The following is a 144,179-nucleotide window of genomic DNA, read 5'->3' on the forward strand; positions in this document are numbered from 1 at the left end:
TGAATCAGCAAAGCGCTGCAGAGCCGCGGCGTCTCCGCGGGCAGAAATTAAGATGATGGGGGAAGGGCACAAGTGGAGTGTTGCAGGGGAATTTCTAGCCCCTCCCGGGAATGGCAGTTCGGGGTTGAAGGGTGCGTGGGGCGGGGGGGGCGATGTCAGCTGGAAGCTGCCAGAGGGAACCTTTGGAAATCGAGAGCGGTGAACCGGAGGGAGCCTTTGGAAACAGAGAGCGGTGTGGGGAAGAGTGAGGCTAAGCTGAGAAAGTGGACGGGAGTCTGGCTAGGCAGGAGGACCCCGGGAGCGCAGGCTGAGCTGAGCCGGTGCGCCCCCGGGGTAGGCAGCCCGGCCGCTGCAGGTGTTGCTGAGGGAATATAGGATGGAGGGTCTGGAGTGGGGGAAGGGAGGAGAGGAACCAAAAAAAGGAGGATTTCCCGGCCCACGACTTCCTGTTTCTAACGTGCAAGTTCCCAAGTTCAGTTGGAGAAGTGGAGGGCCGCTAGGCATTTGGGGAATCTGCGATGGGAACGTTAGGGAAATACCTCCCTCAGTCGCGTTCTCCCATCCGTTCCCCTGTCCCTCTCTTCTTTCTCCTCTCTCTCTCTCTCTCTCTCTCTCTCTCTCTCTCTCTCTCTCCCCGGCTTCTTCCTCTTCCTCGTCCTCCTCTCCCTATCCCGTCTTCCTTCAGCTTTGATTAATATGCATGTCCATGCTCAATAGTGCGGGCCACACTCCAGGGACCGCGCCTCCTGTCACCGCCGCCTTTCGCTAGACCCTTGGCACCAAGAGGCCAAGCGGGAAAGACTGGAGGCGTGGGATGAGAAGACCGAGTGCTCAGAGCGCGAAGCCCGGGGACCCCTCTCCGCGCCCCGGTCCCCACCCCTCTAGCTGGACAGAGCGCCTCAGTGGCCCAGACACGCTCGGTCTGCGTGGCAATGGATGGATCCCGCGGCTTGGAGCGCGCAACAAACCGCGCTAAATTGTACCTGTGCGTGGCCGTTCCCGCCGCCGCCGCAGGTCTATCCCGGGCCCGAAGCCGGCGCCCGCCTTCTCGGGGAATTCTCTGGAGGGGGTGTGCGAGGGGAACCACCGTGGCCGCCTGCTAGCTCACGCCTGGCGCGCACAAGCACACGCCCAACTTTGCCGAGCTGTCGGCGCGCCCCCCCCCCCGGATTCCCCCGCGCCCCCTGCGGCTCAGCACTCTCGGAGACCAGAGCTCTCCAGGTCTGAGATAAGGTGTCCCCCACTCCCACACTCTCGCATTTGACGAGAGGGCAGGGTGGAGGAGAGAAGGGAAGTAACGCTACTGACTCCCTGACCAGCTGTTCGCAAACACTCTACGCCCGCAGGGGCGTCCGCTCCAGCCCCGCCAGTTCCCCCAGACCCGCCAGTGACGACAAAGAGAGGAGGAGGAGGCAGTGCGGAGAGGCGGGAGTCCGGCAGCACCAGAGCCCTGGCGACCGGCGGCTCCACGGACTGAACACCATTATCAGCCACTTTTATTACTGGGGTCGGGGTGGGGAGGTTGAGGGGCGCACAGCAGAACTGTCTAACCCACTCTGGAGAGACCCTCATGGAAAACGAGGAGACTCTCTACAGGCGCCTTCGGAGTGGACGTGTCCCAGACGCACAAGCGGACTCTGGTCCCGCGGAAGCTGCAGTGTTGGGGATATTTTAAATGGCTCTTACTTGAGAGGAGGCGTGATTTCCACGTTCGAGCGTCTTCGCTCCCCACCCCCTCTCCGCACCAGCCAGTGCGCGCCACCACCTGAGCCTGGCGAGAGCCGGGACGCACGCAGTCTTCAGCCTCCTCCTTTCCGCCTCTGGGGGGGATTCGGCTCTGAGCCCGTCCGCCCGACGCCCCCCGGGACAACTCTTTACTTTTTGTTTGGAAAATCAGGGCCATTTCTTTATTCGTCTCTGGGTCTCCCCGGAGGAGGACAGGGGAGGGGAGGGCGCGCGCGGCGGGCCGGGCCAGGGGAGGGGAGTGCTGGGAGGGGAGGGGACTGGGTGTAGCCTGGAATTCTCCGTCCTCGTGTTCCTAGGCTGGCGCGCAGAGTCTCCCCGCGATAGCGCCGCCGCCGCTCCCCGCGCCACGCCGTCGTTGGCTTCGGGGGTCGGGTGAGTGGGGTCATGACGCGCCGCGGGGGCCGCCCCGGGCCCCTCCCGCGCTGAGCCGGGACGCTGCCCCGCCGCGCGGAGCCCCTCGGGCGGGGAGGCGGCGGGGGGTGGGGAGGGGCGCACGGGGTAGGGCGGGGTGGGGGCGGCGCGGAGGCCGCCAAGCTGGGGGGCTCTCCGGGCGGGCGCGGCCGCGGGCAGGAGGGCGTGTCTCCGGCCCGAGGGGACCCTCCCGAGGCGCGGCGCGGGACTCCCCGATGGTGGTGCCGCGGCTCCGGGAGAGCACAGGGTCTCGCCTCCGCCGCCGCCGCCGCCGCCGCCGTCGCCGCCGCGGGCGCCACCACCGCCGCCGCCGCCGCCGCCGCCGCCCGAGCCCGCGCCGAGCGTGCGCCTCGCCCTCCTCCCGCGCCCGCTCTGCTCTAGGATGCTGCGGCAGGTTCTACACAGGGGCTTGAGGACGTGTTTCTCCCGGCTCGGCCACTTCATTGCCAGTCACCCTGTCTTCTTCGCTTCGGCGCCGGTGCTCATCTCCATCCTGCTCGGCGCCAGCTTCAGCCGCTACCAGGTCGAGGAGAGCGTGGAGCACCTGCTGGCGCCCCAGCACAGCCTCGCCAAGATCGAGCGCAACCTCGTCAACAGCCTCTTCCCGGTCAACCGCTCCAAGCACCGGCTGTACTCGGACCTGCAGACCCCTGGGCGCTACGGCCGGGTCATCGTCACCTCCTTCCAGAAAGCCAACATGCTGGACCAGCATCACACCGACCTGATCTTAAAGGTGAGAGGGGGGCGGGCGCAGGCAGCCTCTGCCGGCGCCGCTGCCGCGGTGGGGCTGGCTGTGCGCCGGGGTCCGGGCTGAGAGCGCCGCCTCTCCCATCCCAGGCGACTGCCGCAGGGGCTCTGCTGCACCGCGCGCCCCTCGAAGGCCGCCCGGAGCCTCCCAGCCTCCCGGACGGGTAGTGTCCGGGCCCGGCCCGGCCCTGGCCGCCGTCGCCGCCACCCCAGCAGTCGCTGCAACAGTTGGGGCGGCGGCGGCCACCGTGCTGTGATCGGTGCGCTTGTTTTGGATGCAGTGGTCTTGGGGGCGGGGAGGCTGTGGGGTAACTGGGCCAGAAGGAGCCCAACTAGAGAAGACATTCTAGAAAGTCCTGCTACTTGAAAACAAAATACTCTCTGGGAGGGGGCCGGGGGGCGGATTCAGAGAGCCTGCTCCCCTGTCCTCGTTTCTTCTTCCTTGCTCCAGTCGGGGAGTGGAGTGTCTTGGAAAAGGCTGCTCCGAGGGGCTGTGAGTGGGCCGAGGAATGTGAAGCGGGATGGTAAAGAAGAAGTGTGTTCCCGGAAAGCAGGGGCTGCCCTCTTCCCCGCTTCCCCGGGCGAGGTGGCCATCTCTGTTTTCCCGAGTGGGAAATGATGTTTGTAATTCGCAGTCGGTTCATATTTCACAGTAGCTCCCCTCCTTCAAGATGCAAAAAGTTCTCTGGGAAAGGGGGTGGGTGGTTCACTGATTCACTTGTATGTGGGTGCGTTTGGGGGTGAGGGTGAGGGTCAGAGCAAAAGAGTAAGGACAGAAGCCAGGGCTGCGTGGCCATGACAAGAGCACAGTAAGCCGAGCAGCTGCTTAAAGGGTGACACTGGGAGAAACAGGTTGTGCCACAGCCCTAGGTGAGAATTTGGTGTAAAAAGTGAGGTCAGTGGTGATAACTTTCAGGAAGTTCCCAAGAAAAGCAGAAGAGTGAGGACTAGAGATGGAAAAGTGAATACCTTAGGAAAGAAAAGCCAAGATAGGTTAGAATGTTCCATCCCAGTCCTGGTGGGGATTCTGGGTCTTGTTTACTGAAGGTCCTCCTCTGGGGAGGGCACACAGGAACCAGTCTGGCTGGAGCCCTGGGGTGGAGGGGTGGAAGGTGCTGGTCTTGTGTGGGTCCAGATCTAGGATTGGAGGCTGGGTAGATTTCTAATCTACTTCTCCCACCAGGAGTCAGCCAGTGAGCCCAGGGAACTCTTTCCTTTCTTCTCTTTCCCTCTGCAGGCAACCCCCTAGAGACAAGCTCTTTTTCCTCTATAGTTCTCCACCGTCTTTTGTTGACATCAATCAGTAATTAGTAGTGAGGGGAATCTGAGTAGAGACTCAATGGAATTAGGACCTTCCCACATTGGGTGGCTTGTGATATTTTTAAGGACACACACATCATCACACATACTCATCACAGAACCTTAGTAACATCAGTCCTGAGTTGTTTGCTTTTCTGATGATTACACTCCCAACATCAAAGTGTTTCCCCCCGCCATGCTTCAGTTAATGTATTTTGACACACACATAAATACTGCTACAAATGCTTTTCCCAGAAAATATGGAATAATTTCACCATAGGCTTAAGGAAACTATACTTTAGCCAGTCCTGACAGTTAGAAAACTGCTCCATTTTTTGATATATGATCTATTTAAATGATGCTTCTCTTCGTTTTTATTTTATTTTTTGAGGTGATGGTTCCACTGGCTCTTTATTTCCCCTAACAATCCATCACGCAACCGTGATGGGCAGTCACCAGTTACGTTCACTCTCAAGGTTAATGAGACATCAACAGGCACGTCAGATCTCTTTTCAACTGGATTGTTTCTCTCGGATTTGATTTTGATCTGTTCAGGACAGAAAACCGTATTAGACGAGAAAGTTGGGAATGGAGAGACAGGGAGGCTGGCTTTGCTTCATACCTAAAGGGCAACTTTAAAGGACTGCGGTCTTGTGAGTGAATTGTTTTAAGAAATTGGGTGTTTTTTCATGCTGTAGGTTTCTGGGGAAGATCAGTCCAAGTAGACTAGTGGTGAGAACTCATTTCTAGCTGATGGCTCTCTGGTGAAAATGAATTCACAGAGCTTATGAAAACCCAGACTCAGGCAACTGAGGGAATTGCCTTCAATTTTATATATCCATTGTTTTCTTCTTATATCCAACCTCTCTATGTGATAGGTGTGGAGCCAGGGGCCAGAAAAATGGACCCTTGGTAGTCATGGTAATGTAAAGTGTAGGAACAAGCACTCACTTTCTTCCTCTCTTTTTCTATAAGAGACATGAAAGATTAGTCCTTTACAAAAGGTGTTAGGAGTGAGAGTCACCGTTTTCTACCCTTTCTGGTGTTTCTCTGATACTTTGTTGCTGCCATCAAGGAGACCTGACACTTAACATTGTACACACCACCAGCTGGCCCCTGCCTGTTTTATCACATCACAGGGGAAGTAAAGTGGACAAAGCAGAACCAGGCTTTGAGGCTTTCTCAGGCCCCATGACAAAACTGAAGAAGTAGCTCCCAGGGTTGTGTCATTTACTCCTCCTCGGGCTCTGGGGGTGTACCTATGCAATGAAGGCGAGCCTGCTTGGAATATTAGTCCAGCTACTTTCTGATCCAAAACAGACTGAGGAAGGGATGATGACAAACAGTGAACACCCGTTTGATGTTTTTTAAAATATTGGGCTGGCCCCTAAGTTCATTTGGGTTTTCAGCATGCTACTACAAGAAAACCCAAATGAACTTTTTGGCCAACCCAATATAATTGGGAGTATCACAGAAAAAAAAAAATAATCCACATTTGCAAATTCAGCTCATCTGCCTTGGAGGAGCTTTCTCAAATTCGTGCAAGTGACATGACTTGCATACACTGACCACTGACCTCTGCAGTGTAGAATCTGATCACAAACTACAAGAAGAGGGATTCTCCCTAGCAATGGTTTCTTCTGAAGGCTACAAAGCAAAGATGTAATTTGGGGTGAAAGTAGGTGGGGCCTGATAATGCTGGTAAGAGGCCAGCCATTAATTTTTGAACCCTTTTAAATACATGTTGATCTTCAAAAGTCTTCATTTTTGCTAGAAGATTAAATTTAGCTCATTATTATATCTTAACAGAAAATCCAGGATGTTCATCTCAGAGCAAATTTCAGAGTAGTGCCTCACAGGCTTATATGGACATGCTTCTTTCTGATCACCTAAAGTGAAGTGTGAGCAAGACCTAGTTGATAACTGATCTGGCTGTGACTACGACAGTACTTGATTTCTTCCAGGATCATCTGTGTAAAGAACCAGTTCAGCTTACTCCTTCTAATAATGATATCACCTTTATAACAGCTTAGTTATAAACCTGTAATACATTTAAATACAGCAAACACCAAAGGGTAGGCAGGCAGGAAAAATGGTGTGGTTCCATTATCTAGTTGAGAAAACTGCTCCTTAGAAATTAACTGACATACTATAGAAAAAATAAAAAACTAAGGACAGAACCAGGACTGTGACCCAGGGTTTTGACTCCCAGCCCACTGCTCTTCTCACTATCATATACTAAACTCCTTGAGTGATTTAAAATGTACATTTTTGGTATCCAAATATATTTGATCAAAATCTCATCCCCATCTAACAGCAACAGTAGAATCATAAGGACATTCTCTTGACTGACACTGCCCGTGTCAATGGAAATCCACTAATAGAAAGTCCATGTGCCCAAAGTAATACATTTATCATTAACAATATACAAAGAATATTTTAGGGGAAAAAATCTCTGGATGATTGAACAGCGATTTCCTGTTTGAGTGCTGTCCACAGGCCAGGTCAGGGTGGATTGAACCCCAGTGCTCACTAACACAGTCCCCAGCACATGACAGACCTTCAGTAACTGTCTAAGGGATCTGCCCCCATCTGCTCAGACGTTTACGTGATGGGCAAAGACAATGCCACCAGAACTACTCTGAAAGGTATTTTCAAAATGACATTTTTATGTTTACAACTTTATAGGCAGCTTCCAAGGCTTTTCTTCTTCCAAGATACCATCCTTCCTTTCTCTTTTTCCAAGATCACCCGTGTAGTCATATCAAAAACCATCTCAATTTTGAGATTGGGTAGGGGCGTCTCCTTCACATCTTGTCCTCTTCTTCAGAAGAACCTCATAGGCTGTTTGACTCCAAACCAAGGGGAGGTCACGTACTCACTCTGCAGACATTCTTTCTTTTACTGGGGAATCTCATTTTGTTCAAATATCGAGTGTCTATGTTATGTAAACTTTTTATGTTTAAATATACTAAGGAGAAAAAAAGTTGTGAAATGAGATTAACAGAATTTAACTTGGAACTGTTTAACTCAAGCTTTCCACGAAGGGCAGCACAACTGCTAGCTCAGGGTCACAGAGACCTGGTAGCTGGATCAAGATCTCAGTTTTTCCAAATACTGTCTCAGCACTTTCAATCATTACAGGAAGCGCCATCATTTCTTTCTCTCCAGTCTAAGGATCGGCAAATGCCAGCCTTTTTTTGAGCTTAGGCATTTTTACATTTTTAAAAAATTGTAACAAAAACAAAGAATAATATGAGACAGAGATAGCCCATGTCTCTCAAAGCCTAAAATATTTACTTATAATATTTACATAAAGAAGTTCCTCTACTGTATTCCAAACCTTCTATACTGTATTCCAAATCTCCCTGACTGGAAAAATTTCAGAAGTTAATGCTGTTAAATCATCTCTAAGGCAGTGGTTCTGAACCAGGGGGTACTGTGCCCTGCAGGGGACATTTAGCAATGGTTGGAGACATTTTAGCTCACATCTAGGGGTGACTTGCTCCTGGTGTTTAGTGGGTGGAGGTCATGGATGCTGTTAAACATCCTCTGAGTGCAGAATAGCCCCCCACCACTTCCCACAGCAAAGAATGATTTGGTCCCAAGTCCTGCCTGAAAGGGTTCATTTGTATATTTCTTTTGTTCTGTCAGGATTTTTTCATCTGCATTGATTATGTAAAATGAAAAAATGCCAAAGAGACGTTCACATCCAAAAATTTTATAGAAGTTTGACTGGGGACAAATAGTACAACCTCTGAGGACATGCTCGTATGGGTGGTGAGGCAAAGACCAGATTTGCCAGCGTTAACATTCCCCAAGAGACAGCTATCTTGCTCTCGTACAGCTCTGTCATTTATGGTCCAAATTCCACTCCAGAGGAACCCAGGAAACTGAATACAGTCTAACTGCCTGAATGGTAAAGCTGGCCTTGAGACTGGTCAGAGTGTCTATTACTGGCAGGCCTGGCCCCCAGTCCTGGCCGTCACCCACTAGGCCCGGCTTCTCCTGATGGTACATAAGCTCCCACTGTAAGCAGTGGCCTGCCGAGGAGGCAGAAGGTGGCACTTTATTGCCTGGCCTAGCTGCTTTGCTTTGCTGAACATTAAGTGACAAAGGAAGGGCTTGTATCCAGAGGACAGAGATGGAAGACCCTTGGGTTTGGAAAGCACCTTAAAGGTCACCTCCACTGACACTGGAATGTACTCTTAGAATCTCAGGGTGCTTTGTCTGGTGACAGGTACTACGATGCTTTGGGTAGCCCAAGTCCCTTCAATGAGTGACCCAAGTGGCAGGTACTCTTAGAGAAGACTGAGGCCAGGCCTGAAAGAGTGTTGTGTGTGTGTGTCGGCTGCACCAGGAGCAAAGTAAGGGGAGGGTGAGATCTCGTTTCATTCTCTTTGCATTTCATAGAAGGTGCATCCGAAAAATCCAAGTTCAGTGTCATTCTAGGGTTGTCTGACTTCTAAGCACATGTCATGTGTGTGAATAGCATCCTCCAGTGCCCACGCTGTTTGTCTCATTTAGATTTGAGGTGCCATCTTTTACTCTCCTGTGTAGATAAGCATTGGGGCCAAACTTTGGGTAAACTGCTAATTTAAACTGGAATTTAAATATAAAGCTGTCATGTGAGAGGAAGCCCACCTTTTTAATGGCTCAGAGTATCTTGACAGATGCCACATTAGAGTTAGAGAAGGCTTTTTTTTTTTTTTTTTTTTTTTTAACAAACACAAAGACTGAACCTCTCAGGATTCACCAGACTTACAACCCTACTATAGCAGCTGAGCATTTAGCCGGTGACTTCCTATGATAATAACTAAGAGAAGGAGAAGAAAGCTAACAGAAGTTATTTGCTTCCTGCCTGAGAGGTTGCAGCATCCCTGGCACACGAGCTCGGGGATCTAATCAGCTGTGACTCTGTGGTATATGCCATCTGGTACCTGACTTTGGGGCTCAGTGTGAGCCCCAAGTGATACCTGAGATAGGCTTGAAGCAGACCTTTGAAGTCACCTGCTTGCTAGCACATCACAGCAAGCAGGCCTGTCTGCAGCCCTGCCTGTGCTGCCGCCACATGCCCGGAAGGCCACAGAACTTCCGAGGAATCCTGCCAGACTGATTTAATGACCAGCAGGGGAGGTGAGTAATCTCTAACCTTTAAAAGACAAAAAAAAAAAAAAAAAAAAGGAAATCAACACCAGTTGTTATTTCATATGGGAAGCCCTGAATAATATGTCATACCTTCGACTCCAGAAGTCATATTTTGAACAAAAGAAGGCAGTGAGAGAACAGGGAAGCTATTTTTATCTTCGTGCTCTCTAAGAAGTCCTCCTGAGAATATTGTTTTTGGGTATTTTGAATGAGCCTCTTTGTTAGGTCTTCTACTTTAGGTTTACCCTGTGGGCTTCAGATACGGTCAAGGTGAGGACTGGAGTGCTGCCTTGGGATGCGATATCCCAAAACATTGGCAAAGAAGTGAGGACATGAAGTAGAGAGTAGTGGGAAGCCAGTCAAGGGAATGTTCTCAAACAAGCATCCACTGTGAGCACCTGGTGCCCAGCCTCACTGGGGAACTCTGGGAGATGCTGGATAACTTCTGTACAACTTATCCCAGCTATGGGTAAAGGACCTGGCTGTTCACCACCCTCCCCCCATCCCCAGCCACGTCTCCAGCCACCATTAGTTGATCTGGGACATGAAATAGTCTCTAGCGATCCCAGATGCCACATGTGTCCCTGTAATCAGAATTGTTTTTGTGGTTGCTCTTTTATGAAAGTGAAAAGAAAGTGAAAGTGAAGTCGCTCAGTCATGTCTGACTCTTTGCGACCCCGTGGGCTGTAGCCCACCAGGCTCCTCTGTCCATGGGATTCTCCAGGCAAGAATACTGGAGTGGGTTGCCATTTCCTTCCCCAGGGGATCTTCCCGACCCAGGGGTCAAACCCAGATCTCCCGCATTGCAGGCAGACGCTTTAACCAAGGCACAGGCAAAGAGCTGCAGGCGTTTCTGGTGAGTGGCCTTGACCTGTAGAGGTGAGGGAGAGGAGAGAATGTGGGTGGGACTCCGAGAGCATCTCCACCCATCTAGAGACAGACAGCCAGGAGTGTAGGGCCTGCATTGCTAAGGGGTGTTCCTCGCTTCTGGGCAAGAATCATCTAGCATAGCTGTTCACTTATTCCTGAATTTTGATAGGTAACTGCCATTTTCAGTTTTGCCACTGGATGGTGGTAAAGAGGATTCCAGGCTGGACCTGGACACTACCTGGATGTGTGGTTTTATAAGGCAGGCCCCCACACTTGAGTGGCCGGTGTCCAGCCCCTCTTTCCCTCCCACAGTCCCCTTCTTCACACATGTACCTACCTTGTTCTCTCTCCTAGAAATGCATTCACTCCTTATCATGAGGTCAGACTTACATGCCTACTTTATGAGGCCTTCCCAAATTCAGGGCTCCCTCCCTCCCTTAAATCCATCTGTCTTTCAGTTGTATCCACATTCTTTAATGCTTAATTAGATAGTATTATATAATTTGTTTCCCTGATAACTCAGTTGGTAAAGAATCTGTCTGCAATGCAGGAGACCCTGGTTCAATTCCTAGGTCAGGAAGATCCCCTGGAGAAGGGACAGGCTACCCACTCCAGTATTCTTGGGCTTCCCTTGTGGCTCACCTGGTAAAGAATCTGCCTGCAGTGTGGGAGACCTGGGTTCGATCCCTGGGTTGGGAAGATCCCCTGGAGAAGGGAAAGGCTACCCACTCCAGTATTCTGGCCTGGAGAATTACATGGACTGTATAGTCCATGGGGTCACAAAGAGCCGGACATGAATGAGTGACTTTCACTTTCTTTCATATAATTTGCTGTAATGTCATGTGATACTTTCTCTTAAGCAACATCATAAAGCTCTTCAAAGGTAGCACCATGTCTTATATACCCAAATCTCTCCTAGAAACCAGTATAACATGGAGTGTGCAGCAGGTGCTTAATAAATTGTTGCTGCTTGACGGCTCATAGGATATAGAATGTGATATGCCTTCCCCATTCATTTATTTTGCTCAAATATAATTTTGCCAGATAGCATGACCATGTGATTTTTTCAGATCTGTCTTTATTTCTCATCCTTGATAAATTTTGGTTTCAAACTTGATGATAAGCAATAAGCATACATTCTGCCTCAGGATCTGCTGACACTTACTTTATATGAGGAGAAACTCATATAGAAAAACCAAGCCCAAACCCTGAACACCTCTTTTGCTTCAAGTAGTTTGGCAAGGTGTAAACTTGACCTTGGTCTCCAGGGGTCCATTCCCATTTGGGAGAGCAGAGCATTCTGCAGTTCCCAACAAACACCCTCAAAGTCAGCTCTCCACTACACACATCCTTACTTGCATAAAGTGAAGTCTCAAAAACCACTGGCTAAACCCATACTCAAATGTAAACATGAAACACATTTTTTTTTAAAATCAAGGACAAGTGGTTTTCACAGCTATTAGCACCAGAGTTCAAGAGATCACTATTGTGATGTCATTCAGCCTTTCATTTTTCAAGAGGGAGCCCAGGGTAACAGAAAGACTTGTTCTTAGAGATAAACTTAAAAAATGATGCTGGTACAAAATCAGTGTATCTCTGGTGAGTTTAACAGACACACTTGTTGTTCAGTTGCTAAGGCATGTCTGACTCTGTGACACCATGGACTGCAGCACACCAGGCTTCCCTGTCCTTCACTATCTCCCGGAGTTTGCTCAAATTCACATCCATTGAGTCAGTGATACTATCCAACCATCTCACTAGAACTGTTCATTTCTCAGCATTCAAGGTGAGATTCCTTTGCCCATTCTTCCATGGGCTCCACAAATTTGTTAAATACCATGGCTTTGTCAGTTTCTTATAACTGTCTCAATAAAAATGCATCTCTACTAAACAACTAGCATAAATGCTCAAAAATTTTTTTCAGATGCTCAGTACCTTAACTTTTGGGTTCTGCATTGTTGTCTCCTGTTTTTATTCTAGTTGTGGTACAGCATGTAGGCAAGTAGTCATACTGAGTAAAGACTGGCTGCTCTTAGATGCTTTATGCCCACACAACACCTGGGCATCTCGTGAAAATACAGATTCTGATTCAGTCTGGGGTAGGAGCTGCAGTTCGGCATTTCTGACAAGCTCTCTGATGATGCTGCTGGTCAGTGGAGCACAACATTGAGGAGCAGGGCTCAGATCTGGCTGTTGTGAACAGAGCACTGGAGCTGGAAAGCCAAGCTCAAATCCCATTTCTCCTAAGGATTGTGACTTTGTGGAAGTAGCCTAACATCCGCGAGAAGCAGGTTCCTATCTGCACTGAGTGTAACAGCATCCTGCACACCCGCTCAAGGTGAAGAGTGCGGCGCGATAACGTATGTGAAGGCACTGCGTAACCATTTCCTTCTGTAAGTGTGTTACCATCATTTGTATTTACTTTGAAAATGGCTGTTATTTCTGCATATATGCCAGCTCTTTCAGAGCCATTATTGCCTGTTGAGTAAATACACATAGGCATTTTTTTCCTTTGATCCAAGAGGCAATAATGGGTGCTCAATCTACATTCTCAATACTCACACTGGCAATTTGTTGGTCTTTAATGACTCCATCTGAGTCATTATACATGATTGGATTCATCGTATGCTGAGCATACAGCTCCTAAGTTCGCTGGTGGGCAGAGCCTGTCAGTGGAGATGGGCAGATTGCATCTCAGCTCATTGAGGTGGTTTCTCAGGGCTCAGAACCTCTTCTTGACGCTTGCCAGGGCTTTGCACAAAAAGGAAGCATTCACTTCCTGTCCAGAAGTACCTTTGGAATGAAAACCTCTGGGAGGCTGAGGGGTCCTGTGTCAAGGTTCTCTTCACTATTTTTCATAGGCCGCATGCTAGAAAGGGATTGTCCAGAAACATAGGTGAGAGAGTCAGTAACTCTCCCGTCTCATTTAATTTACATGACTACAGTGCTTCCCTGGGATCTTGCTCACATAAGTAGATCTGCAAGCACTTCAAAGGGAGGAGTGTGTCAGAATGGCCAGAGACCAGGAGAACCAGGCAAAGTGATAATTCTGAAGCCCTTTGAAACTGTGAAATGGAAAATTTTGCTGACTACGGGTTTTAGCCATTTAGGTCAGTGCATTTCCCCATCTTCCCTTTTCTACAATTTCTTTTCAAAGGGTTAGGAAAGAAATCTACAATTATTTAGGATCAAAATTGAATCCACCAAAGAAAACATCTCAGCCTTCCTGATTCTCTACACCTAAACTCTTCAAATGAAACTAACCTCAGGTTAAGAGAAGATGAGCAATTCTTCTCAAATTTGAATATGCTTTTAAATTTCCTGGGAATTTTATTAATGTTCATATTCTGATTCAATAGGTCTGAGACAATAGGCCTGACCTTCTGCATTCTGAACACACTCTCAGCGCTGCTGCTGCTGCTGGTCTGAGAGCCATGCTGACTAGATCAGTGAATTGGTGGACCTGAAGAAGAGCCTTTGTGTATCCTGACTAACTAGTACCATTTAACTGCCTCCATACTCTGAAGCAGTGGTTCCTCACCTTGAGTGGACATCCCATGGAGGGCTTGTCCAAACAGATTTCAGATCTCATCCCAGAGTTTCCAATTCTTTGGGTCTGGAGTGGGGCCTGAGAACATGCATTTCAAACAGGTTCACAAGGTGATGCTGTACCTGCTGGTCCAAGGACCACAGTTTGAGAACCACTGATATAAAGCATCCTAGTAATTAGCTGCCAGGACTAAACCTAAAAATGCCATTTCTCTCTCAGTTGAAACCTGGACAACATATACAGCAGGGTGAAAGAGTTATTTGTTCAGCTGTTAATTCTGGGTGATGTTGTCATAGCTAGTATGCAAAGGATACTGTTTAAGCCTGAACCTTGAAGCTGGCAGTTTAACGCATGCATATTGAACAGAGGGACCTGTCCCTGCTGTCTGTCTCCAGGAGCTGGAGTTTAGGAGAAAGGGGCTGAGTAGAAGAAAAGATGCTCAGAGATGAGGGAGAGAGAGAGCCCCCACTTCACACATATACAGTGTGGATGGTGTTGCTACCATCACTGTATGATTCCCAAAGCTTCCTTCCTTCCAGAAGCTTCCCACACAGGGCCACCTGCCATTTGCTGTTGCAGAAACATAATTTACATCAGACCAGAAGGCAGAGCAGGTACAAATAGGAGCTACATGCTGTGTTTCTAAGACAAGGGCCCAGCTCTGTGGTTGCCAGAGGTGAAGGGTTCATGGGGAGGGCCCTGGAAGCTACTGTTCAGTTTCGACTACTGACTGATGTCAGGTGCAGTTAGAGAGAGGTGAAGTCGAGCTGGAGCGAAGGTTAGTGAGTACTGATTTTGGAACGGTGGAATTAGCATTGTTTCAGAGCCCTGAAGTTCTGTGTTTGACGCTATGAACCATCAAAGTGTCCATGATAAAGTCATTTATCCTCCCTGGGGTCTTAATTTCCTCACCCATAAAACTGGATCGGCAATATCATCATCATCGTGTTGGAAGAGAGAAGGAGACACAATGTGTGTAAACAAACTGTAAAGTGCAGCATGCTTCTAAAGCCACACAAATCTCCCGGCAGCTGCACTGAATGCACACGTGTTTGTCTGGGGCAAGAATACAAGCTCCTGGGGATTCCTAGGGGAGACGACTAACCACCTTAGTCACTCAGCTGACACATTCCACATTACCATCTCCTTTTATAAAAAGTGCCTTTACCATCAGTGACTGCCTTTTACTAACCAGAAGCTTTGTTGACATGGCCTCATGCTCCCAGATGATGTAATATTACATTAGTCTGTGTTGTTACTTTGAATTACCCAAGGAGAATTTTAAAATAGCATATCTGATCATCCATCATCTACACTTCTAAAGCCTTAGACCTACACTGTCCAATTGAGAAGCCACTAGCGATGTGGCGCTATCTGATTTAAATTTAAATTAGCTAAGATGAGAAATTCATTTCCTCACTTGCACTAGCCACTTTTCAAATGCTCAATAGCCCCATGTTTCTGTAATAGAGAGAACAGGTAACATTTTCATCACCAGAGAAGTTCTACTTGACAGTGTTGCTTTTCACCAATGAAAAACTGATACATCACATAATCTAACAAACAAGCAGAGGAGTCCAGCAGACTTCGAAAGAATCATTAAAAAATAACTACCCCAGACTGCCCCCATGAAATAGAGAAACAGACAAGTAAGGCATGGCTCCTTGTGTTGGATGGCCTTGAAATAATATTTCAGTTAGTAGCAGAGTCAGCTGAAGCTTTCAGTTTCAACATGTAAAGAGCTTGGAAGTTGTCATCCCCATCCTTACAAAGGGAAAACTCTAGATAAACTGAAAATAAATGATTTTTCTTGAGCACATCGGAGAACTGAGGTCATGGGGCAAACTGACATCCCAAAATCTGCAGAGGCAGTCACGTCCATAGATATAAAGAAACGATCTGCTTACCTGGAACACATGTCACTGGTAGAAACACTTAAATGGTAATTTTGACAAAGTGCACGAACCTTAGGGTGGAGTAACAGGAGAGTGGGTTACAGTCTCTGAGGGATGAGGGAGCTTATACTTTCTTAAGCTTCCCCTCCAGAAACCCCACCAAGGAAAAGATCTGGCAAGAAGTGGAAGAGAAGTCATCCTCCTGAAATTCACCCATCTTCTCCATAACAAAGGGCTACACTCTAGGGAAGAGGACTCTGTCAGAGCATAATTCTAAAACTTTATCCTAAGTTTCTCCTTCCCACAGAAGCCCCTGTAGCTTTTCTGTCTCAGATAAGTTGAAGATGAGGAGTTCACAGGTGTCAGGAATTTAAGGAAATAGATGCTGCAGCCAGGAAAAGGAGTAGAAGGCAAGGGAAGAATACTATACCACTGGAGAAATATCTGTGAAGGCCGTAGCCCCAGGGCAAGGCCCACTTAAAGACCGAGATTTCTTCAAAAGATTACAAAGCATTTCCCTTCCCAGCACCCTACCACCACAGCAACAGGACTCCAGTGTAATAACAGTGAGTTACAGGTGAAGAGCTGCAAGACACAGATTCTCTCTGAGAAGGAGTACTTAGGGAAGACAGAGTTAAGAAAAGAGACAAAAAGAATAACAATAGAGAAATTTGAAGCTCCTGGCACTTAGAGTCACAAGAAACATTAAATACATCCAACCTCATAGATTAGCGTAAGTCTTTACTATAAAACTCTATATAACTCTATTTACCTCAGTTCCCACGGACTGATACAACATGTCCAGCTTTGGGAAAAAATTACAAGACATGCGAAAAAGAAAAAAATATAGTCTGAAGAGACGAAGCATCAGAACTATACTCAGATATAATACAGATGTTTGCATTATCAGACAAGAAATTTAACTACAATATATCATGAACTTTAATGGAAAAAGGAGACAGCATCAAGAACAGATAGATGCTATAAGCAGAGAGATGGAAACTCTCCAGATGAATCAAAAGGAAATGCTAGAAATCAAAAGTGTAACAAAAATGAAGAATGGCTTTGATTGGCTATCATCAGTACACTCAATACAGCCCAAAAAAGAATCATTCTATTTTAATCATATATTAAAACCAAACAAGGCAAAAAAGTAAAGGGGAAAAAATAATGAACAAATGCAACAAATAGAGAATAGTTACAACTATGGTAGATATTAATCCAACCATATCAATAATTATTTTAAACATGAATGGTATAAATATACCAATTAAAAGGCAGTGATTATCAGAGTGGATCAAGAGAAAACAAGACCCAATTCAGTGCTGTCTACAAGGAACCTACTTTAAATATAAAGACTCAGGTTAAAAAATGAAGGGATAGAGAAATTTGTATGTATCTTGCTAACACTAATGAAAAGAAAGCTAGAGTAGCTGTATTAATTTCAGGTACAGCTGACTTCAGAACAAGGAAAATTATCAGGAATAAAAAGGGGCATTACATAATGATAAAGAGGTTAATTCTCCAAGAAGATATTAACAATCCTAAACACATATACACTTAAAAAACAGTATTAAAATACATGAGGGAAGAACTAAAAGGAGAGACAAACCCACTGTTATAGCTAGAGACTTCAACATTTCTCTGTTAGTAACTGACAGAGCAAGCAGGCAGAAAATCAGTAAGGATATGGATGACTGTGACAGAAGTAAGGGCCAGGATGTCTAATACTCTGGGGAGAGTCATGACCCAAATTTTATAAGGATAGTTCTTACAGAAGTATAGGGGTTAAGTTGGAGAGGCAACATGTTAGGGGGCGATCTGCTCCTCCACCCATGAGAGTTAATGTAAGTTTGTAAGTAAGAGGCTTTGAGTAGAATAACTGCAGAAGGAGAAAAATGGGGCTAGATTAGACCACCATTTTCCAAAATGTGTTTAGTAAAATCTTCTGTGATACTGCAAAAAAAAATTGGGTTCTGTGACCAAATAACTCTGGGAGACAATGCATGTAGTAGCCTATATCAGATGGCCATATTGAATGCATATTAACATATCAAAAGCTTTTAAAAGTTCCTTTGTAAAGAAATCTATTTAACTCTACCCAGTTCAGCATTTCTGAAATTTGTTTTGATCATGGATACTTTTTGCATTTTTGGTGACCCTTATTAATATCCCAAGGAACTAATGTGCTTCTGAATATAGACTGAAAATACCATCCCCAAAATAGGGAGATGGAATCAATAGGATTTGACATTCACTGGATCTGTGTATTGTTGTTGTTCAGTTGCTAAGTCGTGTCCAACTCTTTGCAGCCCCATGGACTGTAGCATGCCAGGCTTCCCTGTCCTTCACTATCTCCTGGAGTCTGCTCAAACTCATGTCCATTGAGTTAATGATGCCATCCAGCCATCTCATCCTCTGTTACCCCCTTCTCCTCCTGCCCTCAATCTTTCCCAGCATCAGGGTATATAAAAAAGGGAAAAGGATAATATCGGCTTAGAAGTTTCATAACTGGCTAAGGAGAAAGAGGAGAAGGATGTTAACCATAACAGGAAACAGATGAAAAAATTTGCAGGAAAAGATTCAGCTGTTGGATATATGCCAGTTGAAATATTGCTGTAATATGTATTTGCAAATCTTTAGAAGGCAGATGGAAATTCAGATTAGGAGTTTGGAAGAGAGGGGAAGTATTGATGTGAACTAAGGATTGGTCAGCATAAAGATGACAAGCCAAACTGTGAGATGGAACTCACTGCCCAAGAAGAGTTTATGAAGGTGACAAGATCAGAAGTGCTAGAGATAGAATCTTGAGTAATATTAAATTTACAAAGTATATCTTCAGTTAGGTAGATACTGGAAAGCCAGGTTGAGAGGTAGGAGGAGAGGATAAAGTTGTACTCATCATGGAACTCATCATAGGAGAGAGGGAAGGTTTTGGTCAAACCACACATATTGAGCACCTTTGTCTGCCAGATACATAGTCAAGGATATAGCAGTGAGGAAACCAAGCCCATGCCTTAATGGGGCCTACTGGATTCACATGAAAACCTCAAAATGCTTAACCATCTTAAGTATGTTGAAAATACTATTTAGACTCTACATGATTGACTTCACTGTGTATATCTGCTGAGAGTTTAGGAAAATGAGGACTGAAAAGTTGTCATTGGATTTACCTGCTTTGAAGTCATCGTGGACTTTGGTAGAGTGCTGGGACAGAGTCCAGAATGGAGTGGTTTGAGAAGTGAGTGGGAGGTGAGGAAATGAAGTTAGCGAGCATGAATCACTCTTTCAAGTGCAGTAAGAGACAGCAAGTGTAAAGAGCTTCTTAAAGGAGAGCTATGGCAAGAGTTGGAAGGGGAGTGGGGTCAATGAGGCTTTTTTAATATGGGAAAAGACATAAGCACATTTCAAAGCTCATGGGAAAGAACTAGTAGAAAAAGCTTGAGGACACAGGAGAAGAGATGAGCAATACTAGGAAGAAGGAAAGGAAAGCCAGAACCCAATGGAAGCAACTGCTCTTAGAGGGAGGGTCATGGCCTTGATTTTCACATGCGAGGAGGAGAGAAACGGACGGATGTGGGTATTTTTAGAGACAGTGGCAGCCAGTTGTGGATAATTTCCATTTGATGGCTTGGGATTTTCTCTGCAAGATACTCAAGGTCAGCAGCTGAAAGTCTTGTCAAATGCTGAAGAAAGTGAGCCTCTGCCATAATAACTATGGGCTTGGAGGCCAGTCGACAAGGGAATGAAGAGACAAAGTGGTAAATTGGAGGCAGTCTGTCTGGAATTTGGGTATGAAAGTAAAGGGACTATCTCTTCCTCCCTTTTTCTTGAGATGGGCAAAAAGTATTGGGTTGGTGAAAAAGTTTGTTCAGGTTTTTCTGTAACATCTCATGGAAAAACTCAACACGAAATTTTTGGACAGGCCAATATAAAGAAGAAATTAAAGTGCAAGTGAGAGGCAAGTTGAGAGAGCTCACACTGTTGGTGGTATTAGTCTCTTAGTCATGTCAGACTCTGTGACCCCATGGACTGTAGCCTGCCAGGCTCCTCTGTCCATGGGATTTCCCAAGCAACAATACTGGAGTGGGTAGCCATTCCCTTCTTCCAGGGGATCTTCCTGACCCAGGGATGGAACCTGCATCTCCTGCATTGCAGGCAGCTTCTTTACTGTTTGAGCCGCCAGGTAGGTTAGAATTCACACTGAGTACATTTAAATTTCAGAAGAATATGAATCATATAAAAGCAAGGATTTCTTAACTCCAAGAGTTGTCTGGCATTTGAATGGCTCATCAGAGGAGATTGAAATGACCCTGAATGGTTCAAACAGAGATTGGGATGGTGTGATCTCCAAGGGTGATATGGCCTTAGAATTCCATCACATATCTCAGTGGTTTTCAGCACTGACTACATGGTAGAATCCTGGAGGAATTCACATATACCATGCCTAGGTCTCACACCCAGGGATTCTCATTCCACTGGTCTGAAAACAGGGTGGCCTACTCGAAATGTGGTCTACATACTGACAGCAACAGCAGCAGCAGCATCTGGGACTTTGTTAGGTCTGCCGACGCCACCAAGGCTCCACCCAACCTACAAGACCTGAATCTGTGTTGTTACAAGACCCCAGCTGAGTTGTGTACATATTAAACTCTGAGAAACGCTGGATTGAAGCATGGTATAGAGCAGGGCCAGTCATGGGTCCTTTTTAAATTCCCCTAGGAATTTCTAATGTCCAACCAGACTTGAGCACCACTGCTACATACAAAATGAGATTCTTTTTGCCACTGTCTTAATTAAGCTCACATGATAAAATGGCATAGTATTACACACACACACACACACACACACACACACACAAAGAGTATATGTAAAAACTGGTGAAATCCAAACATCTGTAGTTAACAGACTTGTACCAAATCTGTTTCATGCCTTTTATCGTATACTCTGGTTATGTAAGATGTTTTCATTAGGGGGAAGCTGAGTGATGGATACATAGGAACTCTGAACTGTAGCTACAACTTCTTGTGAGTCTTAAATGACTTTAAAATAAAAAGTTAAAGAGAAAGCATTTTAAGCTAAGAGAAAGCCTGCCTAGGATAAGAAGCAGCTGTTCTCCATCATCATCTAAGAAATAAACAGGCTCCATCATTCACTCGGAGCGGAGCCATTAGAGGATTTAAAGCGGAGGGATGACAGGTTGGGATTTGTGTTCTAGAAAAATAAATCTGGTGGCAGTTTGGAGGATTGACTAAAAGCAAAAAAGATGAGTTAGGAACCTGTTTCTGTCATTCAGATAGGTGATAAGGGCTAGAACCAAATCAGGAGCAATGGAAATAGAGCACGTGAGGATGGACTGGAGAGACTGGGAGGGAAGATCAGCAGGATTTGATGAATGGTTCTAGGATTGTCAACCTTGGCTGCGTGTACCCGCCCTGGGAAGCTTTTTCAGATAGAGATACCCAAGCCTTTGCCAAGGGGTGCTGATGGAAAGGTGTGAGGGGAGCCCAGGCATGTGAGTTTGTGGACTCCACAGGTGGTTCAGATGGGCAGGGCTGAGAGCAGCTGGCTCCGACTGAGGAGGCGGGAAGTGCAGGGTAAACCTCACAGGTTTTCAATCCAGTCGTGCTGGAACCAACAGAGGATGAGGAGGAGGCAGCAGAGAGACAGCCAGGATAAATTAGGGAGGTAGTCCGTCCTCTCCCGTTTGTTTTGAGTAAAATTTGTAAAACGCTTGAGTTAAAATGTGTAAAGCCATTATCCTTGCAACCTAGCTGTCTTCCCATGGCATATCTAAGCATATGCTTTTAAATGAAAATAAAACCTTAGTTCAGTCATTTCTGCCATCCAAACATAACTTTGGCTTATTTAAAAACGACAACAGCAGAAATTAACATAGTGTTGTACATCAATTATACTTCGGTTAAAAAGAAAAACCAACGACAACAGCAACATTCTCTGAAGGATTTATACAAACAAATCTTCAGGAAGCTAGGCTCAATGCTTTGAGAACAAGGTGAGAGTCCTTGTCTTAATTGCTAGTGGCCTGTCTACATATTCTGGAATGCCCCTCCCCACCTTTCTCCCAAATCTTTGCAGATACCGCTCTCATTTTCTTCTGAACAAGTCTCTCCTTTGGGGTTGGCGTTTGGGGTTGGTGCGGCTGTTTTTTGGAATTCACCCAAACACTCACTCCTCCTCCCCCCCCCCAATCTCCTGGGCCAACAGGGCAGCAGGTGCATTGAAGCCTCTGCAGTCAGCACTCACTGCTAATAAACCCCAGATTCCAGGGACGGGCTTCAAGTGGCACTCACTGTGCCCTCAGAGCTTCGAGTCAGAAGCAGCCAATGGCTAATGGTTTATCTTTTTCAGGGTGACCCCCCCAAAGCCACCAGTCCCCACCTCACATAAACAATCTGGGGTTTCCCCCCTGAGAGTCCCTTGCTCCCTACTGGGAGCTCTCTGTCTTCATAAACTTGTGTGCAAAACACCATGAATACGTTTCCATCTCAAAACAGTCTTTTTTTTTTTTTTTTTAGCATTTCTACTTTCCCCATTAAGATATTTCTGCCCCTTTTTTTAACTTAAAAAGTTACAAAGCTCACTACTATCCAAAGCTCACTATTATTCTATAATAATGCAGAAGCACTTCGTAACATATAAGATGCACACTGTGGAGTATAATAGTTATTTAAATGGTTAATGTGAGATAGAAAACACTAAGGTGGCATTTACAGGGCTACTACTGTGTTTATGTCTCAGCTTTCTACTAACTATGTTATTTACAAGGTAACAGAGTAATGCCTAAGTTTATGCATTTTTTAAATGAACCCAAACTTAGTTTGAGATCTGAAGGCTATTTTATATTGATTCTGATGCAGCCACTTCAGCTTGAAAAAGGAGAGAGGAAATGATAGACTGAGAATTTAAAATCTCTTTATTCCTAATTCCAATATCCTATTCTTTCTAGAACTGCCTTTATTAATAACTGCCTGGGTATTCCCTTGAGAGCTGGGCTGGAAAGGCATTACCAGTGCTGTTTTGTTTTGTGTTTAAATTGTCACAGCATCTTTACTTTTAGACATAAAAGTACATATACTCATTGTAACAGTCATCATCTCTCCCCACATGTTCTGGTTCCTCTTGCTGTGTGTTTGCCTTTCTGTTTGTTTTCTTTTTTCCCGCTGAGTATTTGAGAACTAGGTAGTTCTTCTGCTTGATCACTTCTCAATATTTAACTAGGTTTCAGGCCATGCAAATGGAAGCTGTTTAATGCATGCTAGTGATGCCAAGGCGATTGGACACAGTGTGTTGGCTTGTCCGGAACACCTCTGTCTTGAGTACTGTGTGCCTGCACTGTGTGGGGCATGGGGCTGCAACAAAGAATAAAACTCAAAGAGCAGAAAGAAGACAGATGTGTCCACACGCAGGGGGACCAGAGAGGACCTCATCTCATTTCCAAGGCAGGCTTCCTGGAGGAGGTGATGCAGGAGCTAAGCCCATCACCCCTCCGAGAAGGGAGGACTGGGGACCACGACCAGGCTGCTTGCTCACTCTGCAGCCCTTTCCAAATCAGCCTCACTTGCTTATTTATTATTCCTGCTCCGCGGCAACTTCTCCCCCTAAACAGAGTATTGCTCTAAAAAGTGCCCTGCAGATGCTTCCCGCCTCACATCAAATAAAGCATGGTAGAATATTATGTTTAGTAAACCTTGCCATCATGCCTCCCACAAAAAGAGAAATGCTATTTCTCACAAAGAATTAAACCCTACATCAAGAGACAGGTGGTAGCTCTATGACAGGAACACTACTAGACAGCCAGGAAGAACATGGGATTTCTAGGCATTAAAACCATCACATGCCTCATGAATAGAAGCTCACAGGTTAAGATGCCAGATTCACATTCTGATTGAGATGTGTTGAACTCTTAGAGGTTCCAACACTAAGAACCTGTGATATGTATCTCTGCCAGGCACTCTGTCTTCATTGTCCCATTCAGAAATCAACAACACTCTAGATAGTAAGCCCATTTTGATGATGTTGAAACTGAGGCTCAAGAAGGAGATATGCTCAGCATTGTCAAGTGGTCACCAATTTGGCTGGATATGAACACATGTCTGTATGACCCCAATGTCAGGCTCTTTTTAGCATGCCAGGCTGCCCCTGGAGCACTTCTTTTTGGCTTTCTTTACAGCTAGCCCCACTTGTCTTGAACTTAGATATTCTCTTACAAATCAATAAAGATACAACAACCCAATAACCAAAGGGACAAACAACTTGAAGGGACACTTTGGGAAAGCGTATAGCCACATGGCTAGTGAGCATATGCAGAGGTGCTCGGCTTCAGACATCATGGAAATGTACCTTAAACCAAAGTGAGATACCACTACACATACCCACCAGAATGATACAACTTTTAAAGACTGGGAATCCAAGTGTTGCTGAGGATATAGGGCAACTGGAACCTATATACATTGATGGTGGGAATGTAAAATCATACAGTCACTTTGGAAGACTTCAACTAAATATATGCCTACTCTCCCATTCTGAACTTCCACTCCTGGGTCTCTATACCCAGTGGTATGCTGAGGCTGGCTCCTAAAAGCTACTTGAGCACTTCTCTTCCTACATCCTACATCCCCCTGACATTGGCCATGGTGGGGGTTGTTTACTAATGGTACAAGTCAGAGCTATTTTTGTTAGAGAACTTACTTTTTCACATCTACTAACATGCCACTGTGTATACCTGAGAGAAATGAGTGCAGATGTCCACAAAAGGACTTTACAAGAATGGCCATTACAGTTGTATTGATAACAACCCTAAAGGTCCACTAATGAGAGAATGAAACAAATGCATTTTTTCATGCAATAAAATACTCTGCAGTAAAAATTAAACTGTAAGCTATAAACACAATATGGATGAATCTTAGGCCACGGTCTGAGTCAAAGAAGGCAGACACAAAAGAGTACAGTTGACCTTTGAACAACACAGGGATTAGGGACACCGACCCTCGGCATGATTGAAAATCCATATATAACTTTACAGTTTGACCTCCCAAAGTCATGGTTCTCCATCCACAGATTCAGCCAACCACAGGTCATGCAGTACTATAGAATGTATTGATATTTCCTGAAAAAAAAGCCTGAATGTATGTGGATCCATGCAGTTCAAACCTATGTTATTCAGGGGTCAGCTGTACATAATGCCTGATTCCATTTATTGGAAACTCAAGAATAAGCAAAGGTAATCAATGTTGATAGAAGTCAGAATAACTTTCCTCCGGGGGTTTGTGCAGGTACTGACCAGAAGGGGCACAAGGGGGCCTTCTGGGTGCTGTGGATGTTCAGTGTCTTGATCCGAGCAATGTTTATATAGGTAGGCATATATAAAATTCATTGAGCTGTCCACTTAGGATTTGTGCCTATCCCTGTATACACGTTATGCCTCAATAATGAACAGTGAACACACATACACATTTTATTCAGTGACCCTGTTAATTAAGGCAGACGTGACCACCCTCCCAGCAGTGCAGAGTGTTCCCCAGTGGTGAGGACCGACATGAAGGAAAGCTGTCTGAATCTTGGCAGACCAATCAGCTCAGTTTTACTGACATCCAACATGCCGCCATCATGGAGGCTTTCAACACCTGTCCTGGCAGCGTTGCCAATGCATGAAGAATTTGCCTCCACCAGCACATCACTGCCTGGGAAGGAATCCAGTGAACACATCAGCTGTCTCTCCCACACACCTACCTCTGTGAGAGCAGAAATCCAGAAATGTAAAGATAGGGACTCTCATCCAACTTGGGCAATATTCCAGCACTTGCTGTCAACAGAGAACACTGAAGCCCAAGACCTTACCTGCTAAGATGTTCTAGAAGGATGCAAAGAGGCTGTTAACTGTGTCTCTGAGTGGTCTTTTTTTTTTTTTTTTTTCAAATAAAGAAATGCCTGCTTCCTTTATCATCAGCAAGAAGAAAGATGAGAGAGCATGTCATCTCATAGCTCTCCATTCCTGGCAGGATGCAGGCCTTGTCCTTTCTTGAGGAGTTATGGTGCATTCTTGTCATCAATATACCTTGGACTCAACCTTAATGAAAAGACTGGACTATGCCCCAGACAAGGGAGAAGTGCTGTTGGCAGCATCCAGACATTGACATTTATGAACACAGCAGAGCCCCTTGAGAAATGTTTGCTGCATACCTACTGCACACAAGTTGCCAACATTGAAGAAATGTTTCCACCATCAAAAGACAATATGAAGAGAAGCTCAAAAGATCATAAATTTACTCCCTAAGGGTTGAGTTTTGACACAACCAATTCGTGAATACACAAGAAACTGGGGATTGGGTGGTTTTAGAATGGTGCAGTGTTTTGAGGATATTCAGTTCAGTTCCGTCGCTCAGTCATGTCTGACTCTTTGCGACCCCATGAATCGCAGCACGCCAGGCCTCCCTGTCCATCACCAACTCCCGGAGTTCACTCAGACTCGCAGCTATCGAGTCAGTGATGCCATCCAGCCATCTCATCCTCTGTCGTCCCCTTCTCCTCCTGCCCCCAATCCCTCCCAGCATCAGAGTCTTTCCCAATGAGTCAACTCTTCGCATGAGGTGGCCAAAGTACTGGAGTTTCAGCTTTAGCATCATTCCTTCCAAAGAAATCCCAGGGCTGATCTCCTTCAGAATGGACTGGTTGGATCTCCTTGCAGTCCAAGGGACTCTCGAGAGTTTTCTCCAACACCACAGTTCAAAAGCATCAATTGTTCGGCACTCAGCCTTCTTCACAGTCCAACTCTCACATCCATACATGACCACTAGAAAAACCATAGCCTTGACTAGACAGACCTTTGTTGGCAAAGTAATGCCTCTGCTTTTGAATATGCTATCTAGGTTGGTCATAACTTTCCTTCCAAGGAGTAAGCGTCTTTTAATTTCATGGTTGCAGTCACCATCTGCAGTGATTTGGAGCCCCAAAAAATAAAGTCTGACACTGTTTCCACCATTTCCCCATCTATTTCCCATGAAGTGATGGGACCGGATGCCATGATCTTTGTTTTCTGAATGTTGAGCTTTAAGCCAACTTTTTCACTCTCCTCTTTCATTTTCATCAAGATGCTTTTTAGTTCCTCTTCACTTTCTGCCAAAAGGGTGGTATCATCTGCATAGCTGAGGTTTTTGATATTTCTCCCAGCAATCTTGATTCCAGCTTGTGCTTCTTCCAGCCCATCGTTTCTCATGATGTACTCTGCATATAAGTTAAATAAGCAGGGTGACAATATACAGCCTTGACATACTCCTTTTCCTATTTGGAACCAGTCTGTTGTTCCATGTCCAGTTCTAACTGTTGCTTCCTGACCCGCATATAGGTTTCTCAAGAGGCAGGTCAGGTGGTCTGGTATTCCCATCTCTTTCAGAATTTTCCACAGTTTATTGTGATCCACACAGTCAAAGGCTTTGGCACAGTCAATAAAGCAGAAATAGATGTTTTTCTGGAACTCTCTTGCTTTTTCCATGATCCAAGGGATGTTGGCAATTTGATCTCTGGTTCCTCTGCCTTTTCTAAAACCAGCTTGAACATCAGGAAGTTCACAGTTCATGTATTGCTGAAACCTGGCTTGGAGAATTTTAAGCATTTTACTAGCGTGTGAGATGAGTGCAATTGTGCGGTAGTTTGAGCATTCTTTGGCATTGCCTTTCTTTGGGATTGCAATGAAAGCTGACCTTTTCCTGTCCTGTGGCCACTGCTGAGTTTTCCAAATTTGCTGGCATATTGAGTGCAGCACTTTCACAGCATCATCTTTCAGGATTTGAAATAGCTCAACTGGAATTCCATCATCTCCACTAGCTTTGTTCATAGTGATGCTTTCTAAGGCCCACTTGACTTCACATTCCAGGATATCTGACTCTAGGTCAGTGATCACATCATTGTGATTATCTGGGTCATGAAGATTTTTTTGTACAGTTCTTCTGTGTATTCTTGCCACCTCTTCTTGATATCTTCTGCTTCTGTTAGGTCCATACCATTTCTGTCCTTTATCGAGCCCATCTTTGCATGAAATGTTCCCTTGGTATCTCTAATTTTCTTGAAGAGATCCCTAGTCTTTCCCATTCTGTTGTTTTCCTCTATTTCTTTGCATTGATCGCTGAAGAAGGCTTTCTTATCTCTTCTTGCTATTCTTTGGAACTCTGCATTCAGATGCTTATATCTTTCCTTTTCTCCTTTGCTTTTCGCTTCTCTTCTTTTCACAGCTATTTGTAAGGCCTCCCCAGACAGCCATTTTGCTTTTTTGCATTTCTTTTCCATGGGGATGGTCTTGATCCCTGTCTCCTGTACAATGTCACGAACCTCATTCCATAGTTCATCAGGCACTCTATCTATCAGATCTAGGCCCTTAAATCTATTTCTCACTTCCACTGTATAATCATAAGGGATTTGATTTCGGTCATACCTGAATGGTCTAGTGGTTTTCCCTACTTTCTTCAATTTAAGTCTGAATTTGGTATATTAGAAAACATTAATTCCAAAGGCTTTGAGCATTATTAGGATTGCTCTGTCTTCTTGAAGGATTTTGGGTTTTTTTTTTGGCAGTGCAATGTGGCATCTGGGACTCCCTCCCCCTAACCAGGGATCAAACCCATGCCCCCTACATTGGAAGTGTAGAATTTTAGCCACTTGACCACCAGCTAAGTCACTTTGAGCATTATTAGATGTCTTGGTTTGGGGTCCCCCAGAAGCAGACCTTAAAATAAATCAAGTTGTTTTTGTTGTTTTTCTTGTTCAGTCACTCAGTTGTGTCCAGCTTTTTGTGACCCTATGGACTGTAGCACGGCAGGCTTCCCTGTCCTTCACTATCTCCTGGAGTTTGCTCAAACTCATGTCCATTGAGTTGGTGATGCTATCTAACCATCTCATCCTCTGTCATCCCCTTCTCCTCCTGCCTTCAATCTTTCCCAGAATCAGAGTCTTTTCCAGTGAGTCAGATCTTCACATTAGGTGGTCAAAGTATTGGAAATCAAGTAATCAAGTAAAGGTAGTTTATTTGGGAGTTACAGGGCAACCAGAAGGGATGCAGGGTAGTGAGACAAAGGGGAAGGAGATTCAAAGGGCATGTGATCCAGAAGATCATGGCAGGTTCTTTACCACTGAGCCACCTGGGAGAGGTGCCCTGCCCTTAATATCCAGTATTTCCCACATCCTAGAACTCCATGCAGATTTTGTTATTGCCTCACTGCTTGTCTGTATCTCCCATAGGGCGGATGTTCTGTGAGGGGAAAGCCATATCTATCTGGTGTCAGCAAGGTTCGTGTAGGTTGTTGTTGTTATTCAGTCACTCAGTCGTGTCTGACTCTTTTTAACCCCATGGACTGTAGCTCACCAGGCTCCTCTGTCCATGGGGATTCTCCAGGCAAGAATACTGGAGTAGGTTGCCATTTCTTTCTCCAAGGTATCTTCCCAACCCAGGGATTGAACCCATGTCTCTTGTGTCTCCTGCATTGGCAGGCATGGATGAAGCCATATCTATCTTGTTCACATAGCTTGATGTAAGATTTACTAACAGTGACTAAAACATATGCATTAAATGGTTGAATGGGAAGATCCTTCATCATCTGGCCCATCTCCTCTCCATATTTGTATTTCATTGACCCCCCACCATGGCTACACACAAATAAATACACACACCCCAACATGTTAGATTCCCTATACCCCTGTTACATCCTTTGGCTACTCCTATCACAGAATTTTAACACTTCATTCTCCTAACCAATTCTAAGAATCTATCTAAAGTCCCTCCACTAGACTCTAAGTTTATTGAGGGTAAAACTACATCATAATATTCTTTACCTCCCCAGGGCTTATATTAATGTCCAGCATAGTGTGGAGACTTAGTACCTGTTGAGTAGATGGCCCACTGCTCTAATTGGTGATCAAATGCCTAAGACTTTCTCTCTATGACCTCTAACTCCCAACAAAGCAAAAACTCTCTGGCCTCCCACCTGCCACCTGCCTGAGACTCATCACAGACTTCACATCTGGGAGCCTTTAAGAAACTTTTTCAGCCAAGTCTGTGAGCCACTGTTGGCATATTACATCAAGATAGAATCACCCAGAGTGACACCTTTGGATGTAAAAGCAACCTCTGCTCCTGGCTGGATGAAGCCACATGTCACTGAGACAACCAAAGGGAAGTGCTCTGTGGATTCCAGCAAGGTCAGTGTGCTCAGGGCAGGTGGATGGAATGTTCTAAAGGTGCTGTGGATGCACTCTGCCTCTGCAGTAGTGAAAAGAACTGGGCTACATGAGAGCTGAATCTTGTAAAACATCAGAGCCTTGATGTGGATGGAAGGAAGTCGCAATGCTGGGAAGGGAGGTGTGATTGAAAGTAGTTAAGAGACAGAAGGAGTTTCTTCAGATTCCCAGAGGCCTGTCTGATGACAGGGTAGCATCACATGCAACAGTCTAGGTTCCATCAGCAGTGATGGGTCTGCAAACCAAAGGACTTCCATCTCAGTACTTCCCTTGAGGTCCAGTGGTTAACAGTCTGCTTTCCAATGCAGGGAAAATGGGTCCAATCCCTCGTCAGGGAACTAAAATCCCATATGCCGCAGGGCAACTCTACCTGCATGCTACACCTCCTGAACCCACGCACTCTAGAGCCTGTGCTCTGCAACAAGAGAAGCCACTGCAATGAGAAGCCTATGTGCTTCAATGAAGGGCTCATGCACCACAATGAAGACCCAACAGAGCCAAAACAAAAAACCAAAGGACTGCCATTTTACAGCCACCATGAGGCATAAATAGATGAGGTAACATCAATGCTCACATCCTCTGAGACTGCACAAGTAGGGAGAACATTCTGCTTTGCTTACGATGATCCCACTCTGTGCCTGGTGTTGCTATGAAATTACTGCCCCTCTCTTGCACTCTCAAAAGTGTTCCAGTTTGCATGATAAATTATATGGTCACCCTACCCATGGACAGCATTAACAGCAGGCAGAATCTTCGAACAGACATGACACCGGATATAGGTACATGGGAGTTTTTTATATTAGTCTCTAAACTTTTCTGTGTTTTAAAAAAAACTTTTCCCTCTCCAAAAAAAGAAATCCAACAAATAAAAACACTAGAAAAACTTCAAACTACTCTATAATTAAGCATAACACATAATTATTTCAGAACCCAATCTCTCCTACCTAAATTGTTTCTCTGCGTTTGTATTTTGTAGATTATAGTCTAACCATATCCATTTGTCTAATGAGGTCAGCCATTTGTCTGCAGTGTGTAAGTGACAGGATTAAATTCAATGTCATCTGTTTATTTAAGATGGAAATGATATGCATGTAGCACAGTAGCCTTTGGGTACAAATGAAGTATCATTCAATGTCACCAGAGAAAATATAAATCATCAAGAAGGAACAAACATTGAAGGCTCAGGTGGCATGGCTTTGCTGGGCTTCCTCTATGTGCCAGGGAGACAGGATGGAGCGAAACAGAGTCCCTGCCCTCACGGAGCATTTATATTCTGATGTTAAACTGCCTTTGGGGAGGGATGATACCCAAATCCTGTAGGAACCCCCAGCTGCAACCTGATGTTTTGCAATAAATCCCCAAATTGCCAGCTCTTTCCACAAATATGTCCTGTAATACATTTTTTTCTTTTTCCCTGTGTGTGTGTGTGTGTGTATGGGGTAGGGGTGGGATCACACAGAAAACATACAGGATGCAAAAGATGCTATCTGGACTGATGAGACGCTTGCTTCATCATACACCTGTGGTGCTCATCTCCAGCTCGGGGCAATGTGCCTGTAACTAGGACCAAGAATGCAGCTTCCCTCTGAGGTCTCTGTCACAGATACCTGGCATTCGCTGGGCCTCACTGGTCAGTAAACATTGGGATCCTGGTGCTCAGTCATGTTTGACCCCTTGACTTTGTTACATCATCACCACTTTTAATTCATAGCTGCTGCTAACCATGTCATCCTGTGGCTTGACTGTGCTTAGGCCTAATACCACCAAACAGGTTTATCAATATTCAGATGGTCAAAGCAGAGATAAGAGGGGCAAAGTCTTGACACTGTCAAAAGAACTCCCATGAGGGGACAATCTTCTGAGCCCAGGATTTCAATCTGGGCTGATCCTCTTATTAAATGTGTGCATGTGTGCTCAATCATGTCCAACTCTTTGTGACTCCTGGATTATAGCCTGCCAATCCATGAGTCCTCTGTCCATGGCATTTTCCAGGTAACAATACTGGAGTGGGTTGCCATTCCCTTCACCAGAGGATCTTCCCGATCCTGTGTATCCTGCATTGGCAGGCGGATTCTTTACCACTAAGCCACCTAGGAAGCCTTACTAAATGTGTGACTGTGAGCAAGTTACATAAGTTCCTTGAGGCTCAGTTTCCTCACCTGTAAATGCAGTATAACAGTGACCTCTTACAAAGCCCAACCCTTTGCAGGCAATTAACACCTTTTAGGTTCCTTCTTTTGCCCACCTGCCATAGAGCCTAGTCGGATGCTCATGGTAATCTAACTGGGAGCTAACATGGAAAAGGTTGAGTGGTTTTAGGCTGGGAGCTTATCTGGAATTAGGGAGTGCTAACTTATAAACATGTACCATCCAGGTCTTCTCTTAAGATATTTGTACTGATGTACTATTAACCCTGTTTACTCTTTAGTCTCTCAGTACAGATGTGAGCAAAAATCTGTCACCTATACATTTCCTTGACTATATTGGGTTGGCCAAAAAGTCCCTTTGGTTTTAAATAAAAATAAAAGACATTTTTTTGTGTTCACCAAGAACTTCATTGAACAATATATTCAGTAACTGAATGAACGTTTTGGCCAACTTTTCAAGAACAACTGAGAAAGTTCTATGGGTTAAAGAAAAATATTAAGGGAGACAAGTCAAACCAGAGGATAGAAAAGGGGTTTTTCGCTGGCTCATTTTCATTTTTGCTAACAAACCTCTACTGGGTACCACTTGTGTGTCAGAGACCAAATTGAGTAGTTTATATTCAGTTTCTCACTTTTCCTCTAGCAACCATAAGGAGATGGGTCCTGTGACTGACCCCATTTTACTGATGAGGAAGCTAAGGCACAGAAAGAGCTACTAACAGCTTAGTGTTCAGGATCCCACATCTACTAAGAGTCACGGCTGGCAATTGCACCCACACTAGGCCACCAACATTCACACCTCCCAGAAAGGTCAAAGCCCTGGCAAGCTGAATCATAGAAACTGTCATGGCATCAACCATTTGCTCTGTAGGACCTCTTTTCAGATCCCAAAAAGGAAGGCAGCAGCTGAAACACCCCTGTGACTTTTAAGGTCAGTAGCTTTGTAAGGTCAGCAGATTGGAAGACAGAGAAAAAACATTTCAGGAAGAAAAACTGCTATCAAGTAACACACTCTTTTATGAACTAAATCAAGTACTCACTCTGGTCCACCATTCAGGAGTGCCATCACCATGTCATAAGGTGGAACTTCTTCCTTGCTCCGTGCCCCTTAGAAACAGTGAATCCTTTGAAGGAGAAAAACAATTGTCAAAGATCTCATCTGATAGAGACACTTGCTCATCATTTTGTAGATTTAATGTTGTTATTAATTATCTGCAGTTTCAAATATTTCAAGGGTGTGGGTTATGTGGCATTTTTTCTCTTAAGATAAATCTGCTAAAAGCATGCATTGCAGTTGCATGCAGGGACTCATAGCCACAATATCTGCAAGCCTCACTCCCTTGTAAAAGGGAATGAGTTGATATTCTACCCAGAATTGTTGTCTTTTTCCTAAAAGCCTGTCCGCGACCACCAAACTGGCCCTTGGAAACCAAATATAAATCTGTTCCTCCCACCCCACAGGGAGCTCTGGTTCTGACAGGACTTTTGGAAAGGAGGAGGGGCTAGAATGGGGAAAGAACAGACCCTCACTGAAGCTTAGTGAGCCACATAAAATTGCCAACACTGACCCACTCTTTTACCTATAGAAGTGGCAACTTCATATGGTTTAACCCAATATTGAATGCTAGATCAGACACCTTTTATATGTTATCACATTTGATCTTCACAATGATCCTATGAGATCAGGTTTATCCCCCCTTTACAGATAATGAAACTGAATTAAATGCCTGAAGCTTAGTTTGGGTTACCCCCAAAGTTGTCGCAGAGTCAAGAAATTGATGTGAGTAGTATCTTGGAATACAACTTTGTGAAGCTCTGGTCAGAGAATGGCCACATAAGACAGGGAAGGGAAGAGGTGAGTTAAGGGGACACTGTCCAGCTGGTGGCTCTGTGGGCAACTGGGGCTCAATCCCACTGGGGAACTCCAGGAGCCAATGAGGAACATATGCCACAGAGTCAACCCACCTTGGGGACAAGGGAGCTGGGCTATTTATACACAAACTGTTTTTAGTCATCAATCCAGGCCTCTTGGGATTGGGACAGTATGTTAATACCTCATTATTTCCACATCAGGCTGGAAAGAGGGCTGGTGTGCACTGAAGTGGTAAGGAGACAGGGCAGCTATCTGTGTTGGCTATGGTCTCATAGCTAGAACAATAGACAGGGTTTGAACTGGTGGTTTTCTGACCTCATGTCCTTCCCACTAAAGCACAAGATGTCAAATCACAGGAAATATCACAAGCTCCAGGAAAACTGGGAATCAACTTTAGGGTTGTATCTGGACAGCTAGAAGACACTCACCACTCCATGCTTCCCTGCTGAAGAATAACTACATGTGTGTGGCCCTCCAGAGTTTACAAAATGCATGCAGATCTATCACCTCATGGACCCTCATCATGACCATGAGACAGACTAAAATCTACTCACTCACAAGATTATTATAGTCACATGTATACTATATAACTATTGAGTATACGTTCCAGGAACTATCCTACATAATAGAAAGGTAGAAGTGGACCAAAGAGATAAACACTCCAGCATGGTAAAACACCGATTCTAGTGGGGCCAGCAGAAAAAAGAAACAAAGAGGTGCATCATGGAATGCCATATCATAACAGGTGTCATGAAAAACTTAAGCCAAGATAGTGATGGCCAGGGACTTTTTTTTTTTTAATTCAGGCTGAGGTCAGAGAAGATGATTAAATTTGAGGAGGGAAGTGAAAGAAAGATGTTCCAGGCAGAGTTATGACAAAGGCCATATAACTAGGGCACCATAAGATACGAATCCGGAGAAATCACCTAGGGCAATGCCTCATCTTGCTGGCTACAGTCGGGACTTGAATTTTTGCTCTCAGCATGATGAGGAATCACTGGAGAATTGAGGGCAGCGAAGTGGCATGGTATATGTTTTCAAAAGTTCATTTTTTATTTATCTCTAACTCATGGTCCCCAACCCAGAATGGGGATGAACCCAAATGGAATTCTTCTGATTCCCAATCCAGTGGTTTTTCCACTTAGGTTCACAGTTGTTCTCCATACCTAGATGTCCTTGGTGTTCTTTTTGTTTTCCTGTCCCTTGCATAGTTATTTGTGATCTCCTGACCAAATCCTAACACTGTTGTTGCCAGTTCCCCAGGCATTTGGCTCTTTGGGACTTCTCTTTGCCTCTTAGCCAATCAGCGTTAACATTCTCCCATTTCTGAGAGTGCCCTGTTCTCTTAGAGTTACCTAGCAAAACTCATGACCCACAAACTTGCTCAAGCAGAGTTTAAGCTTGACCATGAAAGTCAAGTAAGAACAGCAGGATTCAAAAATAACCACTCTTATCAGAAAGTTTAACTTTAGAGATTTCCAGGATTCTTCCTATCAAGGAATTTTAATAGTCAAGTACAAATCAAATTTCTTCCCAGGCTATGGGGAAAAAAGAGAGTATTGAACCTGTGGTTCATCATATTCTTTCTCATCCAGAGCAACATGGAGTCAGGCAAAAGTCACAATGAGATATTGCAGTTGTCTTTTCCTTCGTCATGACTATATTTTGTTTTGAAAATCTCAGATTTATTTGCTTCAAATCCAGAGCTACAGTGTCTTTCCAGTCAGAACTGCAAAGACAAAACAACCTGTTCAGGGAATTATAATGTGGGGCTTTTAAAAGTGTCAGTACCCACAGTACAGTGTTTACCCCCTGGTAAAACAAGGAGAAAAACAGAAACATTCCACTCTCTCAGACCTGCACTGGCTCTGCAGTACTGACAAAGGTGACCATTTGTCTCCTGTCACTGGAGCAGGTCAGCATGACAGCGGGCACACATGGGTAGAGGAAGCGTGTGGATAGACAGTCATTTGTTTAGCTATATCCACAGCTTAAATTCGGTATCCTCTGAACATGTTATGTTTCAAAGGCAGAATGATATTTCTGTTCACTTATTAAGGGATGACTAACTTGCTTTTGGCTGCACTACAAATGAATCACAGTAACAATCCCCAACTTGCGACTGATGTTCTGATGTAATGCATTTCTATTAAAAGAAGAGGAAAGAGAGTGGGTGAGAGTGAGATCATGCAGCTACAGAACAGAACTAGCGTAATTGATGAACTGCAACGACCAGACCCATCCACTTCAAGGTGTTTTCTTGTGTCCTGGGGGAGAACACCTTGCCAGTCTGTTCCTACCCCCTCAACAGGGGCAGAATATCAACCCTGATCAAGGCATGGAATCTGGAGGGGTTCAGTGAATAAAACGCTTCACTTAGGGGTGAAATCCTGATATTCCTTGAAAGCATTCTGAAGCAGTTTTGATCTCATGTCACTTCAAAGGAAGTATTTGGGGGCAAATAATGTAGGTTAGGTTAGACAAGCAAACCAACAATTTCCCCTTTTCAACTGTTTTCCCATGAGCAGCTTATTTGGGAGTAGCAAAAGGAGGGAACGGCAAGGTAAGATAGGGAAAGGAAGGCAGCCCATAAAGGTGGTGTCACCAGACTGATACCCCTGGGGACCTGCACCCTCCTCACAGCCTCAGTGCAGCTGAGCTTTCTGGAGGATAGCAGAGGGTGTTAATTGCCCTGCCTGGCAGGATGGCCTTCCACCTTTATCTGTCCCCCCTTTTCAACATGAAACAAATACAAAAAAAGCTGGAAGGTGTCGGAAGAGCTCTTCTGAACCCACAGGTATTTTTCCTATGTTAATTACCACTCAGGAGCAGACACTTCCTCCTGGATCCCTCTGTACTCTCCTCGACAAGGTGCCCCTGCTGTCTTCTGAGGAAGATCTGCCTGTGCCAAGGAGAGGCAGAGAGGAAATGAGACTCTGGCCTGTCGTGCCCAGCAGCCCACACTGGCTTTGTCCCAGGCTCTGGCAGAAGGGGATTATAAAAGTCAGTGCCTCCCCAGCCCGGGAAATCACTCAGAGGAGGGAATCTTTTTGTTTTTTTTTTTCTCTCCAGTAAACCTATTTTTCCCTACCATGTGGTTTTCTTTCTGGGTTTCATCTACTATCAGATATGTCATTGACCTAAAAAGTACTTCAGTGTGTTGAAAAAGCATACTTCAAGCAGCTGTAATAAATCTCAAATTGATATTTATGGAGTTAACTTTCTCTTGCTGAGGATCTGATTGTATACTTTGTGGATGTCACTCATCTTAGAATTATGTCATGTTAGAACCAAACGGTCTGTCCTCAGAGATTAGTGGGACCAACCTCCGTTTTTTACTGAAAAATCTGAGATATGAAGTAGAGTGACATTCCTAGGGTCTCTGACATTCCTATCTCAGCAGCAAAAGCCAGATTTCAACTCAAAACTTATTACTGAATTCCATTATGCCCCACAGTCTCTTTGCTTGGTAAGTCTGTTTTAAAAGTTTTCTTTGGCAACTGAAGAGGCTGGATGGAGAATAAGCAAAGTCAGTAAGTTCAAACCCATCCTTCATTACTTGTTCACATCAGCATGTTCCGTTGCTGCCTAAACATGAAGTTGGCTCTTTGGATTATTTCTGGTCTCTCTCAATGGACCCCATAAACCCAGGTGCAGCTGCCCCGCAGCTCAGTCACATCAAGGCCGGTCATGTAAACCAGGTGGGCAGACAATTCTTCATTCTTCTCCACATCCTCTTCATCCTTACTAAAGTTCTAAAGCTGTCCTGGTCTAGATTCTCTAGGCCTCAGTTGTTCCAATTATATCATGGAAATAATGATTTAACCATTTCCATAGGGTCTTGTATTGAATAAAATTGAAAACTGTATAGAGAGTACTAAGCAGACTAGTTACTATTACTATCATCATTCTTAACCTGAAGGGTAATGAGAGCAAAGAATATAACAATGTAAACAGAGCCTTAGAATGAATCTCAATTTAACATTCAGTCTGGCCTCTTTGAGGGGCTTCCCAGGTGGCTCAGTGCTAAAGAATCCGCCTGCCAATGCAGTATATATGGGTTTGACCCTGGGTCGGGAAGATCCCCTGAAGAAGAAAATGGCAACCCACTATTCTTCCCTGGGAAATCCCATGGACAGAGGAGCCCAGTGGGCTACAGTTCATAGGATCACAAGAGTCAGATGCAACTGAGCATACACATGTACAAACACTGGCCTCTTTGGCAGCAAATACAATAAACATATTGTGATCAAGACTGACACTGGATTATGCTTTGCTAGAGTGCTCAGCATTGTCTACTGTTAGGATCATTCCTTTGTTTTGGACATCAGATCTTTTATGTGATTTTCCATATGTAAGTGTGAGCACCCTAAATTCATGGAATTTATCCTACTATTGACAATACAGTAGATTTGATGAGTACTTATTGAATGTGTGTTGAGTGAATAATCTAAAAATCTATAGAGTTATAGAAACATGGATTCTATGTTGAGCCACATGACAGATCCAGACTGTATTAAGGGTCAGGACTATTACTTCACGATGTTTCCCTCTCCTTTCCTTTCCAAGGGTCTGTAACTAATAATAAGCTTGCAGCAATTGAGACTGTCCATTCTGTAGACTGAGGTGTGTTGGTAACCATTTCACTATCACGCTTTGATGTTTTCCTATCTTTCTTTCCCCCTTCTGCCCCTAAGAGCAAAAATTTATTTAAAGGCTAAGATGAAGTCACTGTAAACTAACTTGTCATCATTTTCATCTTGCTTTTCTTTTCCAGTACAGAAATTTAAAGTAAGTATAGACCAATGACGACAACACATAGCCATGATCTCTGGTTTCCATTTTCCCCTGTAAATGGACTAAGATCATCTACTAATGTGTCTGCTGTCCTGAGTGGGGCTCCTTTAGGAAAGTAAATCTGGGCATTCTAAAACGCTATACAGGAAGAAGTCCAAAGTAGCATGTGCAGAGTGTGTGCCCATGGCTCCCTGAAGAGCCACACCCACTCCAGAAGTCCCAGGAGGGAATCTCCACTCTCCTTTTCCAAGCCTCTCACTATCCACTCCCCTTTTACCCCCAGGAGAATCACGCAGACTCCCCCTGCCAGGTGGGTGGCTTCAGCCAACACCCCATCTCTGGCTGTTTTGTCACCCAGCATCTCCCTGCCACTGAGAAGCGAGAGTGACACATGTTCTACCCACCTGACCTTCAGAAATTCAAAGCAGGTGAATCCCGCAGCAGCTCTGGTACTGAGAGTTAAGGAACCTCCACTCTCTAACTTCACTGAGGTTCTCACTTTCCAAGCCTCCCTCGTATGTGCTGGTGGTACAGGGGTTAACAGCATGTCTGCTTTCTTTGGTCTGTGGTCTCAAGGGTTCCAGCAGTAGATCTACAGGGCTGCCAGATCACTAAATGGTTTACAACTCCCCACCCAGCGTGGCATGGTCGCCTCAGAGAATGGATGGAAAATATCCCCTTGCTATAATTGGGTTCAGCCCTGTGGCTTAACACCATCTTATTTGGCAATCTTTTTCTCTTGACATATTTAGTAATCACTCCAAGGGAGATTTATTAGACCGTTCATGGGAACAAACAATGCACTAAATATTACACATATGCATGCTTCCAATACCACTCCTTTTCTAGCCTATTCTGAATCTTTCCCCCAAAGTCTTTCTTTTAACTCTCTCTTGTCACTAAACTCCTCTTGGTTCTTCCCTCTTCCACAGTAACCTTTCATATTTTGGAATTTTCTTTTATAGTTAGGAGTTCTTTTAATCAAAACTCACTGGACCAAGCTTAGAACACACTCTTGGTGTGTCTAAACACACTCTCAGTGTTTAAAACCATTAGAGTCATTCTGCTCCTCATCAATCCCAAAGCATCAAAACAAAAATTTAGCATATGGTTAGAGTTTGGTGAAAACAGTCTCCTAGGTATCTCTGGGACATCAACTCTGCATGTGTGTGTAAGTGTGTGTGTGTAGGAAAGGACACAGAATATTTCAGCCAAATGTAATACAGTGAAGTGTTTCCTGAACCTCAGGGTTGTGGCCTATGAGGAGATGTGAGGGAGGAGCCACTGAGAATTAGGATTAACAACTCATGCTCTGCACAAACTAAAGGACTTTGACAGCTGGTGCCCCTCAGACATTTTCTAAAACCATAATCAATATCCCATTCACCCTGGCACAGGCATGCACAGCAAAATGTCTTAGCAAATAAACCAGCTACAGCAGATTTCAAAGCAAATCTATCGGGGTCATGGAGACACTCAGAAGGTTATGAATCACAATGGTGCAGCACCATTGTGCTGCAAGTCTGGGTGTGAGGCTTTCATTCCCTTTCTGTGGGGAGTGTTCTCCACTCACCAGGTGTGGAACAGTGGCCAGCTCTGCTCAGGAGAGTGCTCTGTGCTCGGCACGGCCCTAGGTGTGCTCGTGTAATTCACATGGCCACCACTGGCCTCATTTTGGAGACTGGCCTCATTTCACAGGGAGAAGGCCTTACTTTCTCACCTTAGAACACAGAATACACATGTTCTTACATATCTGAACTTGATGGAGCACTTGTAATTTCTTAGGGGTGGGGTGGTGAAAGCCCCAAATCAGGATTTATCCAGCTGTTGGCACTGCCAACCTGCAGGTGTCTGGCGAGGAGCTAGGAGGACAAGTGCTGGAGCCAGACTGCCTGGGACAGCCCAGCTCTGTGTGACTTTGGGCAGGTGACTTGGCCTGCCTGTGCCTTAGTTTCCTCATTTGTAACACAAGGTGGGTACTTGTACCTACTGCAGTTTCTTGTAAGGATTAAATGACATAATCTGTATGAAGGGCATGGAACTGTGCCGGGTATGTAGTAGGTGATGTTACATGAGTGTCTGTATTCCCATGGGCACCTGGATCACAGGCATACAGAACCAGGGCATGGCAAATTTGGCTTAGGGCAAGCTTCAGAGAATAAATCCTGCTGCACTTCCTTAGCACGACTGCCCTGTACCCCAGCCAAGCTCTGCAGCTACAGCCCCCTTCCTGCAGAAGCAGGACTAAGGATCCTCAAGGTGAACTGCTTGTCTTATATGCCTCAGAGTGATTGCACTGAATGGGGAAATCACTTCACTGCCCTCCAAATCAGCCACAAGGGATGAGCCTACATAGGACCTCTGTGCTTGGACTTGTGCTTTAGTTCACTTTTGCCATTATATTTTCAAGGAGGAGACTAAATGGTAGACCTGTTGAGATTCTCAGATAGTTACAGACCCACTGAATCACACTTAAAGAACACAACATCCAACTTTAGCTGTATCGGCCTCCCTTGGAGGGTTTGTGAAAACCCAGATTCCTAGGCCCCACCCCAGAGAGTGTGACTTACCAGGTCTTAGATGGGGCCTGGGAATTTTCATTTCTGACAAGTCCCCAGGTGGTGCTGATGCTGCTGGTCCAGGGACCACGCTAGGAGGCCCTCGAGTCAGATGGGTGTCCTACATCCTTACTACTCAGTTCTGATGTAAGGTCCTAACATTTCATTTGAACTCTTTAGCTTGGAGATAGCATGAGTGACTCCCTTTCCCTTCCCCTACAAAAAAATAGAGACCTTTGGATCCACAGAGCTGTCAGTTAGGAATGTCTTATTTTTGGTCATCAACACTGACTTTCATTTTTTTCCCCATAGTTGCATGCTGCTGTAACCAGGATCCAGGTTCCAAGGCCTGGATTTAATTACACATTTGCTCACATCTGTATCCTGAATAACGATAAGACTTGCATTGTGGACGACATCGTGCATGTCCTAGAGGAGCTAAAGAATGCTCGGGCCACCAACCGGACCAATTTTGCTATCACGTACCCGATCACTCACTTAAAAGATGGGAGGGCAGTTTATAATGGGCACCAGCTGGGAGGCGTCACTGTGCACAGCAAGGATCGAGTGAAATCTGCAGAGGCCGTCCAGCTCACCTACTACCTGCAGTCCATCAACAGTCTCAATGACATGGTGGCGGAGAGGTGGGAGTCCAGCTTCTGTGACACCGTCCGACTGTTCCAGAAATCTAACAGCAAAGTCAAAATGTACCCTTACACATCCTCCTCGCTGAGGGAAGACTTCCAGAAGACCAGCCGTGTATCGGAACGTTACCTGGTCACCAGCCTGATCCTGGTGGTCACCATGGCCATCCTCTGCTGCTCCATGCAAGACTGCGTCCGCAGCAAACCCTGGCTGGGCCTGCTCGGGCTGGTGACCATAAGCCTTGCCACCCTCACCGCGGCTGGGATCATCAATCTGACTGGTGGGAAATACAATTCCACCTTCCTGGGAGTCCCTTTCGTCATGCTAGGTAATTACTGTCCTTTTTTTTCCCTTCTATTTCCTTCTTCTTATGGTGGTGACAGGGTTCCTGAAAGGCCAAGAGCAGCTGTCTAACAATTTTGTTTCATTTATAGCATCTTCTTTTAGTCCAGAAGCCCTGAGACCAATTCTGTAAGGTGGTGCTGGGTCTCAAGAAGCAACCATATCTGGTTGATATGCCGGAAGCCCAAAGCCCTGCCTTCTAGCCCTGGCCCTCCATGAAGTAGCTGTAGATATTAATTGAAATTCAGCAGATATTAATCTCTGTGCACCAGTGTTTTAGGTCGGGCCTCCCCAGGAGCAGACCCTGAGACAAGGATCTGGATACAAATAGTTTTTTGGGGAGGTTAGCCTGGGAGACCACAACCTGGAAGCAGGGACATGAGACAGGGAAGGAAGACGATCCGGGGTTATGTTAATCAGCAGGTTACCACTGTGGGCATCTGTGGTTCAGTCCCACTAGGGACCTTGGAGAGACCTCAGAGGTGTCCTTAAGGGGTGAGGACTCTTTAAGCTGCAGTATGGACCCAGAAACCCTATGTATGATTCACTGAGGGTTCTTCCCTGGGTCATTAACTCCCCAGCACTTGCCGGGGAAGACTGATCACATTCCTGAAGCTGGAGAAATCTCTCAGATTACCAGTATTTGGAGTAAGAAGGCTTCTGTGAGCTCAAGAATGAGGACTTGGAGGGCCACAAGTGGGGCACCAACAGTGTCCACCAGCCCATGGTTTCCCTATCCAATGGGCAGGGTGGACACGAACATCACACAGAAGGATATGGTCAATAGACAAGAACTCTGAAGGCAACAAGTGAGACATAAATAGGAAGGTAACTTTTTCTTGTCTTTGCTATGAACTCAGGAGAATATTTTAAAATGAATCCTATTATGTAGTCTCTTGGGGGCTGCAGAAATTTCCTCATGGAGATTCTGGTATACGTAAAGCCATAGTGCTCATAATATAACGTCAGTTGCTCTGTCCATCTGATATTGATGATGGCAGAGGTCCAGCAAGCCTAGTACTGAGTTTCTAATGAGCCAAGGACCCAAACACTTAGATTCTCCCTCTTCTTTGGCAACTTCTCATCAATTCCTTTAGCAAAATTAAAATGTCATTTGGAATCAGATACTGACATGACAAATGAAGTGGCATTTCTCACTGGCTGAGAAATAACTGTGATTGAGTTCATCAGTATGCCTGATGCCCTGTTTAGAGGTAGTAGGAAAAAAAGGAATTTACTCAGGCCATCTTAGCTGCATGATGGTTAAATGATAATATGCAGGGGCTGGTGGGGCCACAGAATTATGTGCTGCCCTCCATGCTCTTCTCTGGTAGCTCAGCTGGTAAAGAATTCGCCTGCAATGCAGGAGACCTCGGTTCAATCCCTGGGTCGGGAAGATCTCCTGGAGAAGGGATAGGCTACCCACTCCAGTATTCTTGGGCTTCCCTGGTGGCTCAGCCAGTAAAGAATCAGCCTGCAATGCAGGAAACCTGGGTTTGATCCCTGGGTTGGGAAGATTCCCTCAAGAAGGGAATGGCTACCCATTCCAATATTCTGGCATGGAGAATTGCATTGACGGAGAAGCCTGGCAGGCTACAGTCCATGGGGTCACAAAGAGTTGGACACAACAAAGAGCGACTTTCACTTTCACTTTTACTCCATGCTCTGCAGGAACTGCAGAGAAGGCAATGGCAACCCACTCCAGTACTCTTGCCTGGAAAATCCCATAGATGGAGGAGCCTGGTAGGCTGCAGTCCATGGGGTCGCTAAGAGTCGGACACAACTGAGCGACTTCACTTTCACTTTTCATTTTCATGCATTGGAGAAGGAAATGGCAACCCACTTTAGTGTTCTTGCCTGGAGAATCCCAAGGATGGCGGAGCCTGATGGGCTGCCATCTATGGGGTCGCACAGAGTCAGACACGACTGAAGTGACTTAGCAGCAGCAGCAGCAGCTGCAGGACCTGAGACCCAAGCAATAAACATATACTAGTAGCTTTTGTGGAAAAGTGGGGCACTGTGCGGAGACTGAGAGAGCTGTGAATTTACCAGATCGGTTTACTCATCTTTGCTGAACACAGCAGAGGAGGAGGCTGCTATACTTCCTCCTGAATTCAGTCTGCTAAGATGGCAGCATAACTTGCCTCTTTAAAATAACCTCAAGATGATGTGGGTCAATGGTGGAATACAGGGCGGTTCCTTGCAGCCTGAGTAAGGAGTGGCTGTGAGGAGCTCCCATGGAGGGTTGAGTCAAGATTTAAATTAAGATGTTTTGCTCATGATTAGTCACATGCTTGGGGTGTTTTTTTTTTAGCTTTTCATTTTAAAAATACAGTGTTTTTTGCTGTGATTGTTTCTGTGGGAGGAAGATAAACAGGGATAAGGGTTCACAGGAAACTGAAGGGAGACAGGTTCTTAAGTGAGGAAAAAAGATGTTAGGGCTAGAAAAAGAAATATCATTCCTGGTTTTTGACACTCTTAAGTAATTATCATGAGCTCAAAGAAGGGTACAATATTTAAAACTTCCTAAAAACTAATTGCATTAAGTAAAACTACAATATTTAGAGCTTCTTAAAATTAATTTTTAAGCAAAACACAACAGTAACATTCAAAACTTCTTCCCATTAATTTCACTAAAAATATTTCATTGTAAGTAAAAATGAAATTAAATATTCAAAACATCTTGAATTTTATTAAGTAAAAGAAATCACAGTATTTCAAATCTCTTAAAATTGATTTTTGTCCTTTTTAAAGAAGTTTTAAATATTGTAAGCAAAACTCAATGCAAAAAGGAATACACCAGACAGTACTGGTATGGGGAGGGATAGAAGAGATGGAAAGATGCTGTTATCCAGGGAGCATCTTTAAAAGACAAATTCAGAAAGATTAGTGCCACAACTCCACCAAGACCTAGTATCAGTGAATTTCACATGAATTCAACTCAGAAAAACCTAGCATCTGTAGCGAAAGAGACCAAGCGCTGCAGTGCCCAAAAAACCCTTGTTTGTAATTTGTGAGGAATGTCACATGCATTGATTTGATGGCAGTTTTCCCTGCTGACAGTCAACAGACAACCTTTCTGTACATTTTCAGCTCAAAGAGATCTCAAATTACTTAGTCACAACATGAAAGGAAGCGACGTGTTTTAGTAGCTGAGGCCCATTTGCAATAAATACTTTGCACCATGTAATGGGTGCTTAATACGCTTGTAAAGCCAGCAGCACCTGGATTTAGGATGGCTGCCCTTCTGTATTTCTCAGATAAACTCATCGTTCTCAGATTTGATTGTAAAATGAAATCTAAGCAAGAGCACGTTCATAAATGTTGTGTTCAGGACCAATGTTTAATTCTGTTTTTTTGATGACCAGTCCTAAAACGCCAATAAATATTTCAAATGACCAAGAAGAAATGTGGTGCTAAGGGTTTTGCAGTGTGTGACTCACTAAACTTGTCCAGTTTCTAAATTTGCCCGTCTATAGCATCAAATGGTTATGCTTAAACTAAGAAGATTTAAGTAAAACTTCTTGATTTTCTGTGGTATTAATATACAGTCAAATAAAACTAAAAAAATATATGGCTTCTTTTAGAAGGAAAGGTATCTTAGAAAAAAATCTTAGTCCTTTCCAGACGAAATTTCCTTGGCCGACAATAGGTCTATAATGTGATACACAATTATAGATTTAAAATTCAACAAACTAAACATTCTCAGTGTGATGCCGGTCACTTAAGGCCAGACCCAGCCAAATGCCAAAATGGCAGCAGATTTAGAATGGAAAATTTTAAGACCACGTGTGTCAAACCGTATTAACCTGACAAAATTCCAGAATAGGAAAGGATTTGGATAAACTCTGAGAGTTCACCATAATGGGATGTGACTGTGTGTTTGTAGCCAAGACGATACGTGACATCTCTGGCAATAAGAATATATCCTACACAGATGAATCATTTGGGCAATGATGTAAGCATAGATACATCAGGATTTAGAATGTTTTTAATCAGTGTCAGGCATATTAGACAGCCCTACTTCTGCCAAAACCCCTGTCCATGAGTCAGATCAGTTTATTTAGAGCTGAAATTCTTAAAGGTCTACAGTATCATAAATGCTCATTGACATTTTTTAGTTATTATACTTTGGAGAGGAGCTTATTTCATCCACACCCTTTGTGTGTAAAGTAATATCCTTTCTTTCCAAACCATATTAACACCAGGCATCGAGGTACTTGAACCGCCATTTGTAAACATTTGACACTCATCATGTTAATCCATTATGGAATTTCCTTTAAAGGATGAGGATTTACAACATTGCCCAGCAGTTGGGTATGATTTAAGAAATTGGCACAGGTTTTGTACATGCCAGCTCTCCTTACAGGCTTAATATTTCCACAGCTTTGCTGATCAGACACAAATCAGGAAAGGAATGGAATGTTGGGAAATATAGAAGGGAACAGAAGGAAGGTTTCTTCCTTCTTCATCTGATAGGTTTGGTGTTTCATGTACATTCTGTACAGCTAAAAGGGGAAAATTGAAGTTGTGGTGAAAGGTATTTTGAATATTAGTTTGTATATGGTAATCTAATTTATAAGGGTAGCTTTGCATTTATTAAGATACAAAATCCTCAAAGATCAGATGAGATGAAAAATATTCTTCAAGAAAAATGTTCTTCAAGCCCTTTAAAATGTTTGGGATTTTGAGAAGGTCTAATGTCAGATCCAAGGTTCCCTCTTCCTTCTAAATTATCCAGCCAGGCCATTCAAATTCAAGGATAGGAAAGAAGCAAGGATGTGATTAAATGCTAGGAAGAGACTAATAGCAAGGATGTTTGGCTTCCTTCAGGTATACATCCTAAGATTATCTGTATTTAACAGAAACCAGAAGATAAGTTTCAGTTCTCTGAGAAATTGTTTTTATTTGCTGCCAACTGGAATGTGATGCAGTATACGGAGCTCAGGCTTACAAAGAGGTAAAGGTCCAGTGCAAGAAATTTAGTTCTAAGAAACTGGAACTCTTAATTATCTTGGCTCTAAATTTAAGCAAACCTGCAAAGTTGTGCTTGCCTGATGACTATTCTGGTATATTTCTAAAGTCATGAGAAATGTGGGGGAATAAATCAGCCAGATAATAATAAAGTTCAAAGCAAATACAAAATTGTCAATATTCAACCATTCTTCACCTATGAAATTGGTGCCAATATGTGGCTATTTTTGATCTCCAAAAGCAGTAATTTCTTATGATTCAACCTCCTACATTATGGTATACGTTCATTACTTGCAACAATATGACAGTCTACATGAGAAGTAAAAGTATGTTAAGAATGCTGTGGAAATACTCTGCTTAGGTATAAATTACTAACAGGTTCCATGGTGTCTAGAAAAAAAAACTGATTTATAGGTGTTTTGTTGTTCCCATTGTTGCTTACATCTGATTTGAAATAAGAGAGTAATTCCATATACTATTTTCAAAGTGTTTTTGTCCCTAAATATCCTTTTTATAATGCTCTATGATCACTGTGGGACTAATTTAAAAGGATACTGTGTTATTTTGTGTCTAGTTTTCATCTTTTTATTCTTATCTTCCACCAGTCATACTACAATGCAAGGAGGATTGGGAGAAATAGGTCTGAGAGGATGGATCAGACATGTTTTATTGTTCTATCCTTAACCACAAAGGATGGCAAGAATGGGACTAGGGGCACAGGTCCAGGGAGGCAGAGAACAATCAGGCAGAGGAATGCAAAGGTATTCATCTCTGACCCAGGTCTCCTGGGAATCCTCTGGATGGTTTTGCCAGCTAGTCTAGGGAATAAGGGGTGGCCAATTCCATGAAGGTATGGCAGCTGAAATCAAGGACACTGAGCTGGTTTAAAAAAAAAAAAAAACAGAAGGAGGGACACCTAGTTGGTTGTTGCATTTGGATTAACATCTCCGAAAGTCATTGGTGGGGCCAGGTAGTGTTGACCAGATGGATTTGCAGTAGTTCATGATGCAAGCAGATGCATAGTCATTATCAAGGAAACCCTGCATTTCACCTAGACTATTTCACCAGCCATGAATCAAAATGTAGATGGAACCTAAGGGAGGGATTCTAGCCCCTTCTCTGCACTGACTGGTGCAACAACACTAACATTTCTCTTCCTCACCAGTAAAATAAATTGCACATCAACCTACTAGTCATTTTGTGTATATATCTGTGTGTGTGTGTGTGTGTGTGTGTGTGTGTGTATAATCTGGGTGTATAATATATATTATATATCACATTACCTATATTATATGTAATGTGATATATTATGTAATAAGTTCATGTTGTGTATATATATTTTATGTGTTTATAACATATTATGTATACATATTGTTTGAATGTTTGAAGAGAAATACAGTATATTTCTCTCTGTATTATACAGTATATATTCACACATTTTATATGTAAATATATAAAATGTATTTGAATAAGATATGCCACATATATAAATACTACATATGTCTTCTGTATGAAGAGATATCACACAGTGACCGTAGCCTATATTATGAGCTTCAGTTGTGCACACTGATTTTATATAGTGCGTGTGTGTGCACGCACACATACACACAGAGTATGTAAATACTTTATCTTTAAACACAAAACAGCTATTCATTTCCTGGACTTTTATTTGCAGCTCTTGAGCAAAGGAAATCATTTCTCAGATTAAAACACAATGCTGTGATTAGAATTACCAAAATGTGACAAGCCTCTAGTAGAAGGAGTTTAGCTGTATGTATTCGCCCTGATGTGAGCGTCTGTCTTAGCTTAAGCAAAGTACACCTTTACTCTCACTCTTAACTGTGAGACAAAACAGGCTGTGATAAACCAAACAACTCAGCACAGAAAGTAAATGTTTATAACAGGAAAAGTGTAAATGTAACCCAATTAATGAACTTCTCTCTAAAAACAAATGTTACTCAAGCCAGACACATACACACTTAAATTTCTTTTCAAAAAAAAACCATGAATTTATGTGGATGTCATGGAAGGAAAAGCTTTTTATAAACATGAGCTACTTAGTGGAGCTTGTCTAAGAATAAAATATGTTTTAAGCAGATTTTGCTCATGCATTCATTATACTCTATGGATTTTCTAGAAGAATGTAGTAATTTTATTTTCATATAGGAAATCTGGCACTGCCCAGGCATGCTATAAATGGCTTTATTATCTCCTGATATTAAATGTTTTCACATTGAAACTCAAAGCCATCCCATTTCCCCTCCCCATCTTCTCAGTTATTCCTTACTTGTAGGAACTCAGGATGAGGAAATCCTGCTAGGATTAAAGGATTAAAATACGAGGAGAGCCCAAAGGCATTAGCCTCTGTGCTGTGGCTCTGTGTGCTGGAGAAGGCAGGAGGTTCTGGGCCTCAAGAAAAATCTGCCTTACAAAATCCCAGTGTACCAAGTAGATTGATTTGCCTATGATATTCATTGACAAAAAATAAAAATAAACAAATCACCCAGATTGCCTCTGATAGCAAAACCATTAAATACATTAAAAATATCATTGACTTTATTAATAACTTTCCAGATGTGTATCTACTGGGTAAAGTTATGTTAACTCTACACTATTCATTTGTCAATTCCTGGGTCAGTGGATTGTAAACAATCCTGAAGGCTTCAGTCAGGTCCCAGAAAAGAGTCTGGGTAAGAGTGAGATTTTATTTAATTTGTGAGTATTCCTGAGACTCACTCTAAATGATTGGAGGATTTTCCACCATTAGTATTATTTATCATCTGTGCTGTCTTTTCATTGCCTCCAAAATCTGAAAGGTAACTGCACAAAAAGATAGAAAATTCTTTGGAAAAGAAGAAAACTGATTAGCCTAAACCCTTTAGTATTTGATTTTACTAGATGAAAATCCCAAAGTCTACTGCTAATAAAATTTAAATTGCATTCGTAGTACAAACTGTGTCTGAACACCAGTGAAGAGCTCTACTGTCCTTATCCCAGGGCCTGGCTAAAAGCCTGTGCTGCCAGAAAGCAGTCACTCATGAATAATTAGAACTTGGACTGGTGTGTTTATGTCTTGACGCACACTGATAGACATGTGTTCATATGCATTTAACTCTACAGACATGCACTGAACCAAAACAGAAACAAACATCTTGAATGTACTTTTCAAAGACTAACTGAATGCTTTCAAGTCTTCTTTACCTTCAGAATTTGATAGCATCAGTATGTGTGGTTTAACAGTTCCCTCTGGCAACTCTTCAGCTTTAAGTAGTGACCAAAAGAGAGGAGGGTCCCTGGGTGCTGGGAGGCAGCTGCTGAGAGAAGAAAGTGGAGAGGAACAGAATCTCCTCAAATCTTTCCTCCCTGCCTTTCCTTGGTTTTCACTGGCCCAGTTTCTGACACGGATATAAAAATGAAGCCCAGGGCTGGCTGCAGGAAACACTGTGAAGGAGTTAAGTCTCTGTGAGATCCTCTTACCTGTGATGTCTCTGCCCTCCCTCCCCATCTCCCTTCTTTGTCCCACTCCCCAGAGTGAAGGGAAGTGGCTTCAATCGACAACTATTGCACAGGGGGTTGCATTTAAAAGAATCCCGCGGATTCGTTTTGATGTTTGGCAAAACTAATACATTGTTTGAGGTTTAAAAATAAAATAAAATTAAAAAAAAAAAAAAGAATCCCGTGAAGGTCAAACCAAAGGGAATTCAGCTGTGGTGACAGACAGAGCAGGCCTTCTTGGGGAACAGGGCATTCTTCAAGTCCTACAACTTATGGAACATGTCTCCCTGGAGTCCAGGCCAGAGAACAGGAGCCCCACAGTTGAGCTTTCCATTACAGTAACAGGCTAACCTCTTCAACATAAGTGCCCAGCTGTGAATCAGGTCTGGTGCTAGCTAGGCACTCCAAGCTATTCTTCCCTGGGAGGCACTGGCAGCCATGTTGGTATGCCCTCCCCCCTTGACTGACTGAGCTCCAGTGAGGAGGCCCAGATAAAGTATTACCAGTTGTCCCTGAAATCCAAAGAGTTCTCTAAAGACAATGCACAACTGGAATTTGGAGTTGAGGGTATAGGCATCTGCTAGTGGGAAGGTGTGCTTGAGAAACAAGAGTCTGGCCTATCAGAAGTAATGGTGCAGGCCTCAGCACTGGGCCAACAACAACTACCAACAAAGTCTGAATGATCAGGTAAAACAGATTCTTTCTCAGGGCCTCCTCTTCTGGCCTCTATAAGTCATGCAGGCACAGCCCTGAGAGGAATGAAGGAGAAGCAGAGTTTCCAAAAGCCCCTATGAGTAAAATCTGAATCTTCTGGAACTGCCCCCAGAACCAAGAACGTGTCATGTGCCATGAAAGGGATCAAACTCAGAAGGACAAGGCATTTAAGATGCAGCAGCCATGTGGCTGAGTCCCCTTGCCGTTCACCTGAAACTATCACAACACTGTTAATCAGTTACACTCCAATATGAAACAAAAAGGTAAAAAAAATAAAGTCAGCTGATTAGGAGATTTCCCGATATAAACATCTTTGATATGGTATGATATTCTTTTAATATTGTATTGAATTTTTTGCTATAATATTAAAATTTTGTAGCAGTATTCAAAAAAATGCAGCAACAGAACTCAAGAGACATGCTAACAGCCTACTTCCACATTCCTTGAGTTTATTTTCATTCAGGACCCTCAGAGGTCTTACTCTTTTTACCTAATAGCTCTGTTAATTCAAAATCCTTTTCTCAATTAGCTTCTAAGATTATTCAATACCAAGGTAATAAAGGAATTCTTATTGTATTTTCCAACAAGAGTCAGGGTCAGATAATGTCATTATAAAACACACCCATTGTAAAAAGGGCTGCAAAACTGATTTAATTTAAATCCTACCATACCAGTAATTCTAATCCTGCTTTATGCATCTTTATTTTCTTACCATATTTAATGACTCAGCACCAAAGCCTTGTTTTAAAAATTCTTTTTCTTTCTAGAAAGAAAACACTTATACGATTCCATTTGCCTTTTCAGTGAAACTCTAAAGTGTGTTTGTCTATCAGAATTTATTCTCCCTGGCCCCAGATGAAATGGTCAGTACTGTTTCCCCAGGGGGCAGGTGCCTCAGAGATACTTTCTTTACCCTCATTTCAAGGGATCAGTTATTTTAATCAAAGGTTGGCTGATCCTTCCAGAGAACCCAGTGGAAACAAACTTAATAAACAGTTTTCCCTCTTAAGACTAGATGTTAACTATCTAAAACATAATTTAAAACAGTATGCCAGTCAACGAGTGGACTTTTTACTTCTTGTCTAGGGAGTTTAGGTGTCTTCACTTTAATAGGGGTCATGGTGCCAGTTATCAAATTGACAGTCTTGACCTGACCTCTAAAAGTGGCTGTAAAATGATGCCCAGTAAATTAAGATAAATGCCAAATTCCTCTGAGGAAACAGGCCTATATCATGACTGTGAAATGGGTGTGCGGGTTTGAGGCCAAGACTTCACAATAAGTATATAAATACCAGCCTGGGCACGAGGGCAGACAAGCGCTCAGTTATTGTACACACAAGAGCACAGTGACTCACTTCACTCAGCATTACGCTTGGCTGGAGATTTTAAATTCCTTTTTAAAAACAAGACGATTGTACCACAGGGTAAAGATTTTATTATCCTCAATAATGGGATTGAATATGCCAAGGCAGAGAAGCAGAAAATGAGATCTGCAGATCCCAGTGCCAAGACAGGGCTGAGAGAAAGCCACAACAGGTCACTTTGGGGGGGGGGGGTTTCAATGTTACGGTGGCCTAGAAACCCAGGGAAGCCCCTCTGGGAAATGTCTGGCTCCCACCAAGAGAGATTAGAGAAGTTAAACTAGATCTAGTTGCAGGCAGTAAAGTCAAACAGGAGCACTTACTGTAAGTCGGCTGTTGCAGGGTTACTGGAATACTAACCAAGGAGGAAGGGCATTAAGTAGTTCGGGAGAGAGGTTACTGATCCGGCCCTGGCCCTCAGAGGCCGTTGCCAAGTAGTGTAAAGAAGCCAGCAGTCACCACTAGCTTGAGACATCATCCAACCCAAATGGGGCAGACAGGTCCCTGAAGACCAGAGACAAGCCATAAACCTTCAAACTGAATTCATTTTTATCCACTGCAGGGAGAGTTCCTGTGAATCTTGTTCCTTCTTCCATCCTTCCTATTCACACAAACTTGTCCCTACTTATTTTGTTCCCCTCTGTTTCTCAGATTTATTGCATCCTGCATTGATTCTTGGAGAAGAAGGAAAAAAAAAAGAGGCTGTGATTTAGTTCCTGTCAAGGCTCAGATTAAATACAGCACTTCTTTCTCCCTAAAGCTTTCCACTTGGCCAAACTTAAATGAGGTGATGAGACACTAACTCAGACCCCTCTGCCCACTGCCTTCCGCTGTGCTAACCTCCAGCCTTGTGGGGATGACAAGCCAAATGCTGAGTGGCCAGGCATCCTCTCTGGAGTGTTCCACCAACGAAATACTCTGAAAACTGCAACCACAGTCCTAAACCATCAGTGTGCATAAGCCCCAAGAGACACAGGTGCAAGTCTACTCAGATCTCATAGGCTAAAGTCCACCCAGCTTTCTTCAGCCAGAAGGAAGCATGAAGATCTTAGCTCCTCTATCTGCCCTCTCTCCCTTAACATGTCTGACTCACCAAAACACAAGTCTGGTCTCCTCAGGAGAAATCACTGACATTGACCTGTCACCGCTAGGATGGGTTACATTTCCTTTGACCCAGTTGTTCCCCAGAACCAAGTCAGTTCCCCTCTTTAGAGACCTTAGTATTTTAAACTTTTGATCTGGTCTTTTTCTGCCCCCTCAGGTCATGGATTATATGGGACTTTTGAAATGTTATCCTCCTGGAGGAAAACTAGAGAAGACCAACATGTTAAAGAGAGAACTGCAGCAGTCTATGCAGACTCCATGCTCTCCTTTTCTCTCACCACTGCCATGTACCTGGTCACCTTCGGCATAGGGGCCAGCCCTTTCACGAACATTGAGGCAGCCAGGATTTTCTGCTGCAATTCTTGTATCGCAATTTTCTTCAACTACCTCTATGTACTCTCGTTTTATGGTTCCAGCCTGGTATTCACTGGCTACATAGAAAACAATTACCAGCATAGTATCTTCTGTAGGAAAGTCCCAAAGCCGGAGGCATTGCAGGAGAAGCCGGCATGGTACAGGTTTCTCCTGACGGCCAGATTCAGTGAGGACACTGCGGATGGTGAGGAAGCGAACACTTACGAGAGTCACCTATTGGTATGTTTCCTCAAACGCTATTACTGTGACTGGATAACCAACACCTATGTCAAGCCTTTTGTAGTTCTCTTTTACCTTATTTATATTTCCTTTGCCTTAATGGGCTATCTGCAGGTCAGTGAAGGGTCAGACCTTAGTAACATCGTAGCAACGGCGACACAAACCATTGAGTACACTACTGCCCAGCAAAAGTACTTTAGCAACTACAGTCCGGTGATTGGATTTTACATATACGAGTCTATAGAATACTGGAACACTAGTGTCCAAGAAGACGTGCTAGAATACACCAAGGGGTTTGTGCGAATATCCTGGTTTGAGAGCTACTTAAATTACCTTCGGAAACTCAATGTGTCCACTGGCTTGCCTAAGAAAAACTTCACAGACATGTTGAGAAATTCCTTCCTGAAAGCCCCCCAATTTTCCCATTTTCAAGAGGACATAATCTTCTCTAAAAAGTATAATGATGAGGTTGACGTAGTGGCCTCCAGAATGTTCTTGGTGGCCAAGACCATGGAAACGAACAGAGAAGAACTCTATGATCTCCTGGAGACCCTGAGGAGACTTTCCGTCACCTCCAAGGTGAAGTTCATTGTCTTCAACCCGTCCTTCGTGTACATGGATCGATACGCCTCCTCCCTGGGAGCCCCCCTGCACAACTCCTGCATCAGTGCTTTGTTCCTGCTCTTCTTCTCGGCATTCCTGGTGGCAGACTCTCTGATTAACGTCTGGCTCACTCTAACGGTTGTGTCCGTGGAGTTTGGAGTTATAGGTTTCATGACATTATGGAAAGTGCAACTGGACTGCATTTCCGTGCTATGCTTAATATATGGAATTAACTACACAATTGACAACTGTGCTCCACTCTTATCCACCTTTGTTCTGGGCAAGGATTTCACAAGAACGAAGTGGGTAAAAAATGCCCTGGAAGTGCATGGGGTAGCGATTTTACAGAGTTACCTCTGCTATCTTGTTGGTCTGATTCCTCTTGCAGCTGTGCCTTCAAATCTGACCTGTACACTGTTCAGGTGCTTGTTTTTAATAGCGTTGGTCACCTTCTTTCACTGCTTTGCCATTTTACCTGTGATACTGACTTTCCTGCCACCCTCTAAGAAAAAAAGGAAAGAGAAGAAAAATCCTGAAAATCGGGAGGAAATTGAGTGTGTCGAAATGGTGGATATCGATAGCACCCGAGTGGTTGACCAGATTACAACAGTGTGAGGGCAACTGCTTGTTACAGTTTCACCCTAGGTCTTATCAAGAGCAAAGGGATGATGTTCATGGCAACACATTTAAAGTTGTTTTTTGATTTTTAAGGATAAGAAACAGACATTACCAAAAACAGTAAAGGACCAGGGGAAATGGGGAAATTGTCAACCTTTAAAACAAAAGGTTGTCATCAGAGAGAATTTACTTACACACACACACACACACACACACACAAACACACACACACCCACCCTAGGAGACTCATAGTCTCTTAAACTAAGATCGAATAAGAGAAAGCTTATTAGCAAGCAGAATCCTATTTTATTCACACTGCAGATGTTGCTGGTATGGTGACAAAACCCTTCTGATTGAAAGGTCAGCTGCCAAGGCAGAAATAGCTTTGAGTACTGTTCAAACAATAAGGCTTCCAGAACTTTTGCAAAGCAGTAGCTCCAAGCAGGGTCTATGGTTTAAGGTCTTCACCATCTCATCTAGCTCCCCAACACCCCAAGGAGATGCTTGTGAAAGTTCTGGCCAGCAAAAGCAGCCAGAACCTCAGAAACTGACACGCAGTGGAATGGCCATCACCCATGGGCTGAAACTGAGTCAACTCTAAAGTCACCCGGGTGAGGCAGTTTTCTTGTCGAGAGTTAATTTATCATACCCCCCACGTACCCACCATCAATACACTTTTAATGTTTGTATGATTTGGTCAATATACCTTTAAACCAGTGACAGCTTCAGTAATGCAAAGTTAAGGCCAGTCTATTTTGGAATATTTTGTCACTTGTCACCAAATGGATCTGCAATAGTAATTGCAGCTTTTGGCAGGAGGCTCTGAGTACCCAGAACCACAGAGCCAAACCCAAATACCTGGCATGATGGAGAAAAAGCAGGTGTCTAAATGAACCCAGAGACAGTGTTTCCATTTTAACAACAAAAAATGGCCAGCTGGTACAGCTGTTTGTGGTTTGGCCCTACATGCATTTTTTGCATGGATGCCCAGAAACAACATCTGCCCATGCATAGCTGAGGAAGGAAAAGTTATCGGCCACAGCTTGCCACTTGTAGTGCCAGTCCACCTTGCTCAGGAGACCTGCCTGCTCAGAGACACAGAGAAGAAAAGTCCTGAAACTTTGTAAGTCCTGAAACTGAGAACTTCAGGCAAAGACACAAAGGGCTGAAAATGACATAAATGGAACTGATGGGAAGATGTAATCACCAATATAAATCTATCAATGATGACAGTCAAGCTTTCCTGCTCACCCGGCTGCACTTTAATCCTCCTGGCCCCCCTACACCTTCGTTGGTGCCCCCTCTCCTTCCGTGCACGGCCTTTCTGTACATTATCAAGCCTAGATGTTTATACTGTGGACTTGCAGTATCTACAGGATCTAAACAGAAATGGTTTGATCTGAAGAGGCTGTGTATGTCACCCCAGATCCCTGCATTTCTTTCAGTCTATAAAAATGAAGCTAAAACCTGGTCACACTTGAGGCAAATGTCTACAGTATTTTTCCCTTTTAGAGACGTAGCTTATTTAGACATCTGTAGTGATAAGCATTTCCCCAAAGCACCTTGCCTTTCTGGACCTTAGCGGACGTACTGTGCAACTTACCCATCCCTGCAGAGGAGGAAACTGAGACCTAGGAGAATAAAGCGACTCACCCAGGGTCACACCACTGGAGGGTTTCCATCATTTCAGCATGCCTAAGATAGGGCAGGCCAATTTTAGATCTTCTCATAAGAGGGCTATTACTCCCTTCAAAGTACATTTCCAAGGAAGAAACATAGGACTTATTGGCCACAAGGCAGACTTTTTTTTTTTTAATGTCTGGGTAATGTTTGGGATTTAGGTTTACCATTGTCTTTCCAGACAGCAAAAATGCCCAAATGATTCAGATGTAACTACACCAAGTGCAAACCTGTGCTTTCTATTTCATGTACTGTTGTTCACACAGTTCTAAATATATGTGCAGGGGATCATAGCTAGTGCATTACACACTTGTTCAATCTCTCCTGCAAACACACTAAGTGATCATACCAACGTGTTATGCACTCAACTAGAAGATAATGAGCTTTAATCTAAGGACAAATGCAATCCTCGAAAAAGGGCAAGTTCTCATAATAGATCTGCGATCAATTCTCTCTCCAAGGGGCCTGCAACTAGGCGGTTACTGATAAAACACAGCTGAAGAGGGGATTGGTTTTATTCCTAAATCATATGTTGCTAAATCATTTTCTGAAAAATGTGTTCTAAATCAGCCATTGATTTAGTGTTGGCCACGTGGAGTACCTTGGGTTACAGTGACTCCATAAAATTGATACAACACACACACCAATTAAGTGTATTTTGTTGAGAATTTAAGCATTCAATTGGGTCAACCAGAATGACTTACTGTGGAACTTTATTTTATGACAGATAGTAGTTTTCCAACTTGACTGGGTCTCTGTATACCTTGGGATATTGTATTTTTAAATGAAGGGCATTTTAAAACTTGTCAACTTCTCTTTTCAGCACTTGAAATCAAAGCTTATGGAATTCTGATTGTGGAAAGAATGAATTATTTTTACTGGGGGACTCTGCATGCCAAGATTTACTACTTATTATTTATTGTGAGATCATTATTAATTTGTTAATATTGATTATTAATAATTGCTCTAATAACATTGGTTTAGCCCCACCATGGATAAGACATTTTAGAAATAGCTCAGAATCACATCTCCTGCAAATTTAAGTCCTTACTTCATGAAGTTTTACTTTTATAATTGCTATCAAGAGGGAGGGAACGATCCTAGCAAACACTTGCAAAAGTTTTCTTTTTCAATTAATTCCAACCAAGACATTAATGTTCACTTTACCAAAGAAACTGATTTGGTTGGTTTTGAGTTGCTATTTATTGTTTGTTTACCAAAGAAAATATTCCATCCATCAGAAATATTTCTCCTGCTTAACTAAAAGAAAAAAACTGTGATACTTGGGCTTTCTTGGCCATTCATAAGGAAAAAAAAGAAAAATCAGGGTAAGGGTGATATTCTTTCAATGAGTGAAACAGCAGAAGGTGTAAATTCACAAGAAACTTGGGGTTTGCAAGAAAGAAAATGATACTTGAAATAGGGTGTTATTGTTAGTCCTATAGCAATGGCCCAGCAAACAGCATGAGGGCTCCTCAGGCTAAAAAGAGTATGTCTGTTCCACAGGAAAAAAAAGAAGATAAATGCCAATGAAACTCCTTCTCCACTGTTACAGCTCATAAGTCTTGTTTTGGGTTTGGGGGTTTGGGGATTTTAAGATTTGGGGGGGGTTGTTTTGCTTTGGCTGTGATGTTTGTGTTAGCTTGTTTTCCTCCTGCCTGCCCTACCATTTTTATTCCCTCAATTTTCAGGCAGAAGTGAGATAATCCCATCTGATGCCATCCTCCATGGCTACAGTTACTTATGCAATATGCTGCTCTGAACAAGGCCCTTGATAACTCTTTTATTTTAACTAACCACCACCGAATTGTTCTAAGTGGCATTCTGGGACCATGACATCACTTTCCTCCAGCCCCAGCAATGAAGCGTGGCTGTGTCTATCTCAAGAACGGGTGGACTGGGCAGCCGCCCTGGGGGGTGTGGTGTGAGGCAGAACCTCTTGGACACAAATGATATCCTCCTCCAAATGGCTTTTTATTCCTTCGGATCCTATTAAAGCAGCCCTGCAGCTTATAATAGTGTTTGATTTCTGTGAATCTGTTTTCTCATTTGTAAAATGGCGATAATACAGTAACTATCTTTCAATGCATCAAATACTTACAGAGTGCCTAATATCACCCAGGTACTGTTCTGGAGACTGTGGACAGCAGTGAACTAATGAGACTGTTAAAAAATCTGCCCTCGAGAGTGTACATTTGAGTGATGTTGCGGACTTACTGAAAGGATTAAATAAGAAGGTGTTCGGAAAGCACTTGTGGCAAGGCCTGGTGTAAAGAAGGAACTCAAGATATTATTATTTGTAATTTGTCCATTCCACACAGTAGCACTTGAGCTCAGGATGTAAAGCTACAGAGAAGTGGATTTCTGTAGGCTGGAGCCCAGGATTCGGGCTATATAAAAATGCAATGAATTGTCCTGGTCATTTTAAGACATTCAAAATTTGGCTAGATCATCACTTAGTGGGGCGAGTGGGAAGGGGGCACAGGCTCTAGATGGTGGAGTTGGATGGTAATCCTTGAAAGAAAGAGGCACAGGCAGTCCGGGATGGAGTTGTGGGGGGGGGGGGGGGGCACATATTTCATTACTGTGCCTGGCTTGTCTGAAGACACTCCTTTACGGTAATTTGCTTTTGAGTCTTAGCTACATAAAAAGCATCAGGTATTTGAAGACAAAGTTCCCATTTTCCACACGGAAGGAAAACATTAAATTAGTACTACTGGATTCTCTGGCAAAGAACTGAGAATTGCTTCAGCCAACACATTGCAGAGTTCCTCCCTGTGGTGGTTACAACTGTTTATTTCTGTTTCATGCCAGTCCAGGAGAAAGCAAAGAGGAAAGTGAATGAGCTAAAATCCATTCACCTGAATAGGCAGTGTCAGGATGTCCTCCCCAGCCTGTTTCTCACCTGCCCCACTGCTGCCCAGGTGATGTGTTTGAAGTCCTCTTTGATATCTGTGAGGGCGCCACGCAAGGAAGGCGAAGTGAGGGAGCAGAGCTCTCTGGCCTGTGTGTCGATTTTCAGGTTAGATTAAAATTAGCGTGGCAAAGGTTTGGAGAAGTTGATCTGGAGAAAGAAGGCTTCTTTTCAAAGTACAAAAAAAGTAATGTGCACCAAGGAGGCAACCAATGAAGGGCCCTTTGTGGATGGAATGCTGTTGCTGTAGGATGCACCAGCCTCTCCTCCCTCCAAAATGTTGACATGAGATAAACCTTTGGAGAGAATCAAGCTTACTCTCCTGTTTCTCACTTAAGAAAATGGAAAGCTGGAGAAGTGAAATGACATGCACAGAGCTAGTTAGAAGCAGATACAGGGCTGTGACTGCAGTCTCCTAGTTCCTAGCCTCACTCCTTTCTCTACTCTGATACTTTACTGCCAAATTCTGTATGTCTATATCATGGGGTCTTCACCTGGGGGCATAGATGAGTTGGTGGGAGGGTGGACTCTGCATTCCCTAAAATTAAATTATATGCAAAAACGTGTGTATATGTTCCCTATGTGCATTTTCCTAAAGAGAGTTCATAGTTGTCATCAGATTTCAAAAGAGGTCTACGACCCAAAAAGAGTGAAGAACCACTGTCCTAAATTAATAAAGACCTCATTGTGGGTGTCATCCTGGTATCCTCATTTTGGCTAATGGGCAATCAAGAATTTCTCAACCATCTTTTCTCCAAGGAGCCAAAACTGCTTCTAGGTATTGGTCTCTTCATGCCCAGTGAAGTGCCTATCACTACTCCTTTTTTCCTCATTCATTCATTCATTTAATCAGCATACATTTTCATTGTCCAATTCATGTTCCAGCACCAGTTAAACACACTCCAGGGCAAGACAGGTAAAGGACCACTCTTTATCATGCTGTCATTGGCAGAAAGAATACATGTGGACGTGGGAGAAGAAAGAGCTGAGCAACCTATTTCTGAGCTTTCTAGGTCTATGCTTGTGGCAGCAGCATGCCACAGCCTTGAAGGGCTGCTCCCAAGTGATCCTGGTTCAAGATAGGGAGAGAATGTGTCTCATTCATCTTGGAGATATTTGCAGTGAACAAACAGGAAATCATGGCCATGGGCATATGGTTCCACTTAAGGACAGGTGTATGTGCAAATTGAAGCTCAGTTCTCTTGACTGTCAACCGTAAGTTAGATGTAGTGGCCATTGATGGAGCAAGCTGAAGAATAAATGACTCTACTCGTACTGTTTGTTGTGCTTCTTCTGGAATGATTTTAGGCACAGCAGAATGCAGCTGGGTTGTCCAAAGGGCCAGGCTGGGGGAACACTGCTTGGCCCTTCCTGAAGCAGAGAGGTGGCACTGGTGACATTTACACAGTCCTCTGTCCAGCCATGACAAGGGAAGTCTTCTGATGAGGGGGAAGAATATGAGCCCCACTTTGTAGCATGTGATTTGAATCCTGAAGGCTTTGCTCACTGAGATCTATAAAATGCTTTGTTTAATTCTTACAAAATGGCAAAGATTCAGCCCCTTTCCATTACCTATTCCAGGTTCATCCTGGGGAAAACCCATAGGATTCTCTTTAGCAAAACAATGTATTTAATTTCCAGGGTGAAACTTCAACATGTTTGGCTCAGACTTTCATATCTTTATTCTTCAAATTAACATTCTGCCAAAATTGCCTTTGCCCCCTTCTAGAATCACCAAGGCAGATTCCTCCTGCCTCCCAGGACCACAGGTGACTGGCCAAAATTAGTAATGACCCGTCAGCGCTGCTACACACACACACACACACACACACACACACACACACACAGTGCATGTACATTAGCAGGCCCAGTGCTGTGGTTCTGTGGGGTCTGGCAAGCCAAAGGCTTCAGCTATCTTAGGAAACCATAAAAAAAAATTATCTTCCCCTTTTATATGTTTCCTGTACATGAGCATGTCTGAGACCAGCCAGATAATACAGCTTAAAAAAAAAAAAGAAACCCAAGGAAGTGAATGTTTCTTGGAATTTACAGAGTGCTAACTAACAACTTTCTAGTGGAAAACTGCATTTGATGGAAGTTTTCTAAGTCACAGGTGAGAATAGCAGTAACCCAAAACCATAGAGATCTCTCCCAAAGCCTGGAATTGTGGAACTCTATCTAGAATTTCTCCTTTGCAATTCAGATAAAGACAAAAGGAGTGGAAAGGAAGGGAGAAGGACATATGGGGTGGTCAATCTGTTTTGGCAATTCGTAGTTTTAAGGCAGCATGGGCATTTCCCATTTATCTATAGTATTAGTTTAATGGGAATATCAGTGCCTTTCATCCACCTCAAGGAAAGCAGGTGTCACCCAGGAAAACCTAGTGATAAGAAACCTCAGTTGGGAGAAAAGTCACACAAGTAACAAACTATCCAAGACCAGAAACGTTTAGACCCCCCCCCAGCCCCCACAAACACAAACACAGGGAGTGGACATTAACAGAAGTTGGGGAGAGGAGCCCTAGCACAGTTCCTAAGATTTGGGCAGAGTGTGGCAGGAAAAAAAGGTAATTATTATGAAAGAGAAATGAATCAAATCTGTGTGCAGTGAATAAAATTATGAGCTGAGAATAATGGAGCTGTTCGGGAACCTCTATAACATAAAGATATGGAGACTGAATCTATACTTTTTAAATAAAAGGACCCCACATTTTCTTTTGAATTCTCGACTTATAATTTCTCCTTAGTAACTTGATGAGAACACACTCAGGTTCTATTTCTATTGTCTATGATTCCATAATTCAACCACCCACGGCTACATATTCACACTCCAGCTTAGCTGCTCTGAGGAGAGTTGTTGAATGCTAGGCCCAAACAAGGAAGATTTCAGCTTCGGTTTAATAATTCCTTGGCCAAATTTATCTCATTCCTCTAAACGCACAAATGTTTCAAAGCTATAAAAAGTGTGTCTAGATAGCCAATGCATTTCACTTTTTTAACATCAAAGATAACTCCTGCCAACAATTATTAACAATGAAATAGTCATAACAGCTGAATGTTCCTTTAGCAGTCCAATTTCAGTGTGTGACAAGAGGGAAGAGTCTGTATCAAACATTTAGTGATGCTGGAAAAGATCCTCACCCTAGACATACTATAGTGTAGACAGCAGAAGATGGTCCCTCTCTTATTGTCATCACTAACGAAAGAAGTTCCTGAAACTGCATATATTAGTCTGTAAAGTTTTGGGCTAAATCACAATGACTTTTAAAGTTGGATCCATGGCAACTGATCAAAAATGACAACTTGTCAGTCAGATTAATCATTCAATGCAGCATTCAGAAGTCTTGTCTATTTCTCCAAGAGACCCCAGTGTTATATTGTTTCCCACTCTTTTAGCTGAGTTTCTTCACAATAGGAAAGTAGGTGATTCTGGAGGTAATAAAATTTTTTAAACTAAAAAGGAATGTTCAAATCCTAAAGCACATAATTAGTTTATATTGGTCAGATCTGAGACAGATAAGCATCAGACCCTACAGAGCAAACTACTACAGTTGCACCCTGCACTTGACAGGGTGTGAGTCACACCACTTTGACCTATGACGGGCAACACCTGCTCAGAATGAATTGAAAACTTGCCCAGAAAAATTTCCCACAAAGAGTTAAAACACTTGTGTACTGAGATTTAATCAACTACACTGTTTACCTAAAGTCAAGACATTTCAAAGATGTTTAAAGAAAATCAGGAATAAAAAATGACTAGCTCCTTCAGGAAAAAAAAATGATGTCCTATATTCTGTACCACTTGAGTTTCTCTGACACCTAAAATATGTATTGACGTCATCCCACACCTACACAAAAACAAAATCAGCAGGGCAAACCATCCCACTGATGATTGGCAACCCCACAGTTCCTCTCCATCTGACCAGCTTTCACCAGAGGGCAATACTTCAGGCTTCCACATGGAATTTCTAGGCTGCAGCAGCCCTGGGAACACTTAGCACACTAGCCCTGGGAAATGCCTCATGCCAAATACTTCGAGTCCTGAGTTGACTGCCCTTTCATATTGAAATCCCATCTTCCCATAAAGCATCCTGCTTTCAATCCTGTTATCAGATTCCCAGACTTCAAACTTCTTGCTTTCACTCAGATTTGTAATCCTCTCACAGACACACCCCAAAGAGTGAAATGGCAATGAACCAGAGAAATGTCTGCAGTTTTACTTTTTTTTTTGCCTTTCTTTTCTTTTCTTTTCTTAATTTGGATATTTCTGAGCTTTTTAACAGCAGTTAGTATGCATTCTTTTTTGTTATTTTGTTTTTTCCAGATGAGCAATCAAAAAAGTTTCTATGACTTAATGTCTTATAGATACAGGTTTGGGTTTTTTGTTTAGCAGCAGATGTCTTTCTAGAAAACCTTGCATATGGTGCCTTCTTTGGCTTTAATGGTCACCATGTTACATTTCTGTCTCTGGAGAAAGAAAAGAAAAACCCATTTGCTGGCTTCAGTTTAATATATAAATATATATAAATAGAGGAATAAAATTGTTGCAGGAAGATTCCTATGCACATACATGTCTGGGCATAGAAGAACTCAATAGAGGCCAAAGCAAACTACAGTTTTGGCTTCTTTATTCCATAGAATCTTGATCTTCCACAGGCATTTAGAGTGGAGGAGGAAATGCTCTCTATGTTAGTTATAGGTCAATAACCTGTATGGAGAGGGAGTAGAAGAGCTTGAGAGGGGAGTGACAAAGCAGTATATAAGCATGCAATGTCCAGTCAATTGTTGGAGGAGGTAAGGGGGCTTTTAGTATATTTCACAGGGCTAACAATGGATGCATGATTTCACTGTCACAAAGAAAGTTTGAATCCAAAATTATATATCACAGGTACCAAATTACAATACTGACCTTGTAAAAAATGTAACGGATTTGGTTGATTTCAAATTCTCTCTCAGTAGTTCTGAGCTGGGAATAGCGAAGAAGTTGCACTCATACTCCTGTCTGTTAAAGTCCTTATTTAGCCCATTTCCATGGAAACTGAAATCAGTTCTCTCTCACTGCCCCTCACCCTCTCTTTCCCTTCCTTCCTCCCTCCCTCCCTCCCTCTCTCTCTCTCTCTCTCTCTCTCTCTCTCACACACACACACACGGGAAAAGCTACCTAGAGTTTGGTGGGTATCATGTGTGTGTGTGTGTGTGTCTGTGTGTCTGTGTGTGTGTGTAAGTAAACATTCATAGGCTAATATCTGTGTGGACACTCTCTTATCTGTCTCTCATCTGTGTTAACTTTCCAACCAATGGAATAAAGGCCAGAATGGCTTCCTTCTTTAGAAGCCAACCTGCACAGATAAAAATCTTGAGGTTCAGAAAACTAAGCATATCACATCAGGCCTTCACTAGCAAATCCTTGAAGAATTCCATTTCACAACTGCATGTTCAATTAATTTAGTTAAGTAACTTGGAAATATTTTGTGCTAGAAAGACATACATAAGAACTAAATTTAATCCCTTGGATTTCTGCCCACTTTGCTTTTACTCTCAAGTATCGACATTTCCCTAAAATAGCCCAGAAAGTGAGGACCAAGAGAAAAGAGAAAATGAATGAGCTCATTTTAATATTTCAACATATACTCAGTTAAGTTTCCACCCTAATGCAAATAATACGTGCACATTCCAGGCTTATGGAGATATTTAGTAAACGATTCTTAGTCCAAATCTCCCTTGAAGACAGGCCAACACTCAAGCTGCTGCCTATAAAAGGGCACTGCTGAAACCTACAGAAAGGTTGGAAGAAGAACGAATACTGACTGGCCCTCTCCATACTCCTGCAACGATGTCATCAGGCAAACTGGGTGCCTTCTATACATGGACAATTGTCTGATAGAGGGAGATATTTTACTTTCCATCTCTGTCTTTTTCTCCATAGGAAAAAATAAAATGGGTTTTATTTTTAAAGAATTTCCCTTAAACATGAGATTTTTGCTTTCAACCTCACTCACCATATTCTCCTTTGTGCTTAATGCTTGAAAGAGTAGTCTGAAACAGGGCTGAGGGTGCTGACCATCTGTAATCAAAACCTGAGGGGAGTGGGCAATGATTTTAAAATGGAAAAGTCATTTTTGTAGGATAAAAAGATACTCAGGAGTAAGGGGTGGAAAACTATAATTTCTTATCACCAAGGCATGACTCAAGATGCCAGCCCCTCCCCCGGCTTGGGAACCACTGTTATCTTCCCCAGGCTATTATGTAGAGATGATATTTCATCATCTACATGAAAATCTTCATTTCTGCAGAGAGCATCACTGATTCACAAGAATATAAAAACACAAATTCCCTTGAGTCATAGCACTTCAGTCGCCAAAATCAAGAGCATCCAATGAGAGGGAGCCCTAAGAGAATGTGTAATAAATTATTTATCACAACAGCTTGAACAAGATACAAGTGTGGAATTGGTAAGAATGTTGAGTCGCATGAACTGGAGGTCATCAAATGAAAGACCCCAGACTGTAATATTGTCTGCATTTCTGAAAATTAAGAAATGTGAAGTGTTGGCAAATGGGCCCACTTATTCTTTCACTTCAGTTGACCTTGTATTGTAGAAAAATGACCAGAAGAAGAAGAAACCCTGGAAGTAGTGATGAATGTTGTTAACAGGCCTTGCCAATTGACCTCCCATGGTTAAAATGTGAATTTTAGAGGGAATCAGTACTCGAATAATTTTTATAAATATACATACTGAATCCAATGCTTAAACTTGAAATAACTGTAGTGTTGTAGTCTGAGATTTGTACCCCTGCATGCCTCTCATGAATGCAAAAAGAAAATTCTCCCCATTCCTCACTCTTTTACTGTTTTAGATGTTCCAGAAATAGCCCTAAACTTGAGCCAGTGTGGCTCGAATACTCCCCCAACAAACTTTTGCAAGTGTAAGCACTCAGGGGTTCCATTAAAGCTTCTGGATGAATCGTATCCTAAAAGTTATAGAATTATGCATCAACAGCTAAAGGACACAATTATAAGCTGAAATATTGTGACACACTGTGTAATGCCACACGATCAATGCAATGTTCAGTAAATGTATATCTTTTTGTCATTTTGTATTCATTTATACAGAATTAAAAATAAAGCACAGGACTAAAACCAAGGATGTGTGTGCGCCTTTTCCTTTATTTTGATGATAGCAAAGGAAAAACAACAAGCAACACTGCAAAAAGGTTTGGTCCTCACACAGTATTTAAAATAAGGATATGTCAAGCTGAACCGTTATTAATATGTGATGTGCCATCCAAGAATCTTCTTATTCAGGTATGATAACTCAATAACTTTTCAGAATATGGGGCAAAAGTTCCTTCCATTCTGTTGGTGGCATAAAAATGAGGGAGATGAGTGTCTTAGGTTGGTTCTTCCCCAGAATCAGACACAGGGACAAGGATGTGGGTACAAGTATTTTATTTAGGAGGTGATCCCAGGAGCAACAGCGGGAGGGGGAGTGGAGGGAAAGTGATGCAGAAAAGGAAGGTGATGGGGATATGCAGACGAACCACTCACCACTATATGCAACAGGGATCAGTCCCCTGGAGACTTCTGGGATATGGTTGTGGGAAATGTACCAGACTTGTTGCACTGGAGGAATGAGGAAGGTGAAGTATTTAACTGACAACTGCCATCAAACACTGGACTGCAGGTGTTCTGCAGATGCTGTTGGCATATACTAAACTAGTGCATGTCACAGGATATGAATAGAGCACCAGCAACATCTGCTATGAGAAGGAATATTCTTCAAGATATACACAGATAATGAACAGAATCTTGTCTAATTCTCTGAGACATCATGGGTGTTAGGGCTTTACAGCCATAAGCCAGGACTCTAGGCAAAATGAGGCCTAGTTAAGGTCTCCAGCAGTTACACCATCAAGGGCAAAATAAAAACTGGTGAAGGATATGGAAGAACAAAGGCCATAGGGATGGTTAATGCAGATAAAGATCATGGCCCAGCAGGTGCCATGGAAGCTGAGTCATCCTGAAGTATGAATAAAGTTAAGAAACTGGATGACTTCAGAGAAACCAGGTCTTCAGTGTTAGGACCAAGAACAGCCCCAATTCTACCTTTATCTTTGTATACACAAGATGCCTCATATCCAGTGGCATGCTGAGAAACTTTAACAACTGGCTTTCTGGGGAAATGTATGTGGATGATGGTGGAGCAGGCATAGCCAATTTCAAGCTAGTCACAATTTAGTGACTAGCTCAAAAATTCTTAAAAAGTCAATAATTGTCTCACAAGCTGGCATGAGCCCATCCCAGGACACCACTGCTTATTGCTCTCCACCCAACATCCAGCCATTGTTTGAAGTTTGAAGGGCTAACCACTAAAATGGATCCAGATCCTAATGTCAGAGGTTATGCCTGTAACTACCCCAGTACCATTGTGGGTAGATGATACTACTGATTTGGGCCATGGGGTTACTCAGAGGAGACTCTTCTCTGAGGGGTACCCCAGAGAGGGGTGCTGTCTGATTCCCCCTCATTGTTATCTTCCTTAGAGCCTTTGAAACCTTTTGCGGCTGGAATTAAGATGCTGGCAGAAGTGCCTCCGGGTCAGACCGTGGCAGTCCTTTACTCCAACTTGCACATGGGCATCTATTGATATACTGTATCTATTTCATTCCACGTCTATTCCCATAGCTTCTTCCCTAACATTTACACCATGTATTTATAAGAAAAGCAATCTATACTCATATCCAAAGGCAGAAGAACCTGGGACTGGCATGAGTACTTAAGTTAATGAATTCTTACTGCCACAGCCTTGTGCACAGCCCTCTTCTGGATATTGTAGTTGATGCAGATTTTGTCTGCCCCAAACCATGAACAAAATGTTGCACATGCAATTCAACAGAGAGGCATGTTCAGTTCACACAATGTCTAGCTTCTACCTCACAGAGAGGTCAAGGACTCCTGTCTCTCCCCATCACCAGTCACTGTCAACTTAAATGCTTCTGCACAGCAAAGGAACCCATAAACAAAATGAAAAGACAACCTACAGACTGGGAGAAAATATTTGTAAATGATGGTACCAACAAGGGATTAATTTCCAAAATATACAAATAGTTCATATAGCTTAATATAAAAAAACAAACAACCCAATCAACAAATGGATAGAAGACCTAAATAGATACTTCTCCAAAGAAGATATACAAATGGCCAACAGGCACATGAAAAGATGCTCAATAGTGGTAATTATCAGAGAAGTGCAAGGCAAAACTACAATGAGGGTATCACCTCACACCGTTCAGAATGGCCAACATCAAAAAGTTTACAAATAATAAATGCTGGAGAAGATGTAGAGAAAAGGGAATCCTCCTACATTATTGGTAGGAATGTAAACTGGTGCAACCACTATGGAGAACAGTATGAGGTTCCTTAAAAAACTAAGAATAGAGTTACCGTATGATCTAGCAATCCTACTCCCGGGCATACATGCATCCCAATGTTCATAGCAGAACTATTTACAATGGCCAAGACATGGAAGTAACCTAAACGCTCACTGACAGATAAATGGATGAAGAAGATATAGTACGTTTATATACACACACACACACAGAACCATAAAAAAGAATGAAATAATGCCACTTGCAGCAACATAGATGAACCTAGATATTACCATATTAAGTGAAGTAAGCCAAAGACAAGTATCATATGATAGGCCTTAGAAGTGAAAGCTAAAAAAAATGACATGAGTGAACTTATTTACAAAACAGACTCACAGACTTGCAAAACAAACTTATGGCTAACAAAGGGAATAGCAGGGTGGGGGTGGGGGTAGACAAATTAGATGTTTGGGATTAATAGATACACAACACTATATATAAAACAGACAACAAGGGCCTACTGTATAGCACAGGGAACAATATTCAGTATAATAACCTATAACAGAAAAGAATCTAAAATATATATATATATGTGTGTGTGTGTGTGTGCATAACTGAATCACTTTGCTGTACACCTGAAGCTAATACAATATTGTAAATTAACTATAGTTCAATTTTTAAAATGGTAAAAAAAAAAAAAAAGACCACTTTTCAAGCAATGGCTTGAACAGACGCATGCCACTAATTGGCATTGACCATAGCTTTCATACTTTAAAATAATTATTGACTCTCAAGTAATTTATATCACCAAAAACCTATGTTTCTTTAACTATTAAGTTCTACATTTTTATAAACTCCCTGAGAGCCATGGCAGTTCTGCTCTGGATTCATGCTGAACTGTGTTCCAATTTCTTGGTTGTTTCTCCCCCACACTGAAAGATCTATTTCAAAGTAAAACATTCCCCTTCCTCTGTCTGTCTCTGGTCTTACATAAGTTTCAAGTTACTAAGACACCTCTCACAGACTCTTCAGATTTCTTTGCACCTCAGTAAATTCTCCCTACACCTCTCCCCTGCTAAGGTGGCAGACTGGAGTTAAATTCTTCTATTCCCATGTTTTATGACAAAGAACTTTTAAATTATGTCTATTGGAGTATTATATGATAAAAGCATACAAAGTTCCAATTATTTGTACACTGATGCTTTGCAATTTCTAGCATTCAGAAGGCATCTCAAGAAAGGCCTGGAAAGGAAGGCACCATCTAGTTCACAATTCTTTATCTGTTTAGGGCTTCTCTACGTGGTAGCTGCCCCTTGCTTTTGACCAAGAGTATGATTTTAAACTCCTTTGTATAATTTTCTACTCTCATCTGAAGCTGAGTAGCAGAAAATAGCAATGTCAATCACAAGAACTTTTCAATTCAGTTTCAACATTTCCTCAAGATGTATTCAAAGAGAAGTATTTCTTTACTATTACCTGGCAGATTTGCCTTTGGAAAAGCTGTGACCTATAAAACATTTCATTTTCCACTACATATTTCCCATCCTTCTGTCCCCAGCAGCCAGATAGTTCTTATTAGTCAAAGAAATAATCAGATAAGAACAACTGGACTTTGAACAATGAGAAATACTGCCTGACATATTTTTCTCTAGTACTCATTCTTGGTTTCAGGTAGCAAGAATGTGTCAGCTTAACATTTCCCAGCATCTTAGGTAATGTTTCTAAACCCTCAGCTTCATCTCAAAACTGAACTAAACTCAAATTACATGATAGGATTCAAGTCAGAAAGCTGTCACTTAGGAATCACCCCAGGACTGGAGTATCTGAATGGGCAAAAGGAGATAAGACAGGGGGGTGGAGCTGGGAAGAGAAGAGTGCCTAATCTGTATTTAAATGAACTTTGTTGTTTTCTTAATATGGTATTTTTACAGTATTTTTTCTCATCAGGTGTTTGGCTGTTTGGAGCTCTCATTTCTAGCTATCCTAGAACTCATCAATTGGTGGAAGAATACCTTTGTAAAAAATACATAATATTATTAAAATATACCTAATTTTTTTTAGGTGAAGGGGATTGAGAGGCATAGACTACTAGGTATAAAATAAATAAGTTACAAGAATGTAATACACAGCACAGGGAATATAGTTAATATTTTATGGTAACCTTATAGGGAATATCGGAGAAGGCAATGGCACCCCACTCCAGTGCTCTTGCCTGGAAAATCCCATGGACGGAGGAGCCTGGTAGGCTGCAGTCCATGGGGTCGCTAAGAGTCTGACACGACTGAGCGACTTCACTTTCACTTTTCACTTTCATGCACTGGAGAGGGAAATGGCAACCCACTCCAGTGTTCTTGCCTGGAGAATCCCAGGGACGGGGGAGCCTGATGGGCTGCCTATGGGGTCGCACAGAGTTGGACACGACTGAAGTGACTTAGCAGTATAGGGAATATAATCTATAAATAAATACTATGTTGTTCATTGGAACTAATAAAATATTGTAAGTCAACTACACATTAATAAAAAAATATCTAAATGGATTTTTTCTACTGAAACCCTGATGATTAATTTATCATTCCAGAAGGTTTTTTCTTAATTTCAAATTAATTTTCAATTAAGATCCTCTTGGGTTTAAACTGTTCTGCCCACCAGTCTTTTGACTAATGATTGCCAAATAAATTCCTTAATGAACTAGGGCTTCCCAGGTGGTGCTAGTGGTAAAGAATCCAGCTACGAAGGCAGGAACCACAGGAGACACAGGTTCAATCCCTGGGGATGGGAAGATCCCCTGGAATAGAAAATGGGAACCCACTCCAGTATTTTTGCCTGGGAAATCCAATGGACAGAAGGGCCTGGTGGGCTACAGTCCAAGGGGTCACAAAGAGTCAGACACAACTGAGCACACATCATTGTTGTCTTAATGAACTAGGGAGCCTCCTACTTCATAGAACCCCTTGGTTAAATGGAATCACAACATATATCACTATAAAAGTGAAGTTCTAGGGAGTAAGGTTATTTCCCCCAACTGACAGGAAGATTAAAAAAAAAACAAAACACTTTGCTGATCTGACTACAAACTTTATATCTTAACTGATTCATGTGAAAAATATCATCTCTGGCAAAGTGGTCCTCTGTAAGGAATGAACTTGATTATTAGCTGCTGCACACAAATCATAATTTTCTGTTACTATTAATTAATAATTCCTCTTAAACTCCTTGCATCCACTCACCCATCAAACCTTCCAATCTCCTCCACAAGTCACCTAAATTTTGCTCAAATCACCCATCAAAAAAAAAAAAAAAGAAAAACCACAGAAGATACTCAGAATCTATGAGACTTGTGGGAAATTAAGTGCTATTTAAATATTTCTCATGCCCATAGTAGCTTCTAATTTACTACTAATATAATAAGTTGCTTCAGATGATGAAAAGTGAGAAATAATTCTCTGAAATAAAAAAAATGTTCATATCTCAAGGAAAAGAATATTTGTAAATTTTTGCCACTGCTGGAAAACTCCAAATATATGCTCATTTAATTGCAATAATGTTAGTTTTCATGTCTGCCATCATTTTTGAAACAATTGTATGCATTTATGAATATAATGTCAAAATAAATATTATAACAACTGAATATTTTTAACAATTTTACCTAAATTTTGTGTAAAAGCTTTCTGTTATATTTTATAAATTGTTTATCTTATATAGAAGTAAATTTATGAAAAATTCAAACCAAATGTAATTTTTTTGGATACTTCATTTATTAGAAGTCTTAAAATTGTTGCTTGCCTCTAATATAAAATAGATTACATTCATTGAAGCATTAATTTGGAGGCCTATGATATCATTTGTCTCAAAAACAGATACCAAATAATGTTTAAAGGCCGGTCTACTCGGATCGGCTACTGGCCCTATGTTGTGGTAGGGATGAGCTGTGATGGTACTCATGGCAAGGAAAAGAGGATGGGAAAGGTAATATGGAACCTCCCTCATGCAACAGAAATACATTTCAGGCATCTTACTGGCAGCAAGTATGTACTGTCAGCATCTTACAGGAGTGAAGAGTGTTTTGTTTGTTCTTGACTGGTTTTACAAAAAATGGAAGTTCCCTGATACACACGCATTCAGGAATAATGAGTATATAGTATAAGTGACACTGAAAGATGTAGGGGTCAATACAGCTCAGAAAAGAATTAAAGAGGGCAAAGGAGTGACAAAACATTTTGGAGGCAACTACAGCAAGAATGAAGGCTTAATTTGTGTTGCCTGGCCTTCCTCTGCTCTGTGGCACTATCTGTTTTCAGTGTCCTATAAAGGGTCATCACCCATAACCCCAACGAACTATTCTTCCCTAAAAAGCCCAAATGACTCAGAATCTGGTGGACTGTGTAAATATGACCTCTTTGTGACACTACTAAATAAACTAAGAAGTGAATAGAGGAGGTGTACATGCTTTCTCAGTAGCACAGCAATGGTTTCATTTCATTGTAAATGATAGTCATTGAGTATGTGCTCAATAATAGGCAGCCATGGGAGAAATGCAGCCTACAGGGGAACCTACACCTAGACAGAAAAAGAGGATGTGCACATCAATAACAGCATCTAAGAGCCTCACTCATCTCTGCAATGCCCTCTACCATCCGCTGCCCTCACCTTGAATTCTTCCACTCCCAAGACATCTCCTCTGCTTATTTGGAAGCATGGTGGAAATTTGTCTTAATTTAACCATAACCCTCAAATCCCATTTCTACTCACTATATTATAAGGATGAATTAGGTTGTCAGTAACCCAAAAGCCAACTCAAAACAATAAAATTCTTGTGTAATTTGAAAGTCTAGTGTCAGGGCATGCAGGTTTCAGGGCATGTCTGGTTCAATAGTTCAACAGTGAAATTGAAGTCCTAGGTTCTTTCCTCCATCTGTCAACTTTATCCTCAGGCTATTTCCCCTTTCTGGTCTCAAGATAACTCTAGAGACTCCTAGGGCTACATCCCCCCTTCAACATAGGGAGAGAGTCAATCTAGCTCTAAAGGGCCTGAAAGCTTCCTACCCAGGGATACTTAGTACTGTGTCACAATTTCACCTACGAACCAGTATCTATGACCAAGGAATGGGATTATTCTGAGACACACAGGCCTAAGGGACAGATCTCACCCCTAGTGCCAAAGATAGGATCCGTTTCCCCCCAAAGAAACTGAGGGAATGGAACCAAACTCTCACAGGTGAGGAACGGCTTATGCAGAAATACACTTGAAGTTACCAGGATGAAGAAGGAAGCCCACAGAGGAGCACTCTTTCCCTACAAGGAGAAGCCGCCACCCATGCTCCACCCTTCCTCATTGTTCTTCTCACACCGTAAGCATCAAGGGAGCCCAGATGAGGTGTTTTGTGTTTTGAAAGATAAGAAACAGGTAAGGGCATGGCATGTATAGGCCTGAGTTCAGAAATATTCCTTTCCTGTTGAACAAAATGAGCCACTTTTTTAAGCTAGATGATTTGAGCCAACAGTGGGTCCCAGGCCAGGCAGTGTCAGCAGGGGCTCTGACTACTACAGGCCTATGACTGTCATATCTAACACACCAGGCAAGTCTACACACCAGTGATTTGGGGGACTATTAGCACATAGAAAGGAGCTGCCTGGTAGAATGGTTTTCAAAGAATTCGGGCACATAGGAGCGTTCTAGGGCTTCCCTGGTGGTGGTGGTGAAGAGTTCACCTGGTAATGCAGGAGACATAGGTTTTATCCCCGGTCTGGGAAGATTCCACATGCTGTGGGGCAACTGAGCCCATGCACCACAACTACTGAGCCCCTGCTCTAGAATCTGTGCTCAACAAGAGAATCCACCAAAATGAGAAGCCTGCACACTAATGAAGAGTAGTTCCTGCTCACTGCAACTAGAGAAAGCCCACATACAGCAACAAAGACCCAGTGCAATCAAAAATAAATAAATAAAATTGTTTAAAAAAAAAGAACATAGGAGAGTTCTATATCATAGCAAAGGATGGAGGCAGGCACTCTGGAAGAGTAATTCCCAGGCACTGCTTGTCTGGGAACCCACTGCTTTCATCTATGGCCACCATCTGCTCTTCACACCCTGCTATCCACACACCTTCCAGAAGTGAGGAGAACAAGAACACCCACATCAATAGAGGGGGCACCACCCTTTTGCTCTCTCATCAGTCATGGCCTCACTTTTGATATTTTAATCCTTGCACTTATTTTTTAAGCAGAAACTGGAGGACCTACAGGTGTCCCATTTCATCAATAGATGAAATTACTGAGGAGCAAGAAGCTATAAAATCAGTCATAGGAATATGTCACTGGCAAGAAGGGGTTTCTCTTCCCTTTGTCAGACAGTAAAGAATCTGCCTGCAATGCAAGAGACCCAGGTTCAATCCCTGGGTCAAGGAAAATCCCCTGGAGAAGGAAATGGCAACCCACTCCAGTATTCTTGCCTGGGAAATCCCATGGGCAGAGGAGCCTGGCGGGCTACAGTCCATGGAGTTGCAAAGAGTCAGACACGACTAAGGGAAGCCAGCCCCTCTAGTGGTTTCTGCTCCTGACCGACATTTCTCCAGTGCCCATCATGCATACCAGGTCATACTTCCAAAATACTTCCCTCTGAAAGGAGTTGAACTAGCTGTAGTAAATGTCCAAGCCACAATTTCTGCCTGTCTAACTCTATGTCCTAGCACTGGAAAAACTACTAAAATAACCCATATCCTAGGGCAGTGACAAGGCTCACCAACAGTATCTCTCTATATGGAAGCTGACATGTTACAAGGCCATAAAAAATTTCTTCCTTTAGGGGGATTTTCTCCATGTTCTCTTCTCTGTGTCACTCCAGATCCTTGTTTCTTTCAAACTTGATAAATGGAGGGGCTTATGGTCAGAACAGTTATTTTCTATCAGCAAAATTTAATAGCACTCAGTTAATTTATAGGAAACAACAGGCTTCATTAAATGCCAACATCTGCTTGAATCACTCACCTCAGCAACAGAGGTGTGCTTGGCAGCTGATGGGTTGTTTTTGTTTTGGCTGCATGACAGCAGGCTGCGTGACTTTACATACTGCACCAAAGGAGTGCAAGCTAATTCAAGAGCATCTGCACTGGGGAGTCCAGCATGCTGTGTGTTTATGTGGTCCCACTCAGACATTTATCATGTCTGGTTTGTGAGGAAATGTTTTTATATTAATACTGTAATTCTGCAGATTACAACTGAGCATGGTTTACAGTAAAAACAACAGCACAGGCTATGTTTACCTGTACAATTAGTGATATAGCCATAAAATATTCCTGGCTAATTTTGAGAATGATGGTTCTAAAACTTACAAAGTTATGCCATCGTTTTGTTTGTTTAGTTTCCAGTGGCTCCATATTCTGCCCCAGAGTGGATTATTTAACTATATTAAAATTAATTTTGTTTTGAGGCTTACTTTTTTGAGAATTCCATAACAATCTTCAAGGTCACTGAAAGCTCCAGGACTGAAATAGAATCTAAAGTGAAGAATCAGTGATTTGGAGTTTCAAGAACTAAACAATACAAGTTTAAACTAGGCCAACATTCTTTAGGTTTTCATGGCTAAAAATAGAATTTGCCTCTTTTTTTAAAAGCATTTCTTACAAATCACCCAAATTTGGCAAGATTCTGGATTATTGGCCTTCTCAAACTTTGGCAAAAACATCACCTTGAGGGTTTGTCAAAATACAGATGAGCGTGCCTAATCCCCAGAGATTCTTCAGTAGGTTTGGGTGCAGACAAGAATTGTGTATCTAGTAACTCCCAGTTGATGCTGTTGCTGCCAGCCCACAGATCACTTATTCTAAAGGAGTCTTCACAAAACTGAAGTCTATATTATGTGTTAAGACGAAGCCCCAAACCCTTACCTTTTCCATGAGGTATAATAAGGACCAAAAAAAGCAACTGCAATATTTGCTCTCACTGTCACTGTCACGAGAGCTATTAGGAATGCCCCTAGAGACAATGAACACAGCCACCGAGGATGTGGAAATAATGGCAAAAACTAAACTCAGGTTCCAGAATCAGCCATTTAGGTTAATACCAGAGCCCCAAGGAACAGCTGTCCATTTGGTCAGGTCAAGTTTAACTACCTACTTTACTGCCTCCAATTCACAAATTCATATTCTTTCATTTAGGGCAGGAAATTCTGTGGCCACAAGAATATTGCCTGGAAATGTGAACGTTCCCTAGGAAGAAGTAAACAAACCTAGACAATAATGCACGCAATGCGAATCCAGCCGGGTGCAGAGTGAAAAATTCAAGCAGCTGTGTGTTCACTCTCTGAGATGCTGTATACACAGGTTGATTAATTTTTTCCTTTACCAAAGCTCCACTAAATTACCTGATTAGCAGGGGTAAGGAGGTGATGAGGAAATAAGATTTTAGCTTCATTAAAATAAGCAATAGTCATGTTTTTGCTTTTGTTGTTGTTAGCGAGGCAGTAAACAAACATTTGTTAGCATCTCTAAGTACCAGCCCTGCATTCGTTCCATAAGCAGATCAGCCCAGAGGCTGGTATATTGATTATTTTCCCCATTTACTACAAGGAAATGAAGGTTCAGAATGCTTAAGTAACATGCCCAAGGTCATTATGTTACCAAAATGCAGATCTGGGTTTCAACAAAATCACGCCTTTTCCTCTACACATACTAGGCTTTCTGATGCAGCTTCTCTTACTGTGAATCACTAATATTTAAGAGCTTTCTTAGCATTTGATTCTCTTCCAATATTCTCTTCCAATACTCACAACAACAACCCTATTAGATAGGCACTAGTAGTATTTGCATTTTACACATGAGAAAGCTGAGATATGGAGAAGTTAAGTAATTTGCCCAAAGTCACTCAAGTAACCAGTGGTAGAAGTCGGACTTAGGATCTAGGCCCAGGGTCTCAACCACTACTATATTACTACACTGGACAACAGAAAAAGGAACAGCTTGGAAATGATTAAAAACAACCAGTTATCAATAATACACCATCAACTACAAAGGTGAGACTTTAGACTCTAAGTTTGACAGTGATGGAAGAGAGAGGGAGTTAATCTCAGAAGACTTTCTGAAAGGGTAAGTTTTCAGCCAGATTGAGAGAACTGAAGGACATGGTGGGTTGGGGCAAGGCTCAAAGGCAGAGGCAAGAGTGATTCACAATTGGGAAAGACACCATTCAACTTGTCTTTCTAGAGACTCTTTCTTTTCCTAAGAGGCCACTTAGCTGAATCTGCATATGTTAAGAATATGCTATGCTCTGTGCCATGATTCAAAAAAAGCAGAATCATGTTCAAAAGCTGTAAAGCAATTTGCCAGAAAGAGCACTAAGTGTCACTATCTATCTTTGGGCCCTGTGCTTTGACTGTTGATGTGCACTGATTTATCATTTCTCTCAGTCATTTTACTCCATTTACTCTGCCATCAGTTCCCAATACATACCTCAGGAATGCAGTCTCTAATCTCACTGGAGTCTTCATGGGGCAATTATCTTTTTCCCTTCACCTGCAATATTTACAACCCCTCATCTGAAATGTCCAGCTTTTGGAAGTCAGAGACTTGAATACCATAGTTCCAAGTGGTTGGAAGAGAAAATCAATACTCAATATTGATTAGAAGCAGAAGAAAGCATGCAGACACTATATTGATCGAAGGCAGAAGAAAGCATGCAGACATTATGTAATGCATACATGTGGAATAAAGATGGGACAGGAATGGCAAGTCAACTACCAGGGGACATAGCTTGTTCAATGACAAACAATTAACACCAGAATTAGGCCCTACCTCCAGCCTCACTCACACTCACAGTTCTTCCCCCATACTAATTAACTCACCTTGTTTTCTCCTGAGTACCTCATTTGGCTTGTTCTAACACAAGCCTATGCCCGAAGAAAAGCACATACAGATTTTCAACTGGGGCAAAATGTACCTTTGTTCCAGGATCTCCTTACCATAGTCTACTGCTGTCTTCACACCTTGCCTCCATCTTGGCATCCTGTCCATTCCCCCTGCCCTGATTGCTATCCTAAGCCATTTAAAATTTTTCTTTACTTTTTTGTAAGAACCCTTTATATTTAAAGTTCTGTGTTTCAATTATTTTGCCTTCTTAGTCATAAGTTTTCTATTCTCTTTTCAAACCCCTCTTATGTGATTACTGGTCTATTAATAATCATCTCTTTAACTTTTTATGGTATTTTTCTAACCCAATTTTGATCATATTACATAAGTAGTTATGAATTTGACTTTTTCACTCAGAATTACAACATAAGCATTTTGCCATCATGGTGGTTTTAAAATATATCCACAAATTCTTTCATACTTTTCAATTCCAAGAGTAGAGCCTAACTACCTCCTCTCTCTAGAGTGCAGGCTGTATTCAGTGACTGGCTTCCAAGGAAAAGAATGTGGCAGCAAAAGGTGTAGACTATGTCAATAAAAGGCACTGTGGCTTCCTCTCTGCTCGTTCTTTCACATCACTCTTTATGAAGAAGTCAGCTGTCATGTCATGAGGATACTCAAGCAGCCCAATAAATAAGTCTCTTGACAGAACCAGTACTAACCTGCCACGCATGCAAGTGAGCTGCCTTGGAAGTTCATCCTCCACTCAGCTCCTTTCAAGGCTTCAGATGACTGTAGTCTGGGATCAACATCTTGACTTCAATCTCAAGTGAAAGTGAAAGTGAAGTCGCTCAGTCGTGTCCAACTCTTTGTGACTCCGTGGACTGTAGCCCACCAGGCTCCTCCGTCCATGGGATTCTCCAGGCAAGAATACTGGAGTGGGTTGCCATTTCCTTCTCCAGGGAAATCTTCCCGACCCAGGGATTGAACCCTGGTCTCCCGCATTGCAGGCAGACGCTTTAACCTCTGAGCCACCAGGGAAGCTCAACCTCAAGAGGGACCCTAAATCAGAAGCACACAGTTAAGCTACTGCCAGATTTCTGACCCACAAAAACCAAGTCCCACAATGTGCACTATTTTAAGCCATTAAGTTTTAGGGCCATTTGTAGATGGGCCAACAGTAGATGACGAACACAGCTATGTATGTTATAAATTTTTCACAAATGCTATTTTAATCATTGTTCTTCATATATGTTTTATATATGCATTTAAGTATACATATCTACTTTGACAGGAAGTTATCTGTTTTGACAGGAGTAATGTCAGTATGAAAAAGCAAAATAAAGTCTCATTCTAGTACCTTTTGTTTCTTCTCCAAATCAGAATACTGGAAGGGTATTTCCTAGATATTATAAAATGCTGACCTAGATCTTCAAAAGTCTCTTTATTCCCATGCTACACTTAGAAATGCAAAGAAAATTATAGTCTTCATATCAGCAAGGAGGACAAAATTAAAACAAAATGAAAAATAATTTCTCTTTTAATATATTTCTTTTATGTCATGATCAGAGAAACGATCTAGTCTTTCTATTCTCTTTTAAGAGCTGAGGAGATATACAGCTTTTTTTTTTTTTAATTACATTGTAATCTTGACTCATTCTACTTATCCTAAAGAAGAATAAGTATGAATGATGTATATACACCAGTTTTAGAATTGCTATAGAAACATATCTGCCACACTAACTATTGGGATAAAACATTACCTATTCATACAGTATTATCTTTGAACATTTATTTATATGATAAGATTGTGAATGTGGCAGACACATTGCTGCCATCACAAAGCTTACAGCCCAGTGTGATATGCAAATAAATAGGTTATGAAAGTACAGTGTTGGGACTTTCCTGGTGGTCCAGTGGTTAAGAATCTACCTTGCAATGCGGGAGACGCAGGTTCAACCCCTGGTCCAGGAACTAAGATCCCATGTGCCATGGAACAACTATGTGCCACAACTACTGAGCCCAAGTGCCACAACTAGAGAGTCCATGCACTGCAATGAAAGATCTTGCATGATGCAACGAAGATCCTGAATGCTGCAACCAAGATGACACAGCCACATAAATATACAAATAATTTTAAAATAAATAAATACAGGGTGTTGAGTATTCTAACATAGATGGAGTAGGATGCCATGAGAGCACACAGATAATGTACCTTATCCAGGCATAGCAATAAGGTAAGGCTTTCTAGGTGAAATGTCCTTTATTATTTTTTTATTTTATTTTTTAACTTTACAATATTGTATTGGTTTTGCCATATATGAACATGAATCCGCCACAGGTATACACGTGTTCCCCATCCTGAACCCTCCTCCCTCCTCCCTCCCCGTACCATCCCTCTGGGTCATCCCAGTGCACCAGCCCCAAGCATCCAGTATTGTGCATCGAACCTGGACCGGTGACTCGTTTCATATATGATATTATACATGTTTCAATGCCATTCTCCGAAATCATCCCACCCTCTTCCTCTCCCACAGAGTCCAAAAGACTGTTCTATACATCAGTGTCTCTTTTGCTGTCTCGTATACAACCAAGGTAAATGCAGTGATGTCTTGGTAAAACGGCTTTCCAGGGAAAAGCCCTGATTTGCAGTGTTTGCCAGTAACTATAGTGTAAATACTCCCACCATGGTCGATTTTAAGCTATTAATGTGAAGTCACAGATCATGAAATTGAGAAGACAGGTATAGAATCAACTACCACAAATTAGTACAAGCCAGTTCTAGCAAACCACTGGAAATGCCTCACGAATTATTTTATCCTCTCTTCCTTCAGCCCTCCACCCAGACTGTGTTCAGGCCTGTATCATACCTCATCTAGATTACTGCAATAAACCCAACTGACCCAAACCATGGTTGACTCTTGGCTTTATTCCCAACCTCCTCCCAGCTGTACTCTCACCATGCCTCTTCTGTGCATAAAACATTGAGTGACTTGCCGTCTTGGTCTGTTTAACCTGCTATAACAGAATATCAGAGACTGAGTGGCTTATAAACAATAGAAATTCCTTTCTCACGGTCCAGGGAGCTGGGAGTCTGAAAGCAGAGTGCCAGCATGTTGGGTTCTGCTGAAGGCCCTGTTCAGATTGCAGATTGCTGACTTCTCACTGTTTCCTCAAGTGATGAAAACGGGCAAGGCATTTCTATGAGGTCTGTTTTATAAAGAAACTAATCTTTATTGCCTCCTACTTGCCTCCCATAGGCTTCACCTCCTATTGCCACCACCTTGGGTATTACGTTTTCAATGTATGAATTTTGCACAACAAACATTCAGATAATATGCACCACTGTATATAAATCAAGACTTCATAACAGAGCATGTAAGACTCTTCATAGTCTTGTCCTACCTGCCTGTTCAAGCTCTGCTCCTGTACCTCTTCCATGCCTGCTATGTACTAACCATGCTCAATAGTCATCACTGGCCTGTCAATCCTAAAATATACCATCTGTTCTCCCCTCTTTCTCAAGGATATTAACATAAACTAACATTTATTAAGCACCCACTGAATGCCAGGGGAGGTGCTAAACACTAGCAGTCTAGGGCTTCCCTGGTAGCTCAATCAGTAAACAATCCACCTGCAATGCAGGAGACCAGGGTTCGATAAATAAAACACAATCTGAGAACTCAGTAATCATGGGATAGCCAGACAGACATGTACATTCTTTATTACAATGCTTTGAGATGAGCACAGTACCTACAGGGATGGATACGACACATCATCAGGAACAGTAAATACAAAATGAGCCCTATAATAGAGCCTGGGAGTAGGTGCTAAATCAGTCTGTTAAATACATGAATTATTGATGTAATGCTGGAGTAGGGTACCATTTGAGTCATGTAGTACACACAAGAATTACTATAAGCATTCAGAGAAGGGAAAGCTCACTGCTAATTGGAGAGAAGAGCAAAAGCACATTTATAAAGAAGTGAGTCCTGAAAGACATCTCTAAGGGCGGCAGCAGCAGCAGCAAGGGCCTAATGAGCCTCCAGTTCTTCAAAGCTTTGCAGATATGCCATAAGCTATGGTTTCCCATGTTTGTCAGTGCTGGCTGACCATGAGAATCACCTAAGGAACATTTTTAATATTTGGCAAAACTAATACAATTATGTAAAGTTTAAAAATAAAATAAAATTTAAAAAAAATACTATATAGCCACAAAAAAATAATAATAATAATAATAAATAAAATAAAATAGACTCCAGCAATCCAGCCAAATCTCTTAGAGGCATTTTCTAAGCATCTTTATTTCTAAAAATCTTCCCAAACTTCTGACACACATCCCTGATTTAGAACCACTACATAGACCTTACACCTCCAAGCAAAAAGCAGCATTTTGATTATTTACTGAGAGGAGAAGTGAAGGGAGATGGAAAGACCTGGCAAGGCCAAGCTTTTGGTGACCTCTTCTCTCTGACAGAAGCTATTGACAGATATTCCCTGCAGTCAAGGCTAATCTGCTGAATGCCTCAGCCCACCAATATTTTAGGTGAGGCTTGCAGTCATTATACCTGCCTTCAACTGAAGTTAGAGTAGATTTTTTTTTAATTTTATTTTATTTTTAAACTTTACAATATTGTGTTAGTTTTGCCAAATATCAAAATGAATCCGCCACAGGTATACATATGTTCCCCATCCTGAACCCTCCTCCCTCCTCCCTCCCCATACCATCCCTCTGGGTCGTCCCAGTGCACCAGCCCCAAGCATCCAGTATCGTGCATCGAACCTGGACTAGCAACTCGTTTCATACATGATATTATACATGCTTCAATGCCATTCTCCCAAATCTTCCCACCCTTTCCCTCTCCCACGTGTACCCCAATGTTCATCGCAGCACTGTTTATAACAGCCAGGACATGGAAGCAACCTAGATGTCCATCAGCGATGAATGGATAAGAAAGCAGTGGTACATATACACAATGGAGTATTACTCAGCCATTAAAAAGAATACATTTGAATCAGTTCTAATGAGGTGGATGAAACTGGAGCCTATTATACAGAGTGAAGTAAGCCAGAAAGAAAAACACCAATACAGTATACTAACGCATATATATGGAATTTAGAAAGATGGTAACAATAACCCTGTGTACAAGACAGCAAAAGAGACACTGATGTATAGAACAGTCTTATAGAGTAGATTATTTATTCATTTTGATTCTCCAAATATGCAAAACAAGATGTTGTCCAGAGGTCCTTAAGAGGAAGGTCTCAAGTATCTGTTCTTGTTAGAATGCTACTGTTTAACAGTGTACAAAAAAAGAAGTGGAAAAATGGGGAAGTGGGAGGGAGTATGGAAGAAAGAATTCAGCTACACCTCTGAGAAAGCGCCACTATCGAGGTGTGTGTACAATACTTCAATCCAATCTGGACAAAGCTGAGTGTCCTTCAAAAGGGCTACACTCAGACAATTTTTGGTCCTTCTCCATTTTTATTTCAGTGAAGACTATTCAGGCCAAGGATTTCTGGTCTGCTTAATTTATTTACAGTGATTAAAACAAAGCCCAAGGGATCTAAGATGACTATGTAAAATGTGCATACTTTATGGAAAAGTTATTCTTAATTTTCAGTTTTACTCAACATGCAAAGCTTCAGTGTCTTTTCATAGTTCAAAGTGATATGAATTCACTGTAAAAAAATTATACAACACAAAAATGAAAAACAATGAAAGCAAAACACCATCTATTGCCTCTTCCTAACTTTTATCTGCATGAAAACTAAATATGCTTATTCCATACACACTAATCTGGAGCCTTTCTAAAAAGTACAAAGTAGACTGAGGTATTACTCCCATGTCAATGCCTGTAAGTACAGCCTGGTTTATTTGCTTAAAATAAACACCTATTTTTCTATTTTAAGAATGGACATTGGGGTTCATGCCAATCTTGCTATTCTATACAACACTGAAATAAAATACCTTTGGGACACTTACATGATCACCTCTTTAGACTAATTACCTAGTCTAATATCTGACCGAAGATAACTCTTGAGTCAAAAATGGAAAATACATTTTAATACAAGCTTGCCTTCCAAAAAGGTTAGTCAATTTAGATTGCCTACACAGTGCAGGAGACTGCCTGTTTCCTCAGACTTTCATCCAGTCTGACTATGGTCAAAATTTTCCCATTTTGACAGTATGGTAGCTGAACAAAATACCACCAAATAGTCATTTTAATTAATCTCTAAATATTATGAAATTAAGCATATTCTCTTGTTTATCAGTCTCTATATGAATTTCTTATTTTCAAAATTGAGTATTTAAATCTTCTGTCCACTTTGCTATTTAAGGGTTTACCTGTTTCATTAATTTCTAAAATATCTTTATATAATATGTTCTTAACCCTGTGACATCTTTGTTATGGGTTTTTAAAATTTGTTTTAGTACTGTCATGTCAATGATTTTATTATTACTACTACTATTACTGTGATTACTACTATATGGTCAAAGTGATTCAACTTTTCTTTAATATGATAAAACCTTGGGGACAAACAAAGAAAATCCTTCACCCTCTCCAAAAATCTTAAATGATTTCTTAATTTTTCCTCTAATAATTATATGATGTTATTTTTCACATTTAAATATGGAATCCTTTTCGACCTTACTATTGTTAATGGTATGAGGTAAAACTTTTTCTCCCAATGGACAGTCAAATGTCCCAACGCTATTTTATGAGCTAATCTCATTCTATTTTCAGAGAGGTTCATATGTTTAGCTACATTCATTGTGTAGGTAAAGATTCAACATCAGTAGATTTAGTCTCAGATTTTTTTTTCTAGTTTTAAGCTTATATCTTATGGGTTATGGGAGCCAGTAGTAAATTTAGTAAACCTACGTATCACACTGGAGAAGGCAATGGCACCCCACTCCAGTACTCTTGCCTGGAAAATTCCATGGATGGAGGAGCCTGGTAGGCTGTAGTCCATGGGGTCACTAAGAGTCAGACACGACTGAGCGACTTCCCTTTCACTTTTCACTTTCATGCATTGGAGAAGGAAATGGCAACCCGCTCCAGTGTTCTTGCCTGGAGAATCCCAGGGATGGGGGAGCCTGGTGGGCTTCCGTCTATGGGATCGCACAGAGTCGGACATGACTGAAGCGACTTAGCAGCAGCAGCAGCAGCACGTATCACACACTGAATTCTACAAAGTAAATGGTCTTATTACATAATCCATTTGCACCAGGTAATGCTCAGTAGAAACAACACTTAGAAAGGCTACTCAATTGCTTTTCAAACTGCTCAAAATATACCAGATACATAATACCGAGTAATGTAAAAGAAATTACACTGATACTAGATGCAACTGCAACACTAAACTAGCTTAAAATCAGATACTCTAATCTTTAAGTGAAAAACCTAATATTTTCTTTAACTGACATTTCTAGATAAGACTTCCCATTATCCAATATGAGACATTTTAAAGCAGGATTTGATCAAAACAAGTGTCAAAGTTCAAGTGATATTACATGGTCAGCTAGAGTATTCAGAAAATAATTCCTGAAAATAATAAAGAAGAAAATAATCACAGTACTCATTTCGTAGCTCAATCAGTAAAGAACCTGCCTCCAATGCAGGAGACCCAGGTCTGATCCCTGACGGCGGGGCAGGGGGGCAGTGGTTGAAGATTCCCTGGAGAAGGAAATGGCAACTCACTCCATATTCTTGCCTGGAGAATCCCATGGACAGAGGAGCCTGGCAGGCTATAGTCCATGGGGTTGCAAAAATCGACTAAACCACCACCACCACTCATTTCTGAACATAATGAAATATACGTGTGAGATATAAATATATATGTATATTTGAGCTTTCCCTGGTAGCTCAGACAGTAAAGAGTCTGCTTGCAATGTGGGAGACCCAGGTTCAAGCTCTGGGTTGGGAAGATCCTCTGGAGAAGGAAATGGCAACCCACTCCAGTATTCTTGCCTGGACAATCCCATGGACAGAGGAGCCTGGTAGGCAACAGTCCATGGGGTCACAAAGAGTCAGACACGACTGAGTGACTTCACTTTCTTTCTGGTTTCTGGTGGTAAAGAATCTGCCTGCAATGTGGGAGACCTGGGTTAGATCCCTGGGTTGGGAAGATCCCCTGGAGAAGGGAAAGGCTCCCCACTCCAGTATTCTGGCTTGGAGAATTCCATGGACTGTATAGTTCATGGGGTCACAAGGAGTCGGACACAGTTGAGCAGCTTTCAGTTGTACTTTTCATATACATATATACATTTTTACCCACTGCCTAGATGCCAATCTTTTTTCAGTCAATATATGAACTCAGGCCTACAGAGGAAAATCTTTCAAAAATAAATTATCAAAGGGCTTCAGAGGACTGGCCCACCAGCTCCTGAATCATATCCAATATTTTTTACATCTATAAAGACACAAAGAATTAGTTTGGTCTCTAAGACTAATGGGCCAGAGAACTTTGGGGTTCGGAGGAATAGGTATGAAGCTTCACAAATCTAAACACTTTCACGTATCTCATGGATAAAGATATTTTTCAGACATATGTAGATATTGTTTGGTTAATAAAACACATACTCATTTTAAAGCAAATGTGAAATTATAGTAGCTTTGGAGATCAAGTATTTTTCTATTAACAGATTAAGATATTTTTAATGTTAAAAGAATTAACAAATTTCACTTTAAAATGAGTTTCATTTCATCCCAAAACAATGAATTTCACCTTTTTCTCAAGCGCACATGGAACCTTCTCCAGGATAGATCACATCCTGGGCCATAAATCTAGTCTTGGTAAATTCAAAAAATAGAAATCATTCCAAGCATATTTTCTGACCATAATGCAGTAAGATTAGATCTCAATTATAGGAGAAAAACTATTAAAAATTCCAACATATGGAGGCTGAACAACATGCTGCTGAATAACCAACTAACCACAGAAGAAATCAAAAAAGATCTCAAAATTTGCATAGAAACGAATGAAAATGAAAAAAAAAAAACCCAAAACCTATGGGACACTTTAAAAGCAGTCGTAAGGGGAAAGTTCATAGCAATACAGGCATACCTCAAGAAACGAGAAAAAAGTCAAATAAATAACCTAACCCTACAACTAAAGCAACTAGAAAAGGAAGAAATGAAGAACCCCAGGGTTAGTAGAAGGAAAGAAATCTTAAAAATTAGGGCAGAAATAAATGCAAAAGAAACAAAAGAGACCATAGCAAAATCAACAAAGCCAAAAGCTGGTTCTTTGAAAGGATAAATAAAATTGACAAACCATTAGCCAGACTCATCAAGAAACAAAGGGAGAAAAATCAAATCAATAAAATTGGAAATGAAAATGGAGAGATCACAAGAGACAACACAGAAATACAAAGGATCATAAGAGATTACTATCAACAATTATATGCCAATAAAATGGACAACGTGGAAGAAATGGACAAATTCTTAGAAAAGTACAACTTTCCAAAACTCGACCAGGAAGAAATAGAAAATCTTAACAGACCCATCACAAGCACGGAAATTGAAACTGTAATCAAAAATCTTCCAGCAAACAAAAGCCCAGGTCCAGACGGCTTCACAGCTGAATTCTACCAAAAATTTAGAGAAGAGCTAACACCTATCCTGCTCAAACTCTTCCAGGAAATTGCAGAGGATGGTAAACTTCCAAACTCATTCTATGAGGCCACCATCACCCTAATACCAAAACCTGACAAAGATCCCACAAAAAAAGAAAACTACAGGCCAATATCACTAATGAACATAGATGCAAAAATCCTTAATAAAATTCTAGCAATCAGAATCCAACAACACATTAAAAAGATCATACACCATGACCAAGTGGGCTGTATCCCAGGGATGCAAGGATTCTTCAATATCCACAAATCAATCAATGTAATACACAACATTAACAAATTTAAAAATAAAAACCATATGATTATCTCAATAGATGCAGAGAAAGCCTTTGACAAAATTCAATATCCATTTATGATAAAAACTCTCCAGAAAGCAGGAATAGAACGAACATACCTCAACATAATAAAAGCTATATATGACAAACCCACAGCAAACATTATCCTCAATGGTGAAAAATTGAAAGCATTTCCTCTAAAGTCAGGAACAAGACAAGGGTGCCCACTTTCACCATTACTATTCAACATAGTTTTGGAAGTTTTGGCCACAGCAATCAGAGCAGAAAAAGAAATAAAAGGAATCCAAATTGAAAAAGAAGAAGTAAAACTCTCACTGTTTGCAGATGACATGATCCTCTACATAGAAAACCCTAAAGACTCCACCAGAAAATTACTAGAACTAATCAATGACTATAGTAAAGTTGCAGGATATAAAATCAACACACAGAAATCCCTTGCATTCCTACACACTAATAATGAGAAAACAGAAAGAGAAATTAAGGAAACAATTCCATTCACCATTGCAACGGAAAGAATAAAATACCTAGGAATATATCTACCTAAAGAAACTAAAGACCTATATATAGAAAACTATAAAACACTGGTGAAAGAAATCAAAGAGGACACTAATAGATGGAAAAATATACCATGTTCATGGATTGGAAGAATCAATATAGTGAGAATGAGTATACTACCCAAAGCAATCTATAGATTCAATGCAATCCCTATCAAGCAACCAACAGTATTCTTCACAGAGCTAGAACAAATAATTTCACAATTTGTATGGAAATACAAAAAACCTCGAATAGCCAAAGCAATCTTGAGAAAGAAGAATGGAACTGGAGGAATCAACCTACCTGACTTCAGGCTCTACTACAAAGCCACAGTTATCAAGTCAGTATGGTACTGGCACAAAGAGAGAAATATCGATCAATGGAACAAAATAGAAAGCCCAGAGATAAATCCACGCACATATGAACACCTTATCTTTGACAAAGGAGGCAAGAATATACAATGGATTAAAGACAATCTCTTTAACAAGTGGTGCTGGGAAATCTGGTCAACCACTTGTAAAAGAATGAAACTAGAACACTTTCTAACACCATACACAAAAATAAACTCAAAACCAGAAACCATAAAACTCCTATAGGAGAACATAGGCAAAACACTCTCCGACATACATCACAGCAGGATCCTCTATGACCCACCTCCCAGAATATTGGAAATAAAAGCAAAAATAAACAAATGGGACCTAATTAAACTTAAAAGATTCTGCACAACAAAGGAAACTATAAGCAAGGTGAAAAGGCAGCCTTCAGAATGGGAGAAAATAATAGCAAATGAAGCAACTGACAAACAACTAATCTCAAAAATATACAAGCAATTCCTACAGCTCAACTCCAAAAAATAAATGACCCAATCAAAAATGGGCCAAAGAACTAAATAGACATTTCTCCAAAGAAGACATCCAGATGGCTAACAAACACATGAAAGATGCTCAACATCACTCATTATCAGAGAAATGCAAATCAAAACCACTATGAGGTACCATTTCACACCAGTCAGAATGGCTGCGATCCAAAAGTCTACAAGTAATAAATGCTGGAGAGGGTGTGGAGAAAAGGGAACCCTCTTACACTGTTGGTGGGAATGTAAAGTAGTACAGCCACTAAGGAGAACAGTGTGGAGATTCCTTAAAAAACTGGAAATAGAACTGTCTTATGATCCAGCAATCCCACTGCTGGGCATACACACCGAGGAAACCAGAAGAGAAAGAGACACGTGTACCCCAATGTTCATCGCAGCACTGTTTATAATAGCCAGGACATGGAAGCAACCTAGATGTCCATCAGCAGATGAATGGATAAGAAAGCTGTGGTACATATACACAATGGAGTATTACTCAGCCATTAAAAAGAATACATTTGAATCAGTTCTAATGAGGTGGATGAAACTGGATCCTATTATACAGAGTGAAGTAAGCCAGAAAGAAAAACACCAATACAGTATACTAACGCATATATATGGAATTTAGAAAGATGGTAACAATAACCCTGTGTACGAGACAGCAAAAGAGACACTGATGTATAGATCAGTCTTATGGACTCTGTGGGAGAGGGAGAGGGTGGGGAGATTTGGGAGAATGGCATTGAAACATGTATAATATCATGTATGAAACGAGTTGCCAGTCCAGGTTCGATGCACGATACTGGATGCTTGGGGCTGGTGCATTGGGACGACCCAGAGGGAGGGTATGGGGAGGGAGGAGAGAGGAGGGTTCAGGATGGGGAACACATGTATACCTGTGGCGGATTCATTTTGATGTTTGGCAAAACTAATACAATATTGTAAAGTTAAAAATAAAATTAAATTAAAAAATAAAATAAAATGAATTTCATACTTTCTAAGTCTGGGACATGCTATTTCAATCCACTGTTTTGGTATCTATGGTTGTATATCAAATTACCCTAAAATTTAGCAGTCTAAAACATAAGACCATAAAACTCCTAGAAACCATAAGGAAAAAAAGCTTCCTGACATTGGTCTTGTAAATGATTTCTTGGATAAGACACCAAAAGCACAGGCAACAAAAGCTAAAATAAACAAGTGGGAGTACATCAAACTAAACAACTACACAGAAAAGGAAAAGATTTATAAATTGAAAAGAAACGTATCAAATGGAAGAACATATTTGCAAACCATATACCTAATAAAAGTCTAATATTCAAAATACATAAAGAAATCATACATCAGTTCAGTCGCTCAGTTGTGTCTGACTCTTTGCAACCCCATGAATTGCAGCACACCAGGCCTCCCTGTCCATCACCAACTCCGGGAGTTCACTCAGACTCACATCCATCGAGTCAGTGATGCCATCCAGCCATCTTATCCTCTGTCGTCCCCTTCTCCTCCTGCCCCCAAACCCTCCCAGCATCAGAGTCTTTTCCAATGAGTCAACTTTTCTCATGAGGTGGCCAAAGTATTGGAGTTTCAGCTTTAGCATCAGTCCTTCCAATTAACACCCAGGACTGATCTTTAGAATGGACTGGTTGGATCTCCTTACAGTCCAAAGGACTCTCAAGAGTCTTCTCCAATACCACAGTTCAAAAGAATCAATTCTTCGGCACTCAAGCTTTCTTCACAGTCCAACTCTCACATCCATACATGACCACTGGAAAAACCATAGCCTTGACTAGATGGACCTTTGTTGGCAAGGTAATGTCTCTGCTTTTGAATATGCTATCTAGGTTGGTTATAACTCCTTCCAAGGAGTAAGCGTCTTTTAATTTCATGGCTGCAGTCACCATCTGCAGTGATTTTGGAGCCCAGAAAAATAAAGTCTGATACTGCTTCCACTGTTTCCCCATCTATTTCTCATGAAGTGATGGGACCGGATGCCATGATCTTCGTTTTCTGAATGTTGAGCTTTAAGCCAAATTTTTCACTCTCCACTTTCACTTTCATCAAGAGGCTTTTTAGTTCTTCACTTTCTGCCATAAGGGTGGTGTCATCTGCATATCTGAGGTTACTGATATTTCTCCAGGCAATCTTGACTCCAGCTTGTGCTTCTTCCAGTCCAGCATTTCTCATGATGTACTCTGCATATAAGTTAAATAAGCAGGGTGACAATATACAGCCTTGACAAACTTCTTTTCCTATTTGGAACCAGTCTGTTGTTCCATATCCAGTTCTAACTGTTGCTTCCTGACCTACATACAAATTTCTCAAGAGGCAGATCAGGTGGTCTGGTATTCCCATCTCTTTCAGAATTTTCCACAGTTTATTGTGATCCACACAGTCAAAAGCTTTGGCATAGTCAATAAAGCAGAAATAGATGTTTTTCTGGAACTCTCTTGCTTTTTCCATGATCCAGCAGATGTTGGCAATTTGATCTCTAGTACTTGGATGCAATCTCAAAAATGACAGAATGATCTCTGTTCATTTCCAAGGCAAACCATTCAATATCACAGTAATCCAAGTCTATGCCCCAACCAGTAACGCTGAAGAAGCTGAAGTTGAATGGTTCTATGAAAACCTACAAGACCTTTTAGAACTAACACCCAAAAAAGATGTCCTTTTCATTATAGGGGACTGGAATGCAAATGTAGGAAGTCAAAAAACACCTGGAGTAACAGGCAAATTTGGCCTTGGAATACGGAATGAAGCAGGGCAAAGGCTAATAGAGTTTTGCCAAGAAAATGCACTGGTCATAACAAACACCCTCTTCCAACAACACAAGAGAAGACTCTATACATGGACATCACCAGATGGTCAACACTGAAATCAGATTGATTATATTCTTTGCAGCCAAAGATGAAGAAGCTCTAAACAGTCAGCAAAAACAAGACCAGGAGCTGACTGTGGCTCAGACCATGAACTCCTTATTGCCAAATTCAGACTTAAATTGAAGAAACTAGGGAAAACCACTAGACCATTCAGGTATGACCCAAATCAAATCCCTTATAATTATACAGTGGAAGTGAGAAATACATTGAAGGGCCTAGATCTGATAGATAGAGTGCCTGATGAACTATGGAATGAGGTTCGTGACATTGTACAGGAGACAGGGATCAAGACCATCCCCATGGAAAAGAAATGAAAAAAAGCAAAATGGCTGTCTGGGGAGGCCTTACAAATAGCTGTGAAAAGAAGAGAAGCGAAAAGCAAAGGAGAAAAGGAAAGATATAAGCATCTGAATGCAGAGTTCCAAAGAATAGCAAGAAGAGATAAGAAAGCCTTCTTCAGCGATCAATGCAAAGAAATAGAGGAAAACAACAGAACGGGAAAGACTAAGGATCTCTTCAAAACCACCATATGACCCAGCAATCCCACTCCTTGCCATATACCCTGAGGAAACGAAAACTGAAAAAGACATATGTATCCCATTGTTCATTGCAGCACTATTTACAATAGCTAGAACATGGAAGCAACCTAGCTGTTTATTAAGATGAATGGATAAAGAAGTTGTGGGACATATACCCAATGGAATATTACTCAGCCATAAAAAGGAATGCCTTTGAGTCAGTTCTAATGAGGTGGATGAACTTAGAGCCTATTATACAGAGTGAAGTAAGCCAGAAAGGGAAAGATAAATATTGTATTCCAACACATATATACATAATATAGAAAAATGGTAGTGAAGAATTTGTTTACAGGGCAGCAATGGAGAAACAGACATAGAGAACAGACTTTATGTACATGTGGAGAGGGAAGGAGAGGGTAAGATGTATGGAAAGAGTAACATGGAAACTTACATTAGCATAAGTAAAATATATAGCCAATGGGAATTTGCTGTATGGCTAAGGAAACTCAAACAGGTGCTCTAGCAGAGACAGAAGAAGATGGCAGAGGAGTATGACAGGGAGATTGCCAGCCTCCCCCCCAAATACATAAAAAACTCATCAAGATATATAACAACTCCTACAAAGCAACCTCTAGGCAATAGCAGATTACCCCAGGCCTCCAGGGGGACAGGCTAAGCTCCTTGAAATGAGAACACAGGCACAAGTCACCCTCAAAAAGAACTGAACACAAACCACCACACCAGCATTTTCCTCTGAGGGCAAAAATCAAAATGAAGAAGTAATACAACCATAAAACCTGGGGAAAGGAGACCTCAAGTAGAGCAATTTAGGAAAAAAAAAAAAAAGTGAAATACGGCACAAATGAAAAAGGAAGGTAGAAACTCACAAGACCAAATAAATGAAGAGGAAATAAGTAATCTCCATGAAAGAGAATTCAGAAAAATGATGGTAAAGATGCTCCAAATACTTAAAAATAGAATGGAGAAAATGCAAGGAGCATTTAACACAGTTAATACAATCACCAAGGACATAGAAGAAATAAAGAATAAGCAAAAAGAGATGAATAATACAATTGCTGAAATTAAAAATACTCTAGAAGGAACTGATAGCATAATAACTGAGGCAGAGGAATGGATAAATGAGCTGGAGGACAGAATGGTGGAAATAATTGCTGAAGAGCAAAATAAAGGGAAAGGAATGAAAAGAACTGAGAAAAGCCTCAGAGACCTTTGGGACAATATTAAATGCACCAACTTTCAACTTATAGAGGTCCCAAAGGAAGAAGAAAAAAAAAGGCAATGAGAAAATTTTGAAGAAATTATAGTTGAAAACTTCTCCAACATGGGAAAGGAAATATTCCATCAAGTCCAAGAAGCAGAGAGTCCCCTACAAGTTAAACCCAAGGAGAAACACATTGAGACACATTAATCAAACTAACAGAGATTAAGTACAAAGAAAGAATATTAAAAGAAGCAAGGGAAAAACAAGTAACATACAAGGGAAAACCCATATGATTAACAGTGGATCTTCAGCAGAAACACTGTAGGCCAAAAGGGAATGTCAGGATATATTTAAAGTTCTGAGAGAGAAAAACCTACAACCACGATTACTATACCCAGCAAAGATCTCATTCAAAATTAACAGAGAAATCAAAAGCTTTGTGAACAAGCATAAGTTAAGAGAATTCAGCACCACCGAATCAGCTTTGCAACAAATATTAAAGGGACTTACACAGCAAGTAAACACAAAAGAAAGGAAATAGCTACAAAATCAAACCCAAAACAATCAAGAAAATGTCAACAAGAACATATGTATCAATAATTACCTTAAATGTAAATGGATTAAATGCACCAACCAAAAGATACAGACTGACTGAATGGATATAAAAACAAGACCCATATATATGCTGCCTACAGGAGACCCACTTCAGACCTAGAGACACATACAGAATGAAAGTAAAAGGATGGAAAAAGATATTCCATGTGAATGGAAACCAAAATAAAGCTGGAGAGGCAATGCTTGTTTCAGACAAAATAGACTTTAAAATAAAGAATATCATAGGAGACAAAGAAGGACACTACATAATGACCAATGGATCAATCCAAGACGAAGACATAACAATTATAAATGTCTATATACCCAACATAGGAGCACCTCAATACATAAGGCAAACACTAACAGGCATTAGAGAAGAAATCGACAGCAACACAATAATAGTAGGGGACTTTAACTCCCCACTTTCACCAATGGACAGATCATCAAAACAGAGAATCAATAAGGAAATACAAACCTTATATGAAACATTAGACCAAATGGATCTAATTGATGTTTTCAGGACTTTCCATCCAAATGCAGAAGAATAAACATTCTACTCAAGTTCACATCGAATATTCTCCAGGATAGACCACATCTTGGGCCACAAATCAAGCCTCAGTAATTTAACAAAATTGAAATTGAATCAAGTATCTTCTCTGACCACAACACTATGAGACTAGATATCAACTACAGGAAAAAAAAAAAAAAACAGCAAAAAAACACAAATTCATGGAGATTAAACAATACATTACGAAACAACAAAGAGGGTACTGAAGAAATAAGAAGAGAAATAAAAAGATTCCTAGAAACAAATGACAATGAAAACATGATGACCCAAAATCTTTGAGACTCAGCAAAAGCAGTTCTAAGAGGAAGGTTTATAGCAATAAAATCATACCTCAAGAAGCAAGAAAAGCATCAAATACACAGCCTAACTCTACTTCTAACGCAGCTGGAAAAAGAAAAACAAAAACCCCCTAAAGTCAACAGAAGGAAGGAGATCATAAAAATCGGAGCAGAAATAAGTGAAAAAGAAATGAAGGAAACAATAGAACAGATTCAGTTCAGTTCAGTCACTCAGTCGAGTCTGATTCTTTGTGACCCCATGAATCACAGCACGCCAGGCCTCCCTGTCCATCACAAAATCCCGGAGTTCACCCAGACTCACGTCCATCGAGTCAGTGATGCCTCCAGCCATCTCATCCTCTGCCGTCCCCTTCTCCTCCTGCCCCAAATCCCTCCCAGCATCACGGTCTTTTCCAATGAGTCAACTCTTCGCATGAGGTGGCCAAAGTACTGGAGTTTCAGCTTCAGCATCATTCCCTCCAAAGAAATCCCAGGGCTGATCTCCTTCAGAATGAACTGGTTGGATCTCCTTGCAATCCAAGGGACTCTCAAGAGTCTTCTCCAACACCACAGTTCAAAGGCATCAATTCTTAAGCGCTCAGCCTTCTTCACAGTCCAACTCTCACATCCATACATGACCACAGGAAAACCCATAGCCTTGACTAGATGGACCTTTGTTGGCAAAGTAATGTCTTTGCTTTTGAATATGCTATCAAGGTTGGTCAAAACTTTCCTTCCAAGGAGTAAGCGTCTTTTAATTTCATGGCTGCAGTCACCATCTGCAGTGATTTTGGAGCCCAGAAAAATAAAGTCTGACTCTGTTTCCACTGTTTCCCCATCTATTTCCCATAAAGTGATAGGACCAGATGCCATGATCTTCGTTTTCTGAATGTTGAGCTTTAAGCCAACTTTTTCACTCTCCACTTTCACTTTCATCAAGAGGCTTTTTAGATCCTCTTCACTTTCCGCCATAAGGGTGGTGTCATCTGCATATCTGAGGTGATTTATATTTCTCCTGGCAATCTGGATTCCAGCTTGTTTTTCTTCCAACCCAGCGTTTCTCCTGATGTACTCTGCATATAAGTTAAATAAACAGGGTGACAATATACAGCCTTGACGAACTTCTTTTCCTATTTGGAACCAGTCTGTTGTTCCATGTCCAGTTCTAACTGTTGCTTCCTGACCTGCATACAAATTTCTCAAGAGGCAGATCAGGTGGTCTGGTATTCCCATCTCTTTCAGAATTTTCCACAGTTTATTGTGATCCACACAGTCAAAGGCTTTGGCATAGTCAATAAAACAGAAATAGATGCTTTTCTGGAACTCTCTTGCTTTTTCCATGATCCAGCGGATGTTGGCAATTTGATCTCTGGTTCTTCTGCCTTTTCTAAAACCAGCTTGAACATCAGAAAGTTCACGGTTCACATATTGCTGAAGCCTGGCTTGGATAATTTTAAGCATTACTTTACTAGCGTGTGAGATGAGTACAATTGTGCAGTAGTTTGAGCATTCTTTGGCATTGCCTTTCTTTGGGATTGGAATGAAAACTGACCTCTTCCAGTCCTGTGGCCACTGCTGAGTTTTCCAAATTTGCTGGCATATTGAGTGCAGCACTTTCACAGCATCATCTTTCAGGATTTGGAATAGCTCAACTGGAATTCCATCACCTCCACTAGCTTTGTTCATAGTGATGCTTTCTAAGGCCCACTTGACTTCACATTCTAGGATGTCTGGCTCTAGGTCAGTGATCATACCATCGTGATTATCTGGGTCATGAAGATCTATTTGGTACAGTTCTTCTGTGTATTCTTGCCACCTCCTCTTAATATCTTCTGCTTCTGTTAGGTCCATACCATTTCTGTCCTTTATCGAGCCCTTCTTTGCATGAAATGTTCCCTTGGTATCTCTGATTTTCTTGAAGAGATCCCTAGTCTTTCCCATTCTGTTGTTTTCCTCTATTTCTTTGCATTGATCGCTGAAGAAGGCTTTCTTATCTCTTCTTGCTGTTCTTTGGAACTCTGCATTCAGATGCTTATAACTTTCCTTTTCTCCTTTGCTTTTCGCTTCTCTTCTTTTCACAGCTATTTGTAAGGCCTCCCCGGACAGCAATTTTGCTTTTTTGCATTTCTTTTCCATGGGGATGGTCTTGATCCCTGTCTCCCGTACAATGTCACGAACCTCATTCCATAGCTCATCAGGCACTCTATGAAAAGCCCACGACAAATATTATTCTCAATGGTGAAAAACTAAAAGCTTTCCCTCTAAGATCAGGTACAGGACAAGGGTGTTCACTCTCACCACTATTATTCAACATAGTTTTGGAAGTCCTATCTATAGCAATCAGAGACGAAAAAGAAGTAAAAGGAATCTAGATTGGAAAAGAAGTAAAGCTCTCACTGTTTGCAGATGACATGATACCATACATAGAAAACCCTGAAGATAGTATCAGAAAATTACTAGAGCTAATCAGTGAAGCCAGAAAAGTCATAGGATACAACATCAATACACAGAAATCACTTGCACTCCATATACTAACAATGAAAAATCAGAAAGAGAAATTAAGGGATCAATACCATTCACCATTGCAACAAAAAGAATAAAATATCTAGGAATAAACCTACCTAAGGAATCAAAAGACATCTATACGGACAACTATAAGACACTGATGAAAGAAATCAAACACAACATAAACAGATGGAGAGATATTCCATGTTCCTGGGTAGGAGGAATCAATATTGTGAAAATTACTATACTACCAAATGCAATCTACAGATTCAATGTGATCCCTATCAAATTACCAATGGCTTTTTTCACAGACTAGAACAAAAATGTTCCCAATTCATATGGAAACACAAAAGATCCTGAATAACCAAAGCAGTCTTGAGAAAGAAGAATGGAGCTGAAGGAATCAACCTTCCTGACTTCAGACTACACTACAAAGCTACAGTCATCAACACCATATGGTACTGGCACAAAAACAGATATATAGACAAATGGAACAAGATAGAGAACCTAGAGATAAACCCATGCACCTATGGGTATCTTATTTTTGACAAAGGAGGCAAGAATATACAATGGGGCAAAGACAGCCTCTTCAATAAGTGGTGCTGGGAAAACTGGACAGCTATGTGCAAAAGAATGAAATTAGATCACTACCTAATGCCATACACAAAGATAAACTCAAAATGGATTAAAGACCTAAATGTAAGACCAGAAACTATAAAACTCTGAGGAGAGCATAGGCAGAACACTCAATGACATAATTCAAAGCAAGATCGTCTATGACCCACCTCCTAGAGTAATGGAAATAAAAACAAAAATAAACAAGTGAGACATAATTAAACTTAAAAGCTTTTGCACAGCAAATGAAACTACAAACAAGGTGAAAAGACAACCCTCAGAGTGGGAGAAAATAATAGCAAGGGAAACAACTGATAAATAATTAATTTCCAAAATATACAAGCAGCTTATACAATTCAATACCAGTAAATCAAACAACCCAATCAAAAAGTGGTAAAGGGACCTGAAGAGACATTTCTCCAAAGAAGACATACCGATGGCTAACAAACACATGAAAAGATGTTCAACATCACTCATTATCAGAGAAATGCAAATCAAAACTACAATGAGATATCACCTCACACCAGTCAGAATGGCCATCATCCAAAAGTCTACAAACAATAAATGCTGGACAGGGTGTGGAGAAAAGGGAACACCCTTGCATTGCTGGTGGGAATGTAAACTGATATAGCCGCTATGGAAGACAGTATGGAGACACCTTAAAAAGTTAGGAATAAAACCACCATATGACCGAGAAATCCCACTCCTTGCCATATACCCTGAAGAAATCAAAACTGAAAACGACACATGTCCCCAATTTTCACTACAGTACTCTGTACAATAGCTAGAACATGGAAGCAACCTAGATGTCCATCAACAGATGAATATATAAAGAACCTGTGGTACATATATACAATGGAATACTACTCAGCGATAAAAGGGAACGCATTTGAATCTGTTCTAATGAGGTGGACGAAACGAGAGCCCATTATACAGAGTGAAGTAAGTCAGAAAGAGAAATATAAATATCATATACTGACACATATATATGGAAACTGAGAGATGGCGCTGATGAACTCATTTTCAGGGTAGCAATGGAGAAAGAGACATACAGAACAGACCTCTGGACAAGGTAGGAGAAGAGGGAGAAGGGGAGATGTACAGAGAGAGTAACATAGAAATTTACAATACCATGTGTAAAACAGATAGCCAATGGGAATTTGCTGTATGACTCAAGTAACTCAAACAGGGGCTCTGTGACAGGCTAAAGGCTGGGGTGGGGAGGGAGGTGTGGGAGAGAGGGGACATGGATGTACTTATGGCTGATTCCTGTAGATGTATGACAGAAAACCACAAAATTCCGTAATGCAATTATCCTTTATTAAACAATTAAAAAAAACAGTGGCTTTATATCAACCGAGGGGTGGGATATAAAGGAAGACAGGAGGGAGGTTCTAAAGGGAGGGAATATATGTATACCTATGAAACAGGACAAAGACTAATAGAGTTTTGCCAAGAAAATGAACTGGTCATAACAAACACCCTCTTCCAACAACACAAGAGAAGATTCTATACATGGACATCACCAGATCGTCAACACCGAAATCAGATTGATTATATTCTTTGCAGCCAAAGATGGAGAAGCTCTATACAGTCAGCAAAAACAAGACCAGGAGCTGACTGTGGCTCAGACCATGAACTCCTTATTGCCAAATTCAGACTTAAATTGAAGAAACTAGGGAAAACCACTAGACCATTCAGGTATGACCTAAATCAAATCCCTTATGATTATACAGTGGAAGTGAGAAATACATTGAAGGGCCTAGATCTGATAGATAGAGTGCCTGATGAACTATGGAATGAGGTTCGTGACATTGTACAGGAGACAGGGATCAAGACCATCCCCATGGAAAAGAAATGCAAAAAAGCAAAATGGCTGTCCGGGGAGGCCTTACAAATAGCTGTGAAAAGAAGAGAAGCGAAAAGCAAAGGAGAAAAGGAAAGATATAAGCATCTGAATGCAGAGTTCCAAAGAACAGCAAGAAGAGATAAGAAAGCCTTCTTCAGCGATCAATGCAAAGAAATAGAGGAAAACAACAGAATGGGAAAGACTAGGGATCTCTTCAAGAAAATCAGAGATACCAAGGGAACATTTCATGCAAAGATGGGCTCGATAAAGGACAGAAATGGTATGGACCTAACAGAAGCAGAAGATATTAAGAGGAGGTGGCAAGAATACACAGAAGAACTGTACCAAATAGATCTTCAAGACCCAGATAATCACGATGGTGTGATCACTGACCTAGAGCCAGACATCCTGGAATGTGAAGTCAAGTGGGCCTTAGAAAGCATCACTACAAACAAAGCTAGTGGATGTGATGGAATTCCAGTTGAGCTATTCCAAATCCTGAAAGATGATGCTGTGAAAGTGCTGCACTCAATATGCCAGCAAATTTGGAAAACTCAGCAGTGGCCACAGGACTGGAAAAGGTCAGTTTTCATTCCAATCCCAAAGAAAGACAATGCCAAAGAATGCTCAAACTACTGCACAATTGTACTCATCTCACACGCTAGTAAAGTAATGCTTAAAATTATCCAAGCCAGGCTTCAGCAATATGTGAACCGTGAACTTTCTGATGTTCAAGCTGGTTTTAGAAAAGGCAGAAGAACCAGAGATCAAATTGCCAACATCCGCTGGATCATGGAAAAAGCAAGAGAGTTCCAGAAAAGCATCTATTTCTGTTTTATTGACTATGCCAAAGCCTTTGACTGTGTGGATCACAATAAACTGTGGAAAATTCTGAAAGAGATGGGAATACCAGACCACCTGATCTGCCTCTTGAGAAATTTGTATGCAGGTCAGGAAGCAACAGTTAGAACTGGACATGGAACAGCAGACTGGTTCCAAATAGGAAAAGAAGTTCGTCAAGGCTGTATATTGTCACCCTGTTTATTTAACTTATATGCACAGTACATCATGAGAAACGCTGGGTTGGAAGAAACACAAGCTGGAATCCAGATTGCCGGGAGAAATATAAATCACCTCAGATATGCAGATGACACCACCCTTATGGCAGAAAGTGAAGAGGATCTAAAAAGCCTCTTGATGAAAGTGAAAGTGGAGAGTGAAAAAGTTGGCTTAAAGCTCAACATTCAGAAAACGAAGATCATGGCATCTGGTCCTATCACTTCATGGGAAATAGATGGGGAAACAGTGGAAACAGAGTCAGACTTTATTTTTCTGGGCTCCAAAATCACTGCAGATGGTGACTGCAGCCATGAAATTAAAAGATGCTTACTCCTTGGAAGGAAAGTTTTGACCAACCTAGTTAGCATATTCAAAAGCAGAGACATTACTTTGCCAACAAAGGTTCGTCTAGTCAAGGCTATGGTTTTTCCTGTGGTCATGTATGGATGTGAGAGTTGGACTGTGAAGAAGGCTGAGCGCCCAACAATTGATGCTTTTGAACTGTGGTGTTGGAGAGGACTCTTGAGAGTCCCTTGGACTGCAAGGAGATCCAACCAGTCCATTCTGAAGATCAGCCTTGGGATTTCTTTGGAAGGAATGATGCTGAAGCTGAAACTCCAGTACTTTGGCCACCTCATGCGAAGAGTTGACTCATTGGAAAAGACTCTGATGCTGGGAGGTACTGGGGGCAAGAGGAGAAGGGGATGACAGAGGATGAGATGGCTGGATGGCATCACTGACTCGATGGATGTGAGTCTAGGTGAACTCCGGGAGATGGTGATGGACAGGGAGGCCTGGCGTGCTGCAATTCATGGGGTCGCAAAGAGTCAGACACGACTGAGAGACTGATCTGATCTGATCTGATGGCTGATTCATGTTGAGGTTTGACAGAAAACAACAAAAGTCTGTAAAGCAATTATCCTTCAATTAAAAAAAAATTTTTTAAAGAGTAACTATGTGAAGTGTCGGAGAAGGCAATGGCACCCCAATCCAGTAATCTTGCCTGGAAAATCCCATGGATGGAGGAGCCTGGTAGGCTGCAGTCCATGAGGTCGCTAAGAGTCAGACACGACTGAGCAACTTCACTTTCACTTTTCACTTTCATGCATTGGAGAAGGAAATGGCAACCCACTCCAGCGTTCCTGCCTGGAGAATCCCAGGGACAGAGGAGGCTGGTAGGAGGCCATCTATGGGGTCGCAGAGTCGGACACGATTGAAGTGACTTAGCAGCAGCATGTGAAGTGTTGGATGAGTTAATTATCTTGATCTTGGTAATCTTTTCAAAATGTATGTCAAATAATCACATTATGAACTTCCAAATGTTCAAGCTGGATTCAGAAATGGCAGAGTAACCAGACATCAAATTGCCAATATCTGCTGGATCATCAAAAAAGGAAGAGAGTTCCAAAAAACATCTACTTCTCCTTTATTGACTATGTAAAAGACTTTGACTGTGTGGATCACAACAAACTGTGGAAAATTCTAAAAGAGATGGGAATACCAGGCCACCTAACCTGCCTCCTGGTAAATGTATGCAGGTCAAGAACCAATGGTTAGAACTGGACATGGAACAGTAGACTGGTTCCAAATCGGGAAAGGAGTACGTCAAGGCTGTATATTGTTACCCTACTTATTTAATTATATGCAGAGTACATCATGAGAAATGCTGGACTGGATGAAGCACAAGCTGGAATCAAGACTGCTGAGAGAAATATCAATAACCTCAGATATGCAGATGACCCCACCTTTAACGCAGAAAGCAAAGAAGAACTAAAGAGCCTCTTGCTGAAAGAGAAAGAGGAGAGTGAAAAAGTTGGCTTAAAGCTCAACATTCAGAAAACGAAGATCATGGCATCTCGTCCCATCACTTCATGGAAAATAGATGGGGAAACAATGGAAACAGTGAGAGACTTTATTTGGGGGCACTCCAAAATCATTGCAGATGGTGACTGCAGCCATGAAATTAAAAGACACTTGCTCCTTGGATCCTCAGTGATCAGTGCAAAGAAATGGAAGAAAAAAAAAAATAGAATGGGAAAGACTAAAGATCACTTCAAGAAAATTAGAGATACCAAGGGAACATTTCATGCAAAGATGGGCCCAATAAAGGACAGAAATGGCAGGGACCTAACAGAAGCAGAAGATATTAAGAAAAGGTGGCAAGAATACACAGAAGAACTGTACAAAAAAGATTTTCATGACCCAGATAATCACGATGGTGTGATCACTCACCTAGAGCCAGACATCGTGGTATGTGAAGTCAAGTGGGCCTTAGAAAGCATCACTACGAACAAAGCTAGTGGAGGTGATGGAATTCCAGTTGAGCTCTTTCAAATCCCGAAAGATGATGCTGTGAAAGTGCTGCACTCAATATGCCAGCAAATTTGGAAAACTCAGCAGTGGCCACAGGACTGGAAAAGGTCAGTTTTCATTCCAATCCCAAAGAAAGGCAATGCCAAAGAATGCTCAAACTACCGCACAATTGCACTCATCTCACACACTAGTAAAGTAATGGTTAAAATTCTTCAAGCCAGGCTTCAGCAATACGTGAACTGTGAATTTCTAGATGTTCAAGCTGGTTTTAGAAAAGGCAGAAGAACCAGAGATCAAATTGCCAACATCCGATGGATCACTGAAAAAACAAGAGAGTTCCAGAAAAATATCTATTTCTGCTTTATTGATTATGCCAAAACCTTTGGCTGTGTGGATCACAATAAACTGTGGAAAATTCTGAAAGAGACATTACTTTGCCAACAAAGGTCCATCTAGTCAAAGCTACGGTTTTTCCGGTAGTCATGTATGGATGTGAGAGTTGGACTATAAAGAAAGCTTAGCACTGAAGAATTGATACTTTTGAACTGTGGTGTTGGAGAAGACTCTTTAGAGTCCTTTGGACTGCAAGGAGATCCAACCAGTCAATCCTAAACAAAAGCAGTCCTGAATACTCATTGGGAGGACTGATGCTGAAGCTGAAACTCCAATATTTTGGCCACCTGATGTAAAGAAGTGACTCATTTGAAAAGACCCTGATGCTGGGAAAGATTGAAGGCAGGAGGAGAAGCGGATGACAGAGGATGAGATAGTTGGATGGTATCACCAACTCAATGAACACGAGTTTGAATAAACTCCGGGAATGGTGATGTCAGGGAGGCATGGCATGCTGCAGTCCATGGGGTCTCAAAGAATAGGACATGACTGAGCAACTGAACTGGACACTTTAAATATATATAATTATGTTTGTCAATTTTCCTTCAATAAGTAGGTAAAATTATGGTGGCAATATGTAGTAATTTTTATACAAATAATTAAAAAATAAGCATCATAAATAGCATAGTTGGTATAATCCCTTTTAAAAATTTATATAGACAGGTAGGTACATAGGTAGAAAAATAAACCATAGACAAATGAGCAAACAGAAAGAAAGACAGTAAGAGGGAGGAATTTCTCTTGGTAGTGTATACTACCTCCACTAACTTTTTTTTCAATTAATTAATTTATTTTACTTTACAAAATTGTATTGGTTTTGCCATACATTGACTCAAATCCGCCATGGGTGTACATGTGTTCCCCATCCTGAAACCCCCTCCCACCTCCCTCCCCGTACCATCCCTCTGGGTCATCCCACTGCACCAGCCCGAGCACCCTGTATCATACATTGAACCTGGACTAGTGATTCATTTCACATACGATAATTTACATGTTTCAATGCCATTCTCCCATATCATCCAGCCCTCGCCCTCTCCCACAGAGTCCAAAAGACTGTTCAATACATCTGTGTCTTTTTTGCTGTCTCACATACAGGGATATCGTTACCACCTTTCTAAATTCCATATATATGCATTAGTATACTGTATTGGTGTTTTTCTTTCTGGCTTACTTCACTGTGTATAATAGGCTCATTTTCATCCACCTCATTAGAACTGATTTAAATGTATTCTTTTTAATGACTAAGTAATATTCCACTGTGAATATGTACCACTGCATTATTATCCATTCATCTGCTGATGAACATCTAGGTTGCTTCCATGTCCAGGCTATTATAAACAGTGCTGCAATGAACATTGGGATACACGTGTCACTTTCAACTCTGGTTTCCTCAGTGTGTATGCCCAGCAGTGGGATTGCTGGGTCATAAGGCAGTTCGATTTCCAGTTTTTTAAGGAATCTCCACACTGTTCTCCATAGTGGCTGTACTAGTTTGCATTCCCACCAACAGTGTAAGAGGGTTCCCTTTTCTCCACACCCTCTCCAGCATTTATTGCTTGTAGACTTTTGGATAGCAGCCATTCTGACTGGCGTGAAATGGTACCTCACTGTGGTTTTGATTTGCATTTCTCTGATAATGAGTGATGTTGAGCATCTTTTCATGTGTTTGTTAGCCATCTGTATGTTTTCTTTGGAGAAATGTCTATTTAGTTCTTTGGCCCACTTTTTGATTGGGTCCTTTATTTTTCTGGATTTGAGCTGCAGGAGTTGCTTGTATATTTTTCAGATTAATTCTTTATCCATTGCTTCATTTGCTATTATTTTCTCCCATTCTGAAGGCTGTCTTTTCACCTTGCTTATAGTTTCCTTTGTTGTGCAGAAGCTTTTAAGTTTAATTAGGTCCCATTTGTTTACTTTTGCTTTTATTTCCAATATTCTGGGAGATGGGTCATAGAGGATCCTGCTGTGATTTATGTCAGAGAGTGTTTTGCCTATGTTCTCCTCTAGGAGTTTAATAGTTTCTGGTCTTGCATTTAGATCTTTAATCCATTTTGAGTTTATTTTTGTGTATGGTGTTACAAAGGTTCTAGTTTCATTCTTTTACAAGTGGTTGACCAGTTTTCCCAGCACCACTTGTTAAAGAGATTGTCTTTTCTCCATTCTATATTCTTGCCTCTTTTGTCAAAGATAAGGTGTCCATAGGTGCGTGGATTTATCTCTGTGCTTTCTATTTTGTTCCATTGATCTATATTTTTGTCTTTGTGCCAGTACCATACTGTCTTAATGACTGTGGCTTTGTAGTAGAGCCTGAAGTCAGGCAGGTTGATTCCCCCAGTTCCATTCTTCTTTCTCAAGATTGCTTTGGCTATTCGAGGTGGTTTTTTTGTTGTTGTTGTTGTTGTTCTTTGTTTTTTGTTTTGTATTTCCATACAAATCATGAAATTATTTGTTCTAGTTCTGTGAAAAATACCGTTGGTAGCTTGATAGGGATTGCATTGAATCTATAGATTGCTTTGTGTAGTATACTCATTTTCAATATATTGATTCTTACAATCCATGAACACAGTACATTTCTCCATCTATCTGTGTCCTCTTTGATTTCTTTTACCAGTGTTTTATAGTTTTCTATATATAGGTCTTTTGTTTCTTTAGGTAGAGATATTCCTAAGTATTGTATTCTTTTCGTTGAAATGGTGAATGGAATTATTTCCTTAATTTCTGTATTCTCATTGTTAGTGTATAGGAATGCAAGGGATTTCTGTGTGTTGATTTTATATCCTGCAACTTTACTATAGTCATTGATTAGTTCTAGTAATTTTCTGGTGGAGTCTTTAGGGTTTTCTATGTAGAGGATCATGTCATCTGCAAACAGTGAGAGTTTTACTTCTTCTTTTTCAATTTGGATTCCTTTTATTTCTTTTTCGGCTCTGATTGCTGTGGCTAAAACTTCCAAAACTATGTTGAATAGTAGTGGTGAGAGTGGGCACCCTTGTCTTGTACCTGACTTTAGGGGAAATGATTTCAGTTTTTCACCATTGAGGATAATGTTTGCTGTGGGTTTGTCATATATAGCTTTGATTATGTTGAGGTATGTTCCTTCTATTCCTGCTTTCTGGAGAGTTTTTATCATAAATGGATGTTGAATTTTGTCAAAGGCTTTCTCTGCATCTATTGAGATAATCATATGGTTTTTATCTGTCATTTTGTTAATTTGGTGTATTACATTGATTGATTGGTGGATATTGAAGAATCCTTGCATCCCTGGGGTAAAGCCCACTTGGTCATGATGTGTGATCTTTTTAATATGTTGTTGGATTCTGTTTGCTAGAATGTTGTTAAGGATTTTTGCATCTATGTTCATCAGTGATATTGGCCTGTAGTTTTGTTTTTTTGTGGCATCTTTGTCAGGTTTTGGTATTAGGGTGATGGTGGCCTCATAGAATGAGTTTGGAAGTTTACCTTCCTCTGCAAGTTTCTGGAAGAGTTTGAGTAGGATAGCTGTTAGTTCTTCTCTAAATTTTTGGTAGAATTCACCTGTGAAGCTGTCTGGTCCTGGGCTTTTGTTTGTTGGAAGATTTCTGATTATAGTTTCAATTTCCATGCTTGTGATGGATCTGTTAAGATTTTCTATTTCTTTCTGGTTCAATTTTAGAAAGTTGTACTTTTCTAAGAATTTGTCCATTTCTTCCAAGTTGTCCATTTTATTGGCATATAGTTGCTGATAATAGTATCTTATGATCCTTTGTATTTCTGTGTTGTCTGTTGTGATCTCTCCATTTTCATTTCTAATTTTGTTGATTTGATTTTTCTCCATTTGTTTCTTGATGAGTCTGGCTAATGGTTTGTCAATTTTATTTATCTTCTCAAAGAACCAGCTTTTTTTTTTTTTTTTTTTTTTTTTTTTTTTTTTGCTGTGGTCTCTTTTGTTTCTTTTGCATTTATTTCTGTCATAATTTTTAAGATTTCTTTCTTTCTACTAATCCTGGGGTTCATAATTTCTTCCTTTTCACATTGCTTTAGGTGTAGAATTATTTATTTGACTTTTTCTTGTTTCTTGAGGTAAGCCTGTATTGCTATGAACCTTCCCCTTAGCACTGCTTTTACAGTGTCTCATGGGTTTTGGGTTTTTGTGTTTTCATTTTCATTCATTTCTATGCATATTTTGATTTCTTTTTGATTTCTTCTGTGATTTGTTGGTTATTCAGCAGCGTGTTGTTCAGCCTCCATATGTTGGAATTTTTAATAGTTTTCCTCCTGTAATTCACATCTAATCTTACTGCATTGTGGTCAGAAAAGATGCTTGGAATGATTTCTATTTTTTTGAATTTACCAAGGCTAGCTTTATGGCCCAGGATGTGATCTATCCTGGAGAAGGTTCCGTGTGTGCTTGAGAAAAAGGTGAAATTCATTGTTTTGGGGTGAAATGTCCTATAGATATCAATCAGGTCTAACTGGCCTATTGTATCATTTAAAGTTTCTGTTTCCTTGTTAATTTTCTGTTTAGTTGATCTATCCATAGGTGTGAGTGTGGTATTAAAGTCTCCCACTAATATTGTGTTATTGTTAATTTCCTCTTTCATACTTGTTAGCATTTGTCTTACATATTGTGGTGCTCCTATGCTGAGTTCATATATATTTATGATTGTTATATCTTCTTCTTGGATTTATCCTTTGATCATTATGTAGTGTCCTTCTTTGTCTCTTTTCACAGCCTTTATTTTAAAGTCTATTTTATCTGATATGAGTATTGCTACTCCTGCTTTCTTTTGGTCTCTATTTGCATGGAATATCTTTTTCCAGCCCTTCACTTTCAGTCTGTATGTGTCCCTTGTTTCGAGGTGGGTCTCTTGTAGACAACATATACAGGGTCTTCTTTTTGTATCCATTCAGCTAGTCTTTGTCTTTTGGTTGGGGCATTCAACCCATTTACATTTAAGGTAATTATTGATAAGTATGATCCTGTTGCCATTTACTTTATTGTTTTGGGTTTGGGTTTATACACCCTTTCTGTGTTTCCTGTCTAGAGAAGATCCTTTAGTGTTTGTTGGAGAGCTGGTTTGGTGGTGCTGAATTTTTTCACCTTTTGCCTGTCTGTAAAGCTTTTGATTTCTCCTTCATACTTGAATGAGATCCTTGTTGGGTAAAGTAATCTGGGCTGTAGATTATTTTCTTTCATCACTTTCAGTATGTCCTGCCATTCCCTTCTGGCCTATAGAGTTTCTATGGAAAGATCAGCTGCTTTCCTTATGGGAATCCCCTTGTGTGTTATTTGTTGTTTTTCCCTTGCTGCTTAATATTTGTTCTTTGTGTTTGATCTTTGTTAATTTGATTAATATGTGTCTTGGGGTGTTTCACCTTGGGTTTATCCTGTTTAGGACTCTCTGGGTTTCTTGGACTTGGGTGAATATTTCCTTCCCCATTTTTTGGAAGTTTTCAACTATTATCTCCTCAAGTATTTTCTCATGGTCTTTCTTTTTGTCTTCTTCTTCTGGGACTCCTATGATTTGACTGTTTGGGCATTTAACATTGTCCTAGAGGTCTCTGAGGTTGTCCTCATTTCTTTAAATTCTTTTTTCTTTTTTCCTCTGTTTCATTTATTTCTACCATTCTATCTTCTACCTCACTTATCCTATCTTCTGCCTCAGTTATTCTACTGTTGGTTCCCTCCAGAGTGTTTTTTATCTCATTTATTGCATTATTCATTATATATTTACTCTTATTTCTTCTAGGTCCTTGTTAAACCTTTCCTGAATCTTCTTGATCCTTGTCTCCAGGCTATTTATCTGTAACTTCATTTTGTTTTCAAGATTTTGGATAATTTTCACTATCATTATTCAGAATTCTTTATCAGGTAGATTCCCTATCTCTTCCTCTTCTGTTTGGTTTGGTCGGCATTTATCCTGTTCCCTTTATCTGCTGGGTGTTTCTCTGCCTTTTCATCTAGTTTATATTGCTGTGTTTGGGGTGGCTTTTCTGTATTCTGGCAGTTGGTGGTTCCTCTTTATTGTGGAGGTTCCTCACTGTGGGTGGGGTTGGATGGTGGTTGTCAAGGTTTCCTGATTAGGGAAGCTTGTGTCGGTGTTCTGGTTGGTGGAGCTGGATTTCTCCTCTCTGAAGTGCAATGAAGTGTCCAGTAATGAGTTTTGAGATGTCAATGGGTTTGGTGTGACTTTGGGCAGCCTGTATATTGAGGCTCAGGGTTATGTTCCTGTGTTGCTGGAGAATTTGCATGGTATGTCTTGCTCTGGAGCTTGTTGGCCCTTGGGTGGTGCTTGGTTTCAGTGCAGGTATGGAGGCATTTGATGAGCTTTTACCGATTAATGTTCCCTGGATTCAGGAGTTCTCTGGTGTTCTCAGGATTTGGACTTAAGCCTCCTGCCTCTGGTTTTCAGTCTTATTCTTACAGTACCCTCAAGACTTCTCCATCTATACAGCACTGATGATAAAAACATCTAGGTTAATGATGAAAAGTTTCTCCACAGTGAGGGACACCCGGAGAGGTACACAGAGTTACATAGAGAAGAGAAGAGGGAGGAGGGAAATAGAGGTGACCAGGAGGAAAAGAGGGGGAATCAAAAGGGAAGAGAGCAAGCTAGCCAGTAATCACTTCCCTATGTGCTCTCCACAGTCTGGATCCCTCAGAGATGTTCACGGACTTACACAGAGAAGAGAAGAGGGAGGAAGGAGACAGAGGTGGCCAGGAGGATAAAAGGGGGAATCAAAAGGAGAGAGACAGATCTAGCCAGTAATCAGTTCCCTAAGTGTTCTCCACATCCCGGAACACACAAAGAGATTCACTGAGTTGGGTAGAGAAGTAAAAAGGGGAGGGGGGAGATAGAAGCAACCCATTGGGAGAAAAAGGAGAGTCAAAAGGGGGAGAGAGCAATCAGGCCAGTGATCTCACTCCCAAGTAAAAATGGGTACTGAAGATTGGGTTCTTAAAGGTACAAAGTTGATAACAAATACCACAAAGCAAAGATTAAAAATCTAGAGTAGAGGTTAGAGTCTCAAAATTACAATATTAAAAAAAAAACAAAGTCACAAAAATTATAAAATATATATATATATATATGTGAAGTTTGCTTTAAAAATAGGGTCTTTCTTTTTTTGCAAGGTAATAGTAGGTTATAAAAATGAAAATTAAAGGAGTAATGGAGACTTAAAAATAATAAAAAAATAAAATAAAATAATTTTTTTAATTTAAAAAATGATAATAGTAAAAATATATCTAAGACTTTCTCTGGAGCTGTTGCAGACAGTGTGGGGTCAGTTCATTTTCAGATAGTTCCTTGGTCCAGCTTGTACTTCTCAAGGTCTATAGGCCCCTTCCTATGTAGTCGGTGCTAACTACAGGGTTTTAATCTATTGTACCTGTCACTTCCAAAGCAGTTCCCTCTGTTTATTTTAGCTTCTTCTGTTTGCTGGTCTCTTCAGTGTCTAATTTCCACCCTAACACAAAGGGCGCGGTGGTGGTCACTTTTTTTAGGCTCGCTTGTTCAGTCGTGCTTTGGGGAGAGAGGAACACTGCAAACAAATATCACTGGCGTGTGCTCACAGTGATTCAGCCACACTGGGTTTGCCCCCACTCATGGCGTGTGTGCTTTCCCAGTCTACACTGCTCAGACTCTAGGTTGCCCTGCTGGGAACTGTCTGATGCGGGCCCTGGTTTGCATGCACTTCCCAGGTCTAAGTCACTCAGGTTCAGGTTCTCGGGTACTCCACAAAGGCACAGACTTGGCTGGGCCTGCATTTTGTGCCGGTCCCAAGCCCAAGCAGCTCAGGTGACCAGGTGTTTGGCACGCGTAGATGCTCCCAGTTGAAGGCTGCAGCTTATCCCCTCCCCCGCCCCAGCCGCTAGGTTTTCTGGGTGTACAACGGGCGTGCCTTCTCAGGTGTGCCATGTGTCTCTTCTGGGGAGCTGATCTCTGGCTGCGACCCTCCCGGCAGATGTCGACCATCCAGAATCCCAAGAAGTCTTGGTTAGCAACGAAGTCTGCTTGCAGTTTGGTAGATGATGCCTCTCTGGGGCCGCAATTGCCCCCTTTCGGCTCTGGCTGCCCTAGCCTGCCTGTCTCCGGCAGGAAATGGGCCGGTCTGCAGCCAGCTAGCTCTGCTCAGTCCTTTGTTCTGTGAGTGTGCCTGGCGGTGTTTTAGGTTAGGGCTTTTCGCAGGGTAGCTGTCCCACAGTCTGGGTTGCTATCTCAAGCTAGTTTCCTCAGACTGCCCTCAGGGCATTCAGGCCCGGTCCTTACCCTAAGCAATGCAGCCCACTCTTCCCTCTCCCTACTCCGCTTGCTAGTGGGAGATGCAAGCATCTGGGAGTTGTTGTTAGGCACGTAATCTGTGGGTTTTAATTATTTATTTTTCCTCCCAGTTATTTTGCCCTCTGAGATTCCAATGCTCACCACAGACCCGCCGGAAAGAGTGTTTCCTGGTATTTGGAAACCCCTCTTTTTTAAGACTCCCTTCCTGGGAGAAGGAAATGGCAATCCACTCCAGCACTCTTGCCTGGAAAATCCCATGGACAGAGGAGCCTGATAGGCTACAGTCCATGGGGTCGCAAAGAGTCAGACACGACTGAGCGACTTCACTTCCTGGGACTGATCTCCATCCCTACCTCTTTTGTCTCTCTTTTTAAACTTTTATATTTTGTCCTATCTCCTTTCAAAGACAATGGGCTGCCTTTCTGGGTGCCTGATGTCCTCTGCCAGCATTCAGAAGTTATTCTGTATAATTTGCTCGGCATTCAAATGTTCTTTTGATGAATTTGTGGGGGAGAAAGTGGTCTCCCCGTCCTATTCCTCCACCATCTTAGGACCACCCCCCTAACTTTTTACAAGCTCTTTCTACACCCATAAGCAACACTCAAATTGCCTCTTCTTTAAAAAAAAAATTCCTCATTCAAATAGAACTACCATCTGTCCTGGCAATTCAACTTCTGGGAATATCTGCTTAGAAAATAAAATCATTATGTCAAAGACACACCTGTACCCTCGTGCTCATCCCAGAGTTAACTACAATAGCCAAGATATAGAAAAAAGGCATCTAAGTGTCTATCAATGGATGAATGGATAAAATACATGCAAACGACCCTAGGCAGAAACTCAAATATAATAGGCATTTGAAAAACAAAAACAAATTCATGATCATCCCCAAAGAAATGATCATTTTCTCTCTCCTTTTCTTCAAAATCCACTAAGATTCAAAGAAAGTGTAATATACAATCACTTTCAGCACATCAGCACCTTTCATTCACTTTTTGGTGATAGTTTCCACACCTACCACCCCAGAAAAACAGCTCTTGTTTCAGTCAACCTTTCTGAGCCTCTGACACTAGTGATTCTGCTTATCTGACTATGGTCCTCCCTGGTTTTCCTTCCTTCCTCTTTAGTTACACCATTTTACTTGGTTTTCAAAGCCTGCTCTTTACATGCCTCTATCTTGAATATTTGTTTTTCTAGGGGCATTAATCTTGGCCCCTGAGGGGACAGTTGTCATTCTTTCTGGCTTATCTTTCCCCTCAATCATCTGAATACAGCCTCACTTCAGGTATGCATTCTGAACATGCCAGTGGCTTGCTTCCCCAAGTTCCCTAGAAACCACATCATGGTTAAATAATCATTTGAACTGGAAGCTCTGCTCAGTATTCACATTTACCTCTCTGGATCCATTTCCCACCCTTCTCTGTGTGCTCAAGAAGTAGACACTATATCCCTTGGGCCCTCCTTGCCAGCATCCATCCCATTAAGTTTGGCCAATGAAATATACTAGCAAGAGATAAGAGGGCCAGAGGAGAGTGAAGCTGAGCTATCTATTACCTCTGTCTCTTCCTCACTGAGATGTAATTTGGCAATGGCTGTTTTCCTCTAGCTTAGGCCACGGGTTCTCTCCTATAGTACCAGATCCTGCTGGGTTCTTGTAACTGCTCCCTTCCATTTCCCTACAGACCCAGGGGTGCCGTTGCTAGCTCCCGAGTGCTTCACTGTCCCTTCTTGTTCCTTTACAAATATCTAGTCCCTTCTTCAAATTCTCTTCTGTGACCCTTTTGAGCATGCCATCTATTTCCTGTTAGAACCCTGCCTGGTATAAAAACGAGTAACAGAATAAAGCAGGAACCCTGCTAAATCTATCCTGGTAAAAAGTGGCTTAGAGTTGGTGAAATCTATGATACTAACAGCAATGGGATCTGCAGCGAAAGAGTCATCTGGCATGATTTGCAGCACTCATCCTAGTTAGCAAACCTCCAGGTTTGGTACTCCTGCCTTCCTGGTGACTCTAGTTAAATCAACTAGGGCTCAATCTCAATTCCTATGACTTCAAACTAAAACCCTAACTAATAAAAGACTCTTGTTTTCTCGGATCATGGTTTTTATTTCTCTCTCTCTCTCCCTCCCTCCTTTACTCTCTCAATCTTTCTCTCATTTTCTCTCCCTCTCTCCATTGAATTTAACTGAAATTGATGCAGCACTGGTAGCTGTCAACTCCCTTTCTCTACTACAAGTTTGCTGCTGCTAAGTCGCTTCAGTCATGTACGAGTCTGTGCGACCCCATAGACAGCAGCCTACCAGGCTCCCCCGTCCCTGGGATTCGCCAGACAAGAACACTGGAGTGGGTTGCCATTTCCTTCTCCAATGCATGAAAATGAAAAGTGAAAGTGAACTCGCTCAGTCATGTCCAACTCTTCGTGACCCCATGGACTGCAGCCTACCAGGCTCCTCCATCCATGGCATTTTCCAGGCAAGAGTACTGGAGTAGGGTGCCATTGCTGAACTCTAAATCTGTTTACTCAGTTACCTACTAGACATCACCATATCACCATTTAAGTGTCATATAAGCTTCTTAAATCCACTATTTTAAAATCTATTATTTTATCTCTCACCCTAGCCTGTCTTACTTTTCAACCCTTTGACCTGGTATTTGGCTTTATCTGGGTAGAAGATACTACTATTTACCCATGAGAAACCTGCCAGCTTTTCTAGTCTCTTCTCTTTCCCTCCTTCCCTTTGGCCCCACCACCACATGACAGCAGTCAGATGCTTCTATTTCTACTTCCTCTTATCACAATGATTTCTAACTGCCAATTGCTATGTTTATAGTGCTTATCATTTCTCACCACCAGAAATGCCCTCTCTTCACTTACACTCATTGCCTTACTCTTCCCTCTGAAATTAACATTATAAAACTCAAAACTAAGGCCCAGTGCCTTCAATGATGTCTTAAGACTCACCATGACCTGCCCCTACTCCCCTCTCCAGCATCATTTTCTAAAATCATCATCCTAGACTTCCGCCAGCTCACAAAAGGTTCAAATGATCTTCCTCACCTTCATGCTATGTACCATATGGAGATACCTGCTATTTCCTCTGTCTCAAACATCTACCACCAAGTTACACAACACTCATTCATTGTTCAAGAGTCATATGTCATCTACTGCTCACCTCCACATTACAGATGGCCCATGTATGTGCATTCCAAGAATGCCTCTACCATAACACTTATCATACCACACTTTATTTCTTGGTTTAATGGTCCATCATCCCCTCTAGACTATGAACTTAAGAGAAGGAGTGCCTAACACCCAGTATACAATGCATACGGTTTTTGTTGCACAAATTACAATTCTCAACCCAAATTAAATTATTAAAATGCAAGGTGCCTGTGTTAGGGAATGGGGGAAAAAAGAGCCAAGCTGTAATTGCTACCTCTATGGGGGAGGGGCACAGAGAAAGGAGCAGAAGCAAGGTGGAACTACTGAACACTGAATCAAGCATGGTATTCGTTTTTATGGGGCCCTGAAACACTATAGGAATGATCAATTGGAAGCAGGAAGAGTCCTGGAGTCACTTGAAGCAACATCATTTACATAGCCACTTGTGAGAGGCCAGCCCCATTGTGTGGACCAATCTGATTCAATATTCAAAGGCTCATGTGTATAAGGGAAACAGAAATGGCAACCCACTTTAGTACTCTTGCCTGGTAAATCCCATGGATGGAGGAGCCTGGTAGGCTGCAGCCCATGGGATCTCTAAGACTCGGACATGACTGAGCAACTTCACTTTCACTTTTCACTTTCATGCATTGGAGAAGGAAATGGCAACCCACTCCAGTGTTCTTGCCTGGAGAATCCCAGGGATGGGGGAGCCTTGTGGGCTGCCATCTCTGGGGTCAGGTGGACTAGGACATGACTGAAGCAACTTAGCAGCAGCAGCATGTATATAAGACTGCTCCTTATCCAAACAGGAGACAGCAAGAACATCATGTATGACATCTGAAAACAGAAAGGATAATGATGTATTCTCATCACTGGGTGTTTCCCTAACTTAGAGCCCTCGTGGGAAATGTGGCATGCCTGTATTTTCACTGGTGTCAAATGGATGATTGCCAGTGACTAATGAGGATGCCAACTGGCTCCCAAAGATTTCATATTTTGTGAAAATAATTCAGAGGCAGAAGGTCCAAAAGACACCATAAGGATATTTCACCAAAAATATATTTTCCCAAGACACAGAGCAATTTTAAATAGAATACGTTTTTGTTTTTGTTTTTGTTTCAAATGTCCCAACAGGGTTTAAGCCAAAAATGATTTATTCATTTGTCTATCCAGTTAGTCAACAAACAATTATTAAGCAGTTCTTATGTACCTTCATGGTACAGTGTAAACTATAGAAATAAATAAATAAGCGTATTCTCTGATCTTAATTAATTCAGAGGCCAGAGGAACAAGATAAACAATAACACTACATAACAAATACAACTGTGACACAGTCAAAGTGTTGTGGGGAATTGTTGAGTTGGTTATATTAATATTCAAAATACAAGCTTCTCATTTCAGGTCCAAGATGACAGCACGGGAAGATCTAGAACTCCCCTCCTCCCATGCACACACTGAATCTACAGCTACATAAGGGACAATTCACCCCAAAAAAGACCAGAAAGCTAAACAAACTGCTCCTTCACAATGAATGATTAAGGGCCCACATCGAGATGGGTAGATATGGTGGAGATGCAGTCTTGCACAAAACCCCACCCGCAGCACAGTCACCCACAACAGAGAGCATTCTCACAAGTCTGAAGCATCTCACTGAGGAATGAGGGGTTTGTGCCTCTCATCAGGTTCCCCAACCCTTGGGCATGCACTGGAGAGACAAGGCCCCAAAGCTTTGAAAACCTATGGGGCTGACATCCAGGAGACCCAAAGGGCTGTAAGGAACTACAGCTGCCTTGCTACGAACAGTGGGTGTGCCACAGCCCTGAACTCTCCCATGGCCTGGCTAAAACCAGCCAGTGGGCACCCAGCCTACGCATTCGCTCTGCCTTGCCAGAGATAGCAGGCACACACAGTGCACACGGGGGACACTCCTTGACTGCCTGGCTCTGTGGCCAGGGAGGCTTCCATTCCCGGGTCCCCTAGGGCTATGACCACTGAAGAGACAGCTCCAGGAAGGCTACCCTCCTGAAAGTTCTGCATAGACAGCAAACTGAAACACATCCCCAATCTCTGTGAAATATCCTGCCATTTGCAGAAACATGGAGGGACCTACAGGGGATTATACTAAGTGATATAACTCAGACAGAGAAATATTTCTATGGGGTCTCTTTTATAAGAAAACTAATCTCATTCATGAGGGCAGAGAAAGACAAACACTGAATGATTTCACTTACATGTGGCATCTAAAAACAAAACAAGTGAACAAACATAATGTAACAAAGCTTACAGAGAAAAGAATGGTGGCTGCCAGGAGGGGAGTGGCATTGGGGATGGGCAAAAATAGGTAAAAGGGGTCATGAGATACAACCTTCCAGTTACAAAATAAATCAGTAATGGGGAGATAATGTATAGCATCATGATGATTACCAATAATATTATTGTGCATATTTGAAAGTTTCCAGGACAGTAAATCTTAAAGGGTCTCATCATATGAAAAAAAAAGTTTGTAACTTTGTGTGGTGATGGATGGTAACTAGATTTATTGTGGCGATCTTTTCACAGTGCATACAAATACTGAATCATGTTGTGCACCTGAAACCAGCATAATTTTATATGTCAATTATTCCTCAATCTAAAAAATACATCATATGCTCCTTTCTGGGTGTATATTATACCTCCTCATTCCAATGACAAATGACAGGATTTCTTGTGGCCAATGAAATATAAATCAAATTGACATTCTCCATTCTGAGCTAAGAGCCATTGCTTTTCCCTATACCAACTGACAGCATTATCCCAGATGAAAGGTGCTCTGCCAGCCTGGGCTCCAGAGGAGAGAAAAGGCTGACTTGAGACAGACATATAACATAAATGAGAACTAAACTTAAATCACTAAGATTTGGAAGTCATTTGTTACTACAGTAAAACCTGGCCTATCTTGACTGAAACCACTGTTAAGAAAACTTAATTTGTGAGTGGGGTATAACTTGAATATGGATGGCTTATACACTGGTGGCTCAGTGGTAAAGAACTTGTCTGCTAATGCAGGAGACACAGGAGACATGGGTTCGATCCCTGGGTTGGGAAGATTCCCTGGAGGAGGAAATGGCTACCCACTCCAGTATTCTTGCCTGGGAAATACCACGGATAGAGGAGTCTTGCAGGCTGCAGTCCGCAGGGTCACAAAGAGTCAGACATTACTTAGCGACTAAAACAGTAACAACAAAGTCAAATGTATAGAGGAAGTGACATATTTAGTTGGATCTTGAAGACTGAAGAAGTAGGTTAGGGAAAGGGTCTTCAGGAGAGAGTCTCTGGTGTGAGCAAAGACCTGGTGGTGTGGAAGTACATACCCTTCCACAAGGATATGTACAACGTATAGGCAAGGTACACACTACACTGGATTGTAAAAAGTATACTGGAGTCATGTATTAAAGATCCATTGGCCATGCAAAGGAGTACATATTTGACCCTGCTGCTGTTTAGAAGCCATATGAAGTTTTTAAAGATTCTAAGTATAAAGCCTCAGTTATCATGTGATGCTTTCATCTGTAATGCTCTAGGCATGGATGAGATAACTGTTGGGGTCCCAGGACTAAAGGTGGGAAAGGAAAAGAGTAGGCCAACACTGATGATACTTGAATCATTTAGTTTGTGGCCAAAAGCAAGCTCAAATCAACTGAAAGTTTACACAGAAAGCATCTCGAGGATCTTTAGGGGTTTTTTGTTGTTGTTCCCTCAAGGTTAAAACACCCTAAACTGAAAAGAGGCTAAATGACATACCCATAGAGCAACAGAGGTAGAAATGGAGCCCAAACAGACTTGTAGAACACTTAGACTCAGCTCAAAAGAGAACAGTGATGGAGGGAAACAATCTTAAGTGGCCGATTCTATACCATTTTCAGAGAAAAGAGTGTCAGGGCAAATGGTGAGCTTTCAAAACATTCCGGAGTGGGCTCTGAATGCAAAGCAGGGAAAGAAAATAAAAACAGAGAAAGTGGGGTAAAGAGCTAAGTGGCTGGCAGGCACAATTAAAAGGAGCTTGCACTGCATTCAAGGACTTAGCCTTGGTAACAGTTCTTTCTTTCCTCAGTTCAGTCAGTCATGTCTGACTCTTTGGGACCCCATGGACTGCAGCACCCCAGGCTTCCTTGTTCATCACCAACCCCCAGAGCTTGCTTAAACTCATGTCCATCAAGTCAGTGATGCCATCCAACCATCTTGTCCTCTGCTGTTCCCCTTCTCCTCCTTTCTTTGCTTGTACTAGTTTATTCTTCATAAAAACTCAATATAGGAGTCCTTAAAATTGTCTGCTGCTTACCAAGTTTTGCCCATGGAATTGAGATAGCATGTTCATTTTTCATGGCATATCAGACAGTGATTATATATGAAAAGTTGAGTTTTTTTTAATGTCTATCCATTTTATTTAGGACCCAAAATCTTGGTGAGACAAAGATACTGCAAGCCACTTAGAAGGCACATTATCTTGGTTTCTCATGTAAGAGCAAGACAGGAATTCAACATCAGTACCCAGGATCAACCTAGACTATCATGAAGTTCAGCTGCAGGCTACTGTTTTGCCAAGAAAAGTTTTTTCTCTTTGCTACCAGTTTCTTTACATTCTTTTATATAAGTCACTGGCTGTATCTTGGCCTTGTTGTTGTTGTTCAGTCACTAAGTCATATCCAAATCTTTGACACCCCATAGACTGTAGCATGCCAGGCTCCCTGTCCTTCACTATCTCCCGGAGTTTCCTCAGATTCATGTCCACTGAGTCGGTGATGCCATCCAACCATCTCATCCTGTCACCCCCTTCTCCTCCTGCCCTCAATCTTTCCCAGCATCAGGGTCTTTTCCAATTAGTTGGCTCTTCCCATCAGATGGCCAAAATATTAGAGCTTCAACATCAGTCCTTCCAATGAATATTCAGGGTTTATTTCCTTTAGGATTGACTGGTTTGATCTCCTTGCTGTCCAAGGGACTCTGAAGAGTCTTCTCCAGCACCACAGTTCAAAAGCATCAATTCTTTCATGCTCAGCCTTCTTTATGGTCCAACTCTCACATCAGTACCTGACTACTATAAAAACCATAGCTTTGACTAAATGGACCTTTGCCAGCAAAGTGATGTCTTTGCTTTTTAATATGCTGCCTAGGTTTGTCATAGCTTTCCTTCCAAGGAGCAAGCATAACTCGGCCTACCCAAAACAATTATTACATGCTCTCCATGTTCCCAACACTACAAAGTGGCACTGGAGGGAAGGTTTTACAAGGATCTCAATAAAATTTTAGAGATGTAACAGTGGGATGAGGAGATAGTATACATAGTGCCCTCAGAGTCAGGACATTCTCTGAAAGATAACAGGATCCTAACAGACTGTAAAGCTATCCCATCTCTCTTCCTATCTTATTCATACTAATTTTTCAAGGCCCAGGACAACTCTAACCCACCCTGAGAAGCCTTTTCTGGCATAAACAATTTATTGCTATCATTTCTTTCCAACAGTACTTGTTTATGCCTTTTTTGCGGTACTTACATTATCTTTCCTTGATTCAAAGTAGAATCATAACTCTGTCATGGTAGCTAACTTCAATGGGAAAGTCTTGTTTCACAAATATGTTAAAAACAACTATTTTGTGCTCTTTTATAACTCTCTCTTAAGAGAGGTGTGATATATATATGTGATACACCTCTCCATCTCTATAGAGAGAGGCACACGATACAAACATGAAGGCTACAGAATGTTTAAAGCATTAAGAAACTTGATTAACTTGATAACCTGATAAATTGACTTTCAAATTCAACTTGATAGTTTTGTTATCTTGTTTAGTGACTTTAAAAGGATTGGTCTTTAGTTTGAAAATGAAGTATTCTTTTGTCTCATTACACTGATTTAGTTTAAATCACATTTTAATTTACTCATAAATTTGAAATAACATTAATGGAGGGAATGAGATTTCTATGCTTATTTAAAAAATAAATGAATTGGTGAAAAAATGATTAAGAAACACGACTCTACATCATTTACCCAAACTTTATTTCTGGTAATAAAACAAGAGGAACAATGCCCCTTGTGTCCCTTCAGCTTGATTCAAGTGTCAGCCCCTAAGATGTCTGCCAGTAGACTCAAAAGTTATTTACCCCAGTGAGAACATACCACCAACCACCTGCCACTTTTCAATCAGCAGCACTTCCACAAGAATCATTCGAGTCCTCAAATCTCCCCATGGGATTTTCCATTTTTTTGACTCAACATGTAAGCAGGCAGACTGGTTCTGGTGTCTCATCCATTTTAGAAGTCTCTAAGCACACCAATAGCAGGGGCATTTTGTACACAGTGTAATTACTCACCCTCAGTATTATACAGTTGCTTGGAGCACATTTCCTTCTACTCAAAAAGCAATTGTCTGAACAATTGTCTGACTTAGTGCTTATTTTGCCTTCTGTCTCCATTACCCTCTTAGAAGGCAGTTGCTGCTGCTGCTGCTAAGTCACTTGAATAGTGTCCGACCCTGTGTGACCCCATAGATGGAACCCCACCAGGCTCCTCTGTCCCTGGGAATCTCCAGGAAAGAACACTGGAGTGGGTTGCCATTTCCTTCTCCAATGCATGAAAGTGAAAAGTGAAAGTAAAGTCTCTCAGTCGTGTCCGACTCTTAGTGACCCCATGGACTGTAGCCTAGCAGGCTCCTCAGTCCATGGGATTTTCCAGGCAAGAGTACTGGAGTGGGGTGTCATTGCCTTCTCCGTAGAAGGCAGCTGTTTCACTTCTAATGTGCTTCTCCATGCCTGCTTTGAGTAAATACAGTTGTAACTTTTCTTGAATAAGCTCACCTGAGATGCATCTATCATCTTTTCATGAAGATTCTTTCCACTACAGTATTCCATTGCAAGAAAAAGAGCAATTTACAAAGTCTGAAGATAAATTCAGATTTCTACTATGCTTTGAATTTGGCCAAACAAACAAACAAAGGGCAACTGCTTATTTTTTAAGGATGAATGATTTCAGCCATATCTGGTGTGTTGAACTATTTTTCACATGAGTTGGTTTCATTGGAGACATTTGTTCTCATGTTTTCCTTTTCATTATTAATGTCGGTGGCCTTGTAAGAGAAATAAAGCCATGTTAGGGAAGTGACTCATACACATTTCATGAAAGTCTGAGTAGTTATGGAAGCCTTTGAGGATGGTGCCAGGTTGAGTTCTACAGATTGTGAAAAACAGGAAAGCATACAAGAAACTTTGACTATTAGAGTTTGTTATAAGAATACACAGGCATTGGAAGTGGAAAGACATGGGAACCAAGAGAAATGTGGACATTAGCTGTAATCTCTTCTCTTACCAGCCACAGGATCTCTTATTTATGGTTTCTCTGTAGCTCTCAATATCTGTTTTCTAAATATTTGCTTCCTCAAATCTGACATGAGGCCCCCTGGCTGCTGTTTCTAAATCATAAGATCTCCTGATAAACATACTTTTTGTCTCAGTTCCTGATGCTATTTGCTTCATTTTCTTAGCTCACATTCTATTCTTTAGGGGTAATAAATGGGGAGTTTCTCTTAAAAGGAATTTCATGATACAATTTAGAAAAAAAAAAAAATGGCAGAGTAAGCAGCTCCAAACTCTCATTCCTCCACAGAAACATCAAAAAACAGGCAGGAACTATAAAAAACAACTGTCTCAGAACTTTGGAAAACAAAGGTTTACAGCAATCAAGTAGACAATGAATCAGGAAAAGACAACTTCAAAACAGCAGGAGAGCTCTGTGGAGTTGTTACTTGTCCTCACCGCAAGACTTCTCTGTGGGACTCTGTCTGGTTCCTGGTCCAAGAGAAAACAAAGTAGATCTTTTTACAAGTTATTGTGTATGTCTGTTCTAACCTGTCTGGCAGTTAACTGAATGATTCAATGTATTTATCACTCTTTCACCTAACTCAGACTCAGACTAAGGTCAGAAAAGCCCAGGGCATTGTTCAAAAACACTGGAAGCCCAACTAACAACCCACTGACACCTGGGGCAAAAGACAAATGCTGGACTATACAATAAACTGCCTAGGTCCAGAAGCAAAAGTTGGGGAGAATTTCTTTAGCAAATCAGGACATTCAACAGCACCTGTGTATATGGAACAATTTATATAGAAAGCTGTGCACATGCCCGGGGCAAGATACATGCTCTGAAAAGAACTGAGAAGACTGTAATCTTACACCTTGGGCCAACCCCTAGGCTCAGTGCAAGCCAGGTTAACTGTGCAAGGAGAATTCCAGAACAAAGCCCAGGTACAAAGGTTTGCAGAGATATTTTCATTTATGTCATTTGGTTGTGCTTTTATTATCTGTTTATTATTTTTAGCTCCTGGTATTCAAGAAATATCTATCAACACACTAGCTGAACTCAAGTTAAGAAACAGGGATTTCAGAGAACATACAAAACAATGAAAACAGTCTTTGAAAGAATAATTTGGGAAAGTCACTAAGCAAAAAGACTATTACAGCCTTCAACAACAAAAAAAATGGAAAGAGAAAAATCTGGTTTGCATAGTTGCAACATTCAAATGTCTGTTTTACACACACACACACAAGTCACAAGGAATACAAAAAACAGTAAAGAATGATCCATTCAAAGGAACAAAATAAATCTCTAGAAATCATCCCTGAAGAAACACAAGCATCAGACTTACTAGACAACTGTCTTAAATATGCTCAAAGAGATCAAAGAAAATGTGAGAAAGAACTCAAGCAATCAGGAAAACTATATATGAACAAAGTGAGAAAATCAGCTTAAAAATAGGTCATAAAAAGAATCAAATTTTAGAGCTGGAAAGTACAATAAATGAAATGAAAAATTCACTAAAGGGGTTCATAGCAAAAAAAATATGATCTAAGCCTTTAAATTGTAGAATTTAATCCATTTATATTTGAAGTAATTAAAAATAAAGAAGGAATTACTTCTGCCATTTTGTTAGTTTCCTGTACTTCTTATACCTTTACTAAGCAAAACAGAAACAGATTCACAGACATAGAAAACAAACTAGTGATAAACAGAGGGAAGAAGAAAGGTGAGGGCAAGTTAGGGGTATGGGAATAAGAGATTCAAACTACCATGTATAAAATAGATAAGCAACAGGATATATTATATAGCTCAGAGAATTATAGCCATTACTTTGAAATAATTTTTAATGGCATATAAGCTGTAAAAGTACTGAATCACTGTTCTATATACATGAAACTAATATAATATTTAAAATCAACAAAAATTCAGTAAAAATAAAACACAAATTGGCAGAATAGTAAATATGATCAATCTATATGCTGTATTCAAGAGATGAACTTCAGATTTGAAGAGACAAACCTTAGATCCAAAACCCAAACAGATCGGAAGTGAAAAAATGGGAAAAGATAGTTTATACAAGTAGTAATGAAAAGAGAGCTGAGGTTATTATACTAATATCAGAAAAAATAGTCTAAGTAGAAAATCATTAGAAGAGACAAAGGACTGTATATTGCTAAGAGGATCGATTCACCAAGAAGATACAAAAATTATAAGCATATATACACCAAACAAAAGAGCCCCAAAATATATAAATAAACATTTACAGATTTGAAGGGAGAAATACATAGTTCTACAATAACAGCTGCACAAGTCAATACCCACTTTCAATAATGGATAGAATAAACAGAAGATCATCAGGAGAATGGCACAAATTGTAGTCAAGTTCACATAATGAAGACTGTATAGTTTTTCTATTCAGTAAAATGAATGAACACTGACAAATCTCAAAAACATAATGTTGACAAAAAAGCAATTCATAGACATTTACAACATAACATTTATAAGCAACTTTATAAAGCAAACTATAAAATGCATACATTTTGTTCACAGATACTAAAGAGTACAAATATATGTGGGACTTAAAGAGTTCCATGATTAGGATGACAGTTACTCTGGAGAAGGGGTAATGGGGATGTGACTGAAGAGGGGCATTTAAGAATTTTCAACTGTAATGTAAAATTTTATTCCTTATATAATAGAAGATCTGACTGAAGAAAATAAAAAAGAATATAGATATCTTACAAAGTTAGGTAGATGATCAATAGGTTTTATATATACTTTCTTTTTCCTGAAATATTTCAAAGCAATAATTTACCAAAAAAATCTTAATTATTTTAAAATAGAGCATTAAATAAAATCATCAGTAAAAGAAAAAATAGATGATCAATAAGGAAACAGTGAAAAACACTATAAATCAACTAGATCTAACAATGAACATATTCTTCTCCAGTGGACATGGAACATTCTCTAGCAAAGTGCATTAGGTCACAAGACAAGACTCAAATTTTAAGAGTTAAATCACACAAAGTATTTTCTCTGACAATATCAAAATTAGTAACAGAAGAAAAATGGAAAACTCACACACATGTAGAATCTTAAACAACCAATGAGTCAAAGGAGAAATCACAATGGAACTTACAAACTACTTAGAAATGAATGAAATGAAAACAATATACCAAAAAAGTTAATGCATTTATTTTTTTATTGAAGGATAATTGCTTTAGAGAATTTTATTGTTTTCTGTCAAACCTCAACATGAATCAGCCATACGTATACATATATTCCCTCCCTTTTGAACTCCTGCCCCATCTCTCTCCCCATCCCACCCCTCTACATTGATAAAGAGTCCCTGTTTGAGTTTCCTTAGCCATACAGCAAATTCCCATTGGCTATCTATTTTACTTATGGTAATGTAAGTTTCCATGTTACTCTTTCCATACGTCTCACCCTCTCCTCCCCTCTACCCATATCCATAAAGTCTATTCTCTATGTATGTTTTTACATTGCTGCCCTGTAAACAAATTCTTCAGTACCATTTTCTAGATTCCATATATATGCATAAGAATACGATATTTATCTTTCTCTTTCTGACTTACTTCACTCTGTATAATCAGATCAGATCAGATCAGTCGCTCAGTCGTGTCTGACTCTCTGCGACTCCATGAATCGCAGCACGCCAGGCTTCCCTGTCCATCCCCAACTCCCGGAGTTCACTCAGACTCACATTCATCGAGTCAGTGATGCCATCCAGCCATCTCATCCTCTGTCGTCCCCTTCTCCTCTTGCCCCCAATCCCTCCCAGCATCAGAGTCTTTTCCAATGAGTCAACTCTTCACATGAGGTGGCCAAAGGACTGGAGGTTCAGCTTTAGCATCATTCCTTTCAAAGAAATCCCAGGGCTGATCTCCTTCAGAATGGACTGGTTGGATCTCCTTGCAATCCAAGGGACTCTCAAGAGTCTTCTCCAACACCATAGTTCAAAAGCATCAATTCTTCAGCGCTCAGCCTTCTTCACAGTCCAACTCTCACATCCATACATGACCACAGGAAAAACCATAGCCTTGACTAGACGAACCTTTGTTGGCAAAGTAATGTCTTTGCTTTTGAATATGCTATCTAGGTTGGTCATAACTTTTTTTCCAAGGAGTAAGCGTCTTTTAATTTCATGGCTGCAGTCACCATCTGCAGTGATTTTGAGGGATGGAGCCAAAGCAAAAAGAATACCCAGCTGTGGATGTGAGTGGTGATAGAAGCAAGGTCCGATGCTGTAAAGAGCAATATTGCATAGGAACCTGGAATGTTAGGTCCATGAATCAAGGAAAATTGGAAGTGGTCAAACAAGAGATGGAAAGGGTGAATGTCGACATTCTAGGTATCAGCGAACTGAAATGGACTGGAATGGGTGAATTTAACTCAGATGACCATTAGATCTACTACTGCAGGCAGGAATCCCTCAGAAGAAATGGAGTGGCCATCATGGTCAACAAAAGAGTCCAAAATGCAGTACTTGGATGCAATCTCAAAAACGACAGAATGATCTCTGTTCGTTTCCAAGGCAAACCATTCAATATCACAGTAATCCAAGCCTATGCCCCAACCAGTAACACTGAAGAAGCTGAAGTTGAATGGTTCTATGAAAACCTACAAGACCTTTTAGAACTAACACCCAAAAAAGATGTCCTTTTCATTATAGGGGACTGGAATGCAAAAGTAGGAAGTCAAGAAACACCTGGAGTAACAGGCAAATTTGGCCTTGGAATACGGAATGAAGCAGGGCAAAGGCTAATAGAGTTTTGCCAAGAGAATGCACTGCTCATAACAAACACCCTTTTCCAGCAACACAAGAGAAGACTCTATACATGGACATCACCAGATGGTCAACACTGAAATCAGATTGATTATATTCTTTGCAGCCAAAGATGGAGAAGCTCTATACAGTCAGCAAAATAAGACCAGGAGCTGACTGTGGCTCAGACCATGAACTCCTTATTGCCAAATTCAGACTGAAATTGAAGAAAGTAGGGAAAACCACTAGACTCTGTATAATAGGCTCTAGGTTCATTCACCTCATTAGAACTGACTCAAAGCCGTTCCTTTTAATGGCTGAGTAATATTTCATTCTGTATATGTCCCACAACTTCTTTAATCCATTCATCTTCATGGACATCTAGGTTGCTTCCATGTTCTAGCTACTGTAAATAGTGCTACAATGAACAATGGGATACATGTGACTTTTTCAATTTTGTTCCTCTGGGTATATGGTAAGAAGTGGGATTGCTGGGTCATATGGTGGTTTTATTCCTAGTTTTTTAAGGAATCTTCTTACTGCCTTCCATAGTGGCTGTATGAATTTACATTCCCACCAACAGTGAAAGAGCGATCACTTTTCTCCACACACTCTCCAACATTTATTGTTTGTAGACTTTTTGATGATGGACATTCTAACCTCAGTGTGAGGTGATATCTCATTGTAGTGTTGATTTGCATTTCTCTAATAATGAGTGATGTTGAGCATCTTTTCATGTGTTTGTTAGCCATCTATATGTCTTCTTTTTTTTTTTAATTTTATTTTTAAACTTTACATAATTGTATTAGTTTTGCCAAATATCAAAATGAATTCACCACAGGTATACATGTGTTCCCCATCCTGAACCCTCCTCCCTCCTCCCTCCCCATACCATCCCTCTGGGTCGTCCCAGTGTACCAGCCCCAAGCATCCAGTATCGTGCATCGAACCTGGACTGCCAACTCGTTTCATACATGATATTTTACATGTTTCAATGCCATTCTCCCAAATCTTCCCACCCTCTCCCTCTCCCACAGAGTCCATAAGACTGTTCTATACATCAGTGTCTCTTTTGCTATCTCGTACACAGGGTTATTGTTACCATCTTTCTAAATTCCATATATATGCGTTAGTATACTGTATTGGTGTTTTTCTTTCTGGCTTACTTCACTCTGTATAATAGGCTCCAGTTTCATCCACCTCATTAGAACTGATTCAAATGTATTCTTTTTAATGGCTGAATAATACTCCATTGTGTATATGTACCACAGTTTTCTTATCCATTCATCTGCTGATGGACATCTAGCTTGCTTCCATGTCCTGGCTATTATAAACACTGCTGCGATGAACATTGGGGTACATGTGTCTCTTTCCCTTCTGATTTCCTCAGTGTGTATGCCCAGAAGTGGGATTGCTGGATAATAAGGCTCCAGTTTTTTAAGGAATCTCCACACTGTTCTCCATAGTGGCTGTACTAGTTTGCATTCCCACCAACAGTGTAAGAGGGTTCCCTTTTCTCCACACCCTCTCCAGCATTTATTGCTTGTAGCCTTTTGGATCGCAGCCATTCTGACTGGTGTGAAATGGTACCTCATAGTGGTTTTTATTTGCATTTCTCTAATAATGAGTGATGTTGAGCATCTTTTCATGTGTTTGTTAGCCATCTGTATGTCTTCTTTGGAGAAATGTCTATTTAGTTCTTTGGCCCATTTTTTGATTGGGTCATTTATTTTTCTGGAGTTGAGCTGTAGGAGTTGCTTGTATATTCTCGAGATTAGTTGTTTGTCAGTGGCTTCATTTGCTATTATCTTCTCCCATTCTGAAGGCTGTCTTTTCACCTTGCTAATAGTTTTCTTTGATGTGCAGAAGCTTTTAAGGTTAATTAGGTCCCATTTGTTTATTTTTGCTTTTATTTCCAATATTCTGGGAGGTGGGTCATACAGGATCCTGCTGTGATGTATGTCAGAGAGTGTTTTGCCTATGTTCTCCTCTAGGAGTTTTATAGTTTCTGATCTTATGTTTAGATCTTTAATCCATTTTGAGTTTATTTTTGTGTATGGTGTTAGAAAGTGTTCTAGTTTCATTCTTTTACAAGTGGTTGACCAGATTTCCCAGCACCACTTGTTAAAGAGATTGTCTTTAATCCATTGTATATTCTTGCTTCCTTTGTCAAAAATAAGGTGTCCATATGTGCGTGGATTTATCTCTGGGCTTTCTATTTTGTTCCGTTGATCGATATTTCTCTCTTTGTGCCAGTACCATACTGTCTTGATAACTGTGGCTTTGTAGTAGAGCCTGAAGTCAGGTAGGTTGATTCCTCCAGTTCCATTCTTTTTTCTCAAGATCACTTTGGCTATTCGAGGTTTTTTGTATTTCCATACAAATTGTGAAATTATTTGTTCTAGCTCTGTGAAGAATACTGTTGGTAGCTTGATAGGGATTGCATTGAATCTATAGATTGCTTTGGGTAGTATACTCATTCTCACTATATTGATTCTTCCAATCCATGAACATGGTATATTTTTCCATCTATTAGTGTCCTCTTTGATTTCTTTCACCAGTGTTTTATAGTTTTCTACATATAGGTCTTTGGTTTCTTTAGGTAGATATATTCCTAGGTATTTTATTCTTTCCGTTGCAATGGTGAATGGAATTGTTTCCTTAATTTCTCTTTCTGTTTTCTCATTATTAGTGTGTAGGAATGCAAGGGATTTCTGTGTGTTGATTTTATATCCTGCAACATTACTATAGTCATTGATTAGTTCTAGTAATTTTCTGGTGGAGTATTTAGGGTTTTCTATGTAGAGGATCATGTCATCTGCAAACAGTGAGAGCTTTACTTCTTCTTTTCCAAATTGGATTCCTTTTATTTCTTTTTCTGCTCTGATTGCTGTGGCCAAAACTTCCAAAACTATGTTGAATAGTAATGGTGAAAGTGGGCACCCTTGTCTTGTTCCTGACTTTAGAGGAAATGCTTTCAATTTTTCACCATTGAGAATAATGTTTGCTGTGGGTTTGTCATATATAGCTTTTATTATGTTGAGGTATGTTCCTTTTATTCCTGCTTTCTGGAGAGTTTTTATCATAAATGGATGTTGAATTTTGTCAAAGGCTTTCTCTGCATCTATTGAGATAATCATATGGTTTTTATTTTTCAATTTGTTAATGTGGTGTATTACATTGATTGATTTGCGGATATTGAAGAATCCTTGCATCCCTGGGATAAAGCCCACTTGGTCATGGTGTATGATCTTTTTAATGTGTTGTTGGATTCTGATTGCTAGAATTTTGTTAAGGATTTTTGCACCTATGTTCATCAGTGATATTGGCCTGTAGTTTTCTTTTTTTGTGGGATCTTTGTCAGGTTTTGGTATTAGGGTGATGGTGGCCTCATAGAATGAGTTTGGAAGTTTACCATCCTCTGCAATTTCCTGGAAGAGTTTGAGCAGGATAGGTGTTAGCTCCTCTCTAAATTTTTGGTAGAATTCAGCTCTGAAGCCGTCTGGACCTGGGCTTTTGTTTGCTGGAAGATTTTTGATTACAGTTTCAATTTCCGTGCTTGTGATGGGTCTGTTAAGATTTTCTGTTTCTTCCTGGTCGAGTTTTGGAAAGTTGTACTTTTCTAAGAATTTGTCCATTTCTTCCACGTTGTCCATTTTATCGGCATATAATTGTTGATAGTAGTCTCTTATGATCCTTTGTATTTCTGTGTTGTCTGTTGTGATCTCTCCATTTTCATTTCCAATTTTATTGATTTGATTTTTCTCCCTTTGTTTCTTGATGAGTCTGGCTAATGGCTTGTCAATTTTATTTATCCTTTCAAAAAACCAGCTTTTGGTTTTGTTGATTTTTGCTATGATCTCTTTTGTTTCTTTTGGATTTATTTCTGCTCTAAGTTTTAAGATTTCTTTCCTTCTACTAACCTTGGGGTTCTTCATTTCTTCCTTTTCTAGTTGCTTTAGGTGTAGAGTTAGGTTATTTATTTGACTTTTTTCTTGTTTCTTGAGGTGTGCCTGTATTGCTATGAACTTTCCCCTTAGGACTGCTTTTACCGTGTCCCACAGGTTTTGGGTTGTTGTGTTTTCATTTTCATTCGTTTCTATGCACATTTTGATTTCTTTTTTGATTTCTTCTGTGATTTGTTGGTTATTCAGCAGCGTATTGTTCAGCCTCCATATGTTGGAATTTTTAATAGTTTTTCTCCTGTAATTGAGATCTAATCTTACTGCATTGTGGTCAGAAAATATGCTTGGAATGATTTCTATTTTTTTGAATTTACCAAGGCTAGCTTTATGGCCAGGATGTGATCTATCCTGGAGAAGGTTCCATGTGCGCTTGAGAAAAAGGTGAAATTCATTGTTTTGGGATGAAATGTCCTATAGATATCAATTAGGTCTAACTGGTCTATTGTATCATTTAAAGTTTGTGTTTCCTTGTTAATTTTCTGTTTAGTTGATCTATCCATAGGTGTGAGTGGGGTATTAAAGTCTCCCACTATTATTGTGTTATTGTTAATTTCTCCTTTCATACTTGTTAGCATTTGTCTTACATACTGCGGTGCTCCCGTGTTGGGTGCATATATATTTATAATTGTTATATCTTCTTCTTGGATTGATCCTTTGATCATTATGTAGTGACCTTCTTTGTCTCTTTTCACAGTCTTTGTTTTAAAGTCTATTTTATCTGATATGAGTATTGCTACTCCTGCTTTCTTTTGGTCCCTATTTGCATGGAAAATCTTTTTCCAGCCCTTCACTTTCAGTCTGTATGTGTCCCCTGTTTTGAGGTGGGTCTCTTGTAGACAACATATGTAGGGGTCTTGTTTTTGTATCCATTCAGCCAGTCTTTGTCTTTTGGTTGGGGCATTCAACCCATTTACGTTTAAGGTAATTACTGATAAGTATGATCCCGTTGCCATTTACTTTATTGCTTTCGGTTCAAATTTATACACCGTTTTTGTGTTTCCTGTCTAGAGAATATCCTTTAGTATTTGTTGGAGAGCTGGTTTGGTGGTGCAGAATTCTCTCAGCTTTTGCTTGTCTGAAAAGCTTTTGATTTCTCCTTCATACTTGAATGAGATCCTTGCTGGGTACAATAATCTGGGCTGTAGGTTATTTTCTTTCATCATTTTAAGTATGTCTTGCCATTCCCTCCTGGCTTGAAGAGTTTCTATTGAAAGATCAGCTGTTATCCTTATGGGTATTCCCTTGTGTGTTGTTTGTTGTTTTTCCCTTGCTGCTTTTAATATTTGTTCTTTGTGTTTGATCTTTGTTAATTTGATTAATATGTGTCTTGGGGTGTTTCGCCTTGGGTTTATACTGTTTGGGACTCTCTGGGTTTCTTGGACTTGAGTGATTATTTCCTTCCCCATTTTAGGGAAGTTTTCAACTATTATCTCCTCAAGTATTTTCTCATGGTCTTTCTTTTTGTCTTCTTCTTCTGGGACCCCTATGATTCGAATGTTGTAGCGTTTAATATTGTCCTGGAGGTCTCTGAGATTGTCCTCATTTCTTTTAATTCGTTTTTCTTTTATCCTCTCTGATTCATTTATTTCTACCATTCTATCTTCTAATTCACTAATCCTATCTTCTGCCTCTGTTATTCTACTATTTGTTGCCTCCAGAGTGTTTTTAATTTCACTTATTGCATTATTCATTATATATTGACTCTTTTTTATTTCTTCTAAGTCCTTGTTAAACCTTTCTTGCATCTTCTCAATCCTTGCCTCCAGGCTATTTATCTGTGATTCCATTTTAATTTCAAGATTTTGGATCAATTTCACTATCATTATTTGGAATTCTTTATCAGGTAGATTCCCTATCTCTTCCTCTTTTGTTTGGTTTGGTGGGCATTTATCCTGTTCCTTTATCTGCTGGCTATTCCTCTGTCTCTTCATCTTGTTTAAATTGCTGAGTTTGGGGTGTCCTTTCTGTATTCTGGCAGTTTGTGGAGTTCTCTTTATTGTGGCGTTTCCTCACTGTGTGTGGGTTTGTACAGGTGGCTTGTCAGGGTTTCCTGGTTAGGGAAGCTTGTGTCGATGTTCTGGTGGATGGAGCTGTATTTCTTCTCTCTCCTTTCGAAGAGTTGGGTTGCTTTTCTGGGTGCCTGATGTCCTCTGCCAGCATGCAGAAGTTGTTTTATGGAATTTACTCGACGTTTAAATGCTCTTTTGATGAATTTGTGGGGGAGAAAGTTTTCCCCGTCCTACTCTTCCGCCATCTTGGCTCCTCCCCCTCTATATGTCTTCTTTGGAGAAATGTCTGTTTAGGTCTTTTTTCCACTTTTTGATTTTTTTTTTTTTCTGGTATTGAGCTGTATGAGCTGCTTGTATATTTTGGAACTTAATCCCTTTTCAGATGATTCATTTGCTATTATTTTCTCCCATTCTGAGGGTTGTCTTTTCACCTTGCTTATAGTTTGCTTTGCTGTGCAAAAGCCTTTAAGTTTAATCAGGTCCCACTTGTTTACTTTTGTTTTTATTTCCATTACTCTAGGAGGTAAGTCATAGAGGATCTCGCTTTGATTTATGTCATCGAGTGTTCTGCCTATGTTTTCCTCTAAGAGTTTTATAGTTTCTGGTCTTATATTTAGGTCTTTAATTCATTTTGAGTTTATCTTTGTGTATGGTGTTAAAGTGAAAGTGAAGTTGCTCAGTCATGTCCAACTCTTTGAGACCCCGTGGACTGTAGCCTACCAGGCTCCTCCATCCATGGGATTCTCCAGGCAAGAATACTGGAGTGGGTTGCCATTTCCTTCTCCAGGAGATCTTCCCGACCCAGAGATCAAACTCAGGTCTCCCGCATTGTGGGCAGATTCTTTACCAGCTGAGCCACAAGGGAAGCCCTTGGTATGGTGTTAGGAAGTGTTCTAATTTCATTCTTTTACATGTAGCTGTCCAGTTTTCCCAGCACCATTTATTGAAGAGGCTGTCTCTGCCCCATTGTATATCCTTGCCTCCTTTTTCAAAAATAAGGTACCCATAGGTGCATAGGTTTATTTCTGGACTTTCTATCTTGTTCAGTTGGTCTATATTTCTGTTTTTGTGCCAGTACCATACTGTCTTGATGACTGTAGCTTTGTAATATAATCTGAAGTCTGGAAGGTTGATTCCTCCAGCTCCATTCTTCTTTCTCAAGACTATTTTGGTTGTTTGGGGTCTTCTGTGTTTTCATATGAATTGTGAAATTCTTTGTTCTCTCTGTGAAAAATGTCATTGGTAATTTGATAGGGATTGCATTGAATCTGTAGATTGTGTTTTGTAGTATAGTCATTTTCACAATATTGATTCTTCCTACCCAGGAACATGGAATATCTCTCCATTTGTTTATGTCATCTTTGATTTCTTCTGATAGTGTTTTATAATTTTCTTTGTATGGTTCTTTTGTCTCCTTAGGTAAGTTTATTCCTAGATATTTTATTCTTTTTGCTGCAGTGGTGAATAGGATTGATTCCTTCATTTCTCTTTCTGATTTTTCATTGTTAGTGTATAGAAATGCAAGTGATTAATGTGTATTGATTTGTATCCTGCAACTTCGCTAAATTCACTTATTAACTCTAGTGGTTTCTGATACTATCTTTAGGGTTTTCTATGTACAGTATCATGGCATCTGCAAACAGGGAGAGCTTTACTTCCTCTTTTCCAATCCTTTTATTTCTTTTTCTTCTCTGATTGCTATATCTAGGACTTCCATAACTATGTTGAATAATAGTGGGGCAAGTGGACAGCCTTGTCTTGTTCCTGATCTTAGGGGGAATGCTTTCAGTGTTTCACCATTGAGAATAATGTTTCCTGTAGACTTATCACATATGGCCTTTGCTATGTTGAGGTAGGTTCCTTCTATGCCCATTGTTTGAAGAGTTTTAATCATAAATGGGTGCTGAATTTTGTCAAAGGCTTTTTATGCATCTATTGAGCTTATCATATGGTTTTTATCTTTGAATTTGTTAATATGTTGTATCACATTGATTTGCACATATTGAAGAATCCTTGCATCCCTGGAACAAACCCAACTTGATCATGATGTATGAGCTTTTTAATGTGTTGCTGAATTCTGTTAGCTAGAATTTTGTTGAGGATGTTTGCATCTATGTTCATCAGTGATACTGGCCTGTAGTTTTCTTTTTTCCATGTAATCTTTGTCTGATTTCAGTATCAGGGTGACGGTGTCCTCGTAGAATGAGTTTGGAAGTGTGCCTTCCTCTGCAATTTTTGAAAGAGTTTTAGAAGGATAAGCATTAGCTCTTCTCTAAATGTTTGACAGAATTCTCCTGTGAAGCCATCTGGTCCTGGGCTTTTTGGGGGGGGGGGGGATTTTTTATCATAGCTTCGATTTCAGTGCTTGTAAATGGGTTGCTCATAACTTCTATTTCTTCCTGGTTCAGTCTTGGAAGATTGAACTTTTCTAGGAAGCTGTCCATTTCTTCCAGGCTATCCATTTTATTGCCATATGATTGTTCATAATAGTCTCTTATACTCCTTCATATTTCTGCATTGTCTGTTGTAACCTCTCCTTTCTCATTTCTAAGTTTGTTGATTTGATTCTTCTCTCTTTTTTCTTGATGAGTCTGCCCAAAGGTTTGTCAATTGTTTATTTTCTCAAAGAACAAGCTTTTAGTTTTATTAATCTTTACTATTGTTTCTTTCATTTCTTTTTCATTTATTTCTGCTTGGATCTTTATGATTTCTTTCCTTCTATTAATTTTGGGGGCTTTTTTGTTCTTTTTCCAGTTGTTTTAGGTGTAAAGTTAGGTTGTCTATTCGAAGTTTTTCTTGTTTCTTGAGGTAGGATTTTATTGCTATAAACTTCCCTCTTAGAAGTGCTTTTGCTGCATCCCATAGGTTTTGAGTTGCCATGTTTTCATTGTCATTTGTTTCTAGAAATTTTTTATTTCCCTTTTCTTTAGTAACCTGTAGGTTATTTAGAAACATTTTGTTTAATCTCCATGTGTGTGTGTGTGTTTCTTACAGTTTCTTTCTTGTAATTGATATCTAGTCTCACAGTGTTGTGGTCGGAGAAGATGGCTGATAGGATTTCAATTTTCTTAAATTTACTGAGGTTTGATTTGTGACCCAAGATATGGTCTATCCTGGAGAATGTTCCATGTGCACTTGAGAAGTTGTAGTCTTCTGCATTTGGATGGAATATCCTGAATATATCAATGAGATCCATCTCCTCTAATGTATAGTTTAAGACTTGTGTTTCCTTATTAATTTTCTGTTTTGATGATCTGTCCATTGGTGTGAGTGGGCTGTTAAGTCTCCTACTATTATTGTGTTACTGTCAATTTCTCCTTTTTATGTCTGTGTTTGTCTTATGTGTTGAAGTGCTCCTATGTTGGGTGCATAGATATTTATAATTGTTATGTCTTCCTCTGGGATTGATCCCTTGATCATTATGTACTGTCCTTCCTTATCTCTTGTAATCTTCTTTATTTTAAGGTCTATTTTGTCTGATATGAGGATTGCTACTCCAGCTTTCTTTTGCTTCCCATTTGCATGTAATATGTTTTTCCATGCTCTCACTTTCTGTCTATATGTGTCTTTAGGTCTGAAGTGGGTTTCTTGTAGACAGCATATATATGGGTCTTGTTTTTGTATCCATTCAGCCAGTCTGTGTCTTTTGGTTGGAGCATTTAATCCATTTATATTTAAAGTAATTATTTATATATATGTTCCTATTGCCATTTTCTTAATTGTTTGGGATTGATTTTGTAGATCTTTTTCTTTCTCTTGTATTTCTTGACTATATAAATCCCTTTAACATTTGTTGTAAAGTTGGTTTGGTGGTTTTGAATTCTCTTAACTTCTGCTTGTCTTAAAAGATTTTTATTTCTCCATAAATTCTGAATGAGATCCTTGCCAGGTACAGTAGTCTTGGGTATAGATTTTTCCCTTTCTGAACTTTAAATATGTCCTGCCATTTCTTCCTGGCCTGCAGAGTTTCTGCTGAAAGATTAGTTGTTAAACATATGGGGTTTCCCTTGTATGTTACTTGTTGCTTTTCCCTTGCTGCTTTGAATGTTCTTTCTTTGTGTTTAGTCTTTATTAGTTTGATTAGTATGTGTCTTGATGTGTTTCTCCTTGGGTTTATCCTGTATGGGACTCTTTGTGCCTCTTGGACTTGACTGACTATTTCCCTTTCCATGTTGGGGCAATTTTCAACTATCATCTCTTCAAAATTTTTCTCATACCCTTTCTTTTTCTCTTCTTCTTCTGGGGCCCCTATAATTTGAATGTTGGAGTATTTGATATTGTCCCAGAGGCCTCTGAGACTATCCTCAGTTCTTTTTATTCCTTTTACTTTATTCTGCTCTTGATAGGTTATTTCCACCATATTATCTTCCAGCTCACTTATTCGTTCTTCTGCTTCAGACATTCTGCTGCTGATTCCTTCTAGAGTATTTTTAATTTCAGTAATTGCGTTGTTTCACTCTGTATGCTTATTCTTTAATTGTTCTAGTGAAGTCGCTCAGTCATGTCTGACTCTTTGTGACCCCATGGACTTTAGCCCACCAGGCTCCTCCATCATGGAATTTTCTAGGCAAGAGTACTGGAGTGGGTTGCCATTTCCTTCTCCAGGGGATCTTCCTGACCCAGGGATCGAGCCTGGGTCTCCCACATTTCGGGCAGACGCTTTACTGTCTGAGCCATCAGTGAATCCCTTACTTCTTCTAGGTCTTTGTTAGTTGATTCTTGCATTTTCTCCATTTTGTTTTGAAGGGTTTTGATCATCTTTACAATCATTATCCTGAATTCTTTTTCTGGTAGTTTGCCTATTTCCTCTTCATTTATTTGGACTTCTGTGTTTCTAGTTTGTTCCTTTGTTTGCGTAGTATTTCTCTGCCTTTTCATTATTTCTTTCAAACTTATTGTGCTTGTGGTCTCCTTTTCCCAGGCTTCAAGGCTGTATACTTTCTTCCTTTTGGTTTTTGCCCTCCTAAAGGTGGCCCAGTGATTTGTGTTAGCTTTGTATAGGGTGAGATTTGTGCTCAGTTTTTTGTTTGTTTGTTTTCTTTTCCTCTGATGGGCAAGGCTGAGTAAGGTGGTAATCCTGTCTGCTGATGATTTGGTTTGCATCTTTGTTTTCTGTTGTTTAGATGACCCTCCTGCACAGGGTGCTGCCAGCGGTTGGGTGATGCTGGGTCTTGTATTCAAGTGGTTTCCTTTGTGTGAGTTCTCACTACTTGATACTCCCTAGTTAGTTCTCTGGTAGTCTAGAGTCTTGGAGTCAGTGCTCCCAGTCCAAAGTTTCAGAGCTTGACCTCTTGTCAGGAACAAAGATTCCACAAGTGGTTTGTTATGGCATTAAGTGAGATTAAATCAAATACCCAGAAACGAGAAACCAAAGATGAACCCCAGACAAATGACAGTTACAAAATCAGGCAAATAATAATTAAAATAATGGGATATACACATATACATATACACCCATAAGCAATGTCAGAACAGTCCAACAAAAATAAATTACAGCAGACTGACCTGGAGAACAAAGGAAATAAAATATTATATGTACCAGTTAAGAACAAAACTAACTAAAGTACATACTGGAAAACAAAACTAAAGCAAGGTGCCAAGTGGAGAATAAAGCAATGAAAACAAAACTAACAAATACGTTGAGAGGAAAGGAAAGAAGGAAAAGAAAGCAAGAATAGATATGCAAAGTTAAACAGAGGTAGATGAAGAAGACTTATATATATTAAAGATTAACTGCAAGGGGAAAAGAACAGTAGGAAAGGCAAACAAAGGAATAAATGTAGAAAAAGTATAATTTTAAAAAATTAAATTATAAAAAACAGGAAAAAAAAGAAGAAACAAAAAAAGAATATAACAAAATTTATGGAATGCTGTAAAGGCTGGGCTCCAAGGGTAATTTATAGCTATAAATGCATACATTAAAAATGATCACAAATCAAAATCTAACTTTACATCTTGAGAAACTATAAAAAGCAGAGCAAAATAAGCACAAAGCTAGCATAAGGGAAAAAAAGATAAATATTAGAGCAGAGAAAAAAAGTTTTAAAAATACTACTTCAATGAAATCAAAAGTTTATTCTTTTAAAAGAACAACAAAAATGATAAACCATTAGTTGGACTGAAAGAGAAAAAGATACAAATAACAAAAATGAAAAATGATAGTGGAGATAATACTACTGACCTTGCAAAATTAAAATGATTAGAAGAGAATATTAGGAACAAGCATTTGCCAAAAAGCTAGATAAAACAAATTCCTAGACACATAAAATCTATCGAAATTGAAAACAGACCTTCCCTGGTGGTCCAGTGGGTAAGAAGCCTGCCAGGGCAGGGGACACAGGTTCCTGGTCCAGGAAGATCCCACATGCCACAAGGCAAATAAACGCATGTGCTACAACTGCTGAGCTTGTGTTCTAGAGCCCTTGAGCTGCAACTACTGAAGCCTACGCACCTAGAGCCTGTGCTCTGCAACATGAGAAGCCACCACAATAAGAAGCCCACACACCGCAACTAGAGAGTAGCCTCCACTATTCCCAACTAGAGTAAGCCTTAATGCAGCAATGAAGACCCAGAGCAGCCAATAAATAAATAAACAATTGAAAAATTGAATAACAAACAGAAAATATGACTAAACCTATAAAATATAAAGAGATTAAATCATTAATAAAAAATCTTTGTTAAGGCCTAAATCTAATAGCTTCATGCTGAATTAAATCAAACCTTTAAAAAACTAACACCAATCCTTCTTAAACTCTTCCAAAAAACTGAAGACAATGGAACATTTACCAACTGAATCTATGAAGCCAGCATTGTCTTGATATTAAGCCAGACACTACAAGAAAGTAAAACTACAGACCAATAGCCCTTATAAATATTGATGCAAAAATCCTCAAGAAAATACTAGCAAACTGAATTTAGCAGCATATTAAAAAGATTATACAGCATGGCTGAGTGAAATTTATTCCTGGAAGGCAAAGATGATTCAACATACAAAAATTGATCGATGGGATACACCACATTAACAGAATGAAGGAAAAAAAAATAATCATCTCAACTGATGCAGGAAAACCTACCTTTAGCCAAAACCACTGACCCACAGAATGAATATTTTAAAAGAAACCTAAAAATATATGTTATCAAGTGAAAAAGATGTATTGCCAAAGAATAGGTATAGCATTAAGTATACTTCAAAGCATGCAAACACCATACATTTATTATTTATATTATATATTACCTATATGTAATAACAGTATTTAAAGTATTTTCAGAAATGAAACCAACCAAATATAGACAACATAACTCTTTAAAAACTGTATCTGTCTGCTGGTTGAAGATGGGTGATAGAATATTGGTTATATCATACCATTCTTTCCACTTTGGATTAGGTTTGAAAGTTTTGATGATATAATCAAAATTGCTATACCATACAACACTTTTTAAAAAATGAAATTTGAGAGATGGTGGTCCTAAGATGGCAGAGGAATAGGACAGGGAGACCACTTTCTCCCCAACAAATTCATCAAAAGGTCATTTGAATGCTGAGCAATTTCCACAAAACAACTTCTGAACACTGGTGGAGGACATCAGGCACCAAGAAAGGCAGCCCATTCTCTTCAAAAGGAGGTAAGATAAAATAGACAAAAAGAGAGACAAAAGAGTTAGGGATGGAGACTCGTCCCAGGGAGGGAGTCATGAAGGAGGAGAAGTTTTGAAACACCAGGAAACCCTCTCACTGGTGGATCTGTGGGGAGTTTTGGACTCTCAGAGGGCAACGTAACTGGGAGGAAAAAAACCCACAGAATACGTGCCTAACCTCAACTCCCACCAGAGAAGTAGCCCAGAGGCTCATGTCCTCCACCAGCGAGCGTGGGCTGAACAGGGAAGTGCCAGCTGCATGCTTAGGGTAAGGATGCGACCTGAATGCCCTGAAGACAATCTGAGGGAGCTAACGTGAGATAGCAACCCAAACTGTGGGATAGCCAGAGAGGGGGGGGGGGGGGAAAAGGACAGAGAGAGAGAACTTTCCCATGAAAAACATAACCTAAGGCACAGCCTGGCCTGCTCACAGAACAAAGGATTGAGCAAATACCAGAGGAGAGGTAGCTGGCTGCAGACCAGCCCACTTCCCAGCCGGAGGCAGAGAGGCATGTGGGCAACAGCCAGAGCCATAAGGCAAGGGGCAACCTTGGCCCCAGGGATGGCATCTTTCACCAAATTGTGAGTAGGCTCCCAGTTGCTAACCAAGTCTTCCTGGGATCCTGGACGGTTGACATATGCCAGGAGGGTTGCAGCCAGAGATCAGCTCCCCAGAGGTGACACATGGCACACCTGAGATGGCAGTCTTGCAGCGTACCCAGGAAACCGAGTGGCTTGGAGGTGATTAAGAGACACAGACCACCTGGGACACTGCGCTCACCAAGCACCTGGTCAATTGAGCTGCTCGGACCTGGAAAGGCACAAAATGCAGGCCCAACCGAGTCTGTGTCTTTGTGGAGTACCCAAGAACCTGCACCTGATCAGCTTAGACCTGGTAAGTGCACAAAACCCAGGGCCCACTTAGGACAGTTACCCTGCAGACCAACCAGGAGCCTGAGCAGTCTAGACAGGGAAAGCACATGTGCTGTGAGCTGGGACAAACCCGGTGTGGTCCATACACTGTGAGCACTCCACACACATGCCAGTGATAATTCTCTGCAGTGTTCCTCCCTCCCCACAGCACAACTGAACAAGTGAGCTTAAATATATAACCACCTTTGCCCCCTTGTGTCAGGGTGGAAATTAGACACTGAAGAGACTTGCAAACAGAGGAAGCCAAAATAAACAAAGAAGAGAGAATCGCTTTGGAAGAGACAGGCACAATAGATTAAAACCCTTAAGTTATCATTGACTAAGCATTGGAAGGGGCCTATAAAACTTGAGAAGAACTATAAGTTGGGACAAGGAACAATCTAAAACTGAACTGACCCTACACTTCTCTCAACAGCTCCAGAGAAATTCCTAGATATATTT

At 41.1% G+C, this 144,179-nt stretch overlaps 1 protein-coding gene across 1 annotated transcript; it reads left to right on the forward strand.

Moving 5' to 3' along the window:
- The first annotated feature begins 2,476 nt into the window (after nucleotides 1–2,476).
- Nucleotides 2,477–60,870, forward strand: PTCHD1 (patched domain containing 1). The gene is made up of 3 exons (XM_006054182.4): nucleotides 2,477–2,890; nucleotides 41,601–42,261; nucleotides 54,081–60,870. The coding sequence occupies exons 1-3, from the start codon at nucleotides 2,540–2,542 to the stop codon at nucleotides 55,733–55,735; spliced, it is 2,667 nt and encodes an 888-aa protein (XP_006054244.1). The 5' UTR covers nucleotides 2,477–2,539; the 3' UTR covers nucleotides 55,736–60,870.
- Nucleotides 60,871–144,179: the final 83,309 nt, after the last annotated feature.

The sequence above is a fragment of the Bubalus bubalis genome, chromosome X (assembly GCF_019923935.1).
Source record: "Bubalus bubalis isolate 160015118507 breed Murrah chromosome X, NDDB_SH_1, whole genome shotgun sequence".
In the NCBI taxonomy this organism is placed as follows: domain Eukaryota; kingdom Metazoa; phylum Chordata; class Mammalia; order Artiodactyla; family Bovidae; genus Bubalus; species Bubalus bubalis.

Bases quoted from the DNA above. Each gene is read 5' to 3' on its own strand.
- PTCHD1 (XM_006054182.4), top strand. From the start codon at position 2,540: ATGCTGCGGCAGGTTCTACACAGGGGCTTGAGGACGTGTTTCTCCCGG. The intron at 2,891-41,600 runs GTGAGAGGGGGG...TTTTCCCCATAG, and splicing joins ACACCGACCTGATCTTAAAG to TTGCATGCTGCTGTAACCAG. The intron at 42,262-54,080 runs GTAATTACTGTC...CTGCCCCCTCAG, and splicing joins AGTCCCTTTCGTCATGCTAG to GTCATGGATTATATGGGACT.